The 107,770-nt window shown below is 45.2% G+C and overlaps 2 protein-coding genes across 2 annotated transcripts; both read right to left on the bottom strand.

The window, feature by feature from the left end:
- Window positions 1-33,205: 33,205 nt before the first annotated feature.
- KATNAL1 (katanin catalytic subunit A1 like 1) lies at window positions 33,206-67,790 on the bottom strand. The gene is made up of 11 exons (XM_061457563.1): window positions 67,689-67,790; window positions 66,495-66,670; window positions 57,361-57,521; window positions 55,246-55,405; window positions 48,392-48,516; window positions 47,789-47,894; window positions 42,795-42,953; window positions 41,808-41,934; window positions 40,747-40,881; window positions 38,343-38,469; window positions 33,206-36,779 (listed from the first exon to the last, which is right to left on the bottom strand). Exons 2-11 carry the CDS (start codon window positions 66,654-66,656, stop codon window positions 36,581-36,583), a joined length of 1,461 nt encoding a protein of 486 aa, XP_061313547.1. The 5' UTR covers window positions 66,657-66,670; window positions 67,689-67,790; the 3' UTR covers window positions 33,206-36,580.
- A 2,152-nt stretch (window positions 67,791-69,942) lies between these two features.
- Window positions 69,943-76,265, bottom strand: LOC133271486 (uncharacterized). The gene is made up of 2 exons (XM_061457564.1): window positions 75,711-76,265; window positions 69,943-71,256 (listed from the first exon to the last, which is right to left on the bottom strand). The coding sequence occupies exons 1-2, from the start codon at window positions 76,232-76,234 to the stop codon at window positions 71,205-71,207; spliced, it is 576 nt and encodes a 191-aa protein (XP_061313548.1). The 5' UTR covers window positions 76,235-76,265; the 3' UTR covers window positions 69,943-71,204.
- Window positions 76,266-107,770: the final 31,505 nt, after the last annotated feature.

The raw sequence follows: 107,770 nt of genomic DNA, 5'->3' as shown, positions 1-107,770 counted from the left end.
GCAGCCCAGAAAGCCAACTGTATCCTGGGCTGCATCACAAGGAGCGTGACCAGCAGGTCGAAGGAGGTGATCCTGCCCCTCTACTCTGCTCTTGTGAGACCTCACCTGGGGTATTGTGTGCAGTTCTGGTGTCCTCAACATAAAAAGGACATGGAACTGTTGGAACAAGTCCAGAGAAGAGCCACGAGGATGATCAGGGGACTGGAGCACCTCCTGTATGAAGACAGGCTGAGGAAGCTGGAGCTGTTCAGCCTGGAGAAGAGAAGGCTGCGTGGAGACCTCATAGCAGCCTTCCAGTATCTGAAGGGGGCCTATAGGGCTGCTGGAGAGGGACTCTTCATTAGAGACTGTAGTGATAGGACAGGGGGTAACAGGTTAAAACTTAAACAGGTGAAGTTTAGATTGGATATAAGAAGGAAATTCTTTCCTGTTAGGGTGGTGAGGCACTGGAATGGGTTGCCCAGGGAGGTTGTGAATGCTCCATCCCTGGCAGTGTTCAAGACCAGGTTGGACGAGGCCTTGGGTGATATGATTTAGCGTAAGGTGTCCCTGCCCATGTCAGGGGGGTTGGAACTAGATGATCTTAAGGTCCTTTCCAACCCTAACGATTCTATGATTCTATGATTCTATGATATGTGAGTTCTATGTATATGCATGTGTGGCCAAGGGGAGGGATGATCACAAGCTCTGCCTCTGCACACAACCTGCCACACCTCCCTGGAAGCCAAATTGGCTGATTATCTGATCTGCAGAAAGGCTGTGTCTCTGCTAAATGGCTTAACTAGCGCTTCTGTGTGAGGGGCAGACAGCAGGACACATCAACCCCTCCACTGCACAACCATCGTCCACCAGAAGTAGCATCATTTCCCCTGCTGATGGAGCTGTGGACTGTATTAAAGGGCTCAGTGCCTGCAGAAATTAGAAGTTTGGAGCTGACTGTCATGCACAGCCCCGAAGACGCAAAGGCAGCTTTGGAAAAGGGGGCATCTGGCCCCTTGCTACTCAGGATGCTCGTGGCCGTGGTGCGGATGGGTGTGCACATCTGCGGGTGCTGGGATTACACCCCTGCCTGGCATGGAGCTGCTATTGCAGGCAGCAGGATGTGTGGGACCCCCTAATGAGTGCTGGAGTGATGGAGAAGACGCAGGCAGGTAATTTCCACCCCAGCACTGAGCAAGGCACTGTTACCTGATAGATTTATTGCAGCATGTGGCTATGTGCTGTCTCAGGTGCCTTGGCAGCATGCGGGGATGGGGTCTGAGCCCTGCAGGTGCACACCCTGGCACGTGGCATGTGCCTGGTCAGGGCCGGTGCAAAGCCAAGGCAGGAGGAGCACTCCTCATCCACCACAAGCTTCCAGCTTGGGCAGAGCCTCCGCTCCTCCCCATTATCTGCAAGGAGAGTTGGTGGCCACCAGTCCAGCTAAGCCATGGCAGCGCTGCCAGAGGCTTCCCATGATGGAGGTGGCTGCAGGCAGCTCCATAGGCAGAAAGATGGATGGCTGCTGTGCTGCAGAGCCAGCCCCAAGCTGCTCCCCACCAGGCAGCCCCAGAGCCCTGAACAGCACCCATTTTGTTTGCACTTCACAGCACAGTGCAAGGCAGTCATACCCTGCAAAATATGTAGAAATAAAAGGAGACAAAAAAGATGCCCTGTATTTTACCTCTTACGCTTTGGTGGTGCTATCAAAAACGGGGTGTTTTAGGTGACAGTGGGTCCCTGGGCAGCTCGGCGCTATGCGGGGAAACAGGCAAAACACCCCTCTCCCTGCTTCTAGGCCAGATGGAGCCCAAGGAGGATATGACACACCGAGCATGCACTGCAAAAGCCTTTCTTGCTTCCTTGGGAAGGACCTAAATGTCTGTGGAGCAGGAAGAGAGCCAGCAGAGACCTGTGGCCATTCCACATAGGGCACCAGGCTCCCTGCTGTCTGCAAGCCCAGAAGTGCTCACAGCACTCTGCTGAACCTGCAACCACACGTGATGCCCTTGGTTCCTGCACTGCACAGGCAGCCTCAGCTAATGCACAGTGCTGATCCCTGCTGTAGGGAGCTGTAAGGAATGCTGCTTAGTGGAGGCAATGCTTGGGTTCCTGGAGCTGGGCACTGGCCTGGCCAACCTCACATGGTGGGATGGCAGCATCAGGACCAGCAGTGGCAGCTGCTCTCTTTGCTTCAGGGTCTCTGTGCTGCTCTGCCTCTGGGTTTGCCACTGCACTGCTTTTAATGGATTATGTCTGTCTCCTTAAACCCAGCTGGCAGGATGAAGCAGACTCCCATTGGTGTGCTTAACCACTGAGGAAGAGAAACTGTGTCCACCACAGATGGTGGACCACTGAGCCACCACACTCCAGGCATGGCAGTGCACCTGTGGGGCCACCACAGCAGCAAAAGCTATTTGTAAGCTTTTAGCTTCAAGAAAGAGAGTGTGCATGTGGAGGGAGGGTACAAAGTCTCCCTGTTACAGCCTTGCCGTGGCTTTTGCTGCATGGCAAAGGGCTGCCATGGTAGGGAACCGCTGCCTCACTCTGGCAGGGAACCACTGCAGCCAGGAGGAGGGTTGGGCTGCTTCTGCTTTGTGGGGTGGGTTTGAGGGGTGCTTGGTGTGGGGATTGCTCACAGCTGCTCCCCAGTGAACATCAGCTGCTTCCCCTCTCAACCATTGCTCAGATCTGAGGCACAAAAATCCCTGCAAATTTCATTTCTTGTTTTGATCCTAATTTTGTTTATATTGAAATGTTTAAGACATGCCTGCTCTGGGTGAACTGAACCAGGTACCCCACCATGGCTGTGGGCATGTGGCCAGTCGGACCACTTTGCACACTCACTGCACACTTGTGTGCCCAGCACAGGGCTGGCAGTGATTTGTGGTCACCTCCCATCATTATCGCCCTGGTGTCCCTCTGCCATGCAGCCTCATGGACAAGCCAAAGCAAAGATCACAGGAGGTAAATGTATAAAACATTACATTTATGATGTGCCTGGCACTGGATATTCAGAGCACCCACAAGCTGCTTGTAACAACTGAATGCATGAATGAACTTTTATACATCTTGGGATAGACGAGGTGGATTCCCACAGCTCCCGCTTTGTGTTAGGTGAGTTGGTATCCCTGAAACCATAGGGTTTTCACACACATTTCCTAATGTGGGCAGTTACCATCATGCCTGGGCTCAGTCCAGTCCCAGTCCCGGCGATGTCTCGATGTCTGCAAATAAAGAATGGCTGCCAGTTTACTCATTCATCCAAAAGCTGAGTTTATGGAGAGGTTCCACAGTCCATGTCTGTTAACTTCAGGACAGAGCAGTGCAAGGTTAGGGAAAAAGGCATTGCAGGAATATTAAAAAGAGTTCCCTGTGTAAGCTGAGAATCAGTAACACTTGGGGAAGGGAAGGAGAGGGGATTTTCTCCAGGAAAAAGGGGTGCATTAGCTTCTAGGGGCAGCTCCAAACAGCCTTTCACCCATGACAGCAGAGCCTGGTCCACGTCTGATGTTGGCTGGACAACGCCATGATAGTCAGCTGGAATACCCTGAGTAACAGGGGCTCCTTGGGTTTGATCCAAGGGTAGACAGACAGCAACATCATTTTCCTCAAATTCTACTTACCTATCCCCATTACAAAGTAACTTCATATTTGCCCTATATATATTTATACCTACACAGTGCCTGTCTCCACCTGGGCTCATACCAGGTTCCCATCCAGGCTTCTACAAACAGGGTGGCCTAAGGCTCTGGTAGACAAATTCTGCTGCCTTTCAGCAGTTAACCCGTTAGCTTTCAGAAAACTACATCCCAATGACCTGCCTGTGGCTTTTGTACCACTGCAAGGAAGTGCAGAAGGACTCCTGTCACCAGGCTGGAAAATACCTGGCATAATTCTCCTGCAAAATTGATGCTTTGCTGAGGTATACCATGAAATCACCACCACAGGAGATCTGGAGATGGAGAGGATGCCACGGTGTTTCTCCTTGCTCTGGGAGCACTGGTGAAGTTTGGCATCGTTGCTTGGATGGAGAGGGTCACCTGTGGTGCTCCCCTCATCGAAGCCATGCTTTTGAAGAACATTTTGAAGGGCTGGCTCTCCCTTTATGCAGGGTTCATTTGCTGTTTTTGCAGTCTAAGACCTGAGGGAAAGCTGGATTTAGATGGTGCTGTGCAAACAGAAAATAAAAAGTAATCAAAGTACTCAGAAAAACTGGTAACTCAGCATTTTAAACCACTAGTTTCACCTTTCAGGACATGTTCCTACCAGCGGTATATGACATAAAAAATAGCTGGTCTAAGGTACACAAATGCAATCTATATTATCAGTCTTGCTTAGCTGTACTTCAGCAGGTTCCAAGCAAAGTTGCTTGTGCAGATTTCAGTTAAGCTGTGCATTAGGAAAACTAATTACATGGTCACATACTGGAGATCAGCATGATCTTGAGGAGCGCTAGGCATGCGCATCTGCTCCAAAACACGCTCCACACACTGAAAATATCTTGCCCTAAACATCCCAGATGAGACAGGTACAATGACCCCAGCCCCCCCCCCCCACTGCAACACTGACAGGGGAGGCTTGCCTGTGCCTGCAAGGGGACAGAGGAAACAGCATTGATAGTGGCTGCAGCTTGCTGTCATAATGACAGCATTGCAGAAGCACCTGGGAGGAAATTAACCATTATAAAAGCTGTGCAGGGATTACCTGGGTGCACACAACCAAGCCACGCGCTGGAGGTGGATGGTAAAGGCAGAAAGGGGTAAGCGAAGGAGGTGACAGATTGGAGGCTGGGACCCGATGTGACCATCACCACCAGCCACGCTCGGCAGCACCGCTCTGGGAAAGCTTGGTTCCCTTCTCCTGCCCGCCTCTCACTGGAAAGCCCTCACCCCAGCCCTGTGAACAAACAGAAATGTCACTGTGCGACTGCAGACTGCCAACCCCTGTCAGCCCACGGCGGGTGGGAATTAAGGCTCCACTGACACCTAGCATTTTTCTCATTTTTGATAGTCTGACTAATTTCAGACTAATTTGATGTCTTCTTGTGTTCTGTCATTTGGGTCCGGTTTTTATCATTATTACTATGATTACAGTTTTTATGTTTCTGATTAAACCTCAAATAGTAAATACCCACATACAGTAGTCACAGCACAAAGAAATCCAGGGACTTGTTCTCCTGTCTAGCCGGCCCTGGGGCAAGCAGCACTCGACTCAGGACCTGCACCTTAGAGGAACGCATGAAATCTGGAAATGGAAATCAGAGAATTGCCTCTGGGCAAAGCCAGACACAACAGTTTGCTTCCTGGCTCCGCTGTCCCTACAGCAATCAGGCATCTTCCTCTCTTTACTCACCTGCTGTTTGTTGCTTAACAGTTGTGTTAACATGTCAGGCATGAATATTGTCTGGAACATTTATTTATGCAACCTCCTAGGCATTTTAGGATGCTTGAAATTATCTTCAGGAGATAGGTGAGCACCACCATAAGCAATGTTCACTAAGGTACTTACAGCGCCACTTCACCACGGCCAAGATTTCTCTTTTTGATCAAGTTATAATTCTTCATCCTGAGTAATGGATCCCACGTGTTTCAGATGGCAGCACCTTGGTTCAGGGGGTTATTTGTACCTGTCAGCTTTGCTGCAAGAACTCACTGGGACCACATCCACCAGGTCAGTTTAGATGGAAATACTTTCTGGTGCAAGCAGGCAAGCCAAGGCCACACATACAGGTTAATGCCACTGGGTTTAAGCTGGTGGTGGTGGCACAGCTTGTGGGTGCCCACATCTGGGTTATCGAGTGGCAGCAGGGAAAGCATGGAAACACCAAAGCCCTCTCCATGCTGTAACCAGCATGAGGAAGGCCCTGGTCCCTGGGAGAGTGTCCACCCACCCCTGCAGTTGTGTCCATGCTGGAGGGCATCAAGAGCTGCTCCATGTGGGCCAGGGGGACATGGGTAACAAAGGAGGGCACCAAGGAAGGAAGTAATTAAAGCTGGAGGAGGTGTTTCATCATGATTGCTGCCGGGGCGGAAGTCATCCTGGGAGATGGTACACACCCATGAGCTGTCCAGGCTCAGCAGCAGAGGCCCTTAGCACTGCTTTTTGTTCATGTTTCTTCAAACCGTTGGGAGGGCAGAACCAGACCTGGAGACCTCAGCTCACCTCCTTCAGCACCCGCATGTGGGGTATTCCACACAGGGCACCCCAGACCAGGGTGTCACCATCAGGCGGCAGCGCAAGAGAAGGCGGGCTTGGAGGGACCTGGCTGCTAGCGAAAGGATGGGGTAGGTCTGAGGTCTGGCTGATGAGGGCAATCTGGCTTTGCCAGGCACGGACAGCTCTGGCTTGGCACAATCTCAGCTCTCCCAGGATCACTCTCTGGAGGAGGGATGTCTTGCTCTGCTCTGTGAGTGGAGACGTGACTCTCCTGCTCTCCCAGAGCAGAGGCTTTGCAAGGAGAGGGTCTCCAGACCAGGGATCCACAGGAGCTAATTTGGCTGACTGAACAGAGGCCATAGTATGCTCTCATAGTGGGGCAGGTTTCTCCCCTGGTCACTGACCCAGCACATCCTGTGCAGTCAGGCATTTCCTCAGGGCTTGACCCAGCCAAACACTTAACACACATGTTAAATCCAAAGCACATCAATAAGCTTACTCAAACCCTGTACTGCCTGGATTAGGGCCTGTTTGCATACGACAAGCACAGCCTTCTTTGGCAGCTCTCACAGGAAGAGCATCATTTTGCATCACTTATTATATGAACGTCAATTTGCAGCATAGCAGGAAGAGCCAAACAGGGGTGTCTCATGCCAGCTGCTCCCACGAGGAATTTGAACCAAACATGCCCATTTTGGACAGATGTGATGGTTCAGGGACGATGTGAAGCTGCTTCGCTCCATGTTCCAGTGTGCGGCTGTCGTTTGAAGGGCTTGGAGGCGAGCATTCGTGACCATCCATGCACACACAGAGGCAGCAAATATAGGGACTTGCCTGCAATAAAGTAACCAGAGACATTAAAGCAGGAGCTTTTCATCGCCCCGGTTGGACCAGTCACAGCCTGACTAACAGGAGGCCAAGCCTATATTTACTGCAATTTATATATATCAAGAGAGATCCCATGAAAGACAACCAATCAACCTAATTGCTCTAGGGACAAATCCCTTCTGACACATACACCTGATAACATCAATTACCTTCCAAACAGACTGATTCAAATGCCATAGGTGTTTTCAGAGGTGATAAACATTATGGAAGGAGGCTGAAGCTGAGGCTGAAAACACACTGGCAAAGGCATGAACCTGCAAAGGACAACATCATCAGAGACTGTACAGTCGTGCAACAGAGACCCCAGGATGGTCCATTCACATCTCCTTGCACAACAGGCCAAAAGAAGCTCTAGAGTCTCATAACAAACCAGATCTCTGGTAAAAAGCAAATGGAAAGTCAGACTGTGCTGAAGCACACCTCTGTGTCAGAGCCTCCTGCAGCAGCAGGGAATATGGTGAATTAAAAATGCTTAATACAGATCCATTCTGCTCTGTGCTGGGTGCTCAGGTGACAGCAGTTCTCTTCAGCCAGGAGGTCAGCAGGAGGCCGCGCAGTGCCGGTGGATGACACTACACCTATTACTATTCATGGCTCTTTACAGAGCAAACTTCCCTGCTGCTGCACCCTATTGTCTCAGGAGGCTTTGTGCACTTGCTGCCCAAGCCTATATTGCTGGTGTTGCTTAGCGGGACTGAGCTCTGTGGCTCTCCAGCACAGGTACCTCTCCATGATGGCAGCTACTGCAACCTCCTCCCTGCACCAGGGAGAGTGTCCCCATCCCTGCAGGCTGTTTGGAGCAGGATCAGGAGAAGCATTTCCCATCAGCTGGGTAGAAGTGGGGACACTGGGATGTTGGCTTTCATTAATGGGCAGCATTTTAAGGCTAAGAGCATCTTCCAGCCTCTGTGGATCTTTGCAGCAGTTGTCCCACCTGAGTCAGTGTCTCGCACTCCAGTGAGTGTCTCACTCCTGGGAGGAATAAGGAGGTGTGAAAAGGGAGGAAGAGGATCCTGGCAGGAGTTCAGAGAAGTTTTAATTGCAAAGTAAGAAAGAATGAGGCAGGGTGAAAGTGAAAAGTAAATAGTCACTGAAAGCAGCAACTGCAGGAGTCTCAACAGGATCTTGTAAATCTCGCTCTTAAAGCAGAAAGGAAGCCTGAGACCTACAAAAGCTCTTCCGTGCCCGTGAGAACTCAATGCCAAAGCAAATACACTCAGAAACACTGCAGAAAACCACCTCACCATGAGGAATAGCTGTAACTGAGGACTGGGCGGACTTGAGCTGCGAAGGACCTACAGTGTCCAGTTTTTCCCAGGAGCTGAAGATCCTATGGCCAGCCTCAGCTGAAACACAGGAACGGAGGGAGAGGCACACAGAGCTAATGGGTCCTGATCCAAAAGAACTAAAAATAACTCCTGGGGGAAGACCTCAGCAGGTGGCATGTTTCCAGGGGATGCTGATTCAGGCAGAAGCTGAGTGATGCAGATGAACAGGGAGACTGTCCTGAGCAGAAATCTCATTACAGCTACTTAGCTATTCCTGCTAACCTGCCTCCTATCACCTGCCCCAAGGGCTTAAGTGAAGAACATTCAGAATGGAATTAAGCAAGCAGGAATGTAGGCTGAATGTCTAAAACCTCTCACTGACACAGCAGGATGAGCCGAGCCTGTCCGCAGAGACCTTCACTGGCACCATCACTGGCTGAGACAGAGCAGGAGCAGGCGCGGTCCTGCAGCAGCAGCTCCTCCAGCTCCAGCCAAAATGCCCCAGGGGTGCTTCCATCCCTGCCAGGCACCTCCAGGCTCCTGGTCCCTAGTGAATGGGGAAGTGGGACCCCCCAGAGCATGCTGTGGGCACAGGATGGGTTATTCCCTAGGCTGGGCCAGTTCCACATCTGCTGCTTGCCCTTTCTAGAGGTAGGAGCAGCAAGCACATCTGAGGGCTTGGAGTGGGGTTTCCGTGGGAATGGGAGAGCACCCCCTGCATCCCACTGACTGGAACAGGGTGCACGACAGCTCCCAGGTCCCTGAGTGAAAAGGTGAGCCTGGAGCACATTTATTTACTGCTGCAGCTTTTGAGCTGCTGCTGGAGCCCCCTAAAGCACTGAGGTCACACAGGAGCAGCCCTGTGCTAGCAGTGAAGCTTGAGCAAGTGCTTTCCTAGCCAGCAGTTTACCATTTCTTACCCAAATCTGCTTCTGTCCCTCTTCAAAATCAAGCCAGCTCATTAGAATATAAAAGACACTAATGACCAGGCACCACTAATGGACAGCAAAGCCTTCCTTGCTCTCCTGTCACCATTGCCATCCTCTCCAGCAAGGATACCTGCACCGACTCAAGAAACCCTCAGGCTGGCAGAGCAATTAGAAGCTGTCATGTGCTATATGTCCTGTAATTTGGTACACTGGCACAGGCATCTGTGTTGGTAATTATACAAGTAGTGGGATCCACAGCATTACACATAGATGCTAACATGAGCAAAGAGCCAAAAGAGTGAGGCTTTGTAAGAACACAGCTGCGTGAGGCATTTGGCACAGGTAGAAGATTCCTGCAATGTGTATTGGTGCCTCTCTGTGGAGGGTTGGTGGGAAATGACTACAAATATCCGCTTTTATAAACAAGAGCTGGATAGCACATGCACAAATAACGGCATCTTTGTTTGGTTTTCCATCACTTCTGCTATTGCAGCTCTGCTGTCCAGGCACAAATGGTGTCAGAGAGTTATGGTTGTTTCTGGGAGGGGAAGTGCAGCTAGGATGAGGACTCCTTTCCAAAACGCATGCTAACAGAGCAGCAGCCACTGCCAGGTTTGGGTGAATGTGCAGTCCATGCAGCATTCATTTCTGAATACCTCTATGCCAGAGAGGGCTGAGTGTCTGTGAGATGGGAAGCACATTTCCAGCTCTCATGTGGACAGCCCTGTGTTCAAGCTTTAAAGCAGATGCTCAGCTTCAGCCGTGGGCTCAGGGTCCAGCAACAGCAGAAACTGGGGACCTGTGGTTCACAATCATGGCAGGAGCCCGTGGAGGCTGCCACCAGCCTCCAGCCCCAGAGGCTATGAGAAGTTGATGGAGGTTCATGAGGCAGGAGGTGGCAGTGATGCTTTCTTCTCAAAAGGGTTTTGTCCTGAAGACCTGTTTTCAGCAGTGAAGGATGTTGGTACATGCCTCTTCTGACCAGACCTGGGCCTTGGAGCTATGGAACACTGGTCTGACACACTGGGACACCCTGACCTCAAAGCCTGGGAGCTGGAGAGGGGATGTTATTCTCTTCCAGGCTCTGTATGCACTTGCTGTCTGATCTTGGGTGAAACAATAATCCCATCTAAACATTTTGCCAATGTAGATCCAGACTAATACTTAAATTCTCCAGAAAAAAAAAGACATCTTTAACAGTGTTCCACTAGGACAATGCAGTAGAATGATTTACAAAAGGGTGAGAACCTCATTTTTATCTCCTGTTTAAATTGTTGAAAGAATTAATTACTTCTGGGCACTTTTAATTAAGACACTGCTATATTGCTGGTTATGTTTAAAACAACATTGAATCACTACAATTTCCTGAAATCAGCAACCACTGCCGCCTTTAATATTCCCATTCTAAACTGTCCTGGAAGTGTTATTTTATTTGTAAACTTCAGTGGCCACTCCTAATTCTGCAGCTCAAATCAACACAACACTCTTTCCATTTCCCAAAATGACACCAAGCTACCTATGAGAATTTCAGCTATCCAACCAAGTTATCACCCATCACATTAAGGTAAAAAGCATGAGGGGAACCTTTCAGTTTTAAATCACCATTTTTGTTCCAAGTTGAGCAAGAGAAATGAAGTTTCTGTTCTTCCCTATTAGCATCCCCAGACCGCACCCCTCTTCCCTCCATTCCTGCTGCTGATGCTCTGCAGGCAACTCCTGGTGTGGGGACTTTGCTTTGAGGGTTACAAGAGTCTGGAGGAGAAGCCGTGCTGCTCATCCAGCACCCAATGGGACAGGCTGGGACACCCAGGAAGCCTCATCAAGAGCTGAGCTCACTGGGGACTGCAGTGGAGAGGAAACAGAATGAAGCCAAAGCTCAGCAGCAGGAAGGTGCCCACACAGAGATGTCACCAGGGGCCATAGTGGACCTGAGACCTCCATGAGATGCTTTGGTTGAACGCCTCATCCCCGCACTCCCTGGCTCAATAGTGCTCCTGCACAGCCCACAGGCACCGATGGCAGAGGCTGCCTTTTTCTGTGCCTGGTCATCCTGGTTTGACTCGTCATTTCGTGATGAGCAAAACCCACCATTTCCAGAGCTCTCCCTGCACAGCCGTCACCACGCATTGTGCATAGCTGGAGATCATGCCCAGCTGGGCATTAAAAAGGCAGGTATTTTTCACCTAGTATCTCATTCCAGCCTCTCTCTGACGTGTATAGAAAGAGGATTTACATAAAACCTGGGGTAACACTGCATCCTTGTGTCAGGTGAAGCTAGACAGCAGTGTAACTTCAAAACTCAGCTTATAGTCACAGCTGGTCCCTCTGCACCCTACCTGTGTTCACGCCTTGGCATGTACGGATAGAGCATCTCCCGCAGCATCTTTGAGATATCTCTTGAGGAGACCTAGAGGTCTTCAGAGAGTTAGGAAGAAACTGATGGATCTGAAATTTATTCACAGGGAATCAATAAACCCACATTCTGGAGACCCACCACCCAAGCAGTGTGTGTGAGCTGTCAGGACCAGCTCTGCCAACGCAGGCAGCTGTTCTGAAAGCAGACCAAAGGAGTCTACAGCATTGTCAGCTGAGGGTGACATGGAGCTGGATGCTCTGCTGACCAAATGCCGTAGTTGATGTTGTTCTGCTGCACTGAGCCTCCAAACACCAAAATGCTAGCAGTGATTCAGGGTAAGTGTAAGGGAATTCACCCCTTCTGCTTTCTCTGGTGCTCACCTGCAATGCAACACTGACTGCTGACACCACCAATCCTCCTCTGTGACAAAAGAGATTTAATATAAAAACTAGTGTTTAAATGTGCTTTTAAAATTCAATTTGAGGGACTCTGGATTTATATCCAATTAAACCATCCCATCATCAGATCTCCTGTGCCAGGAGAAATGGCTGCTGGTGACATAGGAACATCGGAAAACCCAGACACATAAGTAGCATCCAGCGACACAGAAGCATCTGCGAATCAGCATCAAGCAACTCCATCCTCTCACTCTCTCTGAGCAGCACAGGTGCTCTGGAGCTTACAGCTCCCATTTCACTTTCTCGTTCATTGTACAATGGATGACTGAGCTGGGGAAGCTGCCAGCCTGCAGAAATACCATTTCTGAACACTTCCACAAGCAGATGTGGCATCGCAGGGAAACCTGGCTCGTTCCCAACAAGCCCTGCTTGCTGCAGAGCGGCGTGTCCATGCCGGCCTTTCATTTTCTAACCGATATCCAAGCGGGCAGTCGTACGGAAGGGAGACAGCAGAGGGCAGCTCCGCCCTGCCTAACGCAGGCAATGCCGCTTGCCAGTGATGGTTGTTCACGCGCTGCATCCAGGGCTGAGGCAGACACATAGAGATCATGGAAGGAGCAGGGAGGATGGTGACAGATACCGTCTTCTGTCCTTGCTCCCCATTCTCAATGTCTCTGTGCAGTGAGGAGGCACATAAGACTGCGTACATTGAGGATACACAGGAATGCCTGCCCTCTCTGCAGGGAATCTTGTGATCTGACTGACAAAAATGCTGGGGTGCATCGTGTCTTTTGGGGCTGCTGGAGACTCAGCGTGGTCCAGCTGTCCAGCAAGGGCTCAGTTTGTCCCTTGGGATGCCCCTGGTGAAGCTTTCTGCAGGGAAGGACGGGGTGGGCAGATGTAACCCCAGTACCCATGTGGAGTGCAGACCCAAGGATGGGTGACAGGACAGCATGGATACCATCCTCATCCTGGCCTCCACAGGGATGGTTTGAACTCTTCCTGGAAAAAGCCCACGCAGCCCATGCTAAAACCTGAGTTGAATGCCTTTCACCTTCCTTCATGTCCAACCCCCAGGGCAGGGGAAGCTGCCCCATCCCCACACACCCGCTGCAACGCTGAAGTGCAGTAGTAACCTGGGTGCACCTCATGCACCACAGAGCCACAAGAAAGGGCATGGCCTTGTTAGAGATGTACTTTCTGCAAATCCTTCTTGGGTAACTGGACAAGAGGAGCCCCGGATCTTACAGAAATGTGAGTGAAGAGGGGCAGTGGCAGAAATTTTAGCCTAGCAATCCTTTATAGCCTTTCTTTCCCAGTACCTGGGACCTGGACAATTTGTTAGGTGATTGGCACCCATGTGTGGCAAAGAACCTTGGGCTGGAAGCTCCTGCTGGCTTCAGCAGTGATTTTGTTTTCCTCCCAAAGGCAAAGGCAGGCATGAACCACTGGGATCCATCTTCTGCTGCAGGGGTTTTCTGTCCCCTCTCTCCTGAGGTCCATTTCAGAATTGAAATCCTGACTTCCACCATGCTTTACCTGAATGTGCAATACTTCCCGGGAGGGTTTGGCTCCAGAAGCAATCAGACAGCAAATAGAGGCCACAACCGTCATGTTTCAATTCACAACATACAGTCTGATTCCCCAGCGCCAGTGAAGGCTGCTGGAGACAGGGCACGTTTCCACCTGAAAAGTCAGCAGGGAAGAGGCCCCTCGAAGCATGAATAAACAGAGAAAAATAATTAGCTACGACAATTAATTTGGCAACCTCCACTGTTATTGTGTACCCCCAGGATAGGAAAACACCTGCAGCTCATTGCATTGGTTCTCCACAGCATTTGTAAGGAAATGCTGCTCATCCCACACATGCAAACTGGAGGGACCAGGTCATGTCACACACATGGTTCCAGTCCAGGCTGTGGCAGAGTAGCATGGCCATGAGCAAGCCCAAGTGTAGCACAGCACAAGGAGCTCACTCAGCTGCAACACCATGGGGTCACCTCTGGTGACACAGGCACCCAGCAGATGCAACACAGCTCTCCCTAACAGAGACTGGCACAGTGTTTAAAATCCAAGACATGTATTCCTGCAGCAATACATGTCCAGCAATGTCTGGGAAATGCTGAAAACTGAGGACCTTAATTTCGCTGTTGCAGGAGCCCTCCTTGGCAGATGGGCCCAGTGAAGAAGCCCTTTCCCCTTGGCTGGTGAGAAGACGTGTCCCATCCTTGAGGGTCTGCTGTGCCTGCTTCCCTTTCCCATGGTGCCCCAAGTCCATTAATAGAGGTTTGTGCAGCTTGGGGTTACTCAGGGGAACACACTCAACCAAGGTGACCCCTCTGTTGGCAAGCTTGAGCCCAGGGATCTGCTCATGGATGCTACAAGGCAGGTACTGCCCAACAGGAGTGACTGTGGTGGGGCAGCTGGGGTAGCCAGATATCCCAAATGGCAGCTTATTTTTGGAGAAGGACCGAGAACCATCACCGGGCATTTACCAAACAAGTCCTGGCAGAGGTTAGCTGAAGTGTTACAATCCATCCCTGAGATCAGGGAGCTCTGGAGCCTCTCACCCTTGAACCCATACCAAAATCCCCACTGACCCTCCCCTGGCCTCCGTGCACCCCCTGAGCATCTCGTCTGAGTGCCTGCCCACTGCTGCCATTGGAGGCACATACTTATTTCACTGCTGTGAGCTTTTCTGTCATAAGGCCCTGAGCAGAAACATCTGTGGGTTTAGAGGGGCTCTCCTCCTGAAGAACCAGGCTGCTTCTACATGGGCATCACAGCCCAGAGGCTGAGCAAAGAGCAGGCCTCCCTGAGTCACTAAGCTCCTGTCCCCTGAGGAGCAGCTCGCTTTCAGATATACACCGGAGCCACGCACGTCTGCAGCAGAAGGTGGGAAAAGAGAATATTTAGCTCTCAAGTGTAAAGCAAACGTTCAATAAATAGAACCAGTTTTGAGCCATGACAAAGCTGTGTTTGAGTCACCAGTGCCCAGGGGCTATTTCCCGGTGTGCAACTGGTGGTGTGTGCAACATAGCAGCTCCAGAGCTTTGTTCTGCACACTGTGGGTTTTGCTTGAGCCCTTCTGCTGCCTAGCTGGTCTGCTCCTAGATAAGCATGAGGGATGGTCTGATGCCATCGGGATGCCTTGGATGGATCAGCCCAAGCCCAGCTCTTCCCAGGCACTCAGGAAATATCTGCCAGGGAGGTAGGGCAGAGACAGGTAAAGTTTGCTGGTACCATTGCTTGCCCCTTGCAGTCCCCCTCTTTGTCCTATTTAATTTGCCACAGATTAACGCACTTGAAGCCTCAGCCCCTGCCAGTTCCATCCCTGCTGCTCTCTGAACCAGCCTGCTGCTGGGGAGGCAGCAGTCAGGAGTGCTTCCCAAGAAAAAATATGCATGTGGAATGAAGGTCCCAGGCCAGCAGTGTGATGTCTTTGGATTCAGGCACCATTCGCTTGATGGCACAGACTGACTCGGTTGCCTTTAAGGTTACTGGCAGAGTGATGTGCTCGACGGGATGGTGGCTGGTTTGCTTGGATGGCTGATTCCCTGTCACATAATGATGACAGTCTGCTGGGGTCTGATTCTGCCCAGTTTAAGGCAAAACAGAGCTTCTTACCTAGCATATGGCCAGAGTTCTGCTCCTGTCACCAGCTCCCCTCAGCATCTGTGGTACCAGGGTGTCCTGCTTGCAGCTGGGATAGTTATTTTTCTGGTGCAGTGCTGTGTTTTGGCTTTAGTCTGAGAACGATGCTGGGAAAATGATATTTTAGCTGTTGCTCAGTAGCACCTACCCTGATCAAGGACTTTTCAGCCTCATGCTCTGCAGTGAGGAGGGGCACAAGAAGCCGGGAGGAAGCAGAGACAGGACACCTGACCCAAAGTAGCCAAAGGGGTATTCCATACCACAGCACGTCATGCCCAGTATAGAAACTGGACGGAGTCACCTGGAAGGCCCAGATCACTGCTTGCGTCTGGTTAAGTATTGGTCAGCAGGTGGTGAGCAATTGTATTGTGCTTCACTTGTGTTTTTCTCTCAGAAGCAGGGTTTAAGACAGAGTGGAAGTCCAGCAACCAGCTCTGCCCTTCGCACCTCTTCTGCCAATATACATTAGCAGTCATCCTGCTTTTCACAAAAACAAGTAAAACCACACATACACTGGACAGAAATCTGGAATATTCCTTCAAATTACCTGTCAGCCAGACACTCACTGGCTACATCCCTGTTAGCATCATGAGCATGGCAGGCAGCATTCCCCAGGGCTGGACTTCGGTGGCCAACCATGGGTCATCCATGCTGACTGATTTATCAAACCCTTCCTATGGATGTTCTGGGAGTTAACATGGGAGAAGGACATTTCCCAGTAGGTAACTTGAGTGCAGCCACCCTGTTCTGGGGGGCAGAGAGCTCAGACAGACAGCAGTGGACCACTCCAGTCTAGCTGCTACACAGCCAGAGAACAACCTAGGGCACTTTCCAATCGGTGATGCAGACACAACCACCATGTCCTATATACTGAAGACACCCTCAGACAAATATGTGTGAGGTACAGCATGTCACACTGCACCCTTGTCTGTGCCAGGGCTGTTGTTCTACATTCCTCAGGCAACAGCCACAACATGGCAAGCACCTGATGAGAAGCCAGTTGCAGGCGCAGGCCTAGGCTCTGTGCCCCACCACTCCTGTCAATGGGTTGATGCCCAGAGAATCAGAGATGTGTATCTTGGGTGGCATTTGCCCACAGGTCACCTCCTGTCCCCTTCTGGGAAGTTCCCCACTTCCTTTCAGGTCTCTGCAGGGCCTCTGACCCAAGACAGTGGGGCATTCACAACCTTTCCTAGGTGATCATGCCAGCACAGGAGCTTTGGGGTGAATGCCAAGGCCAGGTCTTGACAGGGACAACTTGGGCTTGATTATTTTAGATGCAATTGTGGTGTGTTTGTGTAGCTGCTGGTATGCACCCTCTCCACTGGTGAGCATGGTCAAACAGGTCACACCTTCTTCTTCGTCCCCTCTGCTCCATGCTGTGATAGCCTGTCCAGTTTGAAACCTCATTAGCTTAATTTAAGAGGTTATTTTGTGAGGAAGACTGACCCATGCCAAAGCTAACACAGTAAAAGAACTGTCATCTGTTTCCTCTTTATGAAGAGCTATTGCAGTGCTGAAAACATGCCCCAAACCCCTAATGTTTGATCCAAGACAAAGACACTGTCCAGCAACAATAAAACCACCTACAGTTATGCTCCTAGCCCAGGCCAGCCAAAACACAGGATCTTTCAAGCCTCTAATGCTTTGGAGACACTGTCTTGGGAAACACTTCTTGGGAGACATCGTCTTTGGAGACCCCATGGATGTGAATAGTTTGTCATGCAAAACCAGACTTCCCACAGGAGACCATTTCATGGTGCCAGCATCATTATTCAGTAAATGGCACGTGCATCCGGTATCTTCATGGAAAACCAGACCAAAATAGCCATCCCTGGAGAAACTGCTCCAGAGTGGCTGGCTGAATGGGTAGAGTGAAACCAGCTTTAGTCCACAAGTTATTTATTCAGAATTCAATCATTTTGCTTCAGAATAGAGTCTACGTGGGGGTTGCTCAGGAACAGGTTATTCTGTTACAGGTATGCCCATCCCCCTGCCAAATTGATGTGACAACCCAGGGAGGGAAGGGGCGAGTATGATGGCTACATACTGAGGCGCTCATGGGATTTGCTGCTTCTGACCATGTGCTTGCAGGATTGCAGGGTGAGACCTGCCAGGGGGGCAGGTGACACCCACAGTAAATAGTGATTCTGCTGAAGGCACCCCATGTATATGAATAGCCCCCACCTGCCTGGGCTGTGCCACTCAAACCTCCGGCTTACGGTCTTTGGCCTTTGGCAAAAAGACAGGACTCACAGGCAGTGATGCTGCTGGGCTGGCAGGAGGCACCCAGCCAAGCAAGTGGGGCAACTTCTGCAGTCAGGTAAATGGTGTTGCTTCATCAGGCAGCAGCCTCTGGACCCAGCCTGTTCCCACCTGGACAGGTTCACTCAGGTCATGGAAGGGTGAATGCAGCCAGGACAAACAGCAAAACTGAAAGGGACAAACGTGGATACCAGAGCCCTGCCTGCACCAAGCACAGCCCCGGCATCCAGCCTGAGTGCAGGCAGCCATCAGCGTGCTGAGCTGCAGCTAGGCTCAGGGATGCTGCCAGCCAGCAAGGCCATGCATTCCAGCCTTCAATGAGATCTACATGTCTGAGCAGAGCCTGCCACAAAAAGCCACAGTGGAGTGGGAAGGGGCAGAGGGAAGCAGGGTCTGGTGCAAGTGGGGCACCAGAAAGGCTTTTTCCTGAAGGCTTTGCTGCAGTAACTGGAGCATCCTCTCTGGTTATGAGAAAGATGTGCTGGGAGCAAAGAGATCAGCTCTGACCAGCCTGTGCCACAGGGAGGTAAGGTATCACTGGGAAGATGTAAGGGCTCACGAATAATATCTGGCTTTTTGAGCTTTACAATTAAATGCTGAGCTCCTCACCTAATTTACTACCCCATTAAATATATAAGCCAACAACACTGTTTTATAATCTGCCCCAGGGGAAGTTAACCTGCTGCTGCATCCTGCAAAAGCTGCAGTAAATGCTGGAGGTTAGTCCAGCACTGCCAGTGATTGTACTGTGTGAGCCTTGCCAGCCAAAAGTACATTGGCACCCACAATCCACAAAGATCATGCCAGGCTCATGCCACTACCATGGCAGCCACATCGCTGGCCTTGATGTGACAGGCACCTGCTCACATCGTGCTGGCAGGCAGCCTGCCCCAGAGCATCATCCCTGCCGAGCCCTGGGACCACCACTAGCATTCTGAGGCTGGTGTGGTGTTGACCCTAAAGTGTCTTTAGACTTCCTTACATCTCCTCCTGGTGCTGCCACCATCACCACCTCCTTCCAAGCCTGCAGCATAGGCTGTGGGCACGCTGCTCCCTAACAGACCCTCTATGGTATTCCTGGTGCGTTGACAAGATGACCAGGTTGCACATCTTATAACACAGGGATGGTCAGGCTCTGACTCGGCTTGGGGGTCCCTGTGGCCCAACCCACCCCTGCTGACTCCTGTTCCTCACAGCATTCAGTGCAAAGGCTGGAAGAAGAGGGTGAGATTACCCCCACCTCACTGGTAGGGAATGGTGCCTTGCCAGTGTGGGGTATGTCACTGGTAAACCAGGATGTGTCCTCGCTTCCTGCTGGCCACCACAGAGCTCAATCCCCAGCAGTGCACTGGCCTTTCCCAGTTCCCCCCACTGACCCACCAGCTCAGGGACGGAGGTGATGTGAGTCTGCAAACACTATAGGAGGTGACATGACCCTGCACACCAAGTGCTGCCCATGGGAGCACCTTACTTCTGTTTTTTGTAGCAGTAGCCACAGCTACCTTTGTCCTCCCTGTAGCTACACTGAGATAGGAAAAGGCACATGGATCACAGGAGAAAAGACACCATGCTGGAACAGCTGCTGCCAAAACGCTGTTTTCTGGTGCCACTCCCTTCTGTGTGGGCCTGAACTAGGGTTGAAGAAGCAGATGTGGAGAGGACTGCAGCCTGGTATGGGCAGCAGTGAGTGCAAGACATCAGATGGTGCCTGCAGGCAAAGTGCCTCTGTCTCAGGTGTGTGACCATTGCTGCCAGACATGCGTGGCTCTGCTCACTGCTCAGCAGCCACCAGCCACAACAGCCTAAGCTGCTGGGCTGCAGGAGCTCCTGCTGGGAAGCTGGAGATACCACACACAGCAAGGAACCCTCAGCATGCCTTGCTTAGGAAGTCGTCAGTGGCTCCATGCACAGGATCTCCTCACTGATAAAACCTGAATGCCTGTGACCTGCTGTATTGGGGAGCATTCATAACCAGGAGGGATGCCCCTCACCCACGATCCATGTCCTTGAAAGTAGCAAGGCCAATGTCAGCAGAGTTTGGGTGGGGAAGTTTTGATGTTAGAAATTTCACCTGGTTTCTCTAAAGGAGAAAGAAATGTCCTGTTTGCCAGGATGGTTGACAATAAGGCATCAATGTGTCATCATTCCTTCTGGCCCTGCGGACTTCACTTCGCCTCCTCTCCCCTGACATCTCAACTCCTCCAGCTTTTCCCCGGGCAGTTGGACCATGCAACCACCACAACAGCAGCTTTGCACCACAGCCGTGAGAGCACAGGGCAAAGGATGCACAAGGTCACACACTGTCAGGACACATCCAACAACCCCCTGAGATGTGAACCCCTAAGAGACAGTCACCCGGGATATTAGCTGGGGTTCCTTGGGCAGCTGTTTGATGGGAGAAGGAAATGCTTCAGACACAAGCTTCAGCTGACACTAGCTTGCAGTTGGCTTGTGCTGGATGGTAAAACTCCAGCGTTGCCATGGTTTTCTAGGTTTCAAGGGGTGTTTTTATTCTGTACTGTTAGTTTTTCACAATCTGCTTGTCTTAACTCTTTCCACAGGTTGATCAAAGATAGTGAAAATGGGGGATGCATCTGTAAGAATGCTCTAAAACTGTTACCTGTTATATACAGTGAAGGATGCTCTCAGGGAGGGCCCAGGAGCTGTAAAAAGCGTTTGAATGACATTGATAGGGCTGTGTCTTAATGCCACATTGGGCTATTCTGCACAATGACTGTATCTTCAAGACTTAAATCACAGCATGGCTGTTCTCCCTGCCCATGGAGCCAGAGCCTGTTCCTGCTGCCTGCATCCCTGTGAATGTACAAAACTTGCTCTCATCTCTGGCCAGCCTGAGAGCTCTACAGATCCTTTGTGGGTCTCTGAGCCTAAAAAGCAGCAGCAGACAGGCTTCTGTTGCGTCAGGCACTTCGCTAATAGGCAGAAATCATAAAAAACCAGAAGTCATACGTATTTATTTTCTCCTGAAAGCACAAGCAGCAGGGGGCTGAGCTGAATGACAGGGAACATTTCAGCTCTTGGAGCAGTTGATTCACTGCAGAATCCCTCCCTCGCTGGGGCTGGCCTGGTCTTTTCGTAGGTGTTGAGGATGCTGGGGCTGGCTGGAGTGTGGGGGACCAAGTGCTCTTGGGTCCCACAGGCTCTTCATGAGATGGGGCTCCAGCAAAATACACTGCTCCACACGGAATGCAGCTTCACATGATGTAGCTATTGGGAAGGGTGGAAAATGCTGTGCAGGAGCAATGTACCCATGAAAACTGCAGCTCTGCAGGTCTTTGCTAGGTCACAGCAAAGCTCAGAGCCACCCTGCTAAGTTTCTTCCATGTCCATAGTGAACTCCTTTTGGCCAACAATCTCTTCTTGGCCCCTCTGGTCCCTTGCTTCTCTTTCCAGAGAAATGCCTCCCCTTCTTCTCAGCAGCCTCCCCCTTAATCAGCAGTTTTCACAAGAGCTTCAGGATCTTCCCCTTCTCTTTTAGCTTCAATCCCATTTCTCCAGCTATCAGGTGATAGTTAATGCAAATATCTTCATAGGTCAAGTCACTTCAGATGCGAGCTGTTGGACATGAGAAGTAACAAGTTGTTGTCAAGTCTGTTCAGTTTCTATGGCAGCAGGAAGAGAGGTTTTTCATTAGGCTCCACTTTTGAGACACTGCCTCCGGAGCTATTCCCAGGCTCTGACAGCCAATGGTCCCCATGCAGCCTGTGGCTTCAGGACCTGCCAGACCCACGGACATGCTGCTGATGGAGCTGGCTGCCAGTCTTTGTCTGCAGGATGGTATGTGCAGCTCTCCAGTCTTGTATCTCAGGAGCTCAGTATGGAGCAGGAGCCTTAGGGCTGAAGTGTTACTGAGGGAGCATGGGGGGAATAGGAAACCTTGGTGAAGACAGCCCAGTAACTGACCTAAATGAACTAACATCTGTCCTCTTTCAAGCAGTCTCATGGGTAGAAGACACTGGCTTCATCCCTATGACCTAAAACCAAAAGAAAAAGATGTGAGAAACCAAACAAGAGATTAAATGCTGCCACTCTGCACAACTTCTGCAGGCCTTCAGGTTCTTCAGGGCTGAAGTGTATAAACAGGAACTTAAAAACCTGGAAGAGCTTTGCAATGGTGGAATAACTTCTGTAACATTTCTCTGTACTAACCCCATACAAGCTCAAGCATGTTGTGTGTCAGGTCACCAGCATGGCTGCTCTGCTAGTACAGACAGAGCCTTATCTGGAAGCAGAATACTCCTGCATAGCTTTTGTTTGGAGGTACCCTCCAAGAGGTGTCGTTTTGAGATTTCCACAGATACAAAGGTGCTGACAGAGCACATCTTTGTGAGACGCAGCCCAATATTCTTGGCTTTAGTCTCAGTCTCATTGCACTGATAGGCCAGAGTAGTTGTTCTCTTGACCAAAACACAAGTTGCCTTTAAGAATCAAGTGGCAATATGCTCTTCTCTCTTTGCATACCAGGGAAAGCCCTTCTGAAGTCTCACAAGGCTGCGTCTGGAGTACATAGTATGGTAGCTGTGCTTGGAGAAGGAGAAGGAGCCTCTGCTAGCATAGGAGGTAGGGTCAGGGAATCAAATGGTGAATACCATTTGCAGGAGCTATAAGGGTCCTGCATCCACAAAATGAAGTTAGATGAGATGACTTGAACCTCTTACACCCTCTCACGTCACCCCAATCTTGCCTAATGATGCTCACTAGTCTCTTCATCAGTGCAAATGACCTGAGCATTAGTTAAGTACACAGGCCAAGAGGTCACAAAGATGCAGTGTCAGTGTCCAGGTCTGACCTGATGCAGCTACTGTCTCTACAAGTGCTTGTAGGGCATCTGAGGCATCCTGGACAAAGAGCTCCCCCTTCACCTCCTTTATGCATTGGCCTTGTCCAAGGTGAAATGCTGCCTGATGGGCAGTGATTCCTATGCCAAAAAGTCATCTTCATAGCCTGGATTTCAAGAAATCATGACTGTTGTTACCTTGCTGCCATTGCCCTACAGGTTACTTCAAATGAGTCAGAGAATGACAGAATAACTGAGGTCAGAAGGATCCTCTGGTGGTTACTGCTTAGCAGCCCAGATCTAAGTAGGTCCGGTTACAGCAAGCTGATCAGGGCCATAATGAGTCTGAATACTTCCAAGGACAGACACAACCACCTCTCTGAGCAGCCTGTGCCACCCTCACAGTGCCGACCTGATGCCTTACATCTAAATTTCCAGTGCTGTCTCTCATGCTTTCACCATGCACCTCCCATAAAGGTCTGGCTTCATATTCCCTATTACCTCCTGTAGGATGCTTGTATCCAAAAAACAGATCTCTCCTTTGTCTTTTTCTCCTACAACTCAATAAACTCAGCTCTCTCACCATCTCCTGGCACGCCATGTGCTCCAGCCATCTTGGTGACCCTTCACCAGGGTCTCTCTAGCCCATCAGTCCCCCAACAGTTGTCTCTATACCAGTGCTCCCATTCCTCCCCCGAGGGAAGGACAGCCTTCCACACGGGTGCAATGAGAAGCACACACAGGAAGGACAGGACTGAGAGTGCCCTTGGTTCCCAGAGCATCCAAGGGCCAGAGCTCAAAACCCAGTGTTGCACCAGCAGGTCAGCAGGGAGGAAGGAGACATCTTGTCGTGAGAGCAGAAGCAGTGCAACAGGGCTTGCAACAGCACAAACTGCCACCTAGACAAGAAAACTTGGGATGGGATTTGAGCAGCTGAGCAGCCGAGCAGCCCCCAAAACTATAAAGCCTATTTTACAGATACAGAAATGAGGAAGAAGGAACTATCTCACAAAAGGCCTTCAAGGACCAGGAGACTTGACCACTGGGCACAGGGCATGCTACCCTTGAGCTGCCTAGGGGAGTACCTCAGAGGGTGTAGAGTGGTTAGGGTCAGGTCACTGTCCTCATACAGGAAGACGGGGCTTATGCTGAGGACGTGCAGTGAATATGTATTTGCAAATGACACAGTGACCCTGCGTTCAGCAAGGATCACCAGGCAAGGGAACTGGGGAATTTAGGAAAAACCCTCCTGCCTGTGGAAGATTTTGCATATAAAAGACAGAACACGAAGGGCTGGGGTGCCTTCACTGATGGCACCACACAGTGTGCAGGGCTGATCTGTCAGAAAGAGCAGAGGTTGCCTCATGCCTCCACAGAGCCTGGTGGCCTGATTTAGCACGGGTGTCCCCTGCACAGCCATGCAATACAGAAGAAACTCACCCTGCACACTGCCCATCAGCTGTGCATGGTGCACAGCCTGCCCACCACACAGGAGCCTGCACAGCAGCAATAGGCTCTGAAGGGGGAGAAACTGTTTCCTCAGCATTTTATTTCAACTAACGCGTTCAGGCTAGTATCACACTGTGCTATTAATGCTGCCCCAGTTTGTAATTCAGCTTTCACGTCGGTTCCATTTTTCTCTTTTTAATAACACTATCTAGCCTTAAATTCTTAAATGTGGGACCTATTTTTCTGTGTGCTGCAGCAGAAAGAGCTAATTTGGTCCTTCTGTGTATAAGCAACAAGACTGTGAAGTGGAATAGAAGGCGATTTTATCTCTGTGTACGTCCTTGGTCAGATTGACACTAGAATACCGCATCCTGCTGAGGTGCCATATTTTAAAGGGGACATCAAAAAAATGGAGCGGGTGAAGAAAAGAGCCATAAAAAATGGTTTGAGAGCTGAAGAAAACCACTTACAGGGAGAGACTTCTAGAGGTCAGCCTCTGTAACTTGTCAGAAAGAAAACCGAGAAGTGATTTGATGATGTGTGTAAGTACATGTGTGGAGAGAAAATATGGGATGCTAAGGGGGTACTAAAAATTTAGTCCAAGAAAGGCACAGAGATAGGCAGTGATGGGCACTGGAGAACACGCTGAGCTGAATCAGAAATGAGGCTCACTTTTAAACCACAAGGATGTTAACCCTCACAAGAAAACTGCAAATTGAATGGTGGGTACTGCATTTCTTGACGTGTTTGAGACAAGTTTGGGTGCTAATTCTGCACCTCAGGGTAAAGGCAGGGGTTCCTGGGGATGGAAATGGAGGTGAGTTTGCCTAAATACAACCTGGGAGGTGACAGAATATGGCTTCACAGAAAAAAAATTCCACATTTCATTTCATATGCCTTTTTTTTCCTGGATGCCCATCACATTCTTGGACAATATCTCTGGGGAGGCAACTCAGACCCTGATGTACTAATACACTGTTAGGAACCAAATGGTCACAAATCCCCCCTCCACTGGGGAGGGATATGGGGAAGGAGAAATGGGGTTCTTAGACACACAAGGGTATGAGGATGGATGCTGTGAGCTGCTTCCATCTGAACACCTTCAGAGCTGTGGAGCTGGGAGAAAAACATCATCATGTCATCAGGGTCCTGAACGGAACTTTTCCCACTGCCTCTGCCAGTGGGTGCCAGCAGCAGCTTCATGAAACAGCTCATAAACTCCTGTCTTCAGTGACAGAAGAGTGGGATAAAGGCTGTAAAGCCCAAACTGTGGCAGCACTCATCCAGACTAGGTCTGGAGGATCCCTTCAGTGCACTGTCCTGCTCACAGGCAGAATTGCTCTTTCACTGCCGTTCACGGGGGACAGCCCCTAGCTCAGACGCACTTCGCTGGGATGGAGTCTCCACAACATTTCCAGGTTTCTTCTGTGGGAATGTTTGTATTCTTTCCCTTGATGTTTAACACAAATATCCCATACATTAACTTGAGCCTGTTTCTCTCTGCCTTACGCACAGTGGACATCAAGATCGATATACCCCCTCTCCCTCGTTACAAATTTTTGGTATGTTTTACTTTATAGATTTTTAAAAGTCTTTTTTAATATTAATTTTTAAAAACAGATTTTAAGAAAACCCTATCAAGTTTTCTGAACACCCTTAAAGTTTTCTTCTTTAAAATATAGTGACCCTCATTATGTGCACTTTCCTTCACAGACCATGTTTCTCTGCACTTCTGCTTCCTGCTGCCTTTCTGTGGAGGCCCTCGGATCCCCCATATTCTCCTAACCACAGCGCCAGGACTGGAGACAGATGCCCAGGGGTTAAGGACAAGAGGCCCTTTCTTCCACCAGGGGAGCAGGATACTGATTCTTCACTCCAGACCGGTGATGCCCTCAGACACCCAGCACTGCTGCTGCTGCTCCAGTTACGTCCCTGTCCTGCACATGTACACTTAATAAATACATCCCCGATTACCTAACTCCTCATTAGTAAACACAGAGCTTTTAAAGGGCTCCTACACGTCTGCATCAGAGCAGCAACACGTCAGAAAGCCGCAAAGAGAAACTTCCAATTAAACTCACTTTGTAAATCATCTGCGGTTTCTAAACAAGCCTGGCGCATACACATTCCTCTTGGGCTTTCGATGTCTGCAGTCAGCACTTTGCACACTAACTCCTGCAGTTGTTTTAATGCTAAAGCTGCTCTGGGCAACAGCCACATGCCCTGCATCCAGCCCCCAGCTATAGCTGCTAGACACACAAATGGAAAGCTGCTGGGCATGTAAAGCAACTATTAAGATACTCTGGTTCAAAAAACTTCCTCAAGTGCTTATGAACCTCAAAAGTAGTTTGAACCCTTTTGCTCCCCGATGATTTCTTGCTCTCTTTCAGGACACATTTCTGCAGATGGCCACACATGGAAGGTTTCTGTTGGCTCTTGGAATCAAGCAGTCTTCAAGAATTAGAGCCTGGCACAGCACTGAATCCCTTCCAGCTGAGCTCTTGTGCTCTGCAGCCCCTGAATGGCTTAAGACATTCCAGTATTTACCAACACGTGAGCAGCACATCCCAAGGAACCCTAAATCAAAGGTGTCATAAGCTCCATGTACACAGCATATAAAAACGCATCTGAGGGATTTGTGTTGGATGAACAAGCGGGTTCTGCACACTCACTAGCTGCCTATTCCTCTCTGTACAGGAAAATTACATGGAAATTCTGAGGCTTAAATAGAAAACAAAGCTTAAATGTAAATTCCTAATGAGTCCTGAGAGACTGGAGGAGATACTGAAACATTTGTTTCATGGCTAAACCCAGGACAATGCTGAACTCAGTCTGAAGGAAAAAAAAGAATTTGTCTCCAGGTAAAATTGATTGTGAAAAGCAGAGCTTCCCGGAGATGCTTTGTGCCACGTAGTTACAGCAGCTGGAAATCCCTGGTGGGAGCAGAAATCCTTCAGGAAGCTGAGCCAGGAGATACGTTGCTGTCTGTCTTTGGGAGCAAATAGAAATGGTCCCAGCCTTGTCTTCACAAAGAGCAGGCAAGGCCTGCCCCACTACCTGCATCCTGCAGTGCCCCAGTTCTAGGATTTGGTTTTACTATGTGTTAGCAAAAGTCACTAGCTATGAGAAACCATGATTTGACAACCAATCATAGAATCACAGAATCACAGAATGGTTTGGGTTGGAAGGGACTTTAAAAATCATCCAGTTCCAACCCCCTGCCATGCGCAGGGACACCTTCCTCTAGACCAGGTTGCTTAAAACCCTGTCCAACCTGCCCTTGAAAAACACATATAAACTGTGAACCTGTTGTCCCAGAGCATAAATCACAGTCAGAGCATGCCCATCATCTCCCTTTTAGTGCACTTGGTATAAGCAACAATACTGCCAATCACCTTCTCCAGGAGCTCCCTCAGCCCCATGCAGGGTAGATCAGCTGGAAGGGAGCCACTGTGGACTGCCAGAACTCCCACGAGCAGTCCCAGCAGAGCAACATGACAGAAAACACACAAAACAGCCCCAAACCCTGAGGAGCAAAAGTACAATAGCTTTATTCCCACCTTGGCTGTAAAACCACCACCAGACATGAAGGCTATCTATCTGTTGAACAGACTCAGTCTAAGAGGATTCATTTTTTGCGTAATAGGGTTTCTGGTGCCAAGCAATTAATGGCTCCCGTTGGGAGGCTGCAGCTCGGTTTTGCTTCTGGACAGCTCAAGAGGAAGGAGCATGCCCTGGAGAAACATGTACCAGCAGGGTCCTTCACAGAGCAGCTGGTTACTAGTGACAGTGGGGACCTGAGTGCAAGCACTAGGATAACCTGGGCCTGGCTGGGCTCCATGCATAGACAGGAGAAAAGCAGAGACGGGGAACTGTCAGAAAGTAGATGTGATCCATCCTGTCATTCCACACTCAAACTCATCTCTGGTTACTGGTGGCCATGCTACCTACCCCTGGAACTTGTTAGGTGGTCCCAGATCTCTTCTTCCCCATTTTCTGGGCAGCATCCAAACATCCTCAGAAATGCTACGGTCTCAAACCATGTGGGTGCACCCAGCTGCATCCCCTGTGAACAGAATCATAGAATCATAGAATCACAGACTGGTTTGGGCTGGAAAGGACCTTAAGATCACCAAGTTCCAACCCCACTGCCATGGGCAGGGACACCTCACACTAAACCATGCGACCCAAGGCTTCGTCCAACCTGGCCTTGAACACCACCAGGGACGGGGCATTTACCACTTCTTTGTGCAACTCATTCCAGTGCCTCACCACCCTTACAGTAAAGAACTTCCTCCTTATATCTAACCTGAACTTCCCTGTTTAAGTTTTAACCCATTACCCCTTGTCCTATCACTACAGTCCCTAATGAAGAGTCCCTCTCCAGCATCCTTGCAGGCCCCCTTCAGATACTGTAAGGCTGCTATGAGGTTCTCTGCTATGAGAGAATCTCCAAATCTCTTCTTTTGCTGGAGAGCTACCACACCTTCCCTCCCTTCCCTGTGTATCCCACCACCCACAATCATCTCAGTTGTCTAATGAGCCCTAGTTGCTGTGCAACAGCAATTCACCTAAGCCTTCTGCCCTCCTGTAGATCATACAACCAACTGCTTGGTTCATTTGTTTGCTTACAGCAACATACCATGATGGCAATTTCTTTCTTTCTTTGCCTTACCAGGTAACTTGCTGTGTGCAGCTTATGGACCCATCGTGCACACTGCTGGTGATCTGATTAAAATAAAACAGACTCAGGTGGAAAGAAAGGTTGCTGAAGAGGATCCCCTTATAAAAGAGACTGAAGGAGATTGTACAGTCAAACAAAACACAACAAGGTGTTGCTTTATATGATGATCCTATAAAAACATTCAGGCATGCAGGGTGAATATCAAGGAGTAAGAACTATTTGTTAGAAGATGACATTAGCACAAGATCAGATGGATACAAATCAAATATGAACTTATTTAGGTTGGAAACTAGTAGAAAGTTTCCAAATAATCTGTGAGAACACAAAACATGTGGATATGCCACAGAGCTGGAAAAGGCCTCTTGGGTCACTGGCTGCAGGAGGCTTCATTCCATCTTCAAACTGACTAGTTTTTCATTTGGTCCTTTGTTTTAAAGTAAGTCTCCTGCTTTTCTCCCACCCACAACTGCATTTCATACCCGGGGGAGTGTTTTTCCCTCTCCTCACCACTGTCCGGGCCGGGTGGGCACACAGGGACTCAGCCCAGCCTGCTGTCCTGCCCCATGCCACCTCACCTCCTCCTCCAGCATCTTCCCAGCCAAGCTGCTTGCTCTCACACACTTTGCTTGGGATTGTGCCTTGCCAAAGCACAGCTGCCTTGGCGGGTGAAGGAGGTGAGTGTGGATGGGGCACCAGGCGTTTGCTTAAGCTGGGCAGGTTCCAGTTTAAATAAATCAGTGTTCCCAGGATCTTGAAAGGGAGGCTGACCTGGCACTGCTGCTGGTGTGCTGCGAGACCCTGCCCTGCTTCTGCCAGGCTGAGGCTTGTGGATCCATCCTGCAGGGAAGGAGCACGTGGATTGCAGCTCCTCAGTGAGGGGGAAGGAGCCAGTCCCCAGTACCGTGGTAGGAATGTCTAATTAGGTACAACAGAGGGATAGATATACATACTCAGGGACCTTTCTGCACAAGCATAAATTAAGGAAAGCCAAATATTTATTTTAAATGGCTGTGCCATATGCTGATGAAATGCTAATCTGCACAGAAAAAAACACACTGTAAATAAACTCCCCAGCAGTACCTCACATCCACCGAGCTGCATCTTTCTGAACAACCTAACAAGGAGAAAATAAAATCAACTGCATCCATTATAGACTCCCTTCCCTAAGAAGCTCAGGCAAAGCTTGGGATGACATGGGCCAGTGCTTTCTGAACTATCATCTCCAGACCCCAGGAGTGCCTGTTAAGGGCCTGCAGAAGGTATTTAAGAAAACCAAAGTTGTGTTTAATTCACAGCATGGGGATTTTCAGCCTTGGTATAAAAAAATGCTAGAGGCTGCAAATGGAAAGCAACTGAAAGACAGTGTGCTTTAGGATCAAGAGGTAGGAGTCAGCGGGATAGCTCTGTCTCCCCTACTAATCCCAGGACCTTGGGTGAGTGGCTTTGCTTCGACCTCTCTCGTCATCTTTCTACTACCTCAACTCCCCATGAGCATTTGCAGCATTTCTTCTTGTGCTCGGAAATGGTACCCAGCACAACAAAGCCCATCACTATTAGCATCCCCTTATTCTTCTAGGCCCCCAAAAACACTATGGGTTCTTCAAACATCCTGAAGTTTGAAGACATTTTAAGATGGGAAGTAAGCTATTAGTAAGATTTGATTACCTAAAAGGCAGGTTTTGTGGTGGCCCGGGGGAAAGGCATGTTTCTAAGCAGCAAGGCTGGCTGATGAAACCTGTTGGCACTGCCTGAGGCTGGCTTCCTTTGCTCACTGAGCTACTGCCACCCTCTTGCATGCATTTGCCTCGCTGGCAAAGATGCAAAGACCAACATTTCTATCAACATGTATATTGCAGTACTGTCAGTAACTCCTTAAGGTTACTCCCTTTTTCCTCTTGGTTAGATTTATAAACCCTGTGCAGAGTTGCTATGGTTTCTGTTACTGCCAGTCCAATTGGCATTCAGTGCAGCTCCTCTCACCTTCACCATTTGGGTGACCTTTCCTTCACAAGGAAGATCTCACGCCATCAGCCCGTTCAATTAGATGTCACACCACAAGCTGCGCAAGAACACCAACCGCTAAGCAAAAAGGAGCTCTGTGGAACCAATTCATCTGCAAAGGCTGGCTGAGAGATGGATAAACAATGGTAATTATTTCAAAATAAATTGGAAGCAGAAAGCACAAGCCAGCTGTGTAACTGCTGGACAAAAAGGAAAGACACAAACAGAAGAAATTTCAGATCTCAACGTCTGGGGTGCTCTGGTATCTTCCTCTAAGCAAATATTTTTCCACCTTTCCCTCTCTCCAAAGTTAAGTTCAAAAAACTCTTACTTCCAAGACAGTTTCTTTCGCATCACAACTTCTGTAAAGGAATGCTCATGGATGGGAGACACAGTTGTAAACTGGCAGTAAGAATTTCTCTCTTTGCCAAATTAATATTCTCAATATTGTATTTAAATGACTTTGCACACAGCCACACTGCTTACTGTACAGCCAGACAGGCAAGTGGGATACATGCTGCTTTCCTCTTCAAGTAAGCATGCTGGGAATGGGCTCAACAGCTTCATGTACCAATCAGATCATGCCTAAGCCAGGCACTGAACACAAGCCCCATGGTTTCCCCGTAACTCCGAGAAAAATGTTTCTACTATAGTAAAGAAGTCACAAACACAAAAGACAGAAAATCGAGCTTGGACACGCTATGATCCTACTCTACCAAGCAGTAGGAATGGGAACATCCCCACACCTTGCCTCTTTATAACAAAGCCAGAACTTTTCTTGTGGCACTTCCTTGGCTGTTAAGTGTTCCTGCATCTGGCAACCAGGCTAGCCAAGATATCTCATCCCATATGCTTGTAATGCTAGCTGGGGCCTTCTAAAGAAGACGGAAAGTTGCCTGGATCTTTCCAAGACACCTATGTGCAGACATCAGTATGAGCATGGCACTTCAGCTGATCAAAAGACAGCTCTGTATTGCACAAAAGGAGTTGCTCTCTTAGAGGCACTGAATGACCATGTGCGTGGTAACTGGGTCAGAAGAACAGGTCACAACCAGCATACAAAAGCAGGCTGGCTTTGAAAGCAGACAGGGTCAAATGCCCCTGTGCTGCGAGAGGTGGGAACATCACTTGCTGCTGTAGGTCTCTTAGCTAAGGGCTGTGTGGAATTTGGGCTCTGAAATAAAGGTGATTGAGGCATCCATAGCCATGGCCAAGCTTTCACACAGTGCTGCCACAAAACACTTAACCTGAGCAGGGAAAGACCACCATGTGCCACATGCTGTGAGCTGTAGCATCTCTCTGCTGTCATCAACATGGGTGTCTTTATGCAATGTGCTTTATTCCATCAGAGAGCTACTGAGCCTATTCTTGCTCAGCGTGGCTGCAGTCTGCACCTACAGCGTTGCTCAGTGGGCATCTCACCCACTTTATACCAGCATGTTGCTCCAGCATTCCCAGGCTCCTGGCTTGCTCCATGGCAGCACAGCGCCACTGTGCATCAGATACTTACCTGTCACTACAGATCCACCCAAAATCTGTCCACAGTCTGATTCCAGGTGACTTACTCCTAAAACAGACAAAATCTTTTTCACTGTTTCCTCTGCTGCTTCCACCTCCTTCTGCCTGGATTGCACAACTATGTCTTTGCTCACTGTATGAAGGACGTCTTTACAGCACACAAGCCCTTTCATCTTTACCATGATCAGAACAAGCCAGTGCACCTTTGCTAGTTCACAGTCTCCTTTAAACTGGGGTGAGCTGAACTTTCTAGGCAAAGATTTGACCTCTCCTGAAATCCCCTGATCAGCAATTTCCCTTGCTTGCTCTTTCATGTTTGAAGCATTATGAAACACTGGAAAGGACACGTCTTCATAAGGAAGTTAGTGAGAAAATTCAAATAATCAACTCAGTCCCAGGAGACCTGGGGTCTCTTTCCAAGTTTGAAAGCTCCTTCTTAACAGAAGTTTTGCTCTTGAAAGTCTTCTGGTTAGCAGGCAGCTGATGATATGGCTTCTCTGGAGCCCGATTATACTTCCAGCCTAGGGGCAAGTAATAAAAAATCTTGCCTGGCTCTGTGAGGTCTGAATCAGGTGCTAACACTGAACATCTGCTGGGGCCTCTGCCCTCCTCTTCCCCACCCTGCTTCTCTGTGCTGGGCATTGAAGCATTCTCCATTTTATAGCTTGTGGCAATGAAAGGCCAATTGAAGAGGGAAAACATTACTGACAGCATTATCCAACAAATCCAGACTCTGCTTTAACTGCTCTCCATACAGGACTTCGGCAAGTTCACCACTGCCAGGACATGCTGAAAAGATCTGCATTGTATGGCAGCCTTTGAAACAGTTACCAGCAAACATTCACAGTCCTACCCAAGAGAGACAAACAGACTACACATACATTTATTACTTCATACAACCAGACTGCTTGCTGCACAAAAATTAACAGTGCCACCCAAGAGGATGTTTAGAGAGACACTTAAACACAGCTTTAAAACATGGGGTTTATGTAATTTAGGTACAAACTACAGAGGCACCACACGTGTGCGTATATATACACATACACACATGTGCATTTGCATCTCCATACACATACAGACACAGACAGAACAGATTGTCACAGCAGGTTGTGGTACGTTCATACACTGCTCTTTGAGGAATCCAACATCCCTGCATGAGGGTTTCCACCACTGGGAAACAAACCAGGGCCTTGAGTTGCTGCCCCTGTTGGTCTGACCTTCCTTCCCTTGCTGCACCCCAGTGCTGGCTCCCCTCTTGAGTTAATAACCCAGTCTCCAAGCCCATCTAGGTTAAGTGCACCACTGGGACTTGGTAAAGATACGAGTCAGATCCCTGCTCTGGAAAGCCTCGGCAGGGAAGGGATGGTCTCTGTATTCTGGGATGCCTGATCTAGCAGGGCCCAGGTGTAATGCTCAAGTACAGCCGTCGTACATCTAAACATCTACAGCCTGGAAACTTAAAATTTTCCTGCTCTGCAGCAGTAACGGATGAATTGACCTGTACAGGAAAAGCGTATTTGGATAGAAATCATGACCTTTGCAGAAAAAGACTGCAGCACCTGAATGACTGCTACTAGAGGGAATGCCCATTACAGTGAATTTTGCTTAACATCCAAGAGGGGAGTTTAATGCCTTAAGGTAGAAGGTTCATCAAAGAGCTGAGGAATGAAATAGTTGATAAATGCTGTGCTTTCATCAGCAGGAAGGGCACTGCTGCTTGCAGCACAAAAAGTGAGAAAACTGGTACTTGAACTTTCCTAAGATGTAACTGCTGGATCCCAGGCACTGCTCATGGGCTGCCAAACAGGGCAAATTCTTGGCATTCATGTCTATTCCCTTCTAGATCTTGCTTGTGTAGAGTAAGCACCTCAGGCAGCAGTGGCCTTTCTAGTGTTAGACCCTGAAGAGCTATTCTGGTACTGGCCACAAAAGATTCACTTAGCTTTACTATTTCTACTGCAGTAAAACAAACAATCAAACACAGAGTATCAGCTGCAGCCTCCAGCTTTCATATGGAAGATATGTCAGGCTGCAGCAATGTTTTCAAAGCTTTTCTCTATATAGGTCCAGTCATTCCCTGGGAGGAAGAGACTAGCCCTGGTAAGAATTTGTCCAAAAATTACAGAGTCAACACAGCTTTTGTTTGCTCATCTTCCAGTGCACAGAGAACTGTTCCTTTCAGTTTAACAGCCACAGGTACTGTGAATCCCAAGGGCTTTGCTGTGCATTTAGTGCAAACTGGTCAGGAAAGAAGCTCTTATTCTCCTTGTAGGTGACAAGGAAAAAGCTGGTGTCCCTTCTGCACTAACATGATGTGTAACAGGGCCTAACATTAGACAGCAGAGATACTCTGTCCTTGGAAAGATGTGAACAGTAGATGTGTCCCAACCAGTCTGGGGCCCCAGAAGATATTTTTCTGGAGTGCCACACTGAAACACGCTTCTAAAGCCCTGACTAAGTTTCATGTCAGATATAAAACTGACAGAACCGCCATGCTGTTTCTACATGCAAACTGGGGCAGCCCTTTATAAGACAGGATCAGAGATGTGGTCTTCACATAGAAAGAAGGAAAGAAAAAGGAGTATTGAGAGACAAAGCAGCAATGGTAAACAGCTTCGAAAGTCGCTTGTGTAATCAGATAGATGCTGCAGACCTGTCAGGCACATACCCTGATAGTCCTTGTTACTGAACAGTAAACACATTTGAGCAGCGTTTGCCTTAGTGGTTCACATGTCATAGCCCAAGAGACCAGTGTGCTCAATTACTGGCATTATTGGGAACTTCCAAGAACTAGCAACAAGGAGCAAACAAGGATATACTCCCATTCAAGAGGAGGTGCTGTCTCACGCCAGTTTGCCACATCTGGCTATGCCACTAGGAGTCTCAGCAGAGAGCCAAAGGGCAGAGTACCTACCAAACTGCACAGCAACTCAAATCCAAGATATTTCAGGTCTACCTTGCAAAATCACAAAAAAAAAAAAAAAAAGAGCACTTGCATATTCCTCTGTAAATCTGACCTCCTTCTCATTCCTATCACTGGAAACCTTCATATATCAGACTCGCAGCCCAAGTCTGTGAAAAGCTCATATAGTCAGCATGACAGCTATACTCTAGAAAGAGTATTTCTCATGCTATTTTATAATCCAACCCTTCTTACTCCTGCACTTGTCCAAGGGAAAGGAAGAAACAGGTAAGCACACAAATGAGATTGTACAGATTATTTTCCCCATAATCAATAACATTTACACATGTTTAAGAAATCGTCATTAAAAATATTAAGCATGAACTGATCTACGACATGAACAGGTACAAACCCCATTGCCTAGTAAAGCTAGGAAAGAGTTCATGTCTAATCAGAAGTGGTAGTCCACAACAAGAAGTTTTACAGACAGCCTTGATATTAGTGTCGTTACTGTATTAAACTCTTGGTACTTAAATAATAATAATAGTTATAATATCTAGACAGCACAAAGGATGATACATAAGCATAAAAGTGCAAGACATAACTTTAGTCAAAGTGCCTACTGGTCAAACTGGTAATAACTATTTTCAGAGATCAAGCATAAACCAGACTGAGAGCAATCATTTTCCTCTCATTTCCATCAGAAGTTGTCACAGGTAACATCAATCCATCCTGAAGTGACATCAGTTCCAAACGGGTATACATGAGAGGAGAGCCAAGCCCACATCTTGATGGAAAGCTGATCCTCATTTCCTCTTGTGTAATGCCAATTAATCCACAGATTTTGCTCTGAATATCCGAGCAGAGAGAGAACAGTTAACTTCAATGCCACATTCTATGGAGGCAGAGTCAGCAGCTTAACAGAAATGTAGCACTTAAGAGCAGGGGGTATAGCAAGCCCTTGTTAGCTCCTCTGGAGTCACATCCCCCAGCTGATTTATTGATTCCAGCCATAAAAGATGACTATGAGGAGGTTAAGTAACACTTCTCTTCATTGGAAAAATAAAAAGATTATCCTCACAAGTATAATTTTTCCCTTCCTGTTTGTCTTATTTTACTGTTTCAGAGATAAAACATTTTTTACAATATCAGCTTGTACTGTGTTCACTCCCTTTAAAGGCAAATGGATTTTAAAAGATCATGTCACCATAAAGCTGTGGGATGGGGGCAGAGGTAAACCTTTTATTAAACCTGTAAAAGATTTCTAACTCATTTTGCAAGGTAAAACAACAAAACCCATAAAACTCTAGCAATGGAGATCTGTCACTGAGATTAAGCAGATCCAAACTCCACCATCCATTTTTCATACTTCTCCAGGTCTGCAGCAGAAACAGATTTGGAGATTTTCTTCAGAGCCAACTCAAAGTCCCCGTTGGTAACCGGCATTTGAAGCTCCTCTTTAGAAAGTGCACGAATCTCTTCTGGAGTTAAGCCGTTAATACGTCGTCTCATTGCCATTAAAGAGGCATCCCTGGAAATACAGGACAATGTATGGGAGCTAACTGCTAGCAGCATGTGCTGTAAGCCTATGAATTTTGATTGTATTCTCTTGCTAGAAACCACTGGCAGAAACACTTAAGAGAGCATTTATTTACCCTACAAGATGCAGTTCACATCTTTCTTAGCTTCCATCTTCCCAGATCACTACATTAATTCAACGTAAAGAATGCATTGGCACCAAAACCCACTTAAGCATATGGTAAATGTGCAGAGATAATTAAAACTATAAAACTGAAAACCTTTTACAATGATTCATAGAGATAAAATTTTACAACTTCAGCGCAGGAAAGGGCAGGGTGGGAGCAGAACTGCTCTCCGAGACTTTCAGACTTCTTGTTTTTTTCAAACTTGCCTGGATTTTGCATCCCCATCCTCTTAATTTCAACCCTTTTCTCACTATGTATCTCAAAAGTGTAACCCAGTTGTTACCTGCTTGTGCATAGCACGTGGACCTGCAAAGGGCAGTGCAGGAGGCATGAGACACGAGCATCATGTGGTCCCGCAAGGCTGAGGTCATAAGCGCCTATGGCTCCTCATGCTCTGCCTACTCTGTGACTCCTCCCCAGCTTGGATGCTGCCAGCGTGGCCCACTGGCATGGAAAGTACTGATCATTTCTCACACCATGGCCCACATACAGCCTGAAATTACATCTTCTCTTTCCCCAGGTTTTTCCCAGCAAGGGATAACACAGGCCTCAGGGAGAACAGGTAATTTAACTACTGCACTGTGTGACACACACCAAATTTTCAAAACCATGGAGTCATTTTACAATTTCAACAAAGCAGCAGGGGACATATAAAAACACCCCAAGCCACGTTCTTAAAGGATCAGTTTCTGTTGGCAGGAATCCTAACTTTATAAGGGACAGAGACTTCCTTCCGATAAGTTTTTTCAAATCCCTGCCCTACACCAGGAAAGACTTATTTATCAAAAAATGAAACAATTTGTGGGAACAGGATAGAATTAAATTAGATAGAATTAGGATAGAAATTTCCTTAAGACTTAAGACTCCTGTTCCCCCTTAAGGGAACAGGATAGAATTAAATCCAGTACTAATGCTATAAATTATCTGTATCATCCTTGCACATAGAAGATTCAAACAGAAACCAAGACTCTGCTGCTCTGGGGGTTGTCCAAACATACAGCATATAGAAGCCCCACACAAGTATTCTGTGAAACGTTCCTTTGCATCACAAAATACTAGCTCTTAAACTCATGGGATTTAAAAGCAAACAAATAAAATGAAATAGATCCAAACCTGTTGTGCACTACATAACAAATGCAGTAAATGCAGCCAACAAGATTTGCTCAGAGAATTTTTTTGTGTTTGGATCCAAGAATACTTAACCACATCTTGCAGAAAGACTCCACAGTCTTTAGACCACTCCACACGACAGGAACACACGGTTCCAGTACTGGGCCTCAAACACAGTCACTGTTAGCTTCACCTGCAGTGGGTATTACCTTTTATGACACAATGCAAACAATGACTTTCCATGTAGTTTTATTTGCAAAATAAGGGGAATGAGATACCTGCAAACATTAGTGATGTCAGCACCGGAATAGCCTTCAATCTTCCCAGCAATTTCTTCAAGGCTGATATCAGGATCTAGCTCTACTTCCCGAAGATTAATCTTAAGTAGTTCTGCTCTGCCTTTTGCTACAATATAAAAACACTTCTTTGAAGACTTGCAGGAGTAACATTAAAAAATATACAAACACAACTAAGGTTTTTCGTAATAAGCACAAACAAAAGGATTTAGTATGAGAAAATGAAAGAGACAGAACAAATCACAGTAAAGTGTACAATCAAATACTATAAAGTTTATGGTTAAAAGCAGTATATTAAACCAGCATGCTCTAGAGAGATTTGCCAAAGTCCTATGTCACTAAAAATGTCTGTTACGTCTCAGATGACGAAGCATTTGGTCATATACTACCCAAACGCACAAAAGCACAATCCTACAAATGTCCGCTACTTCTCACATCCCTTTGGATTCACTTGCTGCTCAGGTGTTTGATGGCATATTATTCACACAGTTCCATTAGAACCACAATGAGAATTCTATTAACAGAGCTTCAGACAGCATAAACCCCCTAACAAGAGGCTGAACTATAAGCATATGTTTAAGCACTTTACCCAGTTGGGACCCAAGAAAGCTGCTGAAGCCTGATAGAAAACAGATACATTAATACAGTAAACATATATTAATATATTTACAATACAAGTGTCCTGGTATTCCACTACCAGACCTAGATGAACTGTGCATGCCTGGATAACTGGCTGGGTAAATGAGCACTTATGCAGCCAATTAACCATTTTCTTGTAGAGTGCATGTGCACATGTGCATTTGGGGACAGATGTTAAGCAACAACCTAGGCTTGTAAGATGGAATTCACATCTGACAGCTTAGGCCTCAGTGTTACTCTTCACAAGGGTGGTAAAGAAGAGAACAAACGCTCTCCTGGCATCTTTATTTCCACAGTGACCAATTTTTATGACCTAGAAAAGAAGACAGTCACAAAAGAGGAAGTAGCAGTAGGAAAGGCTAAAAGTCTTAAGGAAATTTCCACGTTTTATTTTTTATTTCTTTTAATTGAGGGGGTATATCAAAGAAATTAGAAAGCTTGTCTAAAGCTGCTGGTTTTGTGTGCTTTGCAGAGCTGTCAGTAATACAGTCATCAATCACACACAACTGGCACTAGCTATAAAATGGAGATTTGTTATTTACAGAGCACAGTGTACATATGGCATACCTGCAGAGAGCACCCTGTATCAAAGAGCATTCTTCTAATCTTTGCTATGGGGCTAAGCAAGTCTTTGCAGTATTTTGAAAATTAAACACAGCAGATTATATACTTTCATCAAATTCCACAATATACAAGTGTATATATATCATATCACTTTTTCAATTACAATGCCTGACCAGATCAGATCACACAGCACAGTTATAAGTGCATCATTTAGATTTGCCCAGAACAGCTCAACATTCTTATTTACAGAACAGATGTAACAGAACATCAGACTGGAAATAAAACTGTAGCACACCTCGTATGCTGTCCAGGGTGTAATACAGTGTGTCAAAACCAATCTGGTTTAATTAGAAACAAGAGCAAGAGCTGATAGGATTTTAAACTAATTGGTCATAAAGACAGGCATCCTGTTAGGAGCTGTTACTGCCTGTAAGCTGCACAGACAAGCTGTGGAACTATTAAGTGTCCTTATACCTGCTAAAGTCAATCACAACTGCTGTCTCCGTGAACATGCATCTTATTACCTAGAGTGCTCATGCAGGGAGATGAGGCATCCACTGTACCAAGAAACAAAGCTATGCAAACTTCAAGGGATAGGAATCTCAAAATTAATAGGACAGGTGAATGACAGCTAGGAAAGACAATACAAGCTGAGACATATTAAAGCAGGAAAGGCATCAGCCTGCTGCATTCTGAGTGTCTCGAAGCACAGTCATACAGGCAAGCAAGCGCGATCTACAGCAAACTAAGCCTGTAAATGAAAATTCATGGATCCACTTCTTTGCATTTGTCTGCAAGAGCGTGGAGTGCATTTGCAGTATTTGTGAACATGTCCAATGGCTGCCTTTGATGATCACTCAAGGACTGACTGTTAAACATTTAAAATAATTCCAGGCTCATTAAAACTAACTCTCTTTCAAAATGTAAGAGCCATCAATGGGCTTGCAATGAAATGCTGCAGCTCTTTGTTGGTAAGCCCCCAAGCAAGTAGTTGCTGTTCATTTTTTCCCCCCCTTTCTCTTACTCTCCTCAAAAATAAAGCAACCCAGCTGAATGATTAACCCCCAAATTTCACTGCTCATCACAAAACCATAAAAATTGCTCTCAACTCAATGGTCCTGCATTAACACTAAGCTTGTCTTGCAAAGGCCATTTTAAAGGAAAATGCTCATAGCAAACATACCTGTGGGCAAAGGTATATAAATCCTCTTCTCTAGTCTTCGTCGGAGAGCTTCATCAATATCCCAGGGAAAATTTGTAGCAGCTAACACCATAACCATCTTGGAAGGGTCATCATTTTCCAGAGCACCACCTACCCCTGCAAGCACAACAGTTTAAGTTTATTTCACAGGTCTTATTGATTGAAATGCTTGCTAAGAAACACTGCAGACAAACATTGCAAAAGCATGGTGACAGCTAAACAGCCCTATATAGTCCTAGTGCCCCTTTCCAAACTTCCCACACCTTAGGAGTGACAAGACCATCTGCCACAGAGGGGGACAGTTCATTCTTCTGCTGAGTCAGAGGATGGCTTTCTCTGACAGTGCTAATGACACAGTCCAACTGAAAATGCTCTCTCTGCCAAATCCGGCCATAGAACAAATAAGCAGCACTCCCCATCCTCCCAAATGAGGACTGCAAAGCAATTACCACTTGGAGGCAAAAAGCTTCTTACCCTGAGTTTATCACAGTGAACCTGCACATTTGAGGACATTATAAATAGGAGTTAAACAGCAGCTGCAAAACAGAGGTGGTTATCAAATCACTACACTATACAATATCCCTCAGATGGTCATCCTTGTTATGTGCTGCTGCACAAACCAGGTACTAAATCTGACTAAAAGGGCAGTATTAGCTGCCACCACAGAATACAGCAAAAATCAGATCTTACAATAGAGTCCCCAGGCTGGACACTCTAGCAAAGGGGAGAAATTTGTTTAAATTGCATTAAAATTAAAGACCTGTATTAAACTGCACAAACCTCCATGATTTGCTTCTGGAGTCTGTGTCTCTTAAAAGCTTTAAACTTACCATCAGAATGGCCATTTTAGAAAAAATAAAGCCAAACACCTTTCAGTTATCTGCCTTCAAATGTTCCAAAAATGCTCCAAATGCTCCTCTCAAGTCCTGCCTTCTTCTTCTCCTATCCATAAAGCCAGGTTTTCCAGACTGCCCACGTTCTTACATCCCCACCTATGAAGAAACAGCACCCCAGCCCCAAACTTGGATCTAAACATCTGTTACCGTCCATTTGCATAAGCAGCTCAGACTTGACTCTGCGACTCGCCTCATGCTCATCAGACGTGCCTCTGCGGCTGCAGATGGAATCGATCTCATCAATGAAGATTGTTGCTGGAGCGTAAAACCTCGCCTTTATTCAAATGAAAACATCACTATTAGGGCTGCAGCAGCAAGGACAGGCTCTCGTCAGACCACAGCCCAGTCCCACTGACTACTTACAGATGTTTCCTGCCTGTCACAAGAAAATAACTCAAGATCCTGATTTACAAAAACTGTCTGGCATATGCTGAAGTTTATACACTTTAAATTGTACTCCTTGCGTCAGGGGTCTTTCAGAGCTGGTTGGCTTCCTCATCAACCAGTCTTGCAAAGAGGAAAAGGAACACAATCACAGTACAGGCAGTTTTCATGTAGGTTTTTGTGTCAGTGAGGGGCAAGTATAGAAGACGGAAGGGATCTCAGCCTATCTCAACCAAGACAAGTTGTAACTGAGAATATTGTAGAGGTGCACTGAGGAATCCAAATTGGTGAATGACTCCAGTATAGGTCCACATGCAAATGTCTTTCACATCCCCTGCATGATAGACTGCATCCACAACTTCACTGAGAGGCTTGTGCCCATCATTCAGAACAGAAACAGAATTAAAACATGTATTGCTTCTAGAATAACAGTTCCAAATTTCTTCCAATTTCAAATCTCTTTGCTATGGGCTTGTTGTCCCATAACTGAATAAGAACTGAATTTTTGTTAAGGTCACAACTCTGTGCTTAACTCTAGAAAATGCTAAACATGGGTGGTGAACCATTTCCTTCTTAGTCCTCAACAACAAGTCAGAAAAGGATGGAAACACAGATTATGTTTTCCTAACTGACTGAAGGAGCGTCAGTTCAATGAACTCTGTGCTTTCAGCATGCTACTGGAGGGGCAGGAAACCACGAGATATCCTTTCTCACCTTAGCGATCCCCAGATCACATCACTGAAGACATACCATTTCAAACAAGAGGCGGACCAGCTTCTCAGACTCGCCCCTGTATTTAGATGTCAGGGTAGAAGAAGACACATTGAAGAATGTTGTTCCACACTCTGTAGCAACAGCTTTTGCTAGCATTGTTTTGCCAGTGCCAGGAGGACCAACCATCAGCACACCCTGCAAGGAGAAAACAAAGATAATGAACAACAAATAAAGAAACTCTGCATTTGATACTCTACACTACATTTCAGTATGATGCAAGATCTGTATTTAAATTGTTTAATAACATAACTGCCATCAGTCAAAAACACAAGACAAGAATCCCATTTCCAAGAACAACATGGAAGTGTTTTGCAACTTCTTTTTACCACTCTGCTGGAGCCTGAATCACAAACCTGGTAATTGTTGCTGCACCTATCACCTCAGAATTGGACAACTGAATCAGACAGACACAGCCTGGACTTGAACTTAGGCTTTTACCAACTCACAAGGAGCTGCACAGGCAGATGAAGACAATGAATTCTTCTTTGTGGAAAAAAGGCCCCTTTAAGGAAACCAAAATACTTTTGCAGAAAATTGTATTCCCCCAGTAGAGCACCCTTCTGTAGAAAAACGTTCTGCCAAAAAATCCTGACGATCTGTATGTATGAATCTGGTTGATTTTTACATTTAAGTATGCACGAGAGCATTTACTGAATACGACAGTTTGTCATACTGTTTAATCTCTCCATCTCAGTACTTCTACAGCCATACTACTGCATCGTAGCAATTTCTGGCTGAAACACCATCCTCACCACACTGATGGATAGCAGAAGAGCACTGCTATTTCTGTTTCATAGATAAGCAACTGCGGCTCATGTGGACTACCACTCAAGCCAACAAAAGCCTAATCTGAGCCTCAGTGATTATTCAGAAAGCTTTAAATTAGAAAACTGAACTACAGTTAAGTCCCAGGTTGGCATCCACACCATCAGGCTGTCTTTCCACCTGTGGTCTATCTGAAAGAAAGAGTAAGGAACACACATCTCTGCAGCTCAGCACACTTACCCATCATTATACAAGCAGGTTTTTAGCTAGACACACAGTGCTCTCAGGACCCATGTTAAGATTGTAGCACTGAGACTGGTTAATCACTCTTGACATTATTTCTAAATACAGTTATCTTTATGGATAGTCTTCCCAACCCTTTCAGCAGCAGTGCTGCAGAGGGATGCCACGCTGTTCCATGCCTGCAAAGCACTATAATAGGGCACTGTGATTTTAAGCATGGCACTACGAAAAGGTAGTGCCCAAGCAGCTTGGGTTTTTTTTTCCCCTCTCAACTGCAAGATCTTATTACATGCTAACAAGAGTTTTCTAAAGTAAAGTTGCACTGTGTTCCAAGGGTAATAAAATTAGCTAGAATTAGAATTACACATCATAATGTGCTTTGCAATTAATAACTTACATAAAATGCCACAGCAAGAAAATATCTGCTAAATGCAAGCCACATAGCAAATTAGATTTCATCTACTCCTCACAAAATTTTACTTCAAAAAGCACAAAGAATGACATGGAAGAGATCTATAAAACCAAGTCAACCGGGAAGACAATTATTCAAAAACGTACTATTCAAGAGCAATAGCCTCTCTGTACTCCATTTTCCATTAACTCTTAATACCTTTATTGCCATTTAACACTTAGCTAATGCAAGCTCAAAATACATTCATCGGTAAATTAAGTCAGAAATGTTCACGTACCATCCATACAGCTACCCGTCCAATGTCACTCCTCGGGCTGCCCAAGGTTTCCTAAGCTGCAGAGCAGCAAGCATAAAAATTAAATGGACTCTTTCACCCCATGAACATTCAGACGTATACTGGGCTTTGAGTTGCTGCACAGTCATACTGATGTTATAATAATACTGCAAGTACAACCCTGGAGTGACTAGGTGAAAATTACTCAGCCTGTGATATGCAGGTCAGATAACTTATTGTTCTCTCTGAATTTCAAATGGTTTTATTCAGTGTCTTTTAACAAGCTGTACCTCAATTCAAATCACATTTGACCCCTGTGTTTGACAAACTGTGTTTTCTGCAGGACCTGGTGATATAAGAGACTAACATCGTTTTCTGGATATTGCTTTCGTCCTCCATTATTATGGAAGGTCAAATTCTGGCTGTGACATGGTTTAGTGTGAGGTGTCCCTGCCCATGGCAGGAGGGTTGGAGCGAGATGATCTTAAGGTCCTTTCCAACCCTAGCTATTCTATGACACTATGCTGCTTTTTTGAAGCCCATTGCTTTGCATTTCCTGTGCAACTATTACAGTGAGCGTTACGTTGCACATGATACTGGTAGCATTACATATGTGCATAACACTGGTGCAAAGCAGATGCATTAGGTGGAAAAGCAGGGGAAAACCAAGCTCTCTGGGGATGAAGATGATACCAATATCAGTTAAAAGAACTTGAGTTCTCAGCAATACAAGATATGCATGGTTGCAAACAGAAATACATAGGATCAAGTTGCACTCTCTCTCTCTCTCTGCACACTGGGAGGCTGCCACTTACTCACTAGTTAAAATCCTTGACAAACACAAAGACTTCTTTATTCTTCCTCTAAGGCTGTTAATCCAAAGTATTTCAATAAGAAGCTGAAATGCACCACAGGGAGCAAGTATTTTGATGAAATCACTGCAGGGTTACTTCTTGTTGTTGTAACAATCACTAGCAAAGCAGTGGGAAGCACAGCGAGCAACTGGGCCTTCTTGGCACAAAACAGTTTGGAAAAAAAAGAAAGAGCAAGCCCATGGACCCTCAGAAATTCATGGCTGCAGCTACACAGCAACTGTGTTGAATCAGGGAAGACAGCTGCCTGCTTCACACAAGTCACCATCCTCTGAATGCAGGCACAAACCGTGAGGGCTGTCTTGGGAATTGTTCTCAGGAGAGTCTAGACATCCAAAACCAGATTTGGCTGCCTTTTCCCTGAATTACTGTCCTGAATGCCTAGGCTCAACAAATGCCTGCTGCTATACTGATTACTGCAAGAAACACTCTTCCCTTCAAAACTTCTCATCCTTGTAGCACAGTCAGAGGTCAACAGTAGGGAAAAATACATGCTGTTGTGTGTGAAAAATAAATTCAGGAGAGTTACAGCTTCACAAGTCACCAGGGAAAAGGCTAACAATGACGACTCTTCATGGACTTGTCAGAAATCAATCTGCATTGCAGACTGAAGAGAGGAAATAATCTTAAATTTTTTCCATGTCTACAACCACCTCATTTTCAGAGGCAACACCACTCAGTAGGAAAAGATAATCTCACACAGAGATAGAGACTGTAACTCTTTAAAAGACCAGGCTGTTGTTTCTTTATCCACTGCCACAATGCTCAGAGACAAGGCCAATGGCACTCTTTAGGTCCCCTGCAGTCTGCTGAGATGCCTGCCTAACAGACAGATGGCCACTACATCCTCTAGGGATGTTAATACATGAAAAAAGCATAGCAGCTCTTCACTCCCTTAAAAGTTCTTGAAGACTGGACAGACAGGGCCCCTGCAGTCTATAAGGGTATAGATATAACCCCTTCTATGCCAAGAGGAAAAGAGAGATTCAGCTGTTCAAAACACACTAAAATCTTACCCTACACTTGTAACCCATTCTATCTAGGCTCTGTCTAAGCCAAAAGCTCAGTTAACCTTTAGGTTAATCTCCAGGCCATTGGTACTGACCACCAAACCCCAAAGGCCATATAGCCTGGGGCTACATTTGAGCTGCTCCCCTGAAACTCCCCAAAACTTCCATGAACAGCACTCAAGCAGCCATCTCCCAGCTCCTGCTGTCAGCTCCCACTCTTTCCAACTTCCTCTCTTTATTGTCCATAGACACCGCAAGCCCGAAGAATGACAAGTCCTCCACTCATTAGTTCCTGCAGGGCTTTGTTTTGTAAATCAGCAGAATAATGGCGATCTGGGACTGGCTCAGGCCGGAGGAGGACAGCTTTGAGGGTCAGACCTAAGTATAAACCAGTAAGTACAAGGACCAAGCAGGAAAAGACGGCACAAGTCTGCAAGTAATACAGGATCCGACACATGCTGCTGAATCTGTATACAAAACAACAGAAACGACTCACGTACACAGCATTCCCTAAGCATGCCATTGCCTTGCAGACTCAGAATAACAGACAATTTGCAGCAGTCTCTTTTCCCCAGTAATCCTTCTCAGTAACAATAAAGTCCTTGTGCTGTGACTAGTTATTCCCTAAACATGTGTCAATCCATTCTGCAACAAAAGCAAGATAATCTCATTTTCTGTTCACAGAAATGCTCAACAACTTCCTCCTGCCTTGTCCTTTTTAGCTCTAACCAAGTCTCAGACTGGGCTCACCCCTGGTCCATCAGCCGGGCCAGCTCACTCCTATACCTTTCCCATTTCCCTTCTTGCAGCTCACTCTCCCAACTGCATTTCTCCTACTCCAGCAGTAACTATGCCCAGATGTAAGTGTAACTGCAAAGCTAAATCACCTCTCAGATTAGCCCCCTCTCTCCTTGTTTCCTTGCATGATCTAGCCTGCAGTTTGCTGTCTGAAACAGCTGGCACATGCAGAATAAAGCAGGACTGCTTTCCTCTGTGAAGTGTTGAAGAACAGCCACCATAATCCTAAACAGAGCTATCTGTTAAGCATTTCTCCTTCTGTCAATATACCCTATATGTTTTCTCACATGTACAGGCTGACATATAGAAAGTGTACTAATGTCAACAAGCTATGACTGAGTAAATACAAAAGAATCGCTATTTAATGCAAAGCCTGCATACACTTCCAGCTGTTTCCTTCAGTGCATTTTACAGAATTATAGAATGCTTGGGGTTATAAAGGACCATGAATCATTATGAGATGATTTCATGAAGAAATTCTTGATCTTTCCCATTTGCCTTTTCAGTCTTCTGCTACAGGCATACACACATATTACAGCAGCAGACATACACAGCTAAAGCTTGCTATTTACTTAAAACTCCAAATAAATTCCCACCTTCCAAGGTCTTCTAATCCCTTTGAAAAAATCAGGCATCCACATTGGAAGAACAACAGCTTCTCTTAATAATTTCTTGGCTTCTTCCAAATCTGCTATGTCATCCCTGTGCAAGATGAAGAAACCTGTGTAAGATTCCTGTACAACAGTATTTCTTCTATTTTTATATAGGAAAAACAGAACAGCCTTCATACCATCTCTTTTAGCATGCCAGTATATGCCTCATGAGAACACTCCTATAATCCGGTGACCTAAAATTGAATCTACTTTTGGAAGGTAGGAAAAAAATCATTTTCAGCTCAAGTTACCCAGAGCTGCTTAATTAAAAATTGTTTTGAACAATGTGAACACCAAAGTGGCATCGTTAAAGTTCTCTGGAGCGTGCTTTCATTTCAGCAGTACCTGTAATGGATGTACTGCACATTACATCAGTTCGCAACAAAAGCTTAACTGTCATCAAATTAATAAACTGCTAAAATGAAAAGACCTTGTTTTGCCTATCTGTAGAAGATTATGATAGCTCCCTGTTTGAAGAGTTAGAAGAAAGATAATTTCTCTACTCCACACTAACAAAACCACTTGAATTGAGAAAATCCCTCATACCAATGAATGCTTGGATTCCTTGACACGATGTCCCTTTCAAGAGCTTCGACCAAGTCTTTGTCGTAACCTGCTCCATCAAATTTTGGAATTTCCCCATCACCAACTTCCTGGGGTATTTTCTTGCCCTAGAAGTGAAAGTCATACAGGCTCATAAGGACATTATTCTTTCAACACATCCTTTCCTAGCAGTGCTGAGCAGTATTGTCTGGTTCACCTATGTGGAAGCCACATGAAGGCATCAAGCTTTAACACAGCTATCTCAGTACCACAATGGCCAGCAAAACCTGACTGTTCATACCCTACACTTCACAGGGTCCCCAGATACCTGTGCTTCCTTCAGAGATGCAGCTCACAGTGACAAAACCCCATCAAAGCTCATTACATACCACAATGAGTGGGTGGGTGGGTTGGTTTTAAAGCAGCAAACCAGATTCTCTTCACAAGCCCTTAAACAACTCTTTAGACACCAAATGACACACTTCCTGGCCAGCAAAAGGGATGAATGCAGGAACAGCCTCATAAATCAGCCTCCATCACAAATTAACACTACATTAACTCCTGGATGAAGACCAGAGCATCCAAAACATATTGTGAAGATGATACACCTGCCACACTACCTGCCAGAGCTGACACCCCATCACTGAAAAGGACTATACCTATTGTCTTTGATGGAGGAAATCCAAAAAAATTCTTTCCCCATGTTTAATTAAAGTGATCCTGCCCAGCAATTTCTCCTGTCCTGAACTGCAAACTACCTACTTCACACCTCATTCACAGGCCAGCTCCATTAACAGTTACAATGCTTTAAAAGGTCACATTTATTTAAAGGCTGCACCAAAAGCTCTAAAGAAGTTCCCAACTCACACAGACTTCTTTGAACTACAATAATTTCTGCAGCATGCTAATGCTCATTTAGTGACCCAGCCACACACTGCCTCTGTCCCCAAAAGCCCAGAGCTCCTGGTTAATGCTTCCAAAGTGCCGTTAAGATTTTGGGAGTGAAGAAACATTTTCTCTTCGAAGCATGAGGGCTCACGCTCTTCCTCTCCCACTTCAGAAGGAAACCGCTTCCCCTCCCAGCACAACAGAACCATTCAGCAGTGCCTGAAAAGTAGCTGCGCTGTTCTACCAAAGGAGTTTGAGTAGAGAGATACTTTAGGACTCTTAACTCAGCTTCTAAACACTATCATAGCAGCAAGCTAAAGAATCCCAGCTAGCTGGACAAAAGGCGAGGCAGCTGGAGACACACAACCTCGCAGTGGAAAAAGAAAAAGGTGGAGATTACACAGTCGCCATGTACCCACCAGGCCTGTGAGGGAGCACTTCATCTTCCCACTGTTTTTATTTCCTGTTTCCAAGTCTGTGTTGTGTAGTACTCCCAGGTCAGTTTTTTTTTGCAATGGAAATGAAGCCGAAAGTTGTGTTCAGATAAAAACCTGGTGTCAAAAATGCAATGGTCTAGCACAAAACGCTAGAAATGGAAATGGAGAAAAAAGCCCTGTAGCGTTTGGAAGATTTCAGAAGTCAGAAAATGGAATCTAAATATAACCACAAAAAGAGAAAGAAGGAGGGAAAATGGCAATTTGCTGTCTGCCTTTGTTACACACTTCAATCCCTCTGCAACAGACTGTTTGTTCTAGTCATGCACTGGAGGCCACAAAAAGCCCGGCTGTGGAATGGTGTAAATAAAACAAATAAATAGAAACAGAAGGGGGGAGGAAAAGCTGAGCCCCAGTGTCCCAGTACCCGGTGCTGGGATACTCGCTCTTCTTGGGACAGTTGTTTTTCCTGCTCCCTGTGGCATGGCTCAGCCATGGAGGGAGAAGGGCGGCACATGGGGAGGTGTGCTTTCAGGATCACCCTGGCTATCGGTTTAGTGACACTGAATGTTTCCTTTCATTATTTGTTTTCCAGTTCTGAAATTAAAGCAAGATTTAAACTATTCATGGTTTTCAAATGTAATAAGATTATTAACATTGCTCCCAAATTGTCCAACCTGCAATCCTCAGCCAGCAGGACTAAGAAAAGCAATATAAAAAGAAAGTCACCTCAATCCCATGGGCAGCAAGAGTAAGCGTAATTTTTCAGTCATATCTCATCTCTTCTTGTGGTGTTAAACAGCTTCAAGTAAAGCTGCTTGTGACAGCTTCTCTCTAAGGTGTGCCAACAGAGAGGTATACAGGGCTGCAGAAGATTGCTCCTATCCCCCTGGCAATCCCACTATGTAACCTCCTCAGACAGTGAAGTTTTGACCTACACAAGTTTAGGAATTTGCTGGGCTTTCCAACAGGAACAGCTATCAGACCTGCACTAACCCACTGGAACAAAAACTGTATTTCCAACATTAATGTGTTTCTACTCTTGCACTACGTTCATGCGTTAGTTCCTGCAGTGATCTCATTGATGTACCCACCACTCTGATGTAGTCACAGCATGTACATGCTCTGCCTTCATTTGCCAAACCAAGTCTCCTGTTGGAATACAAGCTGAACACATTTACCTGCTCACCTGGGCAGCCTTTCTTTTTCCTCCTTCTTCTAATATTATATGCCTTTCTTGAGCTCAGTTGTAGAAACCCATGCCAAATATTCCAGCTGCTGTCTCACCAGGGCCTCTTATAGTGGTAACTTCTTATAACGGTAACATCTCAGCAAACTGAGTCTGGGATTTCGTTTCCATTTCTTTCCATAGCTAAATCATGCTGGCACCTTACATAGATCAATCACGTAGGATAACTGTGGTGGCTGCAATCACTAGACCTGGGTCCTGAAAACATCATGCTTTCCTGCAGGCTCTTCCCACTACACACAAACACCAAACAACTATTGCCAGGTTCACTCTCTGCCACTTGCTGCCAAAGCTAAAGGCATCACCTGGCTGTGCTTTACTCCAGCAGCCAGCCCTTCCCATCACTGCCAGGAAAAGGTGATGTGCCTGATATGACTCCTGCTGATATATCCAAATCTCTCTTCTCCTCCACTGCTGAGCTCCCACACTCTAGCAGAATCTTTGTTCTAGTCTCCAAGTACACAGCCTGCTGCTCTGCACTGCTGAACATTACCCCATTTCCATGACTCCAGCACAGAGTCATCCAATTGTTCCTCTACAACAGCCTCATTCATCACTTCTGGTGATGGTGCTTCCCAGCTCAGTGTCATTGGCAAATTTAACTAGGGCATGCTCCTTTTTTATGCCGAGGTCATTAATTTAAATATAAAACAAGAGTCAATCTCTAGTCTTGAGGAAATCCAGAAATGCTTTGCCAGTTGAATGATACTTCTTCGTTCAGAAGCACTTGTTTACATTCCTCTTGCTGCCTAATTCTTCCCCCTTTTAGAATTCTTCTACACCACACACTCACTAGATTAACAATTAGATTAGCAATTGCTTCACATGCAGCATCCAGGTAGATTTATTTCTTTAAGATATTAATTAGCACTCTAAGGAAAAGTGCTGGCAAAGGCAACACCTTTGTTTAAGAAACCACTTTATTCCACTTTCCAGTTAGTCCCAAGTCTAACTTTTCACCTACTCTAAATTCATTTTAAACCTTTACACAGTGCTTAGATAACATTAACAACTTCAGTTGCCTGGAGCACTTTTCCTTTCCCCTTCTGAATACAAGCACAGTCAACACAACCCACCATTCACATGAAACAACAGACCAAATAAACGTTACTGGAAATCTCTGCTCCCAACCCTGCAATTTCACCTACAGTTGTTTCAGTATTCTCAGATGGAGATTATGCAGCCCTCCAAAACCAATGCATGGGGGGCTATGCTTCTACTTAAATGTGACTTCCTCATCTCACAGTTGATGACACACAACAGAATAACCAAGCAAAAACAAAAGACATTTTTTTAAGTCGTATCTTCATTGACTTTAACATTCACTTCACTGCCATGGCAGCACAGACCTTAGCTATTTCATATCCTTTGCAGTATTTACTGTTCGCACCAAATGCACTGACAACCTAAAATAATCTCAAGAGTACTCCTAAAAAAAGTGTTCTGGTGCTTAGATACGGTATTATGCAATTTGTAAAAGACATACAGGTAGCATTCATGCTGCCTCTTTAAGATGAACTACTGAACAGAGGCTAAAATTCTTTGCGATGATCCATCAGAAGGTACTCTGAGAACAAGCCTAATAATTTCCAGTGGAACTAAGAGGGAAGAAGCACTTGAAAGCAGTATTTTAGAAAAAGGAACATGTAAATACAAGGGTTTAGTGGATAAACACCATCCAATGGGTTGCAGTTCAAAATTACTTTATATAGATCTACAAAAGGTCATTTTAGCTGCAGAGTCAGGTTAAAACCCCTTATCCCAAGATGGTTACTGTCAGAATGAAAAGATTATATGGTCTGGGGAGGAGAAATGGTGAAAGAAGGCATTTGCCTCAAGGCAAAACACTTCTAAAACATACATTCTATACCTATATTTATCTTGAAAAATGCCACAAATAAATATGTATATTACACTGTGATGTTATAGCCAGGATAGCATACAACCTTTCACACGGCTACCAACATCTTATGAAGTGGATATGGCACCCAAGGTCATTACAGATGCTAAGTAATCCTAGCCAAGCACCCAAATCCCCCAAACTACAGAGCTGAACCATTTACTGTGAGAAAAGAGACACCTGGTTACTTGGTTTGAAGCTTCAGTTTTGCCCTGTTATTTTTAACTGAACATGAAGAGTTACTGAACCTCTTTGATTCAACATAACTAAGCTACAAAGGTAGCTTTAAGTTCAGAAGCTGAAGAACATACCCACTCGCAAACTAAGAAAGTATAAGCCTGAAAGGGAAGTTAAATGTGTTTTTGTGCCTGTGTGTAAAATACAGAAAGTTGCATTAACTTCTTTCACTTCCCACACCTGGCTACTTCCTCTTTTATTCAAAATTTTCTTCAAAGTAAAATCATGGATCCCTTAAAAATTGTCACATAAACACATGAAAATTGGTAACCCAGGGTCATTTTCATCTACATACCCCAAAGAAACTAAAATAACCACCAAGTAGGTAGATCAAGGGGAAACCAAGAGTACATGGCTTGGTATTTTTTGAAGAGTAGACATATTTTCCTTCTGCCACCTAGTGACCAATATATTCAGATAAGAGTAGGGTTTAAAATGTAACACATTAAACGGAACACCTTCATGACTCTTCCTCCACCTCACAGCAGTAGCACTGCTAATCACATTATTCCCAGAGACAAGGATTGTACAAGTCATGTTGTTGTGGGCTCCTTATAGTAAAGCCTTATCATGCCCATCACCGGAAAGCTTTGAGAGCAGAGTTCACCCTCATTAGAGTTAAGACTTTGAAGGCTGCCTTACACAAGCACATGTGGTGAACCTGTCACACACCACGACTACAATTCCTGTATAGTTGGCAGAACTGTAAATAATTGCACAGATCTTCACAAGCTTTTTACAGCTTGCAGGATGCACACTTCTTGTTTTAAATCTTATTGGTCCAGGGCAGAGAGTTTTCTAAAATGCTTCATCCATGCAGCCACTCAGTGGCACTGCTAAAAATGTGCTGTCCCTACCTGCTGATGGTAATAAGGGCTGGGATTGCTTAATACATTCCCTGATGGAAAGAGTGTATCTTAGAGCCCTTTTTGCATTGTGAAGGATCAACCTGTAACAGAAAAGTCATGAAGGGACTAACGAAATTCATTTGGAAGAAAACTGACCTAAATATTTTCTTATTCATCTATCAAGATCTGTACCAACAGGAAGAGGCTTCTCGTATCTCTGTCTGTCAGGAAAGTAAAGCCACTTCAGTACCCTGACTTGCATCATTTATAACACAGATTCCTCAGGTTCCTGGCAATGACTCCACAGTTAAATTTAAAAATGCAAGTGTTTCAGAAACAGCAATTTGCACACAGACATTTTTTGAGCCACAGAACAGTCTTGCCTTTGACGTCACTACTTGATAGTGAATCACTATCTCCCCTTCTCTTTCACTTCAGCACTGCTTCTTTTTCATGGGTCTTCAGAGGAAAGAATCTCCAATTTATTCTAACTTATTTGTTTCTGTTTTTAAAACAATGCCTTTCCAAGAAGCATCTTCCTAAACACTATAATATAAAATCATTGTATAAAGAAAATTAAAGCTGCTAAGAGCTTGCTTTTACTACGTCTACTTCACATAATCTTCAACTATGTAACTTCAAATAATTTGGCACAAATTTAACAAGTGTCAGATGAATTACTATGGTATGGCAGAGGCAATGTTACTGTGTAACTTTATTCATAATGTTTAAAGTCTAGAAAGGGCACTGATCTCATTTTTGCACTTTTTACATAGAAATTTTTCAAGAAGACCTGAATTGTATTTAAAAAAAGAAAACCAACCCAAAAATAATAACAATAACAACAACAAAAAACTTATCAAAAAACCAAAAAGCAAACAAACAAACAAAAAAACCCCACCAAAACACAGAGAAACACAGGATGGGAGACAACAGGAGAAGGGACTCAAGGGCATAATGCCTGATGGATACTGACAGATTAGAGTCAAGCCTATGGGCTGAGATGATAAGAAACTCCCAGCAACAGGCCGCCATGCTTCCTCCCTATCCCTATCAAAAACTCTCAAATCAGGACTGAGCAAGCATGACAGAACTTCCCTTAATCTGGTGTCATTTGTTAGTAAATATCCCCATGATACATGCTTTGTCCATAAGGCAAGAGGAAAGCACTATGTTTTCTTGTACAGGATTATTGTGGCTTTTTATTATTAACTGTATTAAATAACTAAAACTAAAAATGCTTCCCTTTGCCACCTGCTGCATCACAACTCTTCCCCCACATATTCCTTCCCACTTCTTACCTTGTCATCTCTTCCTCTAGCTCTAGATTCCCTTTCGCGGCTGCCTGCAGGCTTCTCGCCCTTGGATACCATGTGTGCTCTGCCCACAGGCCCACGGGGCTGCAATCCTGGTGATTCTTTCCTCAAAGCTTTGCTGGGACGTCTGATCTGAGGTGGAGCCCTAACAATAAGCAACCACAACGAAAACATGCTAAAAACAGTGAAAAAAGAGCAACATTTAGAAGGAAGGATTCTAATACGTCGTTAATTCCCTTGGTGCATTATTACTAAAGCTGACAAGCCCCTAAGTCTTGCCTCTCTACATGTGCGAATACAGCAATGTAGTTATGGTTCTGTCTGACACCCAAAGTAAGAAAAAAATACAAAAGGAAAACAAAAGTTCCAACAGTGCAAAAAAAGACAATTCACAATGATCAGTACTCCTACCCAATCTTACAACAGACCAACACACACGTAACAAGAAGCAATTTAGTAATTCTTCAAATCATAGTTTCCTCTGACTCCAAAACAGAAGATTACGTTGGGCTTTATTCATATCCACCAGCTCAACACAACCACGACATCTGTGGTTTAAGAAAAAATAATAAAAGCTGTCTAATAGCTTTGACAGACCCCAAAACAAAGGAGGGAGAATTTTCAAACAATCCTCCTACCTCTGACTTCGTTTCCTTGAGTGAAAATGTCAAAATGTACAAATTGCCTAGAAAGCAAAAGCAAACAAAGCCCAACTGCAACCACCTGTGCTTGCGTGCATCATCCACAATGTCAAAGAGAACTTGGCAGTGGCATGAGAAAGAATTTGGCTTTTAGAGAGGTATCACAATAATTTTGCTCTAGGGACTGGACTTGATATACAGAACTAAAATAAACAGCCAGGAACATCACCCAACTTGAATTAGCGTCCCCTATTCAATCTTTTACTGATTCTTGTTTTTGTGTAACTCAGAATTTGCTAACTCCAAAAAAAGATCCCGGAACATGGCTTACAAAGAATAAATACTTAAATGCACTGTGGATACAACTGTTATGTTTTGCTTTGTATACATTTTCATCATACATAACAGCATAGAAGAGTGGCTGGTTTTCCTTACTTTTGTGTACAAGATTTCAATTTCAGCTTAAAAAAAAACAGATGAACAATTGGGCCTTTCCCTCCAAGAAAGATACAACAATAAATACATCTTGCACTTCATGAAATAAAAATTCTAATAACCATTTCTAACACTCACAAAAGTAACTAGTATTAATATTATTTTACACTTACATTCTTAAGGTATCTTCTAAAGCAAAGACATTTGATAATATTAAAGCACATAAATTTACAAATAAACTTGGCCAGAATAGTAGCAGAACATTTCTTTCTGTTTACTGAGAGCTCTCATTTTACTTAGTTCCTTTGCTTATGTGAGTATACACACATTAAAATTCCTACTATTATAATGTTAGAAAAATGTTGGCATGATAAATGTTAATCTTGCTTTTAAACTGGATTTGTTGTTTCCAGCAACCTGTGCCAAGCTCTATTAGGGTGAAAATAGGGATTTCAGAAAATACACAAGCATCCATTTTGAGAAAACTATGAGCTAACTAAAGTTACCTTAAAGGTCGTTACAGAAGAGAAACACCATGTATCACACAATCAGTATAGCAATAAAACTAACCAGTGGATTAAACACGGGTCATATTATCTGTAGTTAGTGAGTGATTTCTAGCCACCATGTCCTTGAAGATACTTCAGGTTCTAAAACCTTACTGGCTCCTCTGCCATCAGTGAATTCAACTGCTTAAATAAACTGAAATGGAGAAGTTTTCTGCCTGCACATGAGAAAGGTTAAGTGTCACCAAAAGCCCATTTACCTCTTCAGCATGCTAGCTGCAGGCACTTAGCTAGTCAGTGCTACCAGAATAAAGGAGCGACTTGCTTTAGAACTTCAGCAATAAATCCAAATGTTCTTTAATTACTTTTTTCCTTCCCAATTTACTATATTTATTCTTTATTACAAATGACAAAGGGGTAAATGAAATCTGATTTTCATGTTACAAGTGTATTCAAGAAAGAATATGAAATTATGGCAACCCAGCTTTATTCCACCCACTCTGCTTGAGCCTCCTTACCTGTGTTCAGCTGGAACAGGAGGGGGCCAAACATCGGGATCTCTAAAAGGCTCATCTTGACAGGATACAGGGATATCTGCATGTCTGTCCATTTTAAAACTCTCTAAAGTGTTCACAATGCTTTTAACTTGTTCATATTCTTCAACTAATTCTTGTCGAACCTTGAGAAATACATACATTATTTAAAAATTGTTACAATTCAATTTTTTTTTTTCTTAAACCATAGAAAATACCTCAAAACATACACTACTCTCAAATGTAGGGACACCCAAAACCTTCTGTTCACAACCCCCAGACCTATCTATCAGGCTGACAACAGCTCTTTAGCATAAAAAGTTGCATCTCTGTTGAGTTCCAGTTCCCGCTTGTCAATGTCATGACCAGATATGACTGCTAATGCAGGGATCACTTTTTCGTAACTTGTGCTAATGCTCAGATTAACATGTGCATGTTGACATGTATGCACACGTACACATACTTTTGTTTTTTACAGCTAGTAAAGATGCTGTTGGCAGATTTTTAACATATTTGCTACTATTATGGCATAAAATAACTTCTCTTATTACAGTCTCTAAGGTCCTAGTTACAAACCTGGCTGAATCATTAAAATATAGTATTACAAAATTAACTTTGTGAGGGGCACCACACAGTCAAAGCACAAGCCAACCTTTTGGTGGATTGGAAAGATCAGAACAGAAAATGGTAATTTTAACACCCTACAGCATAAGTTAGCAAAGAAAGTAAAATAAAAATGAGAGGAAAACATGTCTCAGAAAGAAATCAGGTTGCAGAATCATGCAGCTGAATTTTATACTTGAAGTTTCTATTGCTACTAGTCAGGGAATTAGAACTACTGCAATAATTTCAAGATTATTTACTTGATATTTGTTCTTTTCAATTTTCTTCTATGAAGCCTAGGGAAAACAAAAACTGTAGAAATTTGTGAAGTTTTAAGTGATATGGCTTGCTACAAGCTCAAATTGCTTATGCTAAGGTCACCAGTTCTTAGTACACACCAGCAGCCTGTTCTGGGTTCAGCTGCACTGCGCATTCTTGCTCAGAAGCATATGCTTTTGGTTCATTAGCTTAAGATGTATTAGGATTCACCTGAGTGCACTTGTACTGCATCTTACCAGTCTTTCACCTGTCACCCAATGATGCTTTCCATCCTGTGGGATCAACCTCCATGCTCACTTTGGGTTTTACCCGCTTGAGGGTCATAACACCCAGATGCCACTCTTCACTGAAGTGCTGGTGCACAGCTAAAACTAATTCATGCATCACTGTGCATGCCTGGAAATCAGTATTGGCACTCTGCAGCTTACCTTAGGCCAGTGTGCATCTTGTCTGTTACGGGCTCGCGGCTGGAGCTACAGAGACAACCTGAACCTTTCCATCCAGTGGGCTCTGTTACGGGCTCGCAGCTGGAGCTACAGAGACAACCTGAACCTTTCCATCCAGTGGGCTCTACAAGGCTCTTGTGAAGAAACACTAGGGTGAGGATATCTGCAGGCTGCTACCAGGCACAATACCAGGCACAATACAACTAGGATGCACTGAAAGACTGAATCAAAAGCCAGGTTCTGAAGTAACCTTACAAGAAAGGCACAGAAAGAAACCAGACACCCAGCTGTGCTCATGTCAGCCATACACCTGAAAAAGAGCTAAGAAAACATGGCCTGGGAATGCTGTAACCAGACTTCACTTTATGGCAAATAGAGGAAGGCAACTAAGGACAGTATCAGCAGATGTCAAAAGTGTTGCCTGATGACCATGCTCTCTTTGCTCTGCAGATCCTGAGTAAATGGAGAGGATCAGGGGAATGGAGGTCTGCAAATCCCATCTGTCTGCTCAGGTTGTAACAGCAGCATATCACAGAACTAGTACGAAACAGCATCACATCTTCTGAGTGCTCCTAACACTGCTCACTGGTGAAAAGATGAGGCCACTAGCTCAAGATCTTTCCAACTCCCTGGGTGTTTCGAAGTGAACTGTGTTGGACATATGCAGGGTGCTGTGCCTTGTCAGCCTGCTTTCAGAAGCATGCCTCTTTCCAGCCTGATTTTCACCGGCCTATACCATTTCTCTCTTTCACTCTCATTTCCCCTCTCTGAATGGTATCTTTCCTCACCCACTCCAATCCACATATTCAAACAGCAGCCGCAGTGGCCCTCCACATTTGGTGGGGCAATTTCAAGACAGAAAACACTATCTGACATAACTGATGGGTAAGGTGTATAAAAGAACAAATGATTAAATTGACAGCACTCAGTAACAAACACACGTCACCGCTCTCTTGAAGCTACAGTTGTTCTAAAATACTACCAGGTGCACCCCACAGCAATGCACTGTTCTACTCCGAAACATTTTCCAGGAATTTTCCCATTTCAAGGACAAATTAGGAGGCTTCAGTAGCACAAAGAAATCCTTCTTTGGTTTAAAACCCTGTTTAAGAAGAAGAATATACGTGACTGTCATCAGCAAAATACCAGCAAGGACAAAGGCAAAGTAAAGGGAAAATCCCCATGGCCCCGCACAGTTCTTGAAGCGCTGCATTTACTTCACCAGAAGCTCCACATATATCTGTACAAAAGGAGTCTTAGGAAAGGAAAGAATTTGACCATTCACAGTGCAAAGCAGCCTTTTTGCTCATTCCAGATGAGCTCTATCTTTCCAAAGACACAGGACAGCCAGCTTAGGCAGGATTGCTCCTGCTCTGCTTGGCTCTTTTTGCTTTCTCATCACACACTCAGCAGACACATCTCCCAGTGCAGAAACTTCTAGCTGAGTTACAAGCTGAGCTACAAGTGTGATTGATTACTGACTTGGTTCCTTCGAACTGTCTAACACACATCCCTCCTGTCCAAAAATAAATCCAGCCAAACAGCTGCTGTGAGGTACAAAGGAATGATACAGCATAAATCCTCCAGGGCACTGCTCCGCAAGAGACAGCCACTTCCAGTGCTCCAGGAATACAGACAGCATTCCTCCTATCAGCCTTCCAACACATGTGGGAAAGTTGGTGAAAACAACTTGCTAGCACTGAGCACTGGAGTGCTGTCACTCAGCTCTCTGGACCAGCAAAGAGGATGTTGTCTTAAAACTGAGGGAAAGTGAGCCTTTGATGCCTCAGAAGCTGAAAACTAACAACTGCTGGCCATTTCTTGGGCAGACCCAAGCAGACCAAATTCTGACATCCACACCCTTACTGCTTAGCCAGTACCTGGCAAATCAACCAACAGAAAACCCTTAGTGTACTCAAACAGCAGGATCACAAAGGAAAACCAACTGGTAAATTCCTAGAGGCCATAAAGAAACGAAGTCAGATGAATCAGGTGCAGAAAAATGTTCCCTGCAGTTGAGAAACAACCTAGATGTGAGCCAAGAAGGGCTGTGACTTACAGAGGTGACTGAGCACCATCTTTGAGTGATCAGTGCTACTCTGAGGCAACCTCAGAAGGATGCAAACAGGAAAATCACTGGTCTGGACTCACCAAATCTCTTTGCCCCCCATCACACCCTTCCCTTCTCAGGAGGCTCCAGCTCAGGTTGTAGAGAGCCTGAAGAAAGCTTTAGGTTATCCATGTTGAAGCTGTTTCAGGAGATAGCTGAGCTAACGCTTACCACTGCCAACTAGGAAGGTCCCACTCCTCATCACTTTTTCTACTTAACCACATTCTGCCACTGCTCTTCTGGATGCAATTCTGGCATCACAGTGCAGTAATCCAGCTTAGTAAAACGGCAGAAAATTAGCCTAGGAGGGTAAAAAGAAAATACAGGACTGAATTAGAAAGCTGTACTTCCTCACTACCCTGTGATCAGCTGAATCCCATGAAAAAGAATGTCAAGGTGCAGAGGAGGGAGAGAAGGCTGGTACAGCTTGAGGGAAGGCTAGGTAGGGAAGAGTTTGGCCTCTCTGGGTGTCAACTGGATTCAGCTACTGTGTGGAAACTGCCTGCTCCAAAGCCACGCTCTGATACACAAGCCACTCCTACCAGTCACAGCACCTGCTCCTCAGAAGCAGCACTGTGGGCATTGGGTGGTATTGGAAAGCCTGATAAAAAGCCTTTCAGCCCAGGGGGTGGCCCCACAACTTTGTTTTGACATTCCAGTACTAAGGATTTACAATAATCAAGCAGAAAATGCATTAACATATGGATATAAAACACAGTGACCAGGAGCTGAGTACGCTCTTTCTTAGTGGCAGTTCCAAAACCCATTTCAGGGAGTTCCTCTGTTCCTCTGCCACAACCTGGCAACTGTAGTAGCTTTGACATCACAAGCTTTTATTTGCTATGCCAGAGCTTGTACTTCTACACAACTTCCCACAGCAATAAGCATGGGTATTTGTACCTTGGTAAATACAATGTGTGCTGAGGGTTTTTTTAATTATATCATGCTGGAACAAAAACAATCAAGTTTCTATAAAAGTGTTTACCAAACCCAAAATTACTGCCTGTAATTAGTGCTAGTTATTCAACAAGCTCCTTTTTTTTAAAAAGTGAAAATAACAATTCCCTAAACCATTCCCAAAAAGGATGCCCTGTAACCCAGTCTGATCCCTTGGAATCGAAGTACAGCTCCTGGAATCACAGCTGTTCATGAGTTACCTGCAGTACATTCTTCAATTACTCATGAAGTAACCTATGGAATGTTAATAAAACAGGCATGATGCAAAAGCAACAGAAGCAAAGATTGACTGAAATGGGTTTACAATTAAAACAAAAGTAAAACTCATGCTTTACTCTTTAAGCAAGAGCACAGTGCATCAAATCTCCTGCTCCAGTGACCACAGTCAGAAAGGTGCCCTGCTGGTAGCTCCCAGAACCCTAAGAATCATTGAACTCTTGCCCCAGCTCCTGTGCTCTCACATACTGTACAACACAAAGCACACATCTACAACATGCAGCAGGCTTTGCTCGACAGGCACTGGCCTTGTTGTAAGCCAATACTATCTCCTGGGGGCATGCTCTGCTGTCATTCTGCAGCTGCTGAACTGTCACTGAAGCAGCTCTTTCCTACAAGCCAGCTGTCTAGTAAAAAACTGCACCAGCCAAGAGACTCTCTCAGAATAAACAGGGGGAATGTCAACACAAGTAAAGTTCATAGTAGTGGTAAACCTACCTCTTGCTGTTGTTAAGCAGAAAAAGAGATGAGTTGCTTCTGATTTTGAATCTTTCCAGTTCCAGCCTGTATTTACATGGATGAATATGCCTACATGTCAGCCAAACCTCAACAAAGAAGTAACTTTTTCAAATGAGCTCACAGGCCTAGGAGTGAGGCTAAGAATGGCGCTACATTCAGCCACCCAAGAGCAAGCTGGAAACCCCCTGGATGCAAAACAAATAAGGGTCTCAAGGGCAGGTCACCCTTGACATCCCTGAGCCAAGCAAGTGATGGACAATCAATGACAATGAATTTTCCAGTTAGACGAATCCTTATGCTGTCACGCTGCTGCTTTGGTTGAACCCACCAGGATCCATCTTTTGCCCTTTGGAAGCTCTGCAGGTTGTACCAGACTAATAACACAATCCCTGTTCCCTGTCAGCATCGATTTTGAAGTTCCAGAAGCAGTACTGAATCAAGTGGGACTGAGCCAGTCTGTTGTTCCTAGGGGAGATGATACATGTTCACATTCCTCCTCCTATCAGCACCAAGCACAAGAAACCCTTGAAATCAGCGTGCTCAGTTGTGAAGCTGAAGCTGTCTGACTGTGTAACATGAAATACAAGCCACCAAATACTTGTACAGAACATTATTCTGTCCAGAACAAGCTGAAAGAATTTGTAAACAATGACACCCAAGCAGAGAGAGGTACATGAAGAGTGTTTGGGAGCCTGACCAAAAATCCCAACTACTTCTGTTTCACCTCTGCTCTACATAGCTCAATAAATTGCTGGGAAAATCCTCAGTAGTACATAAGGCAAAAGAACAGATCTACCCAGCATGAGGTACCTGTTCAGGATGGAGCACTCACTGTAGAGAAATGACCAGATAGGGAGAACAATGATTCATGTAGCAGGTATGAACTGGTCAGCCTCAGAGCCATGGCTGTAACTATTCTTTGTGATCTTAGAATCATAAACTGGTTTGGGTTGGAAGGGACCTTAAAGACCATCTAGCTCCTGCTCCTGCCACTGGCAGGGACACCTTGCACTAGACCAGGTTGCTGAAGGCCCCACCCAACCTGGCCTTGAACACTGCCAGGGACAGGGCATCCACAGTTTCTCTGGGCAACATCTGCCAGTGCCTCACCACCCTCACACTAAAGAATTTCTTCCTAATGTCTAATCTAAATCTACCTTCTTTCAGTTTAAAGCCATTCCCTATTGTCCTATCACAACATGCCCTTGTAAAACAATGAGATGTTACTCTTATGAACATTCCTATTTTTGAGGGAACATATATACAAACACCTGAAACTGAGTTCACTGCCTCAGAAGTGCCAGTAGGACAAACACCCCATTTGTGCACTGCACACAAACATACAGAAAGGAAGGAACTCCTTCATACGGCCAGATCCCCTCAGCATCAATGTCCCAGGAATCCTTCAGAAGGTTCAAGATTGTTAAAGTGTATGCAGGCCATACATCTCAGAGAATAAATGCATTAAGTAACAATCGTCTCCTTCAAGCACTTACCAACGTGGACATTCACACTGTGGATCGCTCCCAACAATAAAAGCTCTACCTACCCAGTGTCTGCTAGAGATTGCTAAACTCCACCTCCAGAAGATACCAGTAGCATTATCTCCATCAGATCCCTCAGAGGATGGAGAAATTTAAGAACCTAAGAACAGACTAGCTCTATACACCAGAGGAGATGGAATTTCATGTAGAAATCAAATCGTTTCACCCCCTTTACTATGACCTAAGGATTGCTTTGCTTCTTGTATCACTTGCAAGAAGTACACAGGTGTGTGAATGTTGCTTCTGCACATTACTGGTACCAAGAGGGTAAAACCTGAATTTTGCTAAATTTATGTGTATGGCATAACTCTTTCATAAGAATGATCTAAAAAGAAAAAAATCTAAATACTATTATAATATTATGAATGTTTCTTGTGATCCAACTTTTGGTTTAATTCTTTTCAGAACAGGCTGTCTGACAGACAGCTACTGAATGTGATTGACAGCTTGGATGCAGCCACAGTTGGAGCTGGAAAACAGTGCTAACATCCAGATCATCAGACTCCCTCTTAAGTCTGTCTCAAGGAGTGAGAAAGCACAATGATTTATCAAGAGTGGGTAAGAAAGCAGAACTACTTCTACAGGTCTCACTAACCTATTCATGTGGAGGTATGGAAAGGCTAATGATTCCAGGGCTGCATCATTTGCTCTCAGGACTATATCATTTTGTTCCCAGTGCTATAGCTAGTTCTATAAATGAATGAGAAGACAAACAGCCTGGGGATGAAGCCCTTCTGTTTTTTAAACCATCCAGCTTACTTTTTGGTGTTTGTCCCTAAGCCAAAACTAGCACCAGTAATGGCAAAGAACTACTGTGACAGAGCTCATTTGCCACCACTGTGTTGGGAAGTTTCAGAATTAACATGAGAGCACAGTGTGACAGACGCTGCCCCACCTGCTGCTGATCTTTCTGGGGTCAGTTCTTCAAAGCATTTATGGGACACAGTCAGGAACCATTCTGTTTTCACCTAAAAGGGATAATTTCTGAGAAGGCGCCAACTTCAGATCCTCTGCTAAGGAGCCAGCTGCCTTCTCCAAGGAATAATCCTGAAAACTGTGTTACTGGTCCTTTTTCACTTGAGGCTTGTCTCCAACGTACAACACTCATCCCATGTTGCACAGGCTTCTCTGAAGCTGTTTAAACAACACACAACCTTTACAAGGTAAGAGCTGTTAAAAGTTTAATGGAAGAATCGATGTAATCAGAGGAAACACTAAATACTGTAAGTGAAGACAATGCAGTGATGCAGCTGCAGAACGAGGAAAGCCTCATGCTCTACCTTAATGTCAGCTACAAGTTTATCAGGAACTAAGGACACACATGGGGCATGAACACTGGAATCAGGATGCTCTGGCAGGGGGAATTACTAAAATACAAATACTTGAATGTATCTCCTACACAGCATTCAGCTTATTACAGCACAGAAAAGCTAGGCAATATCACTACTGTTTGTACATGCACATGCTTTGCAGATGAGCTCTTAATAAGTAGACAGACCTCTACAGTTTTGTGATAAACCTATGAGTAGTACTGTCATTACAAAATGATTGCTAACAGTGTTGGAGCTATCCGTACACAAATACTTGATGTTAGTGTCAGATATTTCAAGCGCAAAACCATAACCAAAGCACTTCCTGCAATGAAAAGGAAAAATATACTTCTAAGTGACATCGTTTAAACATGGTATTTAGAAAATCTCTTCTTGAAATTATCTCTTCAGCTACTTACTGCAAAATTACTTTTTATAGCAACTATGTTCTTTCAAAACATTATATTTATGCAACATGAATTCTTTATTCTGGAATACACTTTTATACGTTTATCCTCCTTTTTTTTTTGATGGAACACATTTTGTACAATGAAAAATGGGACCACAATATGTGAGGAAAATTTAAATACTGATAGTGCTAAATGAGGGTTCTTGCTTTTCACCTACAGATTACTTCCTTGGCTTCAACACTATTCTGCTTAGCAGAGAGATGCATGTGTGCAAGACTCAGGTGAAGAGTATGACTTGGAGTTTTAGAAACCTGATCCAAATTTGCACACTGTAGTGTTATAGTTAACTGCTACTCAGACAGCCATTTTTGTGATGCTAACCCTTTCATTCATGTCTTAGTTTACTGGACATTGGGTGGTCAAAAGATATAACAGCAAAAGGAAGACCTCAGCAAAACAGTCTTTCCAAAGTATGCAATCACACACAGAGTAGAGATCAGACATCCTGAGAGAAAACAACCAAAAATCAGATTCAATCAGAACTAAATAATTCCTTTTGAACACACCACAAAAATTATTTTCCCATAAATATCAACAAAATATTGTAAAAGAAATGTTCAAACTTAACTGAAAGATATGCCCTCTACATTTTAAAAGGTTTGGGAAGCATAGTATGTTTTTCAAATACCAAGTGACAAAATAAAGGCAACCTTATCTCACCCTACCTGCTGCCATTTGCCCTTAATTGCTGGATCCCTGATCGACTGGCAATGCCTCTGGATTTGCTGGATGACACCCTGGTAATATACCATAGAAGAGTCATAATTCCCAAGGAGTGCATATTCTCTTCCTTTTTTGGCATTATCACAAATCTCTGCTAAATTCATCTTCCGTTAGAAATCTAAAAGAGAACATAATAATCAGAAAAAAATGAACTGTGCATGCCGTAGAGTAACTCAGACTGTGACACTTTAGTTTTGTTTTTCTCTTATAGCTGAATTGTGTCATTCCACCCGCCATTCCCACCCAGTCCCCCTCTTTTTCAAACATTTAGCTCTGCAGTATCTCGTTACTAGCCTAAGGTTTCAGATCATGAATCATAACTCTTTTGTAGTGATAAAAAACACAACTTCTTTGCAAGCCTTTGGCACCAGTCCTGTTAAATTAGTGCAAGAAAATTAAATGTCCTGTCCACACTGAACCAAACAAGCCAAACTTGAATTTGTAGATCACCACAATATATTAGCAGCCATCAACCCATGAATCACAAATCACACGAGGCATTAAATTGCTATTTATACTGTTGTATTACATACATGCCTAAATGTGCCAACCAGCATCAGGAAAATCTGCACTTAGCACGTTCAAGAGCCCTCACCCTAATGAGATTATGACATGGTTGAGTGATTGCTTTACTATAGACAAAGTTGAGAGCCTCATTCTGTTTAAATATTTTTTCAAAGTACTCCAGCATCCACATGCTGACTTGAGTTTTTTCATTAGATTTAACATGTCACTTTGGGATTTATGGCAGAGTTAGCAATCCAAATTTAAGATTCTTTAAAACAGTGATACCCAAAGTACAACCTTCCCCTAGTCCCCCAAAACAATTTAAGATTTACGGATTTTACTAACATTTTTATACAAGTAGTAAATCACAGCATGACTTTAAGGCAAACCTGTACTTTTTTCAGTAACCATTCAAGAAAGCACTTATAAACCACATACTGAAAAGTAAGCTATGTTACAATCACAGAACGGTTTGAGTTGGACCCCCCCTGCCATGGACAGGGTCACCTCACACTAGACCATGTCACCCAAGGCCCTGTCCAACCTCACCTAGGCTTGTATTTAAGATTAAAGAAGCAGTGCCTGCCCTTTTATCTAAATCCCGCATGACCCAAAGTCTAAGTCATTACCACACAAAAAGAGCATCAGCTCCTTTCCCTTGTCCTCTGACTCAGGATGTGTGGAGTCCCTGACATTCACCCAGATATAAACCTCTGGAAATCAAAAATATAAAATTATCATTCCTGGCAACACAATGCAGAGAGTTGCACTGACCAAGGGGGAGAAGGTGGAGGGTGGTCCACTAGCTGCACCAAGGCTTTGGCAAGACCAAAGCATTTGAGAAGACACAGGGAAGGAGTGGTATAGCCAGATGGGAAGACAGCAGCGCATGGGGCCTGGTGAAGCACATAGTTCAGGCTGCACAGCTGAAGACAACCTGTGATATGGGGGTATGTGCAGTAGGAGCAGGTGGTATCAGAGAGAAGCCAGAACAGGGAGAAACAACCTTTTACATCCTAGCGGGTTATAAAAATGTTAGTAGTTTTTTATAGAACAGACAAGACAAGATCAAGACAGCATTAAGGAGATCTATCTTATGCCTTTGTATTCCCTCATGCTTAGCAAAATTCAGACCTCTGACAAGAAGTTAAACCAATATCCATGTGACCTTCATTCTGCCTGTCCTGAACACTGCCTATTGCAACACACGCTCTACCTCCCAACAGTGCCAAAACTCATGGTCCTTACTGCTGCCTGCAGCTGCATACCAGGTCTGCTCCAGCACTTCTTCACTCCTGCTCCCTGTAACTAAGCCCTCACTTGTACCTACTGGCCACATGGCTTCCATGTGGTTGAAGATTTTGATGGCAAGAACACACTGCTGCCCGTGGCTCATATGCTACTGAGTACAGCAAGACGCATTAGGGCTTACTTGTCCTCGTGCTGTGACACAAACATTTCGGCTTGCAGATTGTCCCGACATCTACTATAAACTCCTGGGCAAGAGCAGAACTCCGGTAGAAAGGGTGATGACTATATTGTTTTCTCTTGGTGCTGAGGAAAGGCAAGATACATCACTGGAGAGCTCTAGCTTTGTGGCAAGTAAGACCATTTAATTTTAAAATGCAGAAGATGATAACTGATAGGAAAAAGTGCTGTCACTTGCATTGCACTGGAAATCGATAAAAAGATAGGAACTGAATATAGGTTACAACCCATTCAGATCTGATAAGTCAACTTATAAATGAACAAAGCACCACCTAGGGCAGAATCCATGGTCCCATCTTCAAACACATCCAGGTTAGGATCTGCTGCACAACTGGCTTGTCCACATAAGGAAAATGGTTCTCAAATCTCTGCAGGTTTTCCCCACATGTAGCAAAAAACAACAGAGTAAATAAAACATTTCTAAGGAAATGCTGCATTCAATTCCCAGAAATCCATTAAACATGTACGTACTTTAGCAATCTCTTGTATCTGTTCATTACAGCTAGTTCACACCCTGCAGGTGTGTGTTTAACTCCCCTTTGCTGTAAGAGGGCTGACACTCATAACCAGCTCCCCTTAAGCCCAGAAGAGTGTCCTGCCCACCAGAGGGGACAACCTCCTGTCTCCAGCCCAACCTGTGGGCAGAAAGTGAGGCGCAGCATCCACACAAGCACATACTCACTTCAGAAGAATGGTTAGCTCAGGAACCTGGGAAGCGGGAGGTAGAAAATTTACATGGTCTTAAAACTGCTAGGAGAAACCAAATGAGAATCTCCCATGTCCTCCAGCAACCAAGAGTCTGGGGGCTTCTGGCCTCATGCTGGTGACACTGAGGCTTAAGCAAGTGCTTGATGCCCAGTGCATCACACTGGAGAGCTTCTAAACACCAACAGGCACTGAAACTTGGAGCATAGAGGGAGGTTCATGCATGTACATGTATGAACCTACTGAACAGTTGGTGCATCCAAAGCTAGACTGACAAAAGCTTCTGGACCTTTCTCAGGCACTTCAATCTTTACTTATCACCTACCCTAGACACCAAAACAGGTAATATATCTTGAGAGGATGACTATAACATCACCCATATACCTGAGACATATTTGAAACAGCAGCTGCAGATCTCAGTCCTACATCAGTACTCTCCCTGACCCCCAGGCAGCTCTTTGAGGTCCTATTGCGAAAAGACCGGCTGTTTGAAACTAATGGCTAAAAATTGTTTAAAAAAACTACAAACCTCTTACACACACAAGTGATGGTAACATTAGTTTGGAACAGCCAAAGCAAGTCAAAACAAATATATTCAAAATTAAGGAAAGATTATTTTTAGGAAGGAATTCCTTCCTGTTTTGTTTTCTGGACAACACACTCTTCAGCGCTGGGGGTGGGGAGGAAAAGGTAGCTTGCAGTAGGTGGAGGCTTTTTCACATTATGTACTTATTTTTTTATTATCTGTTCAACATTATGTTATAGAGTTCTTACAACATTGCAAAAGTCCAAGGAACCAGAAATATAGAAGTCGTACACAGTGCTTTTGCTGTTTGTTCTTTTGTTGTTGGGAGTTTTATTTAAATATTTGTTTTTCCTATCATATCACAGCCACAGCTTTTAAGTAAATACACATCCAGGGACAACTGTTATCGGGTACATTTAGAATACCTTACACATTACTTGTGACACCAGACTTTTCATTCTATCATTGTGGGGTTCTTTCCTGCACTAGACCATAACAGCTCCACAGCACATCAAGATATCCTTGGAGATTCTTTAGTTCACGGATCATTGACAAGAAGAGACATTACAGACATTCATGTCAACATAGCTGCCACACATAGTGTCTTAAGCCCACTTGTTAAAACCCTGCAGCAGCTAGGCTAAAAGGTCACAGGGGATATTAATCTCTATTCTTTGGAGCACAAACTGAGCTGATCCCTATCTGGGGTCAGAAAAGAATTTTTCTCCCAGAACTAAAGCGACATGCAGCTGAGCAAGATCCAAAAGACAGTCTCTATTTTAACATTCAAGCATCATACACACACAAACATATCCATAGGCAGATACAGTGACTGCGTGAATGGTGGGCAAAGGAGGACACCTTGTTTAGCACACTATTCCAAACTTGTGTGCAATACCAGAAGGAATGCAGGACAACTGCCCCCTTCAGCCCATCTCCCCCTTAACTTCATACCACAGTGCTACCAGAGGCAATAAATGCTCACCCCTGTAGCTGGGGTCTGTAGCAGGGGCTTTGCTATTGCTTGACATTGAACATTCAGCTCTGCAAGTGCCAAAACAAAAGGCATCTCTACTGTCTTTACATGTCTCCTTTATGCCTATGTGTTTTGACACAGTCAGTTACACAACTGTATCCCATTTTCTCCACAGGCACCCAACTCATGGACTGGATAGATAATGCTCATTAAATAAGCAGTTACTCATTTTCGCTTTACTCTCACTGCTCCAATAGCCTTTTTCAGAATCAGTCTTTTCTCGAAATTAGTTGTTAACCCCTCATTGTAAGGCTATAACATACCTGTTTTTTCTGGATGTGTGCCTTTCTCTGACCAAAATTTTACCCAGGCAGACCAAAGAGATTGCTGGGCATATGGTCTCAGCTGGGCTCCACAGCTCTCAGAGACTGCTGGGCATATGGTCTCACGTCATAGCAGCTGTGCAGCATTGCTGACTGGACAGCTGAACATCTGGAAAGGCCTGGAAATACACAGATGAAGACTGGTTACTAATTCTGTTTCTCATTTTCTGTACATCAGCCATGCAGCACGATGTCAGGCATCCTGAAAGGCAGTGTAAGAGACCCAACTAACCTCACAAGACAGAGCCACACTGTTAGGCACCATCTTCTGAAATCCAGTGCTGAGTTACCTCCGTTTAAGGCCATGTTGGTTTTGTAAGCCAGCTACGACCAGTTTCAAACAGCTTCCTCTCCCTCAATTATGTTTTCACTTAAAATAGCACATCAATCCTATTTCCCATTGTCTCTTCAAAGCTAAAACTTGCTAAAATGGAGACATATAACAGTATGACAATACCTTAACTGGAACTGCAAACACCAACTGGAACATTATCAGACGAAGTAAAAAAAACATTTTTTCCCTGCATGACTTGTGATTCCTACTAGGAGCCTACAGAAGTCTATTTCTGACTATTTCTTTTTCATGCTTGATGTATTTTGTTTGATTTTTAAGAATAAGTTATTCAAAACCACAATTATTAAAAAAAAAAGAAAAGAAAAAAAAAACTTGTCTGCTTCATAAGAAAGATTATCCCTTCTATTTTGGATCTGGGTGCAGAACAACTGGTCTTCATTCCTGATAATTAACTGTCCCTGCTCAGAAGCAATCGCTGATGCTGCAGACAATTATCAGGCATTACGTTCGCATGACAAAAACAACATTTTAACTGATTACTGTCAGATAAAATACAAACAAACAAACTGCCTCCCAAGTTCCACAGCTGAATCTATCTTTCCTGGTTAACTTGGCTTTGTTTTAACTTGCAGCTGTGGTCCCATGGACTGGTGTGGAAGCTAACAATCATTACCTCACAGGATCATAACTCCTGTTAAATTTATATATATATATAAATAACGTGGCTCAGTTATAGCAGATTTGGATTTAAACTACATTTGAATGGCTTCTTGAATCAAAGACAAGAAGTGTGCTATGCCAGTGCTCTTTTCTTTTCCTTATGCTGTGTGCATCAGAATGGCTACAGCCACAGGAGCAGCACTGGGGTTTGCAGCAAGTTTGTCATTGGAGTGTTCAATCCCTGTTCAACATGTCACTTCAAAGCAGCACACACCCCAGATAAAACATATATACACACCCTGGTCCAGGAAACCCAGCACCGAGGGATCTTTCAATTCAGTTAACCGCTCACTTTTAACTGATTTTTGGCTTCTTTGCACTGAAACTCTGTTTTGAAATAGCAGCCGTGGAGTTAATGGGGAAATGTGTGTGGAAGTGGGAAGGAGAATAAGCATGCACACAGGCCTCAAACTATTTTTGTGTGGAATCTTCTGAGAGCTAACATGAAGCAGAGAGTTGAATGTTATTTTAAAGGCAAGTGAAAAGAATCTTCAAATGAAGTACAGACATTCACCGCAAGTTACAAATAAACACAAATACATGAGAAACTACTAAACAGTTGGTCAGTGTTTTAATTAGAGATAATGCACTATTGCATCAAACAGAAAGCACCCTGGAGAATGAAACCGCCATTTGCATAGCCTTTGAACTACAATTTTCTGAAGAACTAGAAAGGAGAATCAGAGATGGTTGTGCTATTCCTAAAACTGACTGCAAAATGCATCCTTCTCCAGAGAACCTTGTGTACCAACTTCAGGCATATCCATATGGTCCCATCACCCATTATTCAGGGTAACGAGGTGTCCATCAGCTAGGCTGGGTAACAGAAACTAAAACAGCTAACACTAACACTGTGGAGCATTCTAGGGAGTGCAACTGCATGCACACAATGGTTCAGGCAGCAAGAGGCTTGCTATCTCCTTCTCCATCTTACCCCTGCTGGACCCAGGCTGGCTCCACACATCTCTCTTCTCTCCAGCACATTCTCAGGACTCCTGGCATTAGTACCACCCCAAACGCAAGCCAGCATTTAGGTGGCACCAGCCCTGAAGTGACCAACCCCTCCTCATCTGACAGGATGCAGGACTCTGACAGCTGAAGGATTCTGCAGGACCCATACAAAGCTCAACAAAGTGGAACTCGGCCCAAATCAGTAATCCCTCTGGCCACTTTGTGGAGCCACTTGCTTCTCTGCACATCATGTGTGTTAATCACTTCTAGTAGAGCAAACATGCCACCAAAGACTCACAAGATGGGTCTGTGCAGAACCAGCTTGGGTTCAAAGTGTTTATTAGGTCGGGCTCTGTGCCAAGAAAGGCAGTTAAACTGCTTCTGCACCTGGCCCTGGATACAGCATATCCATGCTCCCATAGCACTGCAGCTCATGAGCCCTGCCAGACCATAGGCAGCTCCACAAAGATTCAGTTCTGGTGCTGCTACATTCCTAGAGCAGCCAATCTGCAACCAGATAAACTTTCCATGAATAATTGCAGGTTTAATGGACTCACACATGTTTATAACCCTGACTCATAAGGTCAGAATTTAGGCCTGAATACTTTTCCATCTTCTGAATTCCCTTCTGAATTCCAAGAACTGGCACTTTAGGGCTATGAATGTGTATTTTTTAATTAGGATTTTGCTTTTTAAAATTGTTCTAAGCATATATTATTTAAAATATCTGCTTACATGCATATTGCTGTTAGTGCTACAGACATCAAGTCTTCACATTTCTCAGCTCATCCCCAGAAGAATCAAGTGCTACAGACATCAAGTCTTCACATTTCTCAGCTCATCCCCAGAAGAATCAGTGTTGGTTTTTGGTTGGTTTTGTTTTGTTGGGTTCTTTTTGCAATTATTTACACAGAAAATCAGAAAAAGACTACTATTGTTTCCTTGGCTTCCATTTACTTTTCTGCCTTGAGACTGTGATTAGCTCAGGAGAGGATTCACTCCTGTTACCTGCTCAAAACCCCTTGTCTCCAAGACCAAAGCACCCTGGAAGCATGCTGCAGCAGAGACATTCACTTCCACAGTCTGGCAAGGACCAGAAGCTACAAGAAGCCTAAGCCTGCCCTAGTACGTATCTGACATGGGGTTAGAAACATTCAGTTGCAATAAAAATCAACATCCACTGCAAAGAAATCCATCTCTGTGACATTTGAAACTGTATTAGGAATAGCCATTAAGTATTCATATGCAAGGGAGTACTAATGCACTGATGCTTTTAAGATACAGATTTTCAGGAATGAAAAGTAACTCCCTTTAATAAACTAGTCATAAACGTGTATTTTATACATGGTATGGAAAAGAAACTGTGATTTTATTCCCCCTCATGCCTGTTGGAGAATACAAGATAAAGGATAACACTAGAACTGTCATCAGGGTAAATGGACAGGGAAGAGAGACAAACACAAACACTGTCATCATGGCAGAAATGTGGGCACAACAGAAATGAAGCAGAATTATTTTAAGTAACACTATGTCACATCACGTAAAGATGACCTAGTACAGCAACCTCAACAGAGCCGAAGCGTGGCTGGACAACTACTGGTTGAGGAAACTTTCCAGGGCCACTAGCTCTTGGCTCTCTTTGGCGGTTGCTTCCTCTCTATCCACTCCCGCAGCCCCTAGCCTACCCTGCCCTCTGCACAGCACCCCCCCTCGCATCTGTTCTGCCACTCCTCGTCCAGCAGATCTCTCCCCTTTCATCCATTCACCCATGTTACTACGTGCCCCTCGTACTCTTCCCTCAACCCTCAGCAGTCCCCACTTGCTGACACAAACCACCCAACGGACCCTCCCCTCAGCGCACCTCCCGACTGCGCGCACCTTCCTCCCATCCACCCCTGCATTCCCTCATCCTCCTAAAACCTGATGCTATAGCATCACACCTCTCCCTCTGCAGCCGTCCATCCCCGGCACACCTCTCCCTCTGCAGCCGTCCATCCCCGGCACACCTCTCCCTCTGCAGCCGTCCATCCCCGGCACACCCCTCCCCCCGGCCCGAGTCGCCGAGCCCGGCCTGCCGCACCCCGCTCCCTGGGCGGCACAGCCCGTCCTCTCCGGCCGTCCCCCCGCATCCCGCTCCCCCAGGCTCCGTGCACCCTTTCCACACTGCCCTTTCCGGCAGCGCTGAGGGAGCACCCTTGACCCCCGGGATCATCATCCCCTCAGCAGCGGCTCCTAAGAGACGAGCCACCTCAGCGCCCAGCGCCCCCGCTCAGACCGAGCCCCCTCCTCACCACAGCCTCCTCCGCGGGGGCACACCGCAGCGCCCATCTCCCCACCCCGCCGGCCCAGCACGCTGGGGTTTGTAGTTCCCACCCGCCATCTCGCCCCTCAGCCCCCAGCTCCGGCAGAAGGGCGCGGACTACACTTCCCATCAGGCTCCGCGGCAGGGGGCCGCTGCCCTCTGCCACCCCCCCTCCCCCCATTCTTCCCGCCGCCACCTCCCTCCGCGCGGCTGGATGTGAGGGTGGCTGTTGGGCCGGGGTCCGGGCTGCGCCCGCCTCGGGTAGTGCCGGGAGGGGCCGCTCTGTAGCCGGGCCCTGCCGTTACCTGGGAGAGCCGGGGTGCGTGTCCGCGGACGGGAGCGGCGCGGGGAGGGGGCGCAACACTTCTGCTCTGTCAGACCGCGGAGGGGGGAAAGAGGCACCGGGGAGAAAGGGGACGAGGACGGGCGGGGAAGGCGGCGGCGACGGGTGGTTGCCATGGCGGCGGCGGGGCGCGGGGAGGGGACGGCATCCCGCTACCGCTACCCCGCCCCTGCTGCAGGCCGCCGGGCCCGCAGGCGGTGTTGGGCCCGCTCCGGCCGCTGCCGCGTCCCCCGCCGTGCTCTGGCGGGGGGAAGGGTGGTGCTTTCCCGGAGAGCCAGAAACAAAGGAGCATGTCGCCGCCCCCCGGTAGGGCAGAGTTTTGGGCGCCCTTGGATGATCCGTGTGTGAACCGCCCCGGCTGAGGCCCGCAGAGAGCCTCCATCCCTGCCTGCTGCGGCAGCAGGGCAGCTGAAGCGGCGCTTCGGGAGGGAGGAGGGTGTCGGTGCCAGAGCAGAACGGCACCGGGTCTGGGCGCTGGGTGTGCATGTGATCCGGTGCTCTGTGTACTCGGCTTCGTCCGTAGCCAGGTTGCAGGGGATGAACACGCTTCCTCAGCGCTACAAACCTCATCTGTTCCCACTTCGGCTGAGGGAGTGGCTAGGAAAGGCGAAATGTGCATTTGTCCTGCAAGGGTACGCAGAAGGGAACCATGCACCATCTTTGCTAACGGGTTTCATTGCTTTTATAGAAAGGTAAAGGAACAGGTTTGGGGATGTGCCAGTTCCTTGGAGCAGTGATAGCTGGTGATCACAGGCAGCCAGCCTCACAGGGCGGCACCACCCCCTCTGGGTCCTCTGCGGAGAGTGAATGTAGCGTTTCTGAGGCGTGCATCTCACAGTTAATAGGAACAGCCTGGTCTCCTGCGAGCAAAGCTGTGTGGTTATAAACCTTTCTGAGAATGTCGTTTCACAGCTAATGCAAGCCAGCCTCTGTATTGCCACCAAAAGGGGCAGTCCTGCCTTTCTCTCTGCTCACGGCTGTGCTTTCGGGTTGCTATTTACACTGCAATAACTCTTACATTGCCGTATGGCGGGGCAAGCCTGGGATCTGATCCGGTGGAAAGCCAGTCATGCCTCTCCAGAAAATTACCAGAGTTCAGCTGGATCACGTTCCTGAACTAGCTGACCCCTGCAGAGCTGCTGCAGGCACAAAGGCAGAGGAGGCGCAGAGGCAGGAGCAGCCTATTGAGATCATCCGAGCTGTGTCTGTGCGTGCAGCAGCTCCACTGCAGTGAGTCCTTGCTGGTGGAACTGCCTTGTGACAGCTCTCAGTGTCCCGCAGATAATGACCTTGTGATCGCTGCCGATAATGACACGTGATTTCTCCAGAAAATACCAATTTTAGTTACGTTAAGGTAACAGCATGAGGCTGTGTCTCAGTAAGGTTCTCGGAAATGTTAACTGACTCAAGTGAGAGCAAGGATTGAAACTAAAAGCTCAGTATGCCTCTTAAACAATACAGCATGTGTGAATGTGTCACTTGTGTATCTACAGATCTTGCTTCCCTCAAAATCATGTGGAGATTCTTATGCCTTTGTGAGTATTTTAGAACTAGAGCCAAAATCTTGAATTCATAACAGCTGTGACTCTGGCTTCCCTGTTTCCAGATTTCTTCGAACTTGCCTGCCCATGACATCAATTCCTGCTGGTTTCTCACATACCCAAAAGCATAGACACAGTGCAGACCTTACAGAGCTCAATGCTTCTTGGGGAGAGCACATGATAAGCAGCCTGTTCCCAGCACTGCCATAATATCCCTTCCCACAAGACTATATACCTCTTTTCACATTAGGCTACACATTAACTGCTTTGTCTGAGGATTGTATCTCCCATAGGAAACTGTGACACAGAGAAGGTTTGTCTGGTTGGTTGGTTGGTGATTATTTTTCCCCATCGCTTTTCTTAATAATGCTCGATTCAAGCAGGGCTGCTTCCTGGTGGCAGAGGGTACCCATACTACCACTGACCTCCCTTGAAAAGTAGTTGCTCAACGCCAGAGCAATACTAGTGTCACCCTGGTTGGACCTCTTAGGGGTAAATTCAGTTAGCATTGGTCTACAGTTTGCCAAGGTCTGTGAAGTGACTGGATGTGCAGGAAGAGAACCACATTTCCAGGTTCCTAGCCCTGATGCTAGGATCAGGATAATTCAAATTGGAGGAGATTTCCAAAGGTCTAGTCCAGACAGGCAGTCAGAAGTTCATAAACTTTTAATATGGCAAAAGAATGGTAGCTGTGTGACATTTCGTAGCCTTTGCTGTTGCCACAAACTCTCGCAAATCTGACTAGAGTTGTGCAAAAAATACTGCTTCCCTCACCATCTTTTCTGCCTCCTTACTGAAGCTTTCTGCCTCCACAACAGTCCCTGGATTGGAAGACACTAATGTTTCTAATCCATTTTAATACATTAAAGTCATCTTTATCAGCAGTCTAAGCTAATTTGTATTGAAGCAGCTGGGACTAGTGCATGTGGTTTGTTCACCAGCTCTACTGTGAGGCAGTAGTCTCAGGCAAAGAGAAGGTAAGAAATTACTGGGAGGGGGTGTGACAACTTAAGCCACTGAAGCTTGTTCTACTATGAGTATATCCTCACAACTTACGTCTTTTTATTTTTTGATAGAGGCTATAAACCTAGCAGTTCTGGCTAAGGATGCTGGTGGGTGTCAGTGGCTGTGGTTAGGCGGGCTCCAGCTGCGTTGGTGGAGGAGAGCATTACTCACAGCCAAACTCCAGAGACTTATGCCCCTTTCCAGCAGTCTGCAAATCTGCCAGCAGAGCTGATTGTGTGCCCTCTCTCTGATTTATTCTAGTCAGTTCAATCAGAAGCTGATATAAATTAATGTAACTCTTCTGCCATGAACATTTGATTTCGTTCAAAAGTGTCTCTTCATCTAAAGTAATAGCAGACACTGTCAGATAAGTTTAAAGCTATCCACTCTTAGGGTCTCTGTCAGATTAATAAAACTGGTTCTGAATTGATTTGGTTATCATTACATAAATTCTATAGACTGTGTCTAACTCAGATGGCTGGCACAGGCTTTTAGCAGAGCTTCATTTGTAACCTCCTCCCACACACAAAGTTCTGCAGGAGAAGGTTGAAAACGTACGAGATGTCTGTGAGTTATGAACTGCCCTTTTCTTTTGTCTTCCCTTCCCCTTGCAATTTTATTTATCTAGACTACTGGAATTATCATGCTTTCATAATAATCTTTAATGTTCACACGCAAACCTAACTCTACCAAAGGTCTTGTAGGCTAGGTTCAGAAATGTAACAATGGAAGGTGAAAAACAATAGGGAAGCAATAGGGAAAAGAAGTTGTGTGTTACATATTCATGGGCATTAACCTTCAAAGGGAAGTTACGCATAACTCAGTAAAGGCATCAGGAAACACACACTGTTAATTTTTGTACACATACAGGAGTTGTTTTTCTCCATAGGTATTTTTATTGTATGATATATATCAATATGACACATCCACCAACTTCTCTCCTAGGAAAGAATCTCAGAGTCTGAACCTTGAGAAACTGTGATGGAATGGCAACACAGGAGGATTTAGTCAACATCTTTCATGCAAGGTACATTTCAAATTGCTGTGAATTGTTCAAGGGAAAGTGACTGATACTCAGATGAGAGTTCAGTTAAGTCAGAAAGTGAGAGTAGGAATGGACACAGGTGCTTATATTTATCTGGTCAAATGTCGACATCTGTCTTGTAGACCCTTGCCTTTGAGTTAACTTTTGTCTATGTTTTTTCATGGTAGAGAGAGACAGGTACTTTAGGGATGCAGTTCCCACTTTGACCAAGGTTGACTGTGCCATGAATGTGTTTTAATTTTTTCCAAGCTTATAGCAGATCTAGCTGATAAGCATAAATGTAAGGGTTGGCACTGCAGATGCCTAAAGGTAGGTGAGAGGAGTCCCAGCTGATGTGTTTGTTGCATTGCTAGAGCCAGAGAGAAAACTGTCATGAAAGTTATGACTAGGTTGATTAAAATAATGATGAACAAGCCAGTGCTGGATTAATTTAAAATACAGCTAGAAGAGAAGATAGATCTTTGAGTAAACCCATGGTAGGTTGAAAAAAACAGCAGTTCTGCTGCTTTGAGTCTGTGGACACAGATTAGAAGAATTAATGGCAACTATGATACTGTGTTTCTTCTCTGTTTGTACTTAACATGCAGAAGCATGTTGCATACCTTGGAGCATTACTGTTTGGAGAGGGAATAAGAAAGTAGCTTATAGTGGTGAAAACAGAGAGGAAGACTGGGACAGAAAGCTTGGGGAAAGTAGTCAGGCCTAGGGAGCTGTGTGTCAGCAAGTGGTAAGTGAAAATGGAACGGGGAAAGAAAAGAACAACTGTTACATCTCGATAACTGTTTAAACCCCCATCACTGAGTATGTAAGAAGTTCTGAGTAGGTAAAAGCAGTGTATGTAAATGTCTGTCCCACTGTAAATGACAAGATGTGATTATAGATTAAAGTTAAGCCAAAGTTCCTAATTGAAAAATTAAAAAAAAAGTTTTAAGGAGAACAAGGAGTTTAAATACATGCTGATGATCATTGTGAAGAATCTCTTTTCCCTTTCTGGTCCCCTAATGTGATTACTATAGGGAGCATATAGTGGTTTCCATGTGAACAACTTAATCTGGTTTATATTTTGAGAGTAAAATTGGGAATCTTTTTTTAACTTCAAAATTTGGACTGTATTTGGACAATGTGCATTTTGTTAATGTTGTTCATTTATCTAAAAAATGAGAAACATGATTGTGTCAGTGGAGGATCAGTGGCACAAAGAACAGTATCTTATAAAAGCACAGACATTGGTATCACAGCTTTGGTTAAACATATTTTAAATTATTATAACATCCCATTCACATTCTTGGGGGAATATTCACTGCCTACGTTTAAACATGTAGCTTAAATGCCTAAATTAGGAGGCTTGTCTCCCTAGATGCCTTGCATAGTTGAAGGAGTGAGAGAGGCTTCTCCAGAGAGCAATTCAGACTGTTAGTTAGGCTTCTGCTCTGAATTATCATCTGGAGGAGCCTCTTCAACTTTGAATGCTGTTCTGTGCTATTCTTTGCATCTTTTCCTTGGCAACAAAACTGACTTAATTGATCTCCACCCCTCAACACTTGGTCTTGCCCTCTGCCTTTACATGCCTGTTGCTTGTGCCAGTACAGCTGTTGATGTGGTGGCACTGTCAATTAGGCTGGTGAAATCATCTAGGTTAAAAAGAACCCTGCAAAAGAAGGTGTAACTTTTAACCTAGGTCATGTCTCTATCTTGTTTATCACATGACCTTGTAAACAGTTAAACCTGCATATCTGAGGAAGTGATCAGCTTTAGCAAGAGACAGAAATAAGCTGTTGAACTTGGGGACCTGTTTGCAAAGTGTGCCACCAAGAAAAGCATGTATTTAACTTTGCGATATAAGTTAAGGAGGCTGAGTCTCATATCTAAGAGTTGTTCTGTTTAAGTATGTGATTTTTATACCACTAAGTTTCACAATATGGAAGTTTACTATCATTTGCATCACTGTAAGAGATAATCTTATATCTCTGTTATCCATGTAAAAAATGGTCATAATCTAAACAAAATAGTTTATAGTATTTATTAAAGTACCATGGGAAGGTATGCTAGACTTTATCAGTAAGCCTGTAAATAAGCATGGTGTTGCCACTAACACAGAGCAACTGCAATTGAGTTTGAATAGCTTAAGAAGTTTACAGTGCAGACATCTGCGCGTAAGCTAGTTGCCTTAGATTCTTTTCAAAATCAGTGGAAAATCTGGCCTATTAAATGATGTCTCATATGACCTCTATGAAATACTCATATTAGATATCTACATCTGTCCAGCTGAATCTCACCCACAGGCTGTGTGGCTCCTCCTTGTACAATGAGCACTGCCAACTACAACAAGCTGGGTTCATTACCTTGTGTACTAACTTCTAAAACCACCCAGGCTCAGCTGCACGCATGTGACTAAAGCTTCATTTTCTGATTGTTGGAAGTTCTTCCAGTTAGAAGAGACTTGATGCCCCTAGTGAGCACCTTTAGGATACTTTCCCCGTCTCTGGCAGTTATTTCATGTTGTTACAGAATTAACTGTCCTGATTTAATACAGTATTCTTTTAAAACAGGCAGGTATTAGGAATGATGGCCATAAACCCAATGAGGCGAGAGAACTGTTAATAGTTTTAATAGTTATTAATTTTTGCATGGCATCTTGTGCTGCTTTTTAAAGTTCTAATAACCTGTGAAGAGATTGTTTACTTATATTTATCTGTGGCCTTCCATACCTCAACCTGGCTAATTGCTTTTATTAGCTGAAGTACTCACCTCTTTCTGGTCTTCTCCATGAAAGTGAGAATGGAGATGTTCCTAAAGAGTCAAGTAAGGAAGAAGCTAAAATTCACAAGGAAACATAGCTGAAGCTAAGTTTCTGTATGCTTAGCTGGAGCTAAACCTATATATGGTGATCTCTTTGTGTATGTATTTCCTCATTCAAATATTTTTTGTATCACCTTAACAGAGAAAAAAAGAGTCTGAAAGTATTGTTTAAATTTTTCATGCACTTCTAAATGTAATGAAGTTACAAAATGAAGCTGTTGTGGTTTAACCCCAGTAGGCAGTTCAGCCCCACACAGCCGCTTGCTCAACTCGGTCACTCCCTGCCCAGTGGAATGAGGGGGGGGGCAGAATTGGAACACTAAAAGTGAGAAAACTTGTGGGTTGGGATAAAGACAGTTTAATAAGTAATGCAAAAGCTGCACACAAGCGAAGCAAACCAAGGAATTCATTCACCACTTCTCATCTGCTGGCAAGTGTTCAGCCATTTCCAGGACAGCAGGGCTGCATCATATGTGGTGGTTACTTAGGAAGACAAACTCCAACATTCCAAATGTCCCTCCTTTCCTTCTTCCCCCAGGTTTACATGTTGAGCATGACACCATATAGTCTGGGATGTCACTTTGGTCAGTTAGGGTCAGCTTTCCTGCCTGTGTCCACTCCCAGCTCTTTGTGCACCCCCAGCTCACTCACTGGTGGGGTGGTGTGAGAAGCAGAAAAGGCCTTGGCTCCGTATAAGAGCTGCTCAGCAGTACCTAAAATACCCCTGAATTATGAACAGTGTTTCCAGCACAAATCTAAACCACATCCCCATACCAGCTACTGTGAAGAAAATTAACTATCACAGCCAAAACCAGTATAACTCTTCACATCCTTTTACAGTGGAGAAATGCATGTTTAATGAGGGTACCTGTGCAGAAGAAGATACAAGATCAGGGTTTCCTTAATTGCAAGTTATAAAAGAAGAACAAAGGTTATTAAATAATAATATTTAAAAAGCTCAGGAGAGTAATATTCAACAGTTTTTTTCTCAAGGTGGGGGTAGGTGATTCTGTGCTGTTTGTATTCTGGGTTCCCTTCTACTGCCATTTGAGCGGGGAATCCCGGGAGTGAACTGCCCAAGATCCATGCCTTGTCTTGAATGCATAGAATGTACATAAACAGGTCCCCAAGGAGAAAGCTAAGAGTTAAGCAGAGGGAACAAACAGTTGGGTGCCCAGGCTTTTTTCTTTGACCTCAGTGCAGGACATAGTGGAGACATCTCTTAAGTGCCTGGGTTTAGTCCTGTGCTGGGATGAGTACTGTGTAAACATATACGATCATACAGATTATGTGGGTATGTATGTTAACTGTATACAGACTTCGAAAACAGAAGTGGTTAATACTATCTATCAGAAGCACCTTAGTGTTTCATACATACTGCTGAAATAACGCTGCTTCCATTCCTAGTTAGTAGCTGTACCTGCAAATCAGCAGAGCTTTGGCTAGCTCTTAGATCTAAAAATAAGTTTTCCTTCCTGAGATACCATCCACTTCAGTGATACTCTCAGTAGGAATGGAATGCAGAACTGGAATAGATTACATTAATTGTTGTCTAGAAGCTTTCTATCCACTGCATAGGAAACCATTACATTTTTCATCACACCATATGGCATCTAAGTATAATGTGATAAAATTACTAACACAGGACAATAAATAAGATTGTGATTATGTATTATGGGTGCCACCTCATACCTACACAAGTAATTACAGTTGGAATGAATAATGGAGATTTGAGTGTTTTATCTAGGAATATATTGGAAAGGACACAATTTGTCATTAAGGATGGCAATTGTCTCATCTGACTTTACCGATTCAGTAAGTAGGTGTCTGCACCAGGCCAGTCATCTGTGACTGCATCTGTGATCAGTGGAGAGGAACAGGCACTTCAGAAGATAAATGGCCCCTCTGGTCTTACACAAATATTTTCAGAGCAGTGCATCTCAAAATCTCACACAAACAGAAAATCTTCAACAACATCTTACAAGGGGAGGAAAAGAGAATACATCCAGGAAAACCTGGTCACATGTTGTAACCTTTCTCAGATGAATCTCCAAGTCTATTCTCCACTTCAGTAGACAACCATCAGTAGTGAAGTTTTTGATGATGTTTATTTAAGCCATATTTGACATGTTCTAGTGATGAAAGTTTCACCATTTCTCTAGGCAGTCTATACCAATGCTTATTTTTGCTTAATCCTGGAGAGCTGTCTAGTGGTTTAGTGTAAATCTCCTTTGCTGCAATTTATCCCCATTGCTTGTTGTTCTAAAAGACACAAACAATTTATTTCATCCTTCTTTGCAACTACTCTTCACATACTTAAAGATTCCTCTCCCAGTTTTCTCTGTTCTTGACACCATTTGTGTCTTGACACGGAACTTGAGTACTAATAAAGTGATACTTAGTAGGATTTAAACCTTCCCTCACCTACCTCTTCATGGTCCCCAGTCTCCACTGACTCCTGATGTGTCTTGGTGCGCTCACAGTTGCAACACCATGATGCTGTTACTCCTGGCTAAGTTCACATGAGCGCTCTCAGTTCATTCTGTCCTTCTTGGTAAACGGGGGAGAAGAGGGAGTTAAGTGCTCAGTTGTTTCTGTCACTCCTTCACGGACACTGGTTCACAACTTTCACAATAGTGAAAATGTGGGGGCTTGTCAGGCAGTGGGGTTTTGGGGTGGGTTTTTTTTCACTTGCTGTTTTCACAGAACTTCCATGCTTTCTAATTTCTTTACAGTGGTACTTTCATAATTTCCACAATGCATTAAACATAAATCCAACCATTTTGTTTGTGTGTACTGAAATATGCTTAAGGATCTTGTGAGTTATTCCTAGCACAGAATTATTTCACAGCACTATACATTATACCATAAAATTATTCTTAACATGTTAATTTAAAACATATTTTTCTTTAGATTAGTTCATAAAGAAAAAGGAAGTAAGATATTTAGCTCCAGACAGCACTTGCAATAGAAATCAGTTATTTCCTTACAGCATCTTTCCTTTGAAATATCACTAAATGATTTCCAGAGAGAGGAAGAATGTAATTTAATGATCCCTTGCACAGCTCGAACACCTTTCATCAGACCATCTCAAAGCATTTCAGACAAGCCTGAAAGCTTGTCTGGTTTCCCCCAACTATTTCAGTTAAAAGGTACCATGTCTTCCTACACACCTTGTATTGTTTAGCACTCAAAGCATTATCATACTTGTTTTACAGATAACTAAAAAGGGCACAAAGAATCCATGTAGTTTTATTTCAGACAATGAATCTAAGATGAACTCTGTGGGGTCCCACTTTCACTGAGTCTCCAGCACTTGCAGAATACATGTTCTCAGATTACAGGCAGACATGTGGAGCAAAGTCTTCATCCCACTGACATCAGTGGCAGAATTCCCATTGATCTGAATGAGACTGAAAATGCATCCTAGCTTTTCTAACTGCTGCCTGCCAAAATTGACTTCAGACCTGTGCATCCTTCCTGTCTTGTGCATCACCATTAGCAGTGAAGGTCCTGCAGTCCACAACGTGTCTGCCATTACATTCTCAGGAAGAGATCAAGACAAATCCAAATGAGGAATGAGGAACTCCAGCAACAGGAGGAGTCTCAGCACAGTGAGGGTATGGTGTGTGGTTAACAATCTCCTTGCTGTTACTGCAGATGGATCCATCTGCCTATTAATGCATGTGCTTTGTGCTGACAAAAGGAGATGTATGAAGAGCTGTTTGTATCAGTTTGCCCAGACATGGACATGTGCTTTCCTCAGCCACGAGTGTCCTAGGTTGCAGGTGTGCTGCCAACACCATCACAAGGGCTGTGGCAGGTCTCTGCTGTCATGTCTGACCTTTTCTAATTAAAGGACACTCTAACTGGTTTGAGAAAATCTGGAATTCTCTTCCAGCTTCCTTTGTGCTTAATTGGGACTGTGGATTTGGGCACTCAACACCAAAAGCAAGTGTTGTCTTAAAGAGTTAGAGTCTCAAAAAATTATCAATAAGGCTTTCTACTGTAATGTCAGTGGAGTGTGCACTATTATCAGAAGCCATATTTTAGAACAGAAAAATAAGCACTTTAAAATACAGATCTAAAAAAGGAACACAGAGGGAGAAAATCCCTGTGTGTGCAGTGTACAGATGTCTTCTGCTTTTGAGGATGGCTCTCCTGGTGAGAAAAAGAGGATTTGTTCATTCTCACTCTCTGTATTGTCCATTTGTCTCTTGCTGCAGGGGTCTTCTCAAACCTGATGGACATGCAACCACCCAGTCTTAGTATATTCTTGATGATTTTCTAGTAAAATGCTCATCAAGTCCTCTGGCTGTGGAGCTAGACTGAGAATAGAAAGCTCTTGCTCATCTGGCATTTGTTATCTACAGCTGCCTTTCCTCTTTCATAGGTATTTCAGGTTACGGATAAGCTAGAGGACAAAAGAGAGTTTTTCATACCACCAAGTTTAATTTGAGTCTGAAGAACACCAAACAGCCGAGGTCTGAGAGCAACTCCTAGGATCACAGAAACATTCTCATGTCGTTTTGACTGAATTAAATGTTGGTCTTTCAATTACATCTTGTGTTACGAGCTGCTCGCAAATCTTTGTATCTGATCGTTCTCTCATTGTGTTGGAAAACAATATGTGGGAGTTTCTTTCCATACTCAGTCTTTGTGGGTTACTTGCTAGTAAACTAATTTTACATGACTCAGATTTAAATAATAAAAAGGCTTAACTCCAGTATGAGAAGAGTTTATTGTCCACAACTGTAGCCTAGAGACAAACTCCAGCACCTTTGGGACTCAGCTGAGGCAGCAATTAGGCAGCATTTTATTGTGATGCAGTGAGTGCGCAAAAGATGAAGCTGGACTACTCTCAAGAACTTAGAAACAAAATTGGCTTCCTGGAGAGAGAACATAAGAAATCTGGCAACCTAAAAATATTTAAAGAGCTTAGGGCTCCCAGGGGAGAATTTCAGGCTATTGAAGTGGAAAAGACTGAGCATTTGCTAAGATTGGAAAAAAAAAAAAAGAGAAGGGAAGGGGGGGTTACATGAAAAACGACAAAGTGTACAGATTTTTTTTCTACTGTGACATGTTTCAAAGGGGAAAATATAATAAACCTGAAATCAATCAGTAGCACAGACTTCAATGCAGCGTTCCAAATCAAACAGCCCTGGCTTGAAAACAGGAGTCAAAGAGATCTCTTTTTTCCTTTCAGAATTATAAGGGATTGAGGCCAAGAAACCATTAAATGAGGTGAAAGGTCTAGGCTAGAGGGCATCTTGAGCAAGTCTAATGAAGTCATGGTTGCTTCAGCAGCCACGTTCCCAAAGGGATTTGCTGTGTCTATCACTGCATCTCTGTTCCTTCTCTGAATCTAGCTCCCTGGCCTGTGCGGTTACGTGCCAGAGAGTGCCCCACCACATACCATATGAAGCCCCCTCCTAGCAGCCCTGTAGCGTGTAGCATCCCTGTGTCAAAACAAAGCCATACAAAATGTGATTTATCTTGCCTGCTATTTGACGTGTATCATACAGACATTTACCTGTGAGCTAGTCATGCCTGACTCCCTGTATTGTCAGCAGGGAACAGCAGGAGCTTACAAGGTACAATTTAGCTCAACTGAGCATAAATTTCTATCATATGCCAAAAGCGTCTGTTTCTCTCTGACTTCAAACAGCGTCCTAAGGTGACTAACTCACAAATGGACACCTACGGTTTAAACATCTACATTTGCTCAATGAACTCTACCCACGCAACTAGCACTATGCCAGTGCAGACTAATATATCAGAGATTTCTCTGCTGTATTCTGGCTATGCCTTCATGTACCCTGTATCTAAGACTAAGAGGAATTAGCTAAACAGTTTAGCTTATATCCCAGCAGTAATGAGAGGGATAAAAGATGCAGAATATTTGCCTTATTGAAGTCTCTTCCTTTCTTGCCACCATTCCTCTGCATGATGCTGACAGCCATGTCCATAGGTATGGCGGCTAAGGGGCGGCTCTTTGTAAGGAGGTAGGGATGGGGGACACTACAGAACAGGACCAGTGGAGGCTAGTGGAGGGAAGTATGCAGTGGGATGGAGGTGAGGCTAGGATGCTTTATCTGCTGTGGTAAGTAATAGCAGCCCAGTCTGTACCTCACGCACCTGCAGTGCAGCGCAGTTGTCATTCCTGAGCATTCTGTGTATCTGAGCTCTGTATTCCTCAGCTGAGGGATAGATCACCCTGGTGGGTTCTCCACCTGCATCCTGGAGCAAGAGCACCTGGGGCTGTTCTGCAGTTAGGGAGCACATCATGTCTTACAGCTCCGGCATGAAACCCTGCCACAGACATCCCTAGCTGCACCTGGTATTACAGCCTTGCCTCAGTCATACAGCTCCACTCGTGATTTTGTGTGTCAGAGACAAGCCCATCAAATGGCAAAAGAAACCCCCAAAGGTCTCTGAAGGATATATGCATCAAGGGGCAGATACCCTTGTCTTGTTCTGCTCTTCTGTACCCAAGTAAACTTCATCTACACAAACTTTTGAAGTCTCTGTTGACTTTGACAGCACTACGCAATTAGGCAAAACTTATGATTTTTAAATAGTCCCCTGAGGAGTATCCATTCTGAACGTACTCAGTTCATTCTCATAGTCCCAAGGCTTCCCTTTCATGCATTTAATGTCATAGGCTTCCCATTCAGTTCTTCCATTGCTAGTTTGGAGGTTTCTGTGCTGTCTGACTGCTATTTGAAGGGCAGACAGAGCTCGTTGCTGATGTGGCTGATACATGGCAGTGTAAAGGCCCAGCATCGGCAAGCTGCCCAGTACTGCAGGCCTCTGTTGAGCTCTACACACATATTGTAAAGCCGTCCTGCTCATTCTGCTCTTGACTATTGCTAAATTGCTCAAAATCCATCTCTTTTGTTTGTCAGAAATTAGGCATCTCTGGTAAACAATGAACTGCAGGGAAAAGGACAGCATTATCCTCTCTGAAGTGTACCAGCATAGCAGCCAATTTCTGGATACACCATTCACAGACCAGAAAGCAAAGCACTGGCTGGTGTGCAAATGTAGCAGCAAACACAGTGTTCCCTGGAGATGCTGAGCTGTAATGTGCGCAGGCAACATGGAGCAGTTCTGGATGAGCAGAGAACATGCGCATCTCAGTGTGATGCAGATGACTGTGGCTCTGGTGTTGCATGGTGAAAGGCCAGATAAGGCATTTCCTGCTTCAGCAGCGTCTGCTAGGAGAATGATACACGTTTTCTATATGTCCAAAGGATCTAATGTAAGTACAATCATGTCTGTGAGAGATGGGGAGTCAGACGCTATGCCCAAGACAGGTGTGGCAGTGTTCCCTGCTACTGCCGTGTCACTGATGAAGAGCAGTGCACACTGCACAGCACCCAGTGATGCTGAAGAGGAGACAGTGCTGAGGACCTGCTCCAGTGCACCCATCCTGCACTTGACCAGTTGACCTGCTTTGTGGTGGAGATCCTGTCGCTTTCCTGAAGTGATGCAGAGAAGAAAGAGGGTGGTGGAGGTTGGCTGGGTTCAGCAGCATGTGAGGATGCACAGCCTGGTCTATGAGGAGAGGTGATTATACCTTAAACAAGTTCTGTTGCTGACAGCAGCAACATGCAGCCTTAGAGTCAGGGTCTTTGGTAAGAATCCAGAGCCATGTACCCTTCTACAGTAGAAGTGCCTTTGCTGCTGAAGAGCATCCACAGACAAAGCACATTTTTGCAGCAAGACTTGAAAGAATCAGGTATAAATCCATTGTCATATTGCTCAGTGACAGGGAAATAAATGTTTTTATGCCCACCAAGATGTGACTAGCTCGTCAGTTATGTAACCCACTCATTCATGCTGTTGTCATGATCCATGAGTAGTGTTTCTGACAAAAGACCTTACACAGCTTCTTGGTCTTCAGAAGTACTCAGGATCTGGCTGTATTGCACTACAGATGGTACATACCTATAGAAAGTCCAGAGAGTCTTCCATGAGCTCTGCTTATGGCCATGCAGATTAGCCCAAATCTGTGATAGCCAACAGGTTCTTTCAAAATCCTTAACCCTTTTCTTTTTATTATTATTATTTTAAAGTTGCATATTTAATCAATCTTTCACACAAAACACAGATTATTTTATAGTAGAGACGTGATAGGAGACCAGATGTGCAAAGTGTCAGGTCAGAAAGGGTTAGTTTAGAACATGTATCACACACTTTAGAAGCACCAGTTTCGCTTGGTACTTTTGCTGAGATGTGCTTTGACAATCTCAAAGTGTTCTATAAACAAGCAGCAGTCATGCCTCTGCCATGGGAGATACCAGTATTACTCCTACTAGAGATAGGCAAATTGAAAACAAAGAGGCAAGGATTCATCTCTTGTCAGTGGGAGAGCTTGGATTGGTTTCACTTGTCCTGATTTTTTGCTCTAAGCACCAGTACTGTTTCCCAGCTAACCCTCAGCTGATGAACAGTGGGGAAGGAAGCAGAGTAAAGCCTAATGAGGCCAACGTTCTTCTCAAAGTAGATTGGTACCAATGGAACTCAAGTAGCTGCTTTGAAATTACTTCAGGTTGACACATCAGTAAAGTAAGGAAGATCAAGACCTGTGCATTTTGGGAAGGAAAGAGGTCCTATGGGCAAAACTCACAACAAACTAAAACCAGGCTGTATGTGGAGGACTAACTTCTGATTATGGGATCTATTTAGCTGCTCTTCATTTTATAGTGGAGTTTAATAAATGCAGTTACTTTCCTTGGTTTACAGTTATTTTACTCTGTACATGGAACCTCCAGCTAAAATGAATCTGTTGCTTACTAGGTGCTCTGAAAACACAGGGAAGCAAATGCAATAAACCTAGGCAAGGAGACGGCAGAGGCAAGGGGCCTTGCTTCAAGCCACAGGAATGAGGTGGCACCACATGAAACACAGCCCAGGTCTCTGGACCCCCAGACCCCATCTGCCTTTCTGCACACATCTGCATGGGCAGACTCACTTTCAGGTTCCAGGGCCTGGAGTAGAAGGAGAAGGTAAAATCCCTTCCCAGACAGAAGGGAGCTCAGACAAAGCCCTTTGAGTGCCATTCTGGTGGGGAACACTTTTTTAGCTCCTGTCATGCCATCCTCCTGCAGGACTGACTTCCTCAGAGCTTTCCCCTCAGCTTCCTCCCTGATGGTCTCCTCATCCTCTGCTCCCCGCACTCCTGGGCAGAGGCCGGTGCCATTTGGACATGCCTTATGGAAATAGCTTCCATCATGGATGGAGGACTGCACACTCCCTCTGGAGAAAGAGAGGGCTGTGATTATTGCTCCCAGAACTGGAGTAGCTATTTACACACAGTAAGAAAATGTTATCTGGGGGGCAAAAGGGAGCTGTAATGTTTTCCTGTTACAGTAGTTGGCAGCATTTCCCTATAGCCCAAACAGTTCTTTCTTAATGGGATCTTTACTTGTTGCTGTAAGTTTACTAGAGGGAGAGAACAATTTTGGAATTCAAACAAAATACACTGACAGTAAAATAGGTTTAAACTCTGGGAGCCCAATAGTGACCGAGCAAAAACAGAGCTGAGCAGGACCCAGAACCAGGAGCCTGAGATGAAGAGACACTGGTGGGTAGGTGCAGAGACTAATGTATTATATGTACAGTGATTTTCAAAGCAGAGGCTATTGGAATAGATACAGTAAAAACGTCACTTGCAGGTTTTTCTGGGTTCATCCAGATGTTTCAACTTACAAAATTTGAGTGATGGCATGGGGAAATGGGAACCAAATGAGTTAGCCAAGACAACTGCACTGGGGGGCTGAGGTTGCTGAGGGATCTGATCAAAGACATGGAGGCGCATTTCAGAGAAATACATAATTTGAAAGTTGGGTAGCAACCTGCCTCTCCTACAGAACTGATTATGAGCCATCCAATGACCCTGATTTTCCTTTCCCATTAACATCTTGTCTCTAATCCTCCTTTGCTTCAGGGGGAGTCTAGTGGAGAAGCTGCTGTGGGTTAACCCTGGGAGAACTTGTCCTACCATGTGTAGCTTCATCTTACAGCGGCCACACAAACCTGACACACAAGGGAGGAATGAGCTTCAGGGAATGTGGGGTGGAGGGAGGCCCTTGTTCAGCTGGTTGCCAGTGTTTGCCCCTGTTTCCCTTATCAGTATGATAAGGAAGCAGGGGAGCAAGAGCACTGGGTCCTCTTCTCCACAGCTCCCCATGCAGTTGCAGCACTGGCGCTTCACCAGATGCTCTCTCCCGACCACAAATACACTCTACCATCAGGGGCACCCATCAACCATAGCAACAAGGGTATCCTCTTGATTTTGGGCATGATTTTGTTCCTTGGAGAGAGTGTTGCCCATGTTGTGGCACTGATGGCTGATACAGGCAGGGTATAAGCTGCTGTTGTAGCTCTGACCATGATGTAGCAGGTTATACTACATTAAGTCTAGTTAAATCTAGTGCACATGTTGCACTGAACACATTTGAAAGGTGGGTGCATAGCTGGATGGTAAAATACTAAACACCTCAGGCCTAAATACCACAGGAAAACCCCTCACTTAATTGTATATCAAATGTGTTTTCCTCATGGCACCATTCTTTACCAGATGGTTGTTAAACCCCTTTTCTCAGTGTTCAAAGGAGCAGAGGAATGTTTGCATCCCATCCTAAGGCAGCTGCCTGCCCTGACACCCACCCCCCAGCACTTGGGGAGGTGTGCAGGGTACCGTAGAAGCAGAAAGGCTACTCTCGCACTTCCCATCTCAGCACGGTCTCCTTGTGCCAGCCCCAGCACCCCCCCTGCCACTTGGGCAGCCCGTTCAGCACACTGAGACAGCTGAGAAGTAACCCTACCAAAAGGGAAAGAGAAGGAGGGGAGGGTTGTACCGGGACCAATCAGCCTCCTGTGTTGGCGACCCTACAGCCAAAGCAGCGCAAGAGTCAGCAGAAGCAGGGAGCTGCCTTCTGGCAGGAGCCCAGCTCTGGGTCAGTTTAGGCCAGTTGTGAAACTGCACATCGGCTCAGCCCCCGAGCTGCTGAGGGAGCTGGTGTGCTGCAGCCATCCCAGCCCATCCTGACCTCACCATAGCAAGCTTCACTGCTGCTGTGTGTGCACCAGGAACACATCCAGGTACTCCTGCGGTTCATGTCTGCAGCCTTTAGGAGTTAATGCCTATTCTCCCAAGCAAGAAAGGAGCAGATTCTTACAGCACATGCACTGCGAAGACCCTGCGAGGGTGATTTAATGTTATCCCAGGAGAGCAAGTGCCTCAGGGCAGAGCTGGGTCCTGTTCTCCAAAGCGGGAGGCATAAATAATTAATAGAAGAACAAAAGAGGACAGCTAAACTTGTGGTTTACACCAGGGAAAGTGAGAACATGTATTAACCTTATGGCATGTTTTCTGAAGAATGACACAAAGTTTTGGATGTTGTTTCAGTGGAGTTGCAGCAGCGATGGTGTCTGGCTATAATCAGGGCAGGATTTATAGGAAGAAATAAGGTCTTTTACCAGGCCAGCTGACAACGTTGTAGAAAGCAGACACCCTCCAGATACATAGGCCCTTCTTCAGGCCTGTTTCAGGTTTGAAGAACTTGGTGCCTCTGAAAGCATGCTTTGCATAAAAAAATAGGCTGGTATCGCCATCTGTATCCTGGGCTGCATCAAAAGGGGCGTGACCAGCAGGTCGAAGGAGGTGATCCTGCCCCTCTACTCTGCTCTCATGAGACCTCACTTGGAGTATTGTGTGCAGTTCTGGTGTCCTCAACATCAAAAGGCCATGGAACTGTTGGAACAAGTCCAGAGGAGGGCCACGAAGATGATCAGGGGACTGGAGCACCTCCTGTATGAAGACAGGCTGAGAAAGTTGGGGCTGTTCAGCCTGCAGAAGAGAAGGCTGCGTGGAGACCTCATAGCAGCCTTCCAGTATCTGTTGGGGGCCTGCAAGGATGCTAGGGAGGGACTCTTCATTAGGGACTGTAGTGATAGGACAAGGGGTAACGGGTTAAAACTTAAGCAGGGAGATTTAGGTTGGTTAAGAAGAAGCAGCTCTTTACTGTAAGGGTGGTGAGGCACTGGAATGGGTTGCCCAAAGAAGTGGTGAAAGCTCCATCCCTGGCAGTGTTCAAGGCCAAGATGGACAGAGCCTTGAACAACCTGGTCTAGTGTATGATGTCCCTGCCCATGGCAGGGGGTTGGAACTAGATGATCTTAAGGTCCTTTCCAACCCAAACCAGTCTGTGATTCTGTGTATAAACCTCTTTTCCACTAATCTTGCTGCACTGCTGATTTAAGGGTGCTCTTCAAGGAAAAGTTTCAGCTTTTTGAAAATGAACCTGTTTTCAGCTGGGAATCCTATTCCTGATTCTGGAAATTCACTTCTCACCCTTGAAATGTCAATTTGTAGATCCACATTGTTAAAAGCATGTTGGAGGCAGGAGTGCAACGCAGCCTGTTACACAGTGAATTAATTCTCCCTTCTCCCCCCTACCAGGCACAGCCACACACCACCTAGTGAAGTAACAAAGAACCCTGCCTGACGTGTACACATGGAGGTTACATTTATCGTGTTAAACCATGAAACAATGCCTACTGGAGAGCAGGCATATGCTTTCAGACTCAAGTTATGTGTTTTAAGGTAGCTACCCTGAGGAAAGGGCCTTTCCCAGTCTTTGTTGTTGTGTAAACTGGGGCACTTATCAACCACTACTGTGATGGAATAGATACTAGCGAAAAATTAAACTTACAGAAAAATTGCTTAATACATGTTTTCAGTAACCTTGAAGGGGCCTGTAATGTGGCCTAAAATACTTAGTGGCTAAAGGCAGTTGCTGTTTAAAAATAGCGCTATCACTGCGTAGCTGTGGCACAGAAGTGGACTCCTTGCACCCAAAAGCCAGGTTCCTCCCATTGGTAATAAGGCTGCAGCTTGCCCTGAGGAGCTGAGGAATCTAAGTCCTTCCTGCTTCAGACTGTCACACTGTAGCTGCAGCCAGGGCTACAGGAAGCAATGTTGAGCATACACCCTCCCTTTGTGCTTTATGAACCTTACAGAGGCAGCAAACACTTGTCTTTTGTCAGCGAATAAAGCACAGAGCGTAAGGCACGGAAGATTTATAGGTATAGCGTCCCAGCACTGCGCGCTTGGTTTTACCCTCACTCAAATCCCATTTACTTTAATGGGGATGTTGCTGCTAAAACCCTGCATGATGTTTAAAATATTTACCCCATAGGGAGCAGATAATCTGGGAAGTAACAAGGTGCCATTTCCTACCAAATGTGTTCTCTGACTATAACCACATGTTAATGGTACAATTTAAGGCCATGCTAGAGTGAAGCGTCAATTCACCACTTACTAGCGCAGTTAAGCTGTGCCGCCATGTGAACTGAGGAGGGTCTGTTTGCTGTCATGCTGACATTTGTCAGATAGGAAAAAGAAAAAGAACAGTAAGATAGCGGCGCTGGAACATCAGGCTTCCTTGTGGCTTCCTTTCTTATTTTTTCTTTTAATCCTCAGAACAAAACAATTTAGTTTTGGAGTTCAGCTCTGAAGTTCATTAGATTTCTGTGAGCACTGCAATGGTGGTCCTCACTGGCGACCAACAGAAATGGCATGGTGGCTCTAGAGACTACATCAAGCATGGCAGCAGGATGCTTGATGTCACAAATTCTGTCTTCCTTTCTAAGAATGTCAAAATGCTGCCTACCTCTTCTCTTTGCCAGGATTTTGCCCATTCTGCTATGGACATCAGCAGATTTTATTCTGGCCTTTGCAAAGACAGGAGCTGAGTTCTCCAAGGCGTCACTTACCCCTTCCTTTTCTCTGAACGAAGGCACATCAGCACAGCACAGCTTAAGGCCTCCAAAGGAGGTATAAACCCAGCATTCCCCATGAAGCCCATCTCAGAAACTGTAGCTCCTCTCCTACCCAGACTAAAGCAGCATTTGCCTGACTCTCCTTGTCAGTACACAAGGAGACAGATGCATTTTAGGACGTATTAATGGGTGTGTTGGGAGGCATTAACCACAGTCCCTCTCCTTGAAATGGCTCAGCTTGATTTCTTATGGAAATGAGGGTCTGTGATTGCATGGGCAGCTGTATACATATGTCTCAAGTCTGTGCTTTTCTGCCCTTCCCCCAGTAACTTCAGAATTCACTGACCAATTTCAGCAATCCCTAACAAAGGAGTAGCAGTCTTAAAGATAATTAAGTTGCTAAATGTTCATTAAAATCTGCAGTGAACTACAGGAGAACTTATTGTCATTTAAAATAACAATGTGGCTTAACACTAACTTGCACCAGAGAATCCCCACTGGGGAGGATATTATGCAAACCTGTTTTTCCTCCCTGCGCATTTGTTTTAGCAGAGCAGGATCCATCCCAAAAAGCTGCAGTTTCCTTCTAGATTGTTTCTAAGGTTGGGATCCCAGATATGTTATTCCATAGATAATTAACCACCAAGCAGTAATGAGTTCCTTCAAACATGGTGCAAGACTCAGTGGATGTTGTGCTGTAACATCCCACTAAAGGGAGCAGTTCATTCAAAACTGCAATGGGATCGCAAGCAGTGTTACCCAAACCACTAGAAATAACTTAGTGGGATTAGAGAAGTTCAGTTGGATGTGGAGTACACAGTAGCATCCAAAGGGTTCTCATAACATCTTTGCATCAAGCCTAGTGTTCGTGTTGTTGCTCACTCATTTTGTACTTTAACCTCATCCATTTTGTGCATGCCGGTGCAGCAGCAGCACAGGAGCAGCTGCGTTACCCAGTTGCTGCTTCTCAGGGAGGAATGGTCTCACTTTGCAGCCCTGCCCCACAAACATGAGACAGTAGAGTCCCAAAGCACAGCTTCAGCAACTGGGTGACACTGCTTCTTCAGGAACCCAAAACCCCTTGTGCCGAGACACAGAGAGAGGTGGGAGTGACCGGTGTTCCCTGCCCAGAGCTACCACTTAAAACAGATGTCTGTGTAAAAAGGGCCTCACACCTGCCAAACCACCATCCTCAAGCTTCCTTCCTTGTTTCTTCAGGCCTCGGAACAACATGAGCATTTGTGCAATGTTCAGTGCACCCCGTGGTTTTCTCTTCTGCCTGAAGACATGCTATCTAATCTCCCCCGACCAAAAGACCAGACAGCAAGCCTTACAAGATGGGAGGAAAGATGTGAACAGTGAGGCAATGTGCACTTTGCTCAGCTGGCTTCACTTTTCAACACCAGTAAAAAAGGAGGAAAAGCATGGGTCAGTGTTGCAGACCTCGCAGGAGAGGCACTTGAGGCTGATTAAAGGTGCCTCATTTACATGAATTCTGCAGTGTGGTGCTCGCAGCGCTAAACTGGAGAAAATCCGTTAATGCAAAAGTCATCTTGGATCGGAAAGTTTCAAGGGCTCAATTTTAAACTGTGTCGAGAACTTAGTGTTTGGTTGCTGCTTTGCTTTTGGTTCCTGTTTTTGCTAGCGTTGAGAAACGAGGTGCCTTAGGAAGCCACATGGTGTGTAACATGCAGTATCAGCCTGTATACAAAGGAAGGAAGATGATGTGGCAGAACATTGTTGAGGAAAGATCCTGTTTGTACAGAGAGCTGGAGAATAGTAAACCAGAACAGAGCAGGGATGCAGAAAGACCAGAAATTAAAGGAAATTAACCCAAAATGTTCGTGAATCCTGTTTGTCTGCAAGAGCCAACTAGAGCTGCTGAAACAATTAAAAAATCCGGTTTATTTGTGTTTTCTCAGATTTCCTATCCTGCAGTGGAGGGGAGGAGGGGGGAGAAGAGAGGGGAGACAGACTTGGTTGCAATCGCCTGCCCATCTTTCCCCTGGCAGTTCTACAGCAGCTGGGTACTGACTCCAGCAGCAGTTAGGTTTGCATCAAAACTGCCAGAGCCATCCTAAAGTTTCTTAACAATAATTTCTAGATGTGCTTTATCCCAGGGACACTCGATGTCAGGAGCTGCTTCTGTAAAAGTCCTGTCTACCTTTGTGAGTTTTATACAAAGCCAGCTCTTGGATTATTTCCATGAAACAATTAACTAATTTGATGAGCTTCAGTTCCTAATAAACATTTGCCTCTTCTGCATATGCAGTGTGTGTAACAGAGGGAAACGACTTCCCTATGATATGTGCTCATTTCAGGTCACGTACTCTTCTGTTACCCTTTTTAAAGCACAGCCACTTAAGGTCATTACAGTCTCTAAATAAGTCTCTAATACGATTTTCAATAAACCAATCTTTTCAAAGTCATATCAAACATCTTGATAATGAAGTATCTTGTCTCTGCAACAGGAGGATTAGCCTGTGAGTAATCTGGCTGCTGCTGCAGCAAGTGTTTTGGTTTTTGTCTGAATTGATTCAAGCGGTTTATGGTCAAATTTAGAGACCAATACATGCACAGTGGCAAAACCCTGCATCCAGATGCAAACATTTGTAGTTCCTTTTTGCTTGTATATAACCTTCCTGCGTTGGTGTGAGCAACTTTGATCTTTGGTACAGTGACCAGCTTCCTGCAGTAGGCGGAAGAGACATTCCTAATTGTGTCTGCAAGCTGCGTCAAGAATTCATCAAAGTTGCTGACTCCTAAAATTCAGGCGAGCAATGCCACGGCGCATATTGTAAATGACCCTTTTCTTCTGGCCCGCTGGCTGTAAACAAGCTTAATGGAAATTTAGGCAAGGAAAGCACCATGCCAAGGTGTTTATTGATGTCTTTGTTTTGTGACTCTGGTGGTTTGGGTGGACCCCATTGAAGCCCTCTATAAAAAAGGAGCACATGAAAATGCCTCCCTGTGAAATTAGCAGTAATTTCAATTGTAACAAACCAGAGACATTCCAGTGCACATCAGAGTCTTCCTGGGCCCGAGCAAAGAATAACATGATTCTTATCCCAGGGCGTTTGAAATGTGGTCAGGCAGGGAGTGAATCACAGGTCTGGGAGAGAAGTGACCGGTCTAAGATGTTCTTCTAAACACTGAGACAGTGCTGTTACCTTGGGTGATTTCCACAAGGAACTTGCCTGTTTTGAGCTTTTCTATGGCTAATGAGTGACATCACTGGTAATTTTGGTTATTCTAATGGTAGGTGCAATATAGGAGAGCAGGGGGAAAGCAAAGGGGGTTAAAATCCCTCCTTGTTATAGATACTTCATTTCCTGCTCCATTGCCATGTGGCTGGCACCACTCACTCTCTGTGCTGATGGGGTGCAGTGAGAGGAGTCCCTGGAAACAACTAAAGCTCTTGTGCCCAGCTGCAGCAAATTGGGACCGTGCCATCGGCTCCTCGAGCTCTCTGTCAGGCACAGTTGGGTACCCTATGGCTAGGAGGTCCCCAGGCACAGTTAGGTTCCATGTGACTAGGAGGTCACAGCCTGTTGGCAGTGAGTGTTCTGAAACCTGCAAGTGCTGGAGGTGCTGTGAAAGAAGTGACCTTGCCCTGTCTTCATCTGCCGCAGGAGAGGGAACAGGCTTAGGCCTGAATTTGAACATCCCTTGGTATGGCTTTGCATTTTCCCCGAAGCACCCTCTGAGATGCTGTTCCTTCAGCTGGCCACCCTTTTTTGTTTGGAGGTGGCTCTGGGAGGGGAGCTTGCCGTATATAAGAACTCTGCTGTGCCACTTGCTAATGGGCAAGAGAATACGCCCTGGTCTGTTTTGCGTACAACATAAATCACAGTGTCAGATTTGTCTTTAGCTTCACTAGAGATGTACCAGAGAGAGGGTTCTGGCCTGTAATGGCATTATGAATGCCCAGCTGCCATGAAAGCACATGTGAATAGAGCAGGGGAGAAGATCTACAATATAAGAGCTTAATATCTCTATGTCTATTTTTTCTATACACCATCACCCCAGTTGAGCTGGTCACCATGCACGGAGGAGTATTGTTACAGAACATACACTCATTTCCAGTTAATTAGTTCTCTCCCAAGGACTGCTGAGTGTGTTATCGTGCCCCAGGAATGAGACACTCCTATCAGGAATATAACCTAAGTCAGGCCTCACTCTCCACAAAGTGTGCTTTTTCAGGTGGGCACTTTTGGATTCTTGGATTACCTTGTTAGGCTGAAGGAGCTTATGCAATACATGTGTACCTGTAAGTTCATATAAATCTGTCTGAGATTTGCCTGAATAAAAAGGTTAGCACTGAAGGTGCACATGTTTTGCAAACTTAGTATCCCACACAGATGGTTGTGGTGCTGTGCTGCATTAATACAAGTAAAGGCTTCCTTCAGTGCATGTGCAAAGAGGAGTGAAAATGTGGTTGCCCCATACCACTGCAATTTGTAAATATAACTTTCTAGAGCCATGAACTCTAACACTAGACTTGGTGGAAGGGATGGAAAGGGTAATTACCCTTGGAAAGGCTGCGTAGCTGAATAGATGTTCTCTTGAATATGCTGAAAGTAAGAGAGCAAGGGATGCTTATTGTCAGAGCACTTCACAGCTGGAAAGAAGGGAGTGAGCAAGTGAGCATTTTCAGTCCTTGGGGAGATGGATAGAGGGAGAGGGCAAGTCCAGAATATGTGAAGGTAGGAACTTCACACAGCCTGGCTGCTGGGCTTGTTTTCTGTGCCAGTGGCCCAGGAAACTGGTAAAACTGGACTGGGACAGTAAAGGCTGCAATCCCAATTCATCATTTATAGGCTGCTCGTGTCCGGGCTGATACATCTATCCCAGCCTTCTCAGATACAGCAAGCTGCTGCGTTTCACAATCATGGGAAGGGCTTCCCAGCTGCACGATCCAAACGTTTTGAAGTGAAACATGGTGCATTATATTAACTTGGTTCAGACAATCAGCTTTAAACATCTGAATCTCATTTCTTGATGCTAATTCCTCTTGCTCAATATTTATTTCAGCTGTGTGGAATTCTCAGACCTTTCTGACCCCGGCTTATCGTTTCCTGATGTTTTATTGCTAAGTCATTGAGGTTTCAGGGAGGCTGATGTTTCTAAAATGTGCACACCTTTGATTGTACACATGGCTGGCGTGTCAGAGCGAACTTTTCATATGCTCTGTATATATCACTGTCTCCACTGCTGTGTGTTCTGCAGGTCCCCCATTCGGTGTGCTTATCTGCATGCCCCATTAGTGCAGTCCTCCTTAAAATGTGGTTATTATTTCAGCTTTTCAAAAGCTCAGCCTGTGCACACTGCAGAACTCGATCTGAGCCTACGTCCGCTCTTGTCACTCATGTACAGGTTCCATCTGTTCCCCTTTTCCTCTCCCGTTGCTGTTTGCCACATCCAGACCACATGCTGCTTATACATTGTACAATAGACATTTCTGCACACACACTTTTGAAAATGTGGCTCTTAGTGCTTTATTGTTCACATGTGTCTTGTTGCTTAAGGCGAGTTTTATCGGTAATGATTTTGTTGTTTACTGACACATAGAGTAAAATACTGTTCAAATGTGACTGGAGGAGAGGAGGAGGGCCTTTGATTCACCAATTACACCATTTCTTCCAGCTTTCTGATCATTCCCCCCACCACCACTTCCTCAGATTCTGTAATTGCCCAAGGATAAAGCCAGATCCTAACATCATTTGCAGTAAGGGCTGCTCCACTCTGCATGAGGCTGCTGAATATTGGTAAGGCTTCATCAGCACCTCCTGCACTCCTGTGTCTGGTGAGGAGAGGGGATGGGACCTTCTAGCACCGTGTTCCAGCAAGGCAGCCCTAGATTTCCCATTAGATCTCCTTTACAGGTCCCCAGTGGCACTTTTGTGTAATAGTTGTATTCTTCCATGGGGGGGGGGGGGGGGGGGCGGGGAATAAAAGAGCCTACAGAAACTAGCTCTGCAAGTGAAATCAATGCTAGGAAGGTCTGTGAAGATGCTTCTCTTGCAGGAGCTCAGCTGGCCACCAGTGTGTGGACTGGAGCAAGCCCAGAGGTATGCAGTGACAAGGGAATTAATGCACACACATCCCCTAGGAGCTGTCTCAGGTCTTTCCTGTCACACCTTGCTCCATACCTGTGGTAAGACTGGAGTATCTGCAAACAGATCGCATTGGGTGCAACTCCCAGTCATGTTCCTGGGTGTCTGCATGAGGCTGGCACAGAGCCCATTACACTGGATTACTGATGCCCAGGGATTTCCCACACCAGGAAAATCCCCAGCTGCCCAAAGCCTCTGGTTTCCCATCAGGAAAAGACCAAGACCTTCCTATGGTGATGGTAATTTCTGCTGCTGGAGAAAGCAGAGGCTACAGAAACCTACCACAGTGGCAGGAATAGAACCAGTTTCTATCAGAGACTTGTTCTGATTAAAGCTTTCTCTACCAAAGGCAGCGTCTGCTCCTGGCAGTCTGCTACTCCCTTCCCAAGAAGAGAGGCAAGCAGCCACAGAGCTCAGCTTGCATCCCTAATGTGCCACCAGACCCTGTGTGCTTGTGGGCATGGCAGAGGGCACACCCTGAAATGCTGTAGAGCTGATGGTGAAAGACTCATTTAGTAGGGCTGCTGAAAAGAAGACATGGGCACAGGAACATAAAGACCCTTCCGCTTATGTCCATGGAGTACAGCCATGGCTCCTAGGGTGTCTCATGCCTTCTATTCCACCCTGTGCCTCCCATCCCACCCAGTCCCTTCTGCAGGTCAGTAAAAGTGGTGAGGAGACCTTGGGTCTCTTTCCCCTTAGAAGAGGTAGGCAGTAAGAGCCAACTTCTGCTTGCACCAAAATACCCATCATTTCCAGACACAGCATACGGAATATTTTGTGTACTGCTCAGTACCAAAGTCTGAGGCCATTGATCAGCCAGATGCGGGGCACAAAGGGTAAGAAGAGAACGGAGCTGAGCTCTTGGCATGCTGGTATAGATTAGAAAGGAGGCAGGTAGGAACAGAGCTGAAGCAAGTACTTAAAAGAGTTGTTCAGGAAAAACAAGGGCTTTAAGTGACGTTTGAGTAGGGGAAAGAAATCAGTATCCGTAGTTTCCATTGGTGTTTGGAGTGCTAAAAGCAGAAGTGGTTGCTGGAGTCGGAACAGGAATCTGAGGCTGAGCTCTCAGCTTCCTCCCAAATTGGATGAGAAACTACCCACTTGATTTACAGGTTCACTGGCAGAAGAGGTCTTATTTTATAGAATTTGGTGGGTTTTTTTTAAACAAGTTGCTTTGTGAACAGTGGCGCTAATGGCTCTTGTTTTCCTGTGGGTATGTTACCTTTGCTTCATAGTTGTGTCCCTTCCCACCTCATCCTAAAAGAAAATAGCTGCACCAAGCCTAACTCTTCCCTCCTTACATGCTCTAAGACTCTTCATCTTAGAAGAGTCTTATATGCTCTAGACTCTTCATCATACCTAGCAGTCAGGTACACACATATTGGCTGACTATCTAATGCACACACGGTCAGCCAGCATGGACACACTCACTGGCCAGTTGGCTGCTGGCCACATTTCTGTAATTAAGGTCTTTATGCCTCACAAAAATTGAGGAAGCCATCACAAAATTTAGGAAGGAAATCGATAGCTTTTGGAACTTCCAGAAACCAGGTAAGAATTACTGATGGAGCCATACAGACAGATAGAATCTGAGCTAAACAGACTCTATTGTATTGGCTTTGGATGTACATGTAGGATGTCAGTCCAGGTTCTGGAATTCATTTTTCTCTCTTTCAGCTATTTTTAGCCTGGATGTGTCCTGCAATTTGTTTCCCACACAGCATAGACAGTGGTACAGCTGAAGGGTGAGTGAGTGGTGGGAGAGGGCAAGGGGAAATCAGGGGATGCTTATGTTGGCACTGCTGCTGAAAGAATTGCTCCTCAAATGATTGCCTCTCAGATCTGTATAACACAGAGTCCCACATTGCCCCACAGGAAGGCTGTGGAGGTCAATATATTCACAAAGTGCTCAGAGACAGGGCAAAAAGAGCTAAAGAAATCAAGGCAACCTGTAAAAAATCACCACCAGAAACAGTGACCAGTTTAGAAATGTAATGTTTTCTGTCATAGTTCAACATCTCAATACAGCCCGCATCCCTGTGTGTGCATCTCAAGGCATCCCTCTGTGTAGGGTCTCCTAAGGAGAATTCCTTTTGTGGCAGCCCAGTCACTGTACAGAGTGCACATCAACTCACAGGATCAGTTCTAGATAGCCTTTATCCAAGTTACTATCCCTACAAACCTTGGGCTTGGAAGAACAGAGGTTTTATCTGGGAAAACATAGAAAAAATCTTCTTGAGTGTTACTTTACAAAATTAAACCTCTAATTGCAAGCATTTATTTTCTTCAGCTAACTATAGATGATGATAATGTGTGAGATCTGCCTTTTCCACATGTTCTGCTTACACTGTTTGTTAGACATGAAAGAAAAAGAGGATTAAAGGGGAGAGATGGTATTATAAACAGCCCTTCAGGGTAGGTGGGAAAACAACAGTAACTCTCTCAAACAGAACAGAGGGATGCCCTTAGGAAAAGGTTTTGAAAGTGTCCTGCATTTGAAAGTTAATGAGTAAACAGATCTCAAACATTATTTTGGAGACTGACAGTGCCAGCTTTAACATCTCAAGTATGCACCACAACTGAGAAAAGACAAAGGGAATTTTTAATGGGCAATAAATGGACTAATACTTTTGGATGCAAAGCTACAAGCAGGTTAATTCTGATGGGATGTGGGTTTGTTCTGGACTTCCTGACACAGCAACTTTACTGTATTGGGCTTGTTTGCCTTAAATTATCTTCTGATGAGGCACCACTTTTTTCTTTAAAAAGGGAAAAGAAAGTGGTCTTAGTAAATAATCCTCCTTTGAGCTACAGTAAATCCATGGGTACAGAGTTTGCCGGTTTTGAGGGTTGTGTAGGCATGTGCCAGACCATCTCACCGCTGTCCTGTGATACCTTACTTCACACCTTGCCCAGGTTGCTTGGTCATCTCTGCCTCTGCAGTGTTACGAGACCACCTTGCTCAGACATCCCCAAGCTGGTGAGAGGCTGCTGGGCAGGCAACAGCACTGTGTTCCACCAGCAGATAACAGCACAGGCACTATTAGGTCTGCTGAACATGCGGTGGGTCCCAGACAAGGTCCCAGTCTTGCCATCACTTTGGAGCAGTACTGTGCTGCTCCATAGTGCTGCACTTCAGATGAACAAACTCTTGGTTGTTATGTTCCTGGATATCAGGCATTTTGGAGAAAAGCTGGTATTATCTAGAGCTGTTGTACAGCTCCTGTTGTGGCCTCCAGACCCTCAGGGTCCTCTGCAAATGGCTCTCATGAACATGCGGTAGCTACCGTGGCTTCCACTGAGATGGCAGACGTCATGTTTTGCTTATGCTCAGAGAGACAAAACCAGGTATTTCTGCTGTAAACAGCTCATCCATGCCTGCTGACCTTGGCTGAAGGGAGGACTCATAGTCCTTCACCTATTCCCAGCAGCTCATGGAGGGCAGAAATAGCCAGTGCATGGGGAGGAGGAAAGGAAAAGGGAGTGATCTTGCTAGGGAATAGGGATGGGAAGAATGTGTAGATTGGAAAGGAGATCTTGTGTTAAGGGTATTGGCATCAAGCAAGGGTTGGGAGAGGTGGGAAAGGAGAGAAACAAACAGAGAATCCCTATTTCCAGCCAAATGCTGTCAAAATCCCTGTACCCCTGGGTACGTCTTTACCTGCCTAGAATCATTCAAAACCCCACTGATGACCTCCAGACCCTTTACCGATCCAGAGCCCCCAAAAGCACCTATTCCCACTTACCATCTTCACACCTCAGAAATGCATGGGCCACTTCACAGACCTCAATGACACCCATTTCTCCACAAGCTCCTCTGCCATTACCACAACAAAACAGGCCTGCCTATACCAGTGTAAGCTGACAGACTGAAAAAAAGAAGAGAGAATCAGCTCCCTGCACTTTAGACACCCAGACACAAGGCTGCACGTGCCAGGCCTTGACAGAACACACTAATAGCACCTCCACCCCCTTATCACAGCTGCTTTCTGGCTCACTTACCCTGTTCCTAAGGGTCAGCCACCACCTTGCAGTGCTTTCTCAGTTGATAAAAAATACTTAGTTTAACTTTTCTGCTCAGCCATCATGTTCTACCTCTTCCAGAGCAACTAAACCTCCCATCCTTCTCCCTGTACTCAGCCCCTTGCCATGCAACATCCTGACCTAGTGCATCACCTGCCCTCTCTGCAGGAGCGGTGCCTGTGCCCCTGCATGCGTTACTTGTCTCCCTGGCCCTGCAAGCTTGAATACTTCAGCACTTGAGCAGAGGGACAGGCTTGGCTCCTCCATCATCTTCCTCCCTTCTCAGGGCATTTTTAAGTACATTCGCAGTCTCCTCCTCATCAGCTTCTGGGTTCGTCTTCCTTGAGCTTATCCCTAAGTGACAGGCTGCCAACCAGGCACATAACTTTTCACTTGACTTCCACCAGGGAATGTAGCTTTGAGCTGATAAGAGTATGACTGAGTCCAGGTCTCCTGCCCCATCAGTGATGACACCCTATGGGGTCAGTTCTCTTGTGCCTTTTCTTTACCCTCTGGAAATTATCACCAGCAAAAAATGCTGGCTTTATACTACTCAAAAGCATGAACCGTGTCTAGCCCACCTTTCATACACAGATACCCACCTATACATACATATAGAGGCATAGATATTTTGGCTCTCCTGAATCCTGTACAATTTCTGGCATCCTGCTGAGATTCTGGAGCATGAAAGCACAGAAGGAAGAGGACACTGAGCTGTTTTATGTGTTCATGAATGAGCGAGACTGCTTGCACCAGTGGCCATGTTCTTTGATGCAGTCCCAGCCCCGGGCACTCAAGAGGACACAGCCAACTGGTACAAGGCTCTAGCCAAGCTTGTTGTGACCCTCTTTGTAAAGAGTTCAGCTTTCTTCTGGCTGATAAAGTTGGTATTGTGAAGAAACCAGAAATACTAGTCCTGCTCGAGAGCTGTGCTGTGCCCCAGGCGAGAATATGAACACAGGCTTCTCCCTCCAGATAAAAGTGAAACAATCAGGTATTCTTAGTACAGGTGGAAGGCCCTGCTCCATGGGACTGTGTGGCTTGAAGAGCGAGGATGTGAGACTGGGGACAGGTGGAGCAAGGGAACATAAACCCATCCAGATAAAGGGTTTGCTTTGCTGCAGTCCCAACGAGATGCCTTCCATAGGTAAAAGTTGGATTGTCTTGATCCCTCATTAGATTTGCCTTATTGAGGACAGCATCACATTTAGCACAAGGTGAGACACGGGAAGAAAACTGCATAGGCAAGTATATGCAGGCAAGCAGATGGGAAAGGTGGGTGCTCCAATATTGTTACAGCACGCATTGAGGATAGAGGGGGAGTTTAAAGAGGGCTAGAAAAAAAAAACAACCTAAAAATTCTCCTTACCATGCATGAGATGAAATGCAGAGCAGGGGTGGGTCTGGGACTTCTTAGTGGGAGGAGGAAGCCCCTCATGCTAAAAACTGTGCTTCTGTTTCCTGACCTTATCCACTGACCAGAGATTCATGGCAAGCAGCAGTATCAAGTGTAAAACACCAGACTTAGCAGATATCACTTTAGCAGTCCCCAAATTCAAGCAAACACCAAATCCCATCATGGCTCAGGGGCTGACCATTTCCCCAGCTTGTTTCCTGCTCTTTCTTTGCCTTGTCTCATGCTAAACATGGATTTATCCTTCAGAAGAAGGATAGACTAAACAAAACAGTCCTGTTA

This window comes from Pezoporus flaviventris, unplaced genomic scaffold (assembly GCF_033815535.1).
Source record: "Pezoporus flaviventris isolate CSIRO_AGI_PZ_B2104156 unplaced genomic scaffold, CSIRO_AGI_Pfla_v1 ptg000025l, whole genome shotgun sequence".
Classification (NCBI taxonomy): domain Eukaryota; kingdom Metazoa; phylum Chordata; class Aves; order Psittaciformes; family Psittacidae; genus Pezoporus; species Pezoporus flaviventris.
The sequence above is the reverse complement of the archived record's forward strand: the minus strand, read 5'-3'. Positions and strand labels throughout refer to the sequence as shown.

Bases quoted from the DNA above. Each gene is read 5' to 3' on its own strand.
- KATNAL1 (XM_061457563.1), bottom strand. From the start codon at position 66,656: ATGAATTTAGCAGAGATTTGTGATAATGCCAAAAAAGGAAGAGAATAT. The intron at 57,522-66,494 runs GTAGGGTGAGAT...GTATTTCTCAAG, and splicing joins TTAAGGGCAAATGGCAGCAG to GTTCGACAAGAATTAGTTGA. The intron at 36,780-38,342 runs GTATCTCATTCC...CTGTATTTCCAG, and splicing joins GACATCACTAATGTTTGCAG to GGATGCCTCTTTAATGGCAA.
- LOC133271486 (XM_061457564.1), bottom strand. From the start codon at position 76,234: ATGCACACCCAGCGCCCAGACCCGGTGCCGTTCTGCTCTGGCACCGAC. The intron at 71,257-75,710 runs GTAACGGCAGGG...GTGTATTTCCAG, and splicing joins ACGCACCCCGGCTCTCCCAG to GCCTTTCCAGATGTTCAGCT.